Raw genomic sequence first — 144,179 nt, forward strand, 5'->3', positions numbered from 1 at the left:
TTATAGGCGGGAAAATTTTGTTTTTCCTACTGCACCCATGTGTGAAATATTGAAAGAGAGAGAGGAAATGTGAGTCACAGAAAAAAGTGGAGAGAGAAGATGAGGTGAGAGTAGAGAAAAGAGATGTGGGCGATCGAAAAGATAGATAAAGAGAGAGAAGACATGTGAGCCATAGAAAAAAGTAGAGAGAGGAGATGAGGGGAGAGTATAGAAAAGAGATGTGGGCGATGGAAAAGATAGATAAAGAGAGAGAAGAGATGTGGGCATAGAAAAAAGTGGAGAGAGGAGATGAGGGCAAAGTAGAGAATAGAGATGGGGTTCAGAGAAACATTGAAAGATAAATGACAGCAGGTGCGTTTGGCTTATTGTTTTTATCTATATTCCTAATCCTATTTTTCAAATGTTGTTTGACACGTTATTCCTAAAATATTAGTTGAGACCTTATAAGTTTATTAATTTCATTAAATACCTCCTAGAAAAAAAGTTTAAAAACTAACAAAAACACCCTCATCCACCAATACCTGCCAGGTTCCGGCTATCATCGGAATCTATCACAATAGTTACACAGCCACCGGAAATAGCTGGTAATGGCCAGATCTACAGTCAACGACGACCAAAGAAATGGCCGTCGTTGACAGACAACAACGACCATATCTTTGGCCGTCGCTGACGACCAAAACCTTTTCCGGCCGTCACAGCCACAGCAATTCGTAGATCTGGCCGGAAAAGGCCATAACGACGTGTTACGACACAGATCTGACCGGTTTGTGTCGTAAAAAAAAATTTCGGCTAGATTCCGGCGGTGGTGGCCGGAATCTGGCACTGCAAGTGGTTGGGGTGTTTTTGTCATTTTATATATTAGGGTCTTTAATTAAATTAGTAAACCTAAGGGCTTTTTCATAAATTTTTAAAGTTTATCTCGTAATACTCCCTTATCTAACAACCCAATACTATCCCCAAAATCTTATCCAAAATAATAAATCAAACGCACCCAGCATCATTTATCTTGAAAAAAGTTAATACCCTCAAAACGACATTTATAAAAAAAGAAATGAAGCATAATATTATATTAAAGATTTATAATATAATTACTCAATTTATTATAACATTACATTATAGTATTGTTACATAATTAAATAATTATTTAATTAATTATGACATTATATTATAAACATTAGTAATTTACTACATTAGCATAATACTTAATTAAATAATTAAGAATTTAATTAACTATAACATTATATTATAAATTTATAGTATGATTACTTAATTAATTATGACATTTCATTATAAACATTAGTACAATACTTAATTAAATGATTACAAATTTAATTAATTATAATATTACATTAAAGATTTATAGTATGATTACTTAATTCATTATAACATTATATTATAGTTTGATCACGTAATTAATTATAACATTACATAATTAAATGATTACTTAATTAATTATGACATTATATTATAAATATTAGTAATTTCCCACATTAGCATAATATTTAATTAAATGATTATAAATTTAATTAATTATAGTATTGCATTATAAATTTATAGTATGATTACTTAATTGATTATAACATTTTATTATAAACATTAGTACAATACTTAATTAAATGATTAGAAATTTAATTAATTAAAACATTACATTATAATTAAATAATTACTTAATTAATTATAACATTACATTATATTATAATCACTTAATTAATTATAACATTACATAGTTAAATGATTATTTGATTAATTATAATTTTATAACATTACATTATAAACATTAGTAATTTACTACATTAGTACATTACTTAATTGAATGATTAAAAATTTAATTAATTATAACATTACATTATAGATTTATAATATAATTACTTAATTAATTATAATATTCCATTATAAACATTAGAACCATACTTAATTAAATGATTAGAAATTTAATTAATTATAATATTAAATTATATATTTATAGTATGATTGTTTAATTAATTGTTTATGTCTTGGTTTTGATTGAGGAATTTTATGTGAATTGTGATGAATTGATTGGATTCAAGTGTTGCCTAGAGATTAAAGGATTTATAGGTCACATTGGACACAAATAAATGAGTAATAAAAAATTTTCAGGGGTGTATTTGTAAACTTGTAAGGTATTTTTGTAATTTGTTAAACTAATAGGGGATAATTGATTTTTATAGGATACCCAAGAAATGAGTCAGAACCTGCATTTTAGGTTCCGATTTCTTGAATTTAAGAATTTATATTATGCGGTTCTAGTTTCGATTCTTTTTTTTGGGAACCTGTACTGTATGGTTTTGATTCTGATTTCTCTGAAAAATACAGGGTACTTGACTACTCATTAAAGGTGGAACAAATGAGCCGGGTTAGGCGGGTCAACCCTAACCTGGCCTACATTAGAGAGGGTTCAACCCTGTTGAACCCAACCCGCATGCAATCCTTGGGCGGGCCGGGTTTCTATATGACAACCCGTCAACCCGGCAGGTTGCTATTTGTTTACAATAGCCAACCCGACGGGTTGGGTTGGCCCAAAAAAAATTAAAAAAAAATTTATTTTTTTCAAGTTTCCCCCATTTTTTTAATTTTTTAAATTAAATTATTATAATTGAACTCTTACAAATAATTTTACACAATAATATTAAACTATACTTCTAAATCATAAATATTAAAATGTATAAAACTTCGTAATATTTGACACATTGTTATTATTATTTTTTATGGTACGTAAAATATAAAAAAATCAAATACTGAAGCCTTATTCTTAAATTTCCTATGTCTTGTATAAAATAAAATTTATTCTTATGCTAAAGTTTCATCAATTGAATGAATAAATCTAATTTTTCTTATATTACAATTTTATTGTATTAAAATTGAATTAATATTTGAAATGTTAATAAAAAAAAATTAATTTAATTGAATTATTGATATTTGAAAAGTTAACTAAAAACAATTACATTTATTCATTTATAAATCGTTAATTATTTAAAGTTAACTAAATAAAATAAAAACAAAAACAAAAATAAAAATAAAAAATAAAAAAGGGGGTTTAACCCGGCCCGGCACATAACCTAACCCGGCGGGCCGGATTAGACCAACCATTTCCCCAAACATGGCAGGCCTAACCCGGCCTATCTCTGTTGAGGGATGGGTTAGGACCAACCCGTCAAAATAGTAACTTGTCACCGGGCGGGTCGGCCGAATATGTTACTTTTCCAACTCTACTGTCCATCCCTAAAAAAAAAAAAAATATATAAATAATAAGATAAGATATTGCACGGGTTCCAATCTTATACAGACACCAATGACAGATAAGTAGGGGCCAAACAGAGTGACGTTTGCTTCTAGCTGTCGGCTGTAAAGTGTAAACAGTAAACGTAACTGAACAACAAAAAATAAATTCTTTCTTGGTAGTTGATACGGATAGGATAGGAATAATATGTAATGGCCTTATTAAAAGGAACAAGAATAATTTGTTTTGAATTAAATAAAAACATAGGTCAAACATTTGGTGATCGTAGTACACTGAGTTTGAGAGAAAGCAATTTTAAAATATTTCAGCGACAACTGATGAGTAAGATAAATTGAACTTGGGCAGCCGACTTGGGTTGCCTAAAAAGAAAACGTGGTTAATAAAGTCAACAAATCCACGTCAGTAGAGGCTTCAGCGTCAAGTGGCCTGTATTTATTTATCGTACACGGCTCTTTCACAATTGAACCTACGGTCTGTTTCAGTTTCGACCGAGGCCCACAGGTTTTCGACCAAAATAAATGATATTTATTACTTGTAAATGACTGAAATAGCCCGTAGCATTTCCTTGCAATTTCTTTTATTATATAATTCGGATAATTATTTGATAAATTTTGTATTTATTTCTATTCAGGAACTCTACCAAACATTAGATGAATTATATAAATGATTTATTTACAATATCATATCCACTGTTTTGAGTTTTTGGAGCATTTACATAGGTTATGAATTAATTTTCAGGTTTACATTGTTGGGTCCATGCAAATAATATGATTTTTAATTAAACATTAAACTAACGTTCACCAATTTTGTGAACAAACTAAAGTTTCAACACAAAAATATGTTTAAATTACGAGTCAAATATAAAATGTTTAATAATAGAAACATAATATAAATGGTACATATTCTCGGATGTTAAACAATTATTAAAAAAAGAAAAAGGAAGAAAGTTACTTTAAAAATATATGGTAGAAATTGGTTTAGAGAGATTCTAGATTATTATAACCTGATTATAACAAATGTATATGTATAGTATAGCAATTAAAATATAAACCACACGTCTTCGAAAAACGGGGATAGCAATGTAATATCGTCCAGAAGTGAGTTTCCTAGAAATGACATAAAAAGTACAGATTCTTTTTTCTGTTGAACGCCTATTTAATCACCAACCGTCTGCTCTTTCTCTGATAATCAATTTCGATTCACCCAATTTTCTTTCTTTTTAGGGGTCTTTTGACGGCCATGTCCATTCCTTATTTTATCGCCGCACCTCATCCTCGCCGCAGAAAACAACCCAAGAAATCTTCCGGCTTTCGAAGGCGTTGTTTGCAAATGGTAAAGCAACAGAAAACCCGTTTCTACATCCTTGGACGCTGCGTTTCCATGCTTTTATGTTGGCACGAATACGATCATGATATCTCTGATTGATTTGGGTTGGTTAATTTAATCATGTTTTGTTATGATTAAATGGTTTCAAGCTCAACTGCGCGAATGAATGGGATGGGAGAGAAGAGACGTCATTGGAGGACATAATTTTTTTTTTTTTTTTTGGTAGTTTTAATTGGGGGTAGTGTATTTAAAGAAGAATGATTATCGATTTTTATTACTGTAAAATTTTGTTGGTACATAGTATAGCAGTAGGTTTCTAACGATTCGCAGGTACCAACAGAAATTATTTCTATAATTTTCTGTAATTGATATTGATACAAATCACTTCCATGAGAGATGTTAATTCACTTCAATTTTTTTAATTTTTAGTTCACAAACTTAACGATTAATATCGGTTGTTAATGTTATTACCGGTAGCCGGTACGTAAATCAATAAGGTATAACCACTGTAAATTTATTTATTAATTAAATAAATAATATGTTTTGTAAGGAAAATAATTCCCCTAATCCACACTTCTTGTTTTTCCTATAAGTTCCAAATGCCAGAATGTAAAATTTTGTCAACATTCTGAACTATATTGTATTGCTAAAAAAAACTATAATGTAAACAACCTTTAATGGGTAATGTTTGTTTGTGCTTCAGTTGTACTCTTTTTCCACGCCATTTTGTGGGCAACGTAACCTATCCTATCTATCCCCCTCGTTAGTAAATTCGTGTATTATTCGTGAATTATACGTCCAATCGAATAATTTATGTATTATTTGTGAATTGTCGTATTTTATTTATCCAATCATATTATTTGCAAATTATATATCTCAGTCGTATTATTCATGAATTATTCTCATATCCGAATTTTTGCCGAGTTTTTACAAACGTATTTTTCACCAGTGTTCTGAAAACCAGACTGGACCACCCGGTCGGACCGGTTCGACCTGCAACCGGTGGCAAATCCGGTCGGGTATATATAAAAAACCGCTATTTGAAGTTAAACCGAATTGGAACCGCGGTTGGACCGCCGGAATAGTGCCGAATCACAGTCCAATCACCGCCGGATTCTGGCATCTTTCGATGGAGAAAACACCATCATTCGATAGACGGCATCTCCACGACCAAACCCATCCATTTTCAGTCGCCGTCATCCAGCCTTCGTCAATCGCCATCCACCTAAAGTTTACGGCTTTACACGACGTCGGATTTCTTTCGTTGATTCCGGCAAGTTCCGACGTCGATGGAACTTCGTCGCACCACCATCAGAGTCGCTGGCACCTGCACATCAAAAGCCCCAAGATTCCAACTTTGATTGGCCGTCGATCGTCGCTACCGCCACACTCACTAGAATCTTTAGGTGACAGGGGTGTTTTAGATAGATTTCAAACCTTAAGGGAGTATTATAGGGGTGTTTTTGATGAATTTCAAACCTTTAGGGACCACAATATTTTTACAAATTACAGTCCAACCGGCCGATCCAACTGGTCAAATCGGTCAAACTGAAAACTGGACCCTTGAACGGGTCATTGTCCAGTTCAGTTTTTAGAACATTGTTTTTCATTGTTTGCCGTATCATACCCGTACCCATTTTTTGCCGTACTTGTATATTTGAAATGCTATATAGATTTTAACCAAATAGCTCATGAAAAGTGCTAAAATTAGGATTGATATTGATGTATTTTTAAAACGTATTATTGATAATGTGTCGTATCAAATTCGTACCGTATTTTTTTCGTATCCAAATTTTATAACTGAATTTTTATAAACGTATTTTTCACCATTTACCGTATCATATCCGTAAAATTCTTATACTTTTTTTTGCTGTACCCATATTTACTAACTAGGTCTATCCCCTTGCTAATTTCATTCTAAATAAAATTGTATTATATAAGAAAGAAGAATTATTTTTGAAAGAGAACTGAGAAAAAATAAGTACACAATACCACAGAAAAGCAAATGCATATTAAGTTGAAGAATTAGGAAAATAGTAATTTTGGAATTATAATAATTCAAAATAAATTTAATATCAAATAAATGCCATGCACTTATAAGTTATAATACTCCACATGGTTTAAGAATTAAGCATTGCATTGGGCACCTCAATGGACCGTTACGAGATTGATCCGATTGGAGCAGCTCAAATCAAACCCTACCCAACCCAAATTACCAACCCCAACACACCCAAACGATGCCGTACTAGCTAAAACCTCATAAGGCCCCTGTAATTTCTCACTGCATAAACCCTAGGAATATTTCCAGTTTCCTTAAGTTGCAGCTGCTAGTTGGTGGATGAGTGTTCGAAATCTTTTTCAAAACTGTAAGTTTCTAACTATTGTTTCTGTTGTCAGTTATCGAAAATCATTTAAACTCTTGGTCTTTCAAATTCTTTTAGTTAGCTGGTGGGATTAGCTCTTCAAACTTAGCAATGTTGGACGAAAGCAAGTTTGACGTTGACCTGAAACTATGGGCACTTAGAATACCGCGCGAGCTGTGTAAGGTTGCCTCCCGATTACTGAACGGGTACAGTCTTATTCAATAGTATTAACCCGGTTAATGGAAATTACCTGCATTTCGCCTCTTGTTTATTCGTGTAGTTTTGAACATATACTTTTTTCATAGAAAACGGTATATTTTGAATATATTTCTTTTTTGGAAACTTAATTTATATATAAACACAAGTAAGGATCATGTTTTGCTAGTATATAAACACTAAGTAAAAGATATCCTTTCGAGGATAGGTTGAACATGGCTTTTTGTTTCTGATCCCAATTGTTGTGTTGTTATGGACTTCACTGTTTTGGTATTTATGTTTCTTCCTTGTGCTTGTATAAAATGCTAAGAAGAATTGGAAATTTGCTGAATAGTGAATTTGCAGAAAGGATGTCAAGACACATTATTGTCTTTGCATTTCTGAAGTTGTGCTATGTGATATCCTGTAGGCTGGATGGATCTATTACTTGAAAAATCCAATAATCTGATGAGGCATCATCACACATGCTTGTCTACTTCTATAACTTTTCTTTTTTTAATTATTTGCAGATATATTCTTGACAAGGCCCGTGTTAAACCAATTACTGAAGACCCAACTTGTGAACAAAACCGTTACTTGATATTATCGGAAAGGGTTCAAAATTCTGGTGAGGAATGTTGAAACAGTTAGTTGGATATATACATAGTATATACAACTACCAAGAATATTTATAACTGATTATATTGATTGTGAATGAAAGAAACAAATTTGATGTTTACTTGCCATCTGAGTCACCATTTTGTTGATCTACTTGACAATTTTGTAGAAGAAAAAAAAAAAGGTTGTCATTCCTGCTAACTTTGTTTCTTATATAATATTTTCATTTGAACACCCAGGTGACTTTAGCTGAGAGCTCTGCTAATTGTCCATAATAACTCGCTGCCAGCCTCAATTTTCAGCTTGGCCCTTATTCTTAGGCCTGTAACTTTGTTGACTACATTCAGATCACATTTTATCTGGCTATGGTCATTCACAACTTATGCTTAATTCTCTTAGTGAACTTTGTTGTTCTTTTTGTGGATGAAGGGACTCAAATCAGGCATGCCAATCTTGTTGTATTATTTATTTGTCGTTAGATTTCTTTTTTGCTTACTTAGTGTCTTTAGTAGGAATAGCAGTTTTGATTCTGTCCTGATTATGATCTACCTACACTAGATTTATTGTGAAATTCCCCTCTTTTCTATGTGATCAGGAGCCAATGAACATTCACCTTGTGTTTTTCCCTCTCTTTGTCTCAAGTGCTAATGCACAGAAACACTTGTGCAAGATCATGCATGATTCTCTGTTTGGTGTAAATTGTTATAGAACCCGTCCTGTAGTTGTCACGAATAATTCCATTTATATTTTTTTCTTTAAGCATGCCTATCAAATTAATCTTACTTGCATTTGCATCCTTTTCTAAAACTATTTTTGTTGCAGTCTTTTATTTTTTTATTTTTTTATTTTTTTTGCATGATCTGAATGAGTCCAAGCTTTATGATTTGGACCTCTGGGCACCTATTTAAAAATGTTTGCTTTATTGGTAAGCATGTTTATCTTTCACTAATGGAAATTTCTTGATGTAGAAAAGATTTATCTGATATTCCTGATTCAAAGCTTGAAGAACTCAGTAAGTTATGCAAGATTGAAGTAGTACCGTATTCCATGACACTTGGATATTCCTACTGGGACGCAGGTTTGTTGCAATGCTTTTGGATGTGTATTGCAAATAGTTATCTGTTTTTATCCTTTTGTTAGAATACTATTTTTCTCTGTCTGTCCGCTCACATATCATAGTCTAAAGATGAAGTGTATTCTTGAGGACAGCTTTAGATTATGTGGCACATTTGGTAGTAATGATATTTCAATTGAATTTTGTTGTTTGTCTGAACTAATTTACACTGGTCATCTTGATTGTAGATTATGTATTGAAGCAGATTCTGCCCCGTGGTGTGGAGGTACCCACATCTTTTGAAACCATAGTTAAGTATTCAAATCATGTCATAATTCCATTTGATGTTTTTCTTATACGCACTTTCCTTTAACTTTACATGTGTTATCATATGGAAAGCATGTCAGTTTCATATAATACCCGCTACATGGTGCAGCAAATAAGTTAAAAGAAGATGCACTCCACATTTTCAGTTTTCAACATGAACATCATTACTGATTAGTCAATTAACATTTCATCTTGTTTTTGCAGGTCACATTGCCCATCTTAATATTCACGATGAATTACTTCCTTTCAAGGATGTTATTGCGAAAGTCATTTATGATGTATGTTTCATTTGCTTCTGGCTTTAATTCAAGTTCACTTTTTATATCATTTGTGCTTTCATCTCTCTCTTTTTAGTGTCATCATGAGTTAGAGGACCTCTTGAAGTTTGACCTGCTTATATCTGTTTTGGTGCTCAGTGTTTTTCATTGGTTACTAATGTTAGTGTATAATGTCCTTTCCTGGTTTTATGTTGATCATTGTTCCCAGTCAGATCAAGAAGTATTCGCACTTTTTTGTTTTAGTTTTTTTTTGGTTATGGCTGTAGTCTCTTTGGTGTCGAATTTGATCTCATGTTAATATGTTTCTGTTCTGCTGAGTTTCCACCATGGTGAGAATCTTTGAACTTTAGTTTCTTATTATGTTGCAGAAAAATTATCCAAGAATCAGAACTGTTGTTAATAAAGTTGGAACTATTACCAATGAGTTTCGAGTACCAAAATTTGAAATTTTAGCTGGAGAAAATAATATGGTTACAGAAGTGAAGCAGTATGGGGCAACGTTCAAGCTAGATTACAGTTTGGTCTATTGGAATTCAAGATTGGAACATGAACACCTTAGACTTGTGTCTCAGTTTCAGCCTGGGGAGACCATATGTGACATGTTTGCTGGTATTGGCCCTTTTGCTATTCCAGCAGCACAGAAAGGATGCATTGTGTTTGCAAATGATTTAAATCCAGTTAGCATTCACTATTTGAAGATTAATGCAACAGTCAACAAGGTTGATGATTTTGTTTGTGCATATAATATGGATGCAAGGAAATTTATATCTCAAATGATAGTAGCACCAGTGGGCAAAATTAATTTAGAATCTGATGTTTCCTTGCTCAAAGCTTCAAACAACTGTGGCATACAGGCTAATGATGAAACAAGTGCCAAAATTGCTGAGCTTGGAGGTAATCTACTTGTTTTGATATCTGCATCATCCTCCTGTAAACTTATTGCATATCATTTTACCTTAGTTTTCTGTTTCTACGCAGTTGAGGTTAAAGAAGTACCTGGTATTGTTAAAAATGATCTGGAGGGTGTAGAAAAGTATTGTAGGAAGTCAGATACACCTGGTACTGCAGCTAAGAGACCTTCTGATGGTTGCTTGGAAGGTATGACAAGCTGCAGCATCAGGCATCAATTCCTCTGGAGTGAATGTTGTGTTTACATATTTTGTTATCTTTGAAGTGCTGTAAAGTGTGTACTGGAACAAAAGTACACAAATATTTTTCATTTCGTCTTCTGGTAGAAATGTGAAAATTTTTCATTTCTTTTTCCGCGGCAGAAACTGGAAATGACAAGAGTGCTTCTGTGCCTATTGCTGGTGGGAGGAAAGGAAAGAAAAATAAGAGGATGAGAGGCTCTGAGTTGCCTAATGCTAAGACATGGGAGCATGTTGATCATGTAATAATGAACCTTCCTGCTTCTGCTCTAAACTTTCTAGGTACACTTTTTTAGCTCTCTCTCTTTCGCACATGCACACATACTCACCAAACTTTGTGTATATTTGAAAAAATGTGTTGGCATGTTTTCTTGCAGTTCTTATCATTATGTTTTCCTTTTGGCAACCATCTTTTTTGTTTTTGTTTTTTTTTGTTTTTCCTTTTGTTTTTCCTTTTTTTGGTAAGTTAGACATATTCTTGGTCATAAATTGTTGTAATTTATCTTATATATTTCATTTTTTCTTTGCAGATGCATTTAAGGGCCTCATCCAGAGGAAATATTGGAAAGGATCTCTTCCTTGGATTCATTGCTATTGTTTTATGCGGGCAAATGAAACTGAAGAATTGATAATTTCAGTAAGTTTTTGAAGATATGCTGGTGTTTTTTTTTTTCCTAATATATTTTATGCTCTTTTACTGGTCCATGGATAAGTTGAATAATTGCTTTAGCTTATTTTTTAAGGCCATCAACATTTTCATGTCATTTTGAAACCTAACGGGTAGCTTATTTTAGTAGTTATCAGGCCCCTGCTTTTGATGCCATTTGCCTTATATTGTCCTGTCCATCTCAACTGTTTTACTAATGTATCTCTAACGTGTCAGATGCTGCAGCCAATACAGAATCTATTTCTATCGATTTGATAATTCCGTGAATATTGTAATCTGAATTGCTTTATTCAATTGTTTTGCAGGAGGCAGAATCTGCCTTAAATGCCTCCATAAAAGACCATATATTTCATAAGGTTAGGAATGTTGCTCCAAACAAGGTACAACCTACCACCTAGATCAAGGTCTCTCAAGTATTTAGATAATTATTTAAAAGCTCTGTTTAATAGATTTTTGGGTTCATATTTACATAAGTCTGACAATCATGTTGTTTTCATGTTTTCTGAGCACTTCTTTACTGTCCAGGCGATGTATTGCTTGAGTTTTAGGCTGCCGGAAGCATGCTTCAATGAAGATGCCACTCGTGATCTTCATTCTTCTGGTGAAGAAATAGCCCCAGTTTGAACTCAATTTTGATTTGCCATCAATTTGGAGAGCTTGTTCTTAGTTTTGACATATTTCGTCGGTAACATGGCACTGGTGCTTCCTGCTATTTTTAACTATGCAGAATGGAAGCTTTAAAAGGAATTGATAGTACTTAAGCTGATTTGAATGTAACATGAATCTGATTTATATCTTTTTAAAAAAAGTTTTTCCTTTATTGTTTTGGATCGTCTTTTAATTGTACATATTTTTACCTTGTGAGATGCTCAGTTAGCTCAATCTGTTTTGTTAATCCCATGCATGGATTGCTCTTTGTTGAAACAAGTATTTCTAGTATTTGATAATGTGAGTGAGATCATAATTTAACCCAACTGGTTCGAACTGAATTTTAACTGTTAGAGAAAGTTCTCATTAGTTATGCCGCACATTACATAAATGGCCATCAATCTCCTTTGCACCCAAGATTTTCGCTTGTGCAGAGACTAATAAGTCCTGCAAAAAGTATAAACTTTTTCTTGCACTGTAGCAGGAGTTTTGATTTTCATTCTTATTTTTAACTAAATAATTTGTCTTGGGTGGTAGTTTTGTGATTTTGTGTCTATAGGAGGGGGTGTTGTTGAGCATGTGAAGGTAGCAGCATTTCCTTGGGGGATTTATCCAGTTTCCTTTTTCTTTGGAATGCACCATGGCTCTTCCTCGTAAAATAGCAACCACTCCTTTTAAGACGATGAAAAGTTGCAATCTTGACAAAACACAAAACAAAATAAAGAAAGCAAGACTGAATCTGAATGAGATTGAAACGCGTAGATTCTGACTGGAAAGGTTGCGTTTAGAGGATCCTCTTCAATCCTTGTCAAAAGCTAGTCAACAAAAGGTGTAAAGCCATTTTGTTATTAATTTCTTGTTTTCTCACTACTACTTGACTCTCAAGGAACAAAATATACCGTCTTTTGTTCTTCCCCTTTCCATGAAGATAGTTAATATTGAAGTTACGTGATCATCACATCTTCTCATTCACTGCAAATTTTATCACCTATTTCCCTTTTTTAATCATTTAAAAAATCAAGAGAAATTTTTCAGGAATTTTAGAAGAGATCTTAAACTTTAAAATTTTGACGGAATTTGATGAAGGCAAAAAGGCTATAAGCAAAGTGTCACATTTAGTCTTTTATACTAAAAAATGTATTTGTGCTCTTGCAGTTGCAGTAGAAGAAAAGTGATTTGTTTTTAAAAAAAAAAAAAAAAAAAAAAATATTATTCTTACGAAATTGTTGTGCATGATTACGCGTATATAAATAATAAATTAGTTTTGAGGGAGAGCCACATTTTCCTACCCAAGGTTTAGCGAAATGACACTTTCTCACCCGTCAAGTTTCAAAGTAGCACTTTCTCACCTTTCGTCAGGTTCTGACGTTCTGTTAGTGTTTTCTGTTAATATTTAATTGAAATGATAAAAATACCCTTAAACAGTTTATTATAAATTAAAATTTAGTTAAATCGAAATCTTTACTCCATTATTTATTAGTAATGTAAAGATATATTTTTTCCTTTGTTTGTTTAATTAATTAGAAATATTGATTTTATATATTAATTAGTAAAAATGAAAATCATTATATTATGAAAAACATTATAAATTTAGTAGATTATTGAATAATAGTAATGAGATATTGATAACGTTATAAATAAATAAATATTAAAGTTATTTAATTTTAAACAATTTTATAGCATTACTTCTAACTTTTTAGATGGGGTTAACTATTTTTTTTTGACTTTTTAATAGTTGACTTTTTGGTTAATTAAAAAATAATAAAATTTTTATAAAGTCAAATATTTATGGTTATTTCCTTCTTTTCAGTAAAATATTAACAAAAAATATAACAAAACTTAACGAAGTGTGAGAAAGTGTCATTTTAAAACTTGAAGGATAGGTAAGTGTAGTTTTGCCAAACCTTGGGTGGGAAAATGCTGTTCTCCCTTAGTTTTGATGCCTTGAAAAACTTAAAGCTATCTGATAAAGGCCAAATGAAATTAATTAACCTTAAAGGAAAGAACGGAACCTAGACAGATGGAGCCGCATAATATATGTACTTTCTTCTGGGAAATTGCCCTACCATGTATATATACACCATTTGTAGCATGGCTGGCATCAAAACTGAATAACAGAATTAAGAAAGGAATCTCTCACTCTTTTTTTCTTCACAATATAGAAACAACCAATGAATTTCTCACCTTACCTATGAAGTTTCTCAAAAGCCAATCATCAGAATTCTTAGTCTAGAGAATTTTCTCTACTTTTTTACTAATATATATACTCCACGAGTGAACCAAAACCTTCCCCTTCTTCCCTCTCTTCTGTTTTCCTTTCAACCGCCAATCATTTTTGCTCTTTAATCATTCTTGATTCTTTCTAAATTCGAGATAGATTCAAAGATACACCCCTTTGAAGATAAGTTTACCAAAGTTAAAAGAAAAGAAAGAAAATGGCACAAACAAGAGTGCTGGAGTGCTGTAACTGTTTCTTGGTTTTGTTTCTTGTCTTTATGCCTATGGTTTTAGGTAGCCCTAGTGTTGGAGTGAACTGGGGAACCATGTCAACGCATCATTTACCACCAGATAAGGTGGTTCAAATGCTGAGAGAAAATGGTTTTAAGAAGTTGAAACTGTTTGAGGCTGATGAGAAAATCTTAGCAGCCCTCATTGGGACAGATATTGAAGTTATGTTAGCCATACCAAATTACATGTTGCAGACGATGAGTCAGGATACTGAGGCTGCTGCTTCTTGGGTATATGCTAATGTAACTAGTTATTCTTATACCGGCGGAGTCAAGATCAAGTTCAGTAACTTAGTTTCTTCATCTTTAACTCTTTTCGTATTGGGTTTATCTTATTTCTTGTTTGTCTAATTTCTTATATGGGTTTGCATTTCTGTGGATGATTCTCTTGTTATTCTTATTTTCCTTTTAATATTTCTTTATTAGTGCAAAGATGGAAGCTATTCTTCCCAAGTTCTGTACTGATTTGCTGTCTTTTTCTATCACCTTTTCCTCTTTACTGAGTGGGATGTTGATTCAGTATTACTATTAAGGAATAATTAGCCTTTCTATTTTAGGTGCCTTTATCCTTACCCCTCCAGTAGATGATTAGATTAGTGGCCTCGTAGGGGTCCATTCTTTGAATTATTGACTGGATTATCCATATACAAAAAAGTCTAGCTGAGTTTTGTGATAGGAACACACCCCGCTTTGAATAGATAACGGAATTATTACTTGGTCTTTTGCTTTTATTTATGTATTTGCAGATTAGTTGAACAAAATTTATACCACTCAATGGAACAGCACCTAAGGGATGATTTCATGAACAAGCTGTTTTACTTTCCTGCAAGTCGTTCTAATTTTTAATATCCTTAGCGTTCGTCACCTATATGAATTGACTTCGTAATTTAGCTTGACAAAATTAATTTTGCAGGTATGTAGCTGTAGGGAACGAGCCTTTCCTTCAAACATATAATGACTCGTATATTCACTCGACACTACCAGCCTTAAAAAACATACAGGAAGCTCTCAATAACGCAGAGCTGGGGTCCAAGATCAAAGCCACTGTCCCTTTCAATGCTGATATCTATTACTCCCCTGAATCAAACCCAGTTCCATCTGCCGGTGACTTTAGGCCTGAAATCCGAGATGTTACAACAGAAATAATTCAATATCTTCATTCAAATGGTGCGCCTTTTACTGTCAATATCTATCCTTTTCTTAGTCTCTATGGCAACGATTACTTCCCTATGGATTTTGCATTCTTTGATGGAAGTAACAAGCCCCTTAGAGATGGGAATTTGGTTTACACCAATGTGTTTGATGCAAATTTTGACACTCTTGTACGATCATTAGAAAAAGCTGGATATCCTACCATGGATATTATAGTTGGAGAAGTTGGGTGGCCTACTGATGGTGATAAAAATGCAAACATAAAAAATGCAAAAAGATTCAACCAGGGATTGCTTGGACATGCTTTGAGTGGATCCGGAACCCCAGCAAGAAAAGGCACCATTGAAATCTATCTGTTCAGCTTGATTGATGAGAATGGTAAGAGTATTGCTCCTGGAAACTTTGAGAGGCATTGGGGAATTTTTGAGTTTGATGGGAAGCCAAAATATGAATTAGATTTATCAGGAATGATGGAGAACAAAGGTTTAGCTCCAGTTGAAGGTGTTGAATACATGGAGAGGAAATGGTGTGTTCTAAACCCAGATGCAGATAACTATGAGGAGTTGCCAGATAGTATAGACTATGCCTGTAGCCTTTCAGATTGTACTGCTTTGAGTTATGGATCTTCCTGCAATCACCTAAGTGCCAGAGGAAATGCTTCGTATGCTTTCAATATGTACTTTCAGATTAATGACCAACATCCTTGGAACTGTGATTTCTCTGGATTGGCCATTATTACAGACAAGGATCCATCTGAAGGTGACTGTGAGTTCCCTGTGATGATAGTTTCTCATTCTGCACTGCTTCTGCAGACAGGAGTTTTAGATACATTGGCAAGAGTAGTTGGGGGATTTATGGTTTTTGCACTTGTTCTATGTTAGATTCTATCTGCATGTAACCACTATTATAAATTACCCCAAAATTGATAGAATTTTATATTCTCCTGTAGAATTTTATCAGAAATTGCTTTGTCTTTTAGTTTTATAAATTTTGGCTTTGTGATTGTGATGGTGAATGCAACCATTTAAAGAATCTCAGTAGAATGTGACTCTGATTTGAAGCATAAAATTGGTTAAAATTCTAAAAGTACGTGGCCCAAATCAAATAGTAATAGTGTTTAATACTCCCCTTAGTCCTAACATCGATATTGGGCTGCAATCTGCAATATCAAGTAAATTGGTTAACCAAATAGTAATAGTATTTCATACTCTCTTCTATATGTGTTATTGTTCTTAAATTCAATCTCAGATGGAGGTACTGTTATTGCATAACTACTCTGATAAACCGGGGAAGACAGTAAATTGAGAAAATTTAATCAATTTAAGGTGATAAAATAAGAAAAGAAATTTGAGGTAACGGAAGTTGATTCAGGATTTTATTTTATTTACATCAGATAATCATTAAATGCATGAGTCAGAAAGGAATTAAATGAATAAATGTTACAAAAATGTATTCATATTAAATTTGAAATATTTAAATGAGTAAACGACTTTTTCCCAACCAAATAATAACTTAATGACACTTTCTCACCCATAGACTTTTAAAATACTATTTTACTATTCAAATTTATATTCCGTTTATGATTCTGACATCGTTGCGACTCTACACCACTACTATTCTCTTCTCCAATCATCACTCACCAAAACCCCTAAAACCCTACTTTCACCGACCTTGCTAATAGCTGGCAATCGAGCGATTAGAGTTTGCATAGTCGTCCCTCCAAGTTAAATTCCGATAAATCCTAACCACCAAAATCCAACATTTCATCACTAAACAACCTAGTTAGTTAATTTGAGAGAAAAATATATAGATTCAGTTTTAAAGATTAGTTCATACCTGGTATCAATTTTCTTGAATGAACCTTTTTCCTTGCTTTGTGTATGCAATTTAAAGTAAATCAAGAAATTGAGATAATGAACTTTTCACAAACTGAAAATATTATTAATTTTTTTTTGAATAAAGTGTACATAAGCTTCTCCTTATATAGAGAAGTTCGGATTTCAAAATGAATTGAATCCGTAAAAGAAAACAAAAGATAAGATAAGCGGTCTTAATCAATCACCAACTAAAGCTGAATGGTCAATTTCGTCAACTACTGATAATGACTCATAAACTAATAAGAAAATAACATCTAAACTAAGGGTCCGCTTGGGATTTTCATGGTAACGGTTATGAGGATAAACCACTGTAGTGGTTTTGAGCGTAAATTATCGTAGCGGTTTTGAAGGGTTTTTAGTAGTGGTTTTTAAAACACCCAACCTATGCTTAGGAGTTTATTTTCTAGCGATTCTAACAGTTTTTTAAAATGATAAATTTACATATATGCCTATAAAAATACCCCAACTCTAGCTAGTACTTTGAAGTTTTTTTTAATCAATTATAAGGTAAGAGTTCTTTATTTGTTTTCTACTTATTAGTATTTTATAATTTCAAATGTGATAAAGTTTTCTTATCATTCTTCGCCAATGATTGAAGAATTGTAACTCTACTTTTCCAAGAAAGTATCTAGAAATGAGATTTTAATAATTTTTTTTTTTTTATGATTGTTTAAAATTGTTTTATATTTAATACGGTTGAAGACTTGCATAATATGATAATTTTTTTTTTTTTGATGTAATTGGGATAGTTCTATAGTGGATAGGATATTTGTGGAATAAAATTTTAAAACCAACCAAAACACCCCGATTTGGAGTGTTTTATAAACCCCTCAAAAATACATTATACTGGTTCTGGGGGGTTTTTGAGCCAGTCAAAACCAGTGCATAAAAAATCTGGCAAGTAATGGTTTAAAAACACCTCAAAACCAGTCTAATTAAAAACCCCTCAAAACCAGGGGAAAAAAAACTCCCAAGCAGACCCTAAAGAAAATAACACTAGGGTCTATATGTCTCACATGTGTCTTACACATTAGGATACAATTATTACAAATGATAACGACACAACATCCAAAGCCTTCTTTTGATCCTGATTGTTGAATTCTGTCGGCAAAATCCTGGATGTCCACGTGTTATCTTCTGCTGTTTGATACACGTCAGCGTGTTATGTGTTGAACATTTTCGGTAGTCCAAATCTCTATCCTCTAGATTTTTATCAATCTTTAAAGTTATCCACTTCTACAAAATCAATAAAATCTTTCAAAGTTTTATCTTCTTGGGCTTCCTGGTCGTGAGCTAAGACCAACCTTAGAAAATCAATAGTACATTCCATTAAAGTCTGCTTTCATAGATGGGCTAAATCAAACCCTTCTAATAACGTTCCTAACTAGGCTTGGTTATGTTTGAAGAGTGTATCTTGGATTGTTGCATACCTGTTTGGTAAAACTACCACTATCCCATTATGGATATGGATAGTAGCATCTGCTTTAACAAGCTCTTCCAGTTTGGATTTAACCAGTAGCAATTTTGTAATATGCAACCTCATCCAATCTTCCGTTTCTTTTCTTTGAATTTCTTCTAGTGCATAAGATCTCATTTTTACCTCGTTATCTAACATAACTCGGTAACATGGTTCTCCTGCAAGAAATTCTCATATATGTACAAGTTGAATATTATAGTTCTCTTGTAATGAGGAAGTAATCATGCAAGTGAAAGTGTCGACCTTCCTATTCAATACACAGGGCGTCTGTTTAACCGTGTCTAGCATATTTGGGTCCACCATCGCTTTCTGTACATCAATTTCCATTGTATCGATCCATCCTTTATTCTAAAGGTTTCTGTAATAACCTTTTCTAAAGGTTTTCAATGGAACAAACAATTCCATAGTTCCATTAGGATAAATTACTAATCCTTGGACTAAATCCACCAAGTCAGTTTTTCTTAACTTCACTATTAAATCATTCAAATTTTCGAGTTTGAGATTTATGATATCAAACATATGACATTTTCTCATTACCTCAATTTTTTTGAATTACTGCATCATAAAGCAGAGCAGTTCCTCTGAACTCCTCGTCTTCATAAAACAGTTTATCAGTTTCCAGCCAAGCTAGCCTTCTCGCTAATTTCTCTAAACACCTTTGCAGCTGTACTTCACCTTGTCCTGTCACCAATGCAATCCTAATTTGAGTTTCAAGATCCTCCCAGAGTGTTTGACTAGCTGGAGTTAATCTTAAGTCTTCTGGAAAACTAAACCTCTCACAAATATCTATGTCAATTAACCACTTTTGTGGAGTGTGTGGAGTCACCATGCTTGCAGCGCCTGACAATGAAGCCTCATAATTGTTTGTCTTTGGTAGTGGACAATTAGCCCTTTCATGTCCTTCCTGTTTACAAGACCAGCAAGCCATTGCTTTCTTCTGAGTCTTTTGCTTTTCCTTCTTGGGAGTAATCTCTTTTTCAGATGTAATTTCCTTCGTAGAAGTACCTTTCAAGCATTGAAACTTTGGGTTTCTTCTTTCCAAAGTATCAGAGTCATAGTCTCGACTCTTTCCTTCTTTAATCTGCTTTATTGCAGTAACCTGCTTAGGAGTAGAAATAACCTGCTTATCTGCACTACCCTCTTTTTTCCAATTACCCTTAGAGCTAAAGTTATCTTTAAGGGACAATTCCTTCTCAAGTGTCCTCGTTGTTTACACTTGGAACATGAGAAGTGATTTCCAGTTTCCTTTTTGTCTGCCATTATCCTACAATTCCTCAGAGAAATGTCTGGATAGAAAGTCAGCAACAAAGTTAGATTTACCAGAAATATACTCAAATTTGATTCTATAATTTGCAAACCAAATTTGCCATCTGATTAGTCTAGCTTTGCCATCCTTTAAAAACAGTTTTATAAAAGTTTTTAAATATTTAGAGTCTATCTTTAAAGTAAATTCTTGACTGATTACGAACAATCAAAATTGGTCAATATATTCTTTCGCTGCTAAAACTTTCTTTTCATGAACATGATAGTTTATCTCAGCAAGAGAGAATTTTCCTGACGCATATCGAACAATCCGTTCAATATTATCAGTACCTTTAGCCTTAAGCACACCCCCCAATACAAATGAGATGCATCTCTTTCTATAATAAGCGCATCATTATCTTCCAGGAGTTTTAAAGCTTTTAATTGCTTTGTCAATGTTTTGGTCCGCTTAACACAGTTAGTATCTTCAAGTGTCCAAACCCAGGGCACTTTATCACTAACTTTAAGTGTCAAGCCATTGATTACATTAGTGAGATTAAGAACATACTCGCACATGTAATTGGCTAATCCAAGAAATTGTTGGAACGTGTGCTTATCTTCTTGCACATCTGGGAACTCCAACAACTTCTTCGAGATATGTTCTTGGAGTTGAATACCTCCTTCACCTATCTCAACGCCTAAGAACATCACCTTGTTCTTAAACCATTCTACCTTTTTTTCAGATGGAATCATCCATTATCAAGTTTCGAAAGTGAGAAACAGTTTTAGACCGGTGAAACTAAGGCAAGAAGACCTCCAAGGATAATATGGTCGTTATCTTGAGTAAATGGCCTAACTTCTGATTGCCCCCGCAGAAAGCTATTCCCAAGAATAAAATCTACTTCTAGGTAATCCACTATCAGGACTTCTCTTAAAGTAAATAGTTTCTCGTTTAATAGTACAACCCATGTTTTCAACTACATCCGTGATCATACTTTGTCCTCCATCCGCAACTGTATTTAGGATTGGTTTTTCCAACGGTTTCCAAAACTCTCATGGAAAACATTGTTTCCTTGCAATACATTTGGTTGCTCCTGTGTCTACAAAAACATCCAGAGTATATTCCTCATATTCTGGAAAACACAGTTTAGCACGAATATAAGTGTCAATAGTTCCTTGAACTATCGCATGACAATGCATTTCATGACTCATCATCGTTTTCGTGCTTGAGGTTTCATCTTCATATACTGGAATTTGAACATATTTATATTCGACTATTTTCCTACTACTACTGCTCCCAACTTCACTAGCAGTGTCATCTGTTTCAAGTATATTTTTCTTTGACATTATAGGTTGAATCTCTTTATTCCGTTTTAAAGACACCGAGTTTCTAGGCGTAGGAAGAGTAACCTCAACCTCATTATCAAGTTCTTGGATCTGAATTCCCCAATTTGGGTTTAATTCCACCACACTGGGTTGCGTTGAGTATTCCAAAACCCATCGTTTCGGCCACGTAAGAGCCTTAGCATTGACTATCGTAGGTCGAATTGGAATTATATAATCCTGTCTCGAGCCATGAACTTCAATATCTACACTGGAGTTCATTCGTATAGAATTAAGTGAATTTATCAACTGATAAATCAACCTATACTGAATTGCTGTTCCATCACTAGAAGCCATTAAGTCTTCTAGTCTTGAAATATGAATTCGAAGGACCATAATCCCTTTAAGATTTGGATCCTTAAGACCAACCATATATCTTGGTTCAACAATCCCATAGGCATCTCCCAAAGCTAAGTTAGCATGAAATCCGCCAACTAAAGCTTTTTCGAACGTAAGCCATCGTCTGTCCAATAGGGCAACCTGAATAGGTACATTCATTCATCCACGGAATAGTCCCTGTACATGTATTTGTACAACACCAGGTTGTACATAGTTGTACTTGCCATTTGCTCGTTTGGCAAGACCCTTAACCTTCTGTAGCCACTCATCGTTCGAGAGTATCAATTCACCTTCTTGAGATTGAGATAAAGCTACACGAATAGGTTTTTCATGTATATTTTCCAAGCCTTCAGCTTTAAATAACCTCTTAAAGCGTTTCTCAAAAACCTATCTAAGTGTTAACCTTGGAATTACCCAATGATCTAGGTTACCCGAGTGATCCTCGTAATTAGATGATGAACTAATTACCGAGTTAGGATTTTCATCTCCATTTCTAATTGGGATAAGATCATCCTCATCACCAATTTCGTTATTCCTAGGATATTCATTAAAACTTCCAGTTCTTTGCATGAATATACCTATGCGTTGAAGATTTGAAGATTGTTCCTCAAAAGTCATATCTTTTGAGTCATCCTTTGAAGAATCTGAATCTTCAGAGTAATCTAAAATTAATTCATAAACCTCGTCATCCGAATTAATTTCGTATCCCCAAACTGGCTCAAATTCAGAAGTTAGATTCTCAACGTTGATTTCCAAAAATCTTATTGTTGCCTTCTTTTTTCCCTCGTGAGGACATTTATCCACAAAATGATTTTTGTCACCATAAATCCAGCAACAATTACAATCTTTTGCCTTTTTTCCTAGATGGGCAAGTAGCACAATACTTGCGTGCTCCGCGTTCTTAGCATTGAGTAGACCTTTCCCTGTTCGCCTAATAAACCTTTCATAATCCAGAAGATTCCGTTTATTAGTAATAGGTTTTTTTACCATATTACAGAAACATTTTGGTTTAAAATTCCTTTTACCAAACAATCCTTTCCGTTTCATATGGTTTTTCCAACTTTGATGTTTAGTCGAATTCCTCGACTCACAACTATATTGTCCTGGCACTCCATCAAAGTTTTGACAACAAGATTCATTAAACTCAAGTCTCCTGGCCTCTTTATCCAACTTGGCGTTCAAACATCGTGTTCTCATGAGCTGTCTAACAGCTTCTATTCGTCCTCCAAAGAATCAACAACATGATTCTTTTCGACTAGAAGCTTAAACGCCTCGTTTGCTGTCTTATCCCATCCTTGGGGAAGCTTAGCAAAGAAAGTATTCTTCATGACTTCTTGTGTGCCACCAAGAAACTGATAAAAATATCGTCTATATTCACAAACGAAATTTTCAAATAAACACATGTTACAAAGCCTAAGCTTTGTCAAAGCTTCTAAGACAACTACCTCTGTAAGATTCATACTGGTTATAGTTATCCCAGTAAACTCTCGACATAGCATATCCTTAAAGAGTGCAAAAATAGCCTCTGCATTCTTCAAGTCCCTTAGAGTATCTAACAGACCCATAACAGCTTCTAAACTTCTCCAGAAGCTCCCTGCAGTGTGGATCTTAGAAATCTGTAAGTATCACTGAGTCTAAAGGCCTTATTTTGCAATGAACCTAGTTAACAGTTTCCCATGCCTCAATTGCGTCAGTAACATTTGTAACGTAATCGATATTTAGGAAACTTCCACTGGACGGTATCTCCACCATATGAGGTATACCCTTAGGTACAAATTCTGACCTTATCCTAGTGGGATAGGTTTGTTTGTATTCGGGTTTTTGAGATTTCCTTAAGGAATCCTTCGAAAGAATTCAAAGGGTTACAAATTCCTTCAAACGGATCATCCTTAAACTCAGATTCCTTGAATCTAGAGATTAGCTCATCAAGCTTCGCCTTTTTAGGTCCTGGAGTAATTTTTAGACCTCCAGTTTCTTTCCCTTTTCTTTGTCTCTTCATTTCTTCCTCATAATGCCTGCTGATTCTTTCAACATTAGAAGAAGAAATTTCTGGAATGTCAATCTTCTGTTTGCCATCTGCTTTAGAAACAAAGTCTTCTTCCTTTACTCTTTTCATAAAGAGCCTTTCTGCCTTTTCCCAATCACCTTGGGTTTCCTTGGCAACGAATTGTGCATACCTTGGAGGCAATCTAGGATATTTTTCCTGTAGACTTGCCACAAACTGATCTAGAATGTCTTGACCACCCATGGTCAATCTGAATCAATCCTTAAGCTAGCCGCAAAATCTGACTCTTTATATGGTTCAAGATCTGGATCCAGCTGAGATTCGTCGTACCAATAAGGAATTACCGCCTCAGCTTTTTCCAACCACTTATTCCGAAGTTCCGACTCGACAACTTCAATGGTTGAAATCTGGCAGATAAAGCATAAAACCTTTGAGCACCCTTGACTCAAAGCCTTTTGAATAGCATCCAAAAGTCACTTTACTCCGAGCCAACTTAGATACTCTTCTCGCATATCTGGGTTTCTGGTACAGAGATCTAACACGCATGTTTATCCTCTTGTTCCGTATATCCTTTAATAGGCCATACTTGTTCAATGTCACTTAAAACTAAGGACATCTCTTATTTTACCTGCTTAGTAAAATAGTTAAGATATGTTCTAGTGTCTTGACCTTTTGAAGTACAAAATTGACCTTTTCAATTTGTCTTCCGATCTGAGTCAATTCTTTGTTTAGAGCAAATATATGATACACCGTATAATTCACTCTCTTGTCTAAGTTATCAAGCTCTTGGGTCAAAAGCTCTGGCTTATCTATGACTACGACAGTATTTAACTGATTTTCGGTTTTCCCTTGAGTCCATGATCCAAATGAAAACAAGTCTTATTCACACAAACTTCATCATTTGAATCATTATTCATGCTATAGAGCTTTCAACAAGTTAACATGTATTTGGTCTAGTTACCCCCCATTTACCAAAGCTCTGATACCATTTACACCTAAATAATATTTGTTAGACTCCTAACAAATATTATTTGGGCGTATCTAACAAATATTATTTGGGTGTAAATGGTATCAGAGTTTTGGAAAACGGAGGGTATCTAGGCCAAATACCTATTAATTTGCTGAAAATTCTATAGCATGAATAATGGTTCGTCTCAATAGTTTAGACTGAGTTTACCCTTAATTCGTCACCAAAATATAAATTTGGATAGTAAAATGATGTTTTAAAATTTTGTAGGTAATATGCCATTATTTGGGTGAGAAAAAAATCTTTAACTCCGTTTCAATACGCAGACATATTAAACTTAAAATTTTATTTTTGAAAAGTTAAACTTAAAACACTGGGATATTAATTAAAATATCATTATGTAAAGCACAGCAGCAAACGTCTCCATCACCAATTCACCATCAGTTGTGACAGCGTGTTGAAGTTAGGAGGCCATAAGCCCTCAACGGTGCCGTATAGCGGATACATTGACAAATTATTCCCCGTCGATTGAAAAAAAAGTAGATCGGCTCACCGAGCAATAATAAAAATGCAAATATTGAAACGAAACGCCGACGTTTCATTACTCTAACACTGGGTTAGGGTTTCAGATCTCCCAATTTTGCTAGATCGATCACTAATTTCAGCACTTTGCTCAGACGCAGCCACCCATAGATAGCGAAATTGTGTATATACCAGTTGTGATTTATAATTGTTTCATTTCTTTTCAATTTTACTTGGACGAAGTTATTAACAATTGATTGAGAGATGCTGCCGAAACCGGGACAATCATCTTACCGAGATAGAACGCAAGAGTTTTAACGCAAGAGTTTTTAAGTGTAGCAGAGAGGCCGAGGAAGTCATCTAATGCGTCTCCATCAAATAAGAGTAGCGCCATCACGAAGGCCGATGATTGAAAATTTGCGGTGGCGATTCAGTCAAAATTCAACAAAAGGGCTTCAAAGATCGGGTATGGGATCCACCAGACATCACAGAAGTTGGCTAAGCTCGCCAAATGTAAGAACATATATGTTTAATTATTGTCTTCGAATTTGTTGTAAACGTTGGTGAATATCGTAAATTATTTGTGCTATTCGTGTATGTTGTGATTATTATGGATGAGTTTCAATGTTTTACATTGTGTAGTCCTTGGAAATAAGGTAGAAAATTCGGTTTATTAACAGTGCAATTTGGTGGAATCATAGATATTTTGCGAGTAATACGATTTTGTGATACGATTTTATGAATTAAGTTGAGCAATGTGTGGCGAGTTGATGGCGATGTCATGGGTGTTGTTGCAATTGAAATATGTAGCTAATCTAGAACTAGTCAGATTTGATATGGATGTGGAATGTGGTTGCTATTTTGATTGTAGTCTATAAGTTGCTGGTGCAGTGATATATGGTTGTGGCTGCATCTCGGCAAGAGGAGGTGGTACTAGTTTATTATAATGGCAATTTGGTGCTGTTAATTAGTTTTAGTGAAACTTGGTGAAGGTGGAAGTTGTGATGTCTGTCAATGATTTACCAGCAATAATCATTAGGTGAGTAAATCAAAGTTTGAAGGTACAGCTAGTTACTTCATGTGATAATTTTCCTGGCTAGTTTATTAGTGAACTTATTAGGAATATTGATCATACTTACGTATATAATTTTCACATTGTCATATTTCTAATTTATATATGATTTGTGTATGTAAAACAGTATAAAAGTTGGTATTAGATTATATTTCTATTTCAATTTATTGCTGAAAATGCTTCAATTTGAGAGTTTTTTTCGTTTGATAAACATTAAAGTTTTTTTGTTTTTTTTTTGTTTTTTGTGCTTGGATGTGTGGTGTGAATATGATTCCTCTGTTGTATTTTGGCCGGACATAAAGTCGAATTAGAGTACCAGATACATGCATCAGGAGCTTAACGTTGACATTGCTGAAAATCTCAATCAGCTGCAATTTGGCTCTAATTTGTCATCAAAATAATAATAATAATAATAATAATAATAATAATAATAACTGTACTTGTTATTGAGGGGCAACATGTATTAACGTGTTTGCCTTGCTTTCTCACCAGTGGCAAAGAGAACATCAGTGTTTGATGATCCAACTCTGGAGATCCAAGAACTGACAGCTCTGGTAAAACAAGATATCAGTGCACTCAATTCAGCTTCAGTAGACCTCCAATTTCTTTGCAACTCCCAAAATGAAAGTGGGAATATCTCAAGTGACACAACAACCCATTCAACCACAGTTGTGGATAACCTAAAGAACCGCTTGATGGGTACAATGAAGGAGTTTAAAGAAGTCCCCACCATGCGGATTAGATGTACAATTAGGTCACTTGAAAGGGTTCGTAAGCTTTTATTATTTGTCAGTTTCATGCGTCTAAGCATTGTCTTTTTTATGTACATAACATGCAGAACCTGAAGGTCCATGAGAACAGAAGGCAATTGTTTTCTTCTACTGCTTCAAAAGAGTCTACAAATCCTTTTATTCGCCAGCGTCCTCTGGCTTCTAGTTCTGCTGCTGAGGCATCAACAACACCTCCTCCTCCTCCGTGGGCTAATGGTTCTGTATCGTCATCCCAATTATTTCCCAGGTGAAAATCACAACTCCTTCGAACTGTTTTAAATTAGGCATTTAGTTAAATGATGTGATCTTTTGGGCAGATGTGTGGTCCATCTGTTGTCTTTGTGAAAGAAAAGCCTCTGGAACTCTGAATTTAGGATTGGAATCTTTTGTCTCCAATAATTTTTTAAGCTTTATTTTTTTAATTAATTTTTTTTTTCTTTCTTTTTATAAAATTTTTGAAGTTCATAACAAGTCCATAAACTCTATAAAGTGAAAGGTTGTACTTGGAGGGTTGAAATTACCTTTATCCAGGATTTTCTTTATCTCTGGGGATGAGAACTCTATTTTAGTGTTTTGAGTGTTGCCCATTTCTATCCACATTTTAAGGAATAAGAAAATACATATGCATTTTGGTTCTTGGCTTTCATTTCTTGGGTGGGGATTGAAATGGAACATGATCCCTGCATTCCCTTTCCCACTAATAATTTCTTGTTTCTAATTTGCAGCAAACCAGCAGATGGGGAATCTTAGCCATTATTGCAGCATCATCATCATCAATAATAGCAGTAGTTGGCGGCTCCACTACAAGACAGCTACATGCAGAGTAGAGCTGAAGCCCTTCATAATGTGGAATCAACTATCCATGAACTGTGTAACATTTTTACACAACTGGCAAGCATTGTATCACGGCAAGGAGAGATTGCAATCAGGTTTGTTCATTATTATGGATTTAATGATCATAAGAAACTTGTGTATGTGGCTGGATACATATTATCTATTACCAGTACAAGGACACATATGAGCAGCTCTCCTGCTTCTACAGTGTGTTTCTATCGAAGAGAATAACGTGAAACTATAAGTTTGCAGATTTGGATCCTTGCTAGATGGAAACAGTTTCCAAATCATTAAGCTGTGGTTACTGTTTTGCTGAAAGAAAGGCACCTCAGCAATTCACATGTACTGAAATTTTGGCTGATTAAATAATGTCATTTTATGATGAATTATGTAATTGCTGACATCTGCATGCCAAAGGAAGTGGACGCACTGGATAGGAGTTAATTCAACTTCATACTGAGAAACAAGTCAATAGAATGGCGTAACCTTTGACTGTTTTTTTGTTTTTGTTTTTCCTTTTTTCGTACCCAGAAATCCAGTGACCTGCCCTATATGTTCTTGGACTTCTAAAACGAATCACTTAATCAAGAGCTTTTATCGATGACCTCAACTCTTAGGGTTACATTTACTGAACTTTAAAGGGATAAAGATGACTATTACCATTTATCATATTTATAGTCATTACTTGAATCATCTGTTTCTGGCAGCATTGATGAGAACATGGACGATACACTATCAAATGTGGAAGGAGCGCAGAACCAACTGGCCAGGTACCTTAACGGTATATCATCCAACCGTTGGCTCATGATCAAGATATTTTTGTACTTGTTGTGTTCCTCATGATTTTCTTATTTTTTGTGGTGTAAATGTATATGAGAAAATAGAAAATAAAGAAAATAACAAAGCTTTAACTTTCCTCCCCCGTGTTCTCCATGTTCACTTATGATGAAAAATTGATCAAATGTCTGAATTTTTTACACCACGGTAGCCATACATTTCCTTTCTATGAATTACTCAAGCATTTTAAAATTTAAATTGGAGGATTCTCATAGTCTCTTAGTACGCCAAAAGGGTGTTCTGTCCATGACAATAGGTTAATTTTCATACTTTCTGAGAGTTTGTATTTGTTTTTAGTTTCTATGACCAGACATAATGCTTTTTGTCAATTTTTACCGATGGTGAAATGGATTATAATCTCACAACTGAGTTTGATGATGGGGAAGAGAATCATCTGGTTGGTTTGATTATGGATGCAAAAGTAGCTCTTTCTTTCACGGCACAGCAATAAGAACACAAAACTAAGGTGCGATTCCTGGCGGCAAATCAGCCTACACTTGAACAAATTCACCTCCCTCGGCTGCTTGTTTTGGATATGTTAGCCCAACAGTGCGTACAGTCTTACACCAAAATCGGGATGCAAATGATTTACTTTCAACAATGAATTTGATTGCTCAAGTGAAACATTTTAATAGTGAAGTTCGATTTCTACCCTTGATTTCATAAATTCCAAATTTCTACCCTTAAATTAACAAAAAATTGTTTAATGTAACAGTTAAAGGGTTAAGTGGTCATTTGTACTGTATTAAATCTAAAATGAAAATAAAATTTCAAAATAACCCTCCACATCTAAAATTTCTCTCACAACCACTCTCTCTAAAATCTCTCTCACGACGGTTAGATTTGGCCTTTGTGTGGGCCAAAAGCAGCAACCAAATGGTTGCTTCTTGGCCCTCGCGGTGGTCAGATTTGGCTTTCGCACGAGCTTGTGTGTGCAATGTTGTGCACAGTCACTGGAGATGTGCACGAGAGTAGCGCACAGGGGGAGATGTGCTTGGGTGTTGGTTGGGGCAAAGGATTGAGTAGGTGGTGGGTGTAGTCCAAAGGCAAGTGGTTTTAGTGGCCGACGATAGGGAAAGCGGCTAGAAAAAATTACAATCAATGAATAATAAGAAACCATTTCAATAAAAAATCAATTTCCCTTCAACCAAGCTTCAAATCAAACTCCAATTTAAAACCCATTTTCAATTGTCGTGCACGTCGTTGGGGGAGTGGTGACGGCTACCAACGGGCAATCACAACTTGGGGTGATGGGGCTTTTAGAGAGGGGATGTCGGTGGATCAAAAGTTGGTGTGAGGGTAGGTTTTTGTTGTCGGAATCAGCCAGAAATTAAAAAGAACCATGTGATTCCACAGTGAGCGACGCCAACAATTTGGTGGTGTAAAGGGGTGGAGATGATAGGGACAAAGGGTCGAGTAAGTGGTGTGTGTAGTCCAAAGGCAGGTGGTTTTGGTGGTTGGCGATAGGGAAAACGGCTAGAAAAAAATACAATCAATCAATCACAAGAAAACACTTCCATAAACAATCAATTTCCCTTCAACCAAGCTTCAAAGCAAACTCCAATTTAAAACCCATTTTCAATTGTCATGCAAGTCGTTGGGTGAGTGGTGGCAGCTACCAACAGGCAATCGCAGCTTGGGGTGGTGGGGGTTTTAGAGAGGGGACACCGGTGGATCAAAAGGTGGTGTTAGGGTAGGTTTTTGTTGTCAGAATCAACTAGAAATTGACAAAACCATGCGATTCCATAATGAGTGGCGCCAACAATTTGGTGGTGGAAAGAGGTGGAGATGATAGGGGTTTTGATGAGGGATGTAAGGGGATGTGTTTGGTGGTGTCAGGATGTTCCAATGACGGCAATCGTGCAGCAGAGGAGGTCACGGGTGGCCACGAAGAAGCGGAGGTTGAAGAAGATGGTGTTATTGAAATAAATTTGAAAGTAAGATAGTTATTTAATTATATTAATCTGGGGGTTAAAAAGTAATTTATTATTTTATTTGTCAAGGATAATTTGACAGTACCATTCTCTATGTGTCGGAACCCCAAAATTTAAGGAAAAAAATAAGCCAAAAAGAAAATTCAAAAAAAAAAAAAAAAAAGCTACGAGGACTACAATTTCAAAGTCTTTCTACCCAATCTCCAAATACGTAACGGTAGTTACGCCGTTACGGTACTACTCTAGCGTATCACCTGGTTTTGATTAATCCGTTACACCCAGTTTGGCCCCACATGAATTTGAAAGAAGGAAAATTAGCGGGCATTTGAATTTGAAATCTCATAACGGCCAAATCAGCCATAGATGCTCCCCGTCTTTACTTCCCCACCCTGCAACACTCATCGGTCTCATCTTCAGAGTTTGTCTCGCACTCACACTCACACTCACACTCACGCTCACAAACACAACCCCAATGGCCTCTCTCACTCCAGGAATCCTTCTAAAACTCCTCCAATCCATGAACTCAACGACCCGTGTCACCGGGGACCACCGCTCCGCTCTCCTCCAAATCATCGGCATTGTACCTGGTCTCGCCGGCTCCGACCTCTGGCCCAACCACGGCTTCTACGTGCAGCTCTCCGACTCCCTCAACTCGACCTATGTCTCCCTCTCGGACCACGACACCGAACTCATCCTCACCAACCGCCTCCAGCTTGGCCAGTTCGTTCACGTTGACCGCTTTGAGTTCGACTCTCCCGTCCCTCGTGTCAACGGAATTCGTCCAATCGCAGGCCGCCACACATTCTTAGGCACTCCTGAACCTCTTATTGCGCGCATTTCTTCTTCAAAAAGAGAGTTTGTTATTCAACCAGTGTCTGATTCGGAGTACTCCGTAGATCCAATTGCGGTTTACTTGTCCAACAAGAAGTCCGATCGAAAAGAAAACAATGAATCCAAAGTAGATACTAAAATTGAAAAAATTAAAACGAGGCAAGCTCTTGCACCCAGAGACAACGTCACAATTCCGAAATCAGATGAAAGCAAGCCAGTTTTAGATAAGCCACCACAGAGGTTTTCATCTCCGGCCACAGCAAAGCGATCAGGATCGGTTGGAAAGAAGAATGTGGCAGTGGTTGAGAGAGATCCATCTCCGGCTGGCAAAGTGAAGAGATCTGCATCTCCGGTGCCATCAAAATGTGTTGTGCCTAGCCTAGTTGCTGCTAAAGAGGATAATCGGAAGACGGCGAGGGAGCCAGCTATAATAGTTCCGTCAAGGTACCGGCAGCCTTCGCCAAATGCAAGAAAGCAGGCTTCACCAAATCCTCGGAGAGCTTCGCTCTCTCCTGGGAGAAGGTTGTCAGGAGTGAAGTTTTCACCTGTTGTTGCGGATTCTGGTGGGAAGAAGAAGATGGCAACGATTGTTGCCGGGATTTCCAAACTTTCAGAGGTCAAGAATGGTAGAAAGAGTTGGGATGAGTCACCTCTTGTGCCGGGTTCCGGAGAGCAGAAAGAAAAGGCCGCTGTAAAGAATAATAAGCCAGATCTGCAATCCATTTTGCGAACTCAGGTAATGCTCTACTAATTAGTTGCTAAGAAGATATTTGTTTTTGATATAGATTTTTAATATTCTCTGCTGGTTATCAGGCTGCTATTTCTAGACGTCTAAGTGATGTTAGTCGAAAGTCGGTCAGTGATGATTCTTCAACCAAGAAGGACACTAAACCAAGTTCGCCAGAAACCAGTTTGAGTTATGGAGCTCTAGGAATTACAGTTCATGAAAAAAAATGGACTGATGGTAGTGTTCCACTGGATTCAGTCTCCTCTGATCTCGCACGACTGGGAAAGGTATGGAATTAAGTTCACTTGGCAGAAATTAGAATTTGCAGTCTAAGGACTAAAATGAGGCTTGGCTATTGACGAATTATAGGCATCCTCTCCCCGTTTAATCACTTTATTTTGAAGACTAAATTTGATCTTTTTACTTGTTGATTGACTGTAGGAGGCTATGCAAAGGAAAGTTCTTGCTGCTAAAGCAGCGGCTGAAGCTTTAGAGGAGGCCATTGCTACCGAGTCTCTTGTAAGGTGTTTAAGGTAATCATAATCCCTGCCTCCCGTTTTGATGCAATGAGTAATCTAAATGATATATAGATATCATTTTTATAATTTGTTTTAAGTATTCTGTGTTCCTGAGTCCTTTTGCTGAGTAAATTTTTATAATAAACATGTGTAATTGGTTTGGTGTAAATTTACTGCTTTTATCTATTTCAGCATGTTCTCCCAACTCTCTTCTACATCAAAGTCTGGAAATCCTTTGCTCACAATCGATAGATTCTTTTCAATCTACAATGACGTCGTAAAATATAGTGGAATTGCTGAATCTGTTGGGGCTAATCATATTTCTTTCACGAATCGTGATAATATCTCGACTGAGCAGTCAAAATCCACTTCTCTTTGGGTTGAAGCTGCATTGGCCACTGATCTTGAGATTGTCTCTCTTCTAACCACCCAAAACAACGAAGCTCCTTCAACTCTGCAGAAAAGTTTGTCGAAACGAAAATCTCTGAATGCACAACACCAACTAAAGGGTAGTTGTACAACAACAGCCACCCATTCTAGCGTTGAGACATGGACAAGAGGTCATGGAATGAAAGAAACTGTGCAGCTTGCAAGGAATTTGCAGTCTGAGATGCAAGTGTGGTTTGTACGGTTTATTGAGGAGTTGCTCGATGCTGGTTTCCGGGTATTTGGAGAGTGTGCAATTAATGGAAGTGTAACTCTTCCTATGGATTGTGGTTCTATTGCAACAGTTCTGTCGCAGTTGAAGCGTGTGAATGAATGGTTGGACCATAAGGTTTCAAGCAAGGATGATATACTCATTGCAAAGATTGAGCAGTTAAAGAGAAAGATCTATGGGTTCGTAATTCAGCATGTGGGAACTACTTTCGATAATGCTTCCCCTGTTTCTTCATCTTGATCTATTTATTTTTGAGTTCATAGTTTGGTTTTCTGCAATGATTTCCTTCTCTATTTAAAGATATGGCTTCTAACAGGTTTATTGTCTGTTTGAATTGGAAAAAGATCCTCACCATACTCATATTTACCTCAAGTGCTCAACCATATATGTCTCTCATGGTTTATTGTCTGTACCTTCAATACTGAATTCTTTTTTCATTCTTAAATGGTGAATTCTTTTTCATTAGGTTGACCCAATAATGGCTAGGCCTCTCATGGCTTTGGGACAGAAATCCTGGGGCCGTTACTTCGCATATTCCAGTCCACTGGGCCGGCTTATTATGTGAGGGGTTAAAAATAGAACCACTGAGTTATAATGTAATAACACATATCTTTTTATCAGTAATGAATCCTTAAAATTTACACCATTATGAGTTAATAAATACTATCAAATTTCCTTCCTACCTTTTAGTTTAATATTATTTGAAGAATTAAAAGCCTCCATTAGATGGATAGTGAAAATTGTGGTGATAACTGACATATGGACGGATCCTAATGCAACCGCGTTGGAATTATTAGTTGATGGCTACCCCACGCCACGCTTGTCTGTTACTGTTACAACACGTGTGTGGCGACAAATTATAGCTGTTTATCGTGCTTGTCTTGACCATTTTTAGTTCAATCTATATTTCGATTCTCCATGCTTTCCAATCAACAAGCCATTATGGAAATGTACTAAACATTCATTATTTTACACATAAAAAACAAATTTCTTAATATCTCAACTCAATGTTTACAAATTTTAATCATTTCTTTGGTTGGATCTTCTTAACTTTTCCACCTTCCTATTTTTTAATTAACATAATGGCATCACTTTTTCCATTTATTTAATAAAAGAACCCTCCTTTCCTTTTTACTCTTAAGCCAGACATAAGGATTAGTAATTAGTAAGCAATTAATTTATTTGTTATTTTACTGTTTAAGAATATACAAAAATAATCGATTTATTAAATAAACATAATTTATTTATTGATCAAGATTTATTTTAAATACCTTTAAAAGTGCACTACAAGAGTAATAAACTTTGTACATAAATTATAAGAATATTTAAAGTGAAGGATGGATTGAGGAGTTAAAAAGACTAAGTGGTCTTGACTCTTTGAGTTCAAGTTGTAGCAATGGCAAGAGGTGGGCACCAATTACCGTACCCAAAAAAAAAAAAATTATAAGAATACTTCTAAGAATTGGCTAATGCTTTTTATTTTGTTCACATATTATGGTTGTTCGCAGTGGCGGATCCAGCCACTTTTGGCTCACCCTCAAATTTTTTTTTTTTAATATTAATATGTAAATTTATATATTTTGGCACACCCTAAAAAAAATATTAATGGACAAAAATAGTAATGTATAATAAATTTTTATTTTGGCCTACCCTAAAAAAAATTCCTGGATCCACTACTGGTTGTTCGACTATTCTTCCACGCATTGTGTTAGATATCAAGGAAAGATTATGGTTTTAAAAGACACATTTTTTTTTTTTTTTTTTTTTATGGATAAACAAAAAGTATTATTTTGTCGATTAATTACGATTGCAATTTCAAATGGAATCTCAAATCTCAACAGGAATCTTAATAGGCATTTGGTGAATCAATAATTAATTAAAAATATCATGAAAATAATCTCTCTATATAGTAATTCATATCTCATGAAATTTATAGTATAAACATATTAATTTTGTATTTAATATATCGGATTTATCTTTAAAATTATGATGATGAATTGATTAAATCTATATTTAAAATAACAACAACAATAATAATAAAAGAGTACTTAATTCAACGTTAAGATAATCATTGATATAAAAGGCAAGGCAATCTTCAATTTTAACCAAATCTCAAATTTATTGAATGCCCTTGATATTTAGTGAAAGAATCAAAGAGGTCCATAAGTTTTTACTAAGTGTCTGTCAACTATAAAGATATTAGCGTTCCATTCTGTTATGCCTCAAAAATCAAGGCTAACGTAAGCTTACATTAGCAAGAACTAATTAGAGTTCAAGCAAGCTTTGAGTCGTCCAAGTGCTACCACGTTGACCCAAGACAAAAAGAATTGGCTAAGAATAAGAGAAAGCAGGTGGTTGACAATAGGCCAAAGGGCTCAAAGGGGCCAGTGTATACCGATCGTGAAACATGCAGAATACCTATAGCTTTGCGACTTGGCGGTATGCCACAACATGAGTCATCTCATACCATATCGCATGGGCACCCCCATAAGAGTGCACGGCATAGAGATTCCCATCATCTTTGGAATGATGGTTTCAACAATTATCGCGAGGGAAAGACCCATCATACGCAGGTCGCGATAACTCCCCAAGCCATTCAGTGCCTTCACATGGCTCCAGCCAACATGTGCCAAGGTATGCCAAAGGCTCCAGTCGAGGAGTGGAAGAGTGCGATCTGCGGTCTTTCCTTAATCGCACTCGTGGGGAGCGAACCCACATTATAGAAAGTGATCCCCATGTGGCTCCGCTTCCTCAAATTGAGGAGTTACAGCAAGCTCTAAATCAACTTAGAGCTCAACAGAATGAGCGAGGGCAGGTCACTGAGGCCTTTCCCTTTTCTCTAGCAGTTTTTACTGCTCTTCTCCTGTCAAGATTTAGAATGCCCAATATACGAGCATTTGATGGGAATTCTGATCCGCATGATCATCTCTATGAGTTTAACGACCTCATGGAGCTTGACCAAGTTTCCAACTTGATGAAATGTCATTGCTTAGAAGTGACTTCGACTGCCTATGCTAAGTGCTGGTTTAGATAGTTTCTGCCAAGATCTATCAACTCATGGCAGCAGATGAGTTTATTATTTTTTAGACACTTCCAGGCTAATAGGAAGTTCTCAATGTCGTTGAGTTATCTCAACAACATACAATAGGAGAGGAATGAATCCCTTCAGCCCTACATTGATAGGTTCCATAAGGAGCTAAATAAAGTGGCTAATACACCCGAAGATTAAGTTCAAACTCTTATGATTGCAGGAGTTTGCCTGCAAATCGACCAGTGGAAGAAACTGCAATCTGAGGACAATACTTCCCTTACTTGCTTCTCCAACCTCACTGAGAAATATCTCAGAATTGAAAATTTCGTAGCTGCTTTGAATCACCACGACCCCAGTCCTTTAACCAGCGCTCCCATCGGAGGGAGGAAAACCGGGGATAGAGTAGTATAAGGCCTAATCGCAAGTGGGCTAATGACTATTAGAGAAAGGGAAAGAAACAACGGTTTAAGCCTAAGAAATCTTATGCCCAAGTCCCTCATCGTGATCATGACAAGAATCAATATACTCCATTGAATGCATCGGTATCAGCTATTCTAGATAAATAAGAAGAAGCTAATATGCTCGAAGAGCCAGAGCCCATGAAAAATCCATCTTCTATAAGAAACAATAAGAAGTATTGTCGTTATCATTAGGATTATGAGCATCATAACGATGAATGCCGAGCTTTTAAGCATGCTATTGAAGACCTCATTAAAAATGGGCACTTTAAGAAGTATGTTAATGGTCTAACTTTCATTCGGGAGAAGGATCAGGAGGATGATAGGAAGAAGCGTCGTGGTCGCAAGGGTCTCTATTTCATGGGGATTACATTTGGAGGACCACACATTGCGGGGAATTCTCGAGGTGCTCAGGAGAAGTACGCTCAAGAAGCTCATCATGATCTCGTGAGTGTATTAAACACGACGTCATGACCTGCTAAAGTGTGCAGAGAGGAGGAGATTACCTTCTCAGAGAAAGATGTAATGCGATTGCATCACCCTCCTGAGGATGCACTAGTCATCGCAGTTGAAATAGGTCGGTGCGAGGTCCACAAAATGTTTATGGATAATGGGAGCGTCGTGAACATCCTATTTCAGCGAGCATTCGAGGAAATGTAGTTAAAAGAGGCAGATCTGAAGCCCGCCTCTATCCCACTCTATGGCTTTACTAGGGATCATTTGATTCCCAAGAGAATGATTACAATTCCCGTCACTTTGGGTGAGACCCACGAATTGACCAAGATGATAGAATTTCTTATAATAGATTGTTCATCCACTTTCAATGGCATATTGGGACGATCTCTACTCTTGAACTTTAAAGCTGTCACCTCCATCTATCATCTGAAGATGAAATTTCTCACTCCGACAGGATGTAGGAAAGTCAAGGGGTCTCAATGTGAATCTCACGACTACTATGTAAGAGCAATGTAGATGGCATGCAAAGGGAAAGGGAAGTCAGTGGGCATTCCCGAGCAAGCTATAATGATTAGTAGGATCGAACCACAGTCAGATCCAGTGGAAAGACAACATATATCCTCGTGTTCAAAAAGAGTATTCCCATAACGGGCCGGTTGCTACTCTATCTAATGTATCAGTCAACCAGAATAAGTCGACTCATGTGTTGAGAATCGGAAGCACTCTCAGCCCTTAGCTCACTACTGATTTAAAGAGTTTCCTTAGGCAAAATATAGATGTTTTTGCATGAACTCATGCTGATATGGTCGAGATCAGCCCGAATGTAATATGTCATGCCCGGATGTAATATGTCATGCCCTCAATATCGATAGTAAGGTCAGGCTAGTTCGCTAGAAAAGAAGAGCCATAGACCCAAAGCATTATGTTGCTCTAAAGGTTGAGGTGGATAAGCTCCTCTCAATTGGGTTCATTCGAGTGTCTCATTACTCAAGTTGGGTCACCAATCTGTTTTGGTGAAGAAACCCAATGGCAAGTGGTGAACATGTGTTGATTTCACGGATCTCAACAAAGCTTGTGAAGGAGAGTTTCCCTTTACCTAGAATTGATCAGCTCGTTGATGCCATTTCCAGGCACAAGCTGTTAGGCTTCATGGATGCCTACTCGAGGTATAATCAGATCCCGATGTACATGCCCGATGAGAAGCATACCTTATTTATTACAAATCAAGGATTGTACTGTTACAAAGTCATGCCTTTTGGTCTGAAGAACGTTGGGGCAACCTACCAGCGTTTGGTTAACCGTATATTTTTAGAGTAGATCGGGAAATCAATGGAGGTCTATGTCGATGACATGTTGGTCAAATCGCATGTCACTTCAGATCACATAGCTAACCTCATAGAAATGTTTGATATACTTTGGAGATATTGAATGAAACTTAATCCTCTTAAGTGTCCAAGTCTTTTCCCAATGGAATCTTATTTCTCTATCTGTTTGTCTCTCAGTATGCGGTCAGCGTATCTCTCATTTAGGAAGAGGGCAGAATCCAGTGGCCAGTGTATTGCATGAGCAAACATCTACTGGATGCTGAATCATAGTATCTAGAGATGGAACGATTAGCTTATGCCTTGCTGATCGTTTCCAGGAAGCTGCGACCTTACTTTCATGCCCACACCATTCATGTATTAACCAACTAACCACTCATGCAAGTCCTTCAGAAGCCAGAGGCTTCGAGTAAATTGCTCAAGTGGGCTATGGAACTAAGCTGGTTCGATTTGCATCGTAGACCGAAAGTAGCAATCAAAACGCAGGTTGTTGTTGATTTTATTTTGGAGTTCTCTTATCAGCTTGATCGAGAATCCAAATAGCTAGCTAGTGAAGTTGTCTAGGAAACTGTTCGGAACTTGTCAACTTGGAATCTCTACATTGATGGGTCTTCGAACTAGAGAAGAGCCAGAGCTGGTCTTCTGCTCATTAGCCCTAAGGGGACTCACATTTATAGAGTCCTTAGGTTTGAATCGAATAATGAGGCAGAATATGAAGTGCTATTTTCTAGTCTGCGACTAGCAAGAAAAATGGGGTCAGATATGATCGACATCAATAGCGACTCCCAGCTGGTTGTCAACCAGATTCTTGGAGAGCATCAAGCCAAAAAAGAGAATATGATCAATTATTTGAAGAAAGCCAATGCCGCACTCGAGCCCTTCAAGCATTATACGATCAGGCAAATTTCAAGAGATAGCAATTCTATCGCGGATGCTTTGGCAAAGATTGTCTCATTGTTGGACTCCGATGCTTTGGATAGTATTCCAATCAAGTACATCAAAGTTCCCAGCATCAGCTCACCTGATCAGGTCGTAGCCATAACTGAATCCATTTCCTAGATGACTTCGATTATTCAGTATCTCAAAGATGAGGTTCTTCCTAACAACAAGACTGAGGCAAGACTCTTGCAAACTAGAGTTGTTCGTTACACTCTCATAGAAGATTAGTTGTATAAAGGTTTAGCACTCCCTTCCTCCGATGTGTAACAAATGATGAAACAGATTATATTATGAGAGAGATACATAAAGGGATTTATGGTAATTAATAATGCTACAGACACTGGTGTTTTTACACCAAAATTTTGTACCGGCTTACGTGTCTACTGACTCAAACCATTCAATGCATTTTACGTTAATAATTTTTTTCTAATGAACGGCTGTCCATAACATATGGACGGCCGTTCATCAACATGAACTCCCATCCATATTATATGGACGGGAGTCCATTTGCCACGGACGGGCGTCCTCATTTAAAGGACGCCAGTCCATTGGTAAATAAAATAAAAAATATTTAAAAAATTAGGGACGGCCGTCCCTTAAGTATGGACGGCCGTCCATGAGGAATGGACGCCCATCCATTAAGTATGGACGGCCGTCCATACTATTATTTTCTTTTTTTTCTAAAAACTAGTAAGGAAGTATGAAGATCACGTGGAAAATTTTCCAACCAAGGATCCTGCTATAGCATTCTCCAGTCAGGTCTTGAACATGAGAAGATTCAAAGACTTCAATGGAGAAAACAGCTCCAGAAATGGCTCCAACTACAGCCCCTCGAACAAATCCACTCTCTGTTTCTTGCCCTATTAACTCCAGTCATGGCTCCCAACAAAGTGCCCACTATATAACATAAAATGTCAAATTCAAATCAAACAAATAAGATCACAATTCTGGAGACAGAACGTTCCAAAGAAAACTTCCTTTATATGCAAAAATCGTTAGCATAATTAGAAAAATGACATGCTAGTACATCATTGTCTCCATATAAATTTACAATAACCTTTTTCGGCTTCGGGAAGAGCTCGAGCATAGTTTATGAAGCGAAAGGGAATGAGGGAATGAAGGCCGAAGGGAAGAGGTCTGTAAGTCGACACTGAGGTAGAGACATACGCAGGTGCAGGTAGATGTTTCCATACCTTTTTCAACAATCCAAGGAAAGTGATGCTGATGTATCTGTAGCTGCTGAGGTAGTGGAATTTTTCCATCCATCCTTAACCCCCCTGTAATAGAAGGAATTCTTAGCCTTCTTGTCGGTGCGGCATCTTCAATGAGGTTTTTGTAGGTTGAGTAGAAGCTATTCGATCATGAAAGAGGGAGGGGCTTGCTAAGTGAAGTCAACAAAAAAAAAAAGAAAATAAGAACCTTTCCTTTGAAAGATCCAAACGAGCTATTGATTACTCTACTATGTCCTTGGTTACAAAAGTGCAGAAATCTTTTGACTCTTTCAAAGAAATTCCCAAACAAAGACAAAGATGACATAGAGAAACGTGATGGGTATGCAGAAATCTTTTGGACGGGCGTCCATTGTATTTTTTTTTAAATAACACAACTTTGGACGGTCATCCATAATACTATGAACGACCGTCCAGGATATATGGACGGCCGTCCAAAAACGTTGGACGACAGTCCATTTATGTCAGTGTTCAATCATCCAATGTGGATGTCTCCACCTGTTTCGGTGCAACTTTTTGGTGGATATAGCATTTTTGTTATGGTAATATAATGACTCACTTACTAGCTAGTATACTCGTAAAATAACAGTAAAACTAACTAAATATATATAAGAAAATATATGCATATAAACGAGTATAAAATTATGAGCCCATATTTAATTTTCTTTATACACAAAACTTTACATAATATAATAAAGTCTCAAAATAGTAGCTCGACAGTTTTGCCCAACCCTTCCGTTGCGTGATGTTCCAAGTGACCGCATCTCACCTGTTACCAGCAAAAACATTAAAAATAATGGGGTGAGCACTAATTGTTGAGTAAGTAAACCCACTATGCTACTCTTCTCTCTCCGTTGCTTAAATTCTGAATTTTTTTCCTTACTTCACACTTCCCCATTCTTCTTTATTCTTTCTCTACTCTTACTCTGTTTTTCTCTCTGTTCTTTCTTTGTTCTTTCTCTATTCTAATTTCCCATTACTTAGATAATGGGCATGGTATTATGCATATATATAATGCAAATGCACAAATGTATTAAATATGCATTTTCTTTTCTATTTTTCTTATTCTGTTTTCTGTTTCTTTTCTCTGTATTTCTTTCTTTGCTTCCTTTTCTAGTCTTTCTTTCTCTCTATTCTTTATTTTCTTTTCTAATCTTTCTTTTCTTTCTTTCTATTCTTTCCTTTCTTATTCTTTTCTTTTCTTTCTCATTCTTTTCTTTTCTTTCTTATTATTTTCTTTTCTTTTCTTTTCTTTCTTATTCTTTTGCCGATCGGACTTGGTTGAGGCATGGATTTGGAACCTTGGCCGTGTGAGTGTATTCTTCTTTCTTGGGTACAACCTTCATCCACATGCACTCTTACGGACTGTTCCAATTATTCTTTCTTATTCTTAGACCGCTCACTAAAAGCGGCGTGTATGTGGGGAAAATTCTTCTTGTCACTCACGGGTTCCCCATCGCAACAACATTTTCTTCTTTTTATCTTTTTACACTTCTTTAAATAAAATTCAGATTTGAACTTCCTTAATATTCTCATTTCTTTCTATTTATTCTTTAACATTCTTTAGTGCTTTTTCATGCTTTTATGAATATGTATGCATGTAGATGGTTTCATGCTTATATTTCTTCCTAAATTCACATGCTTAGATGCAATAATGCAATATGGAATGCAAACATGTTATTCTCTACCATCTACAAACTCATCTCAATATACCACATAATCATACTCATACAAACACTTCTCTTTGACATTTTATCAAACAACTTATGTGCACAAAGTAAGTCTAATTTGACTACACTTCTATCTCTTTTCTAGGCCACCAAAAATTGGGAATAAAACCCTCCATATTTAACGCCAAACCTGTCCAAAATATACACTCCAAAATTTCCACTCCAATTCTTCCAAACTTCATCCAAACATTCATCAAACGTCAAATACGCCAACACAACTTCTCATGGATAAGTTATAATCATCATTCAACACCAAATCCATTAACAATTCTTCATATAAAACATATATATGCATAAAAGAAATTTTCTACACAATATTACTTAAATCATACTTAGGGTAGGATTTACTTACCTTATATGTGAGCAATCCAAAACTTTAAAAATCTTCTTTAAACCAACTCCCTTTCTCTTAAATCCTATGAACACAAATTATCAAAATTCAACACTTTAAAAATTAAAACTCACTTCTTGGTGCAACGATCTTACCTAAGGATGCTTGGGATTGAAAATCCACTCAAAAGTACCCAAGATCTATGAATTTCCCTTAAATAAGAATTGATGAAATTAAGAGAATATGACGGTGAAGGTGGCGTGAAAATGGATGAAGAGTGGCTAGGGTTTCACTCTTTAATACTTGATATAACATAATATTCTATATTAGTTTCCCATTTTGCCCTTTCACTTTCTTTAAAATTCCATCTATGTCCCTTAGTCAATTACCATAATGCCCTCATTTTATTGCATTCTCTATGAAATTCTATCGCTTTTCACTCCCCACAATTTCAAGTAATTTTGAGTGGAGAGACCATTTTACCTCTAATGAAATTTTAAGGCATTTTCTTGACATTTTCTCAAAATAACTTTAACAAAAATCAACTAAGGGTATAAGGGCATAAGTTAAGTTACGTACCTCAATGTGGGCGTTACAGGTAATCACACTGTCGTACAGCCTCTCGCCAATAAAATTATTCACCAAGGATATTATTGGCCCCTACTTCATGAAAATGCCTTCAACTTTGTGAAGAAACGTGATAAGTGCCAAAGATTCGCGAACATCCAGCGAGCTCCTTCCCACCAGTTAATAACGATGATCAATCCTTGGCCATTTTCTATGTGGGGAATTGATCTCATCAGACCTATGCCAACCAGTGAAAGTGGCATCAAATATGCAGTGGTCTCAGTGGATTATTTCACTAAGTGGGTCGAAGCAGAACCATTGGCCGCAATTACTACAAAGAAGCTCAAAGACTTCGTCTTCAAGAATATAGTGTGCCGCTATGAGATTCCTCATACACTCATTTTTTATAATGAGAAATAGTTGATAATGAGGAATTCAAGCAGTTTTGCAAAGAGCTGAGGATTCATAAGAAATTCACCTCAATAGCAAGACCGCAAGTTGATGGTCAAGTTGAAGCTATCAATAAGACCATCAAGCACACATTGAAGGCCATACTTGGCACAACCAAAGGCAGTTGGGCCGATGATCTCCCAGAAGTTCTATAGGCATATAGAACAATTCTGAAAACCTCTACTTCGGAAACACACTTCTCGCTGACATATGGCTGTGAGACAACGGTTCCAGTAGATAGGGGTAAGCACAGGTAGCGGGTAGAACCGGAACTGGAACCAGCAGCGGGTACTCGGCTTGGAACCTGCTTGGAACCTACTTGGAACCTACAGCAAGTACCCTGTTTTGGAACTTGAGCTGAATTGAAATATCTATGAAGAATTGGGGGTTTATTGTAATTTTACATATATAAAAAATTAAAATGGAAAAAGTTAAATTTTTATAATAACCTAATTAAATAAATATACAATTATACTTATTACATATAAACTACACCATATAAAAAATTTTAATATATTATATTAAGCGTATAATTGAATTAGGACCAATTAAAAGAATTTTCTTTGAATAAAATAGTATATTTGATTGAATAATAATATAATATTTTGTTATTTACTTTAATTATCAAGTTCTAAGTATATCTATTGTAAATTAGTAATTAATTAATTATATAAAATAAATTGATAAACATTAATACATTACTAGTTAAATGATTACTTAATCAATTATAACATTACATTATAGTCAAATGATTACTTAATTAATTATAAGTTTATAACATTACATTAGTAATTTAGTATATTACTTAATATGATAATTAGAAATTTAATTAATTATAACATTACATTATAGATTTATAGTATAATTACTTAATTAATTATAATATTACATTATAAACAAATTATTATTTAATTAATTATAACATTCCATTATAAACATTAGTACAATATTTAACTAAATTATTAAAAATTTAATTAATTATAATATTACATTAAATATTTATAGTATGATTACTTAATTAATTATAACATCATATTATAAATTTATAGTATGATTACTTAATTAATTATAACATTCAATTATAAACATTAGTATAATACTTAATTAAACGATTAGAAATTTAATTAATTATAATATTATAATAAAGATTTATACTATGATTACTTAATTAATCATAACATTATATTATAGTATGATCACATAATTTATTATAATATTACATAATGAAATGATTACTTGATTAATTATGACATTATATTATAAACATTAGTAAGCACAATATGATTACTTAATTAATTATAGCGTTACATTATAAATTTATAGTATGATTACTTAATTAAATAATTACTTAATTAATTATAACATTCTATTATAAACATTAGTTCAATACTTAATTAAATAATTAGAAATTTAATTAATTAAAACATTACATTATAATTAAATAATTACTTAATTAATAATAATATTACATTATATTATATTACAATAAGTTAATTAATTCTAACATTACATAGTTAAATGATTACTTAATTAATTATAAATTTATAACATTACATTATAAACATTAATAATTTACTACATTAGTACATTACTTAATTAAATGATTAAAAATTTAATTAATTATAACATTATATTATAGATTTATAGTATGATTACTTAATTAATTATAATACTCCATTATAAACATTAATACAAGATTTAATTAAATGATTAGAAATTTAATTAATTATAATATTAAATTATAGATTTCTAGTATGACTGTTTAATTAATTTAATGAATTGTTTGTGTTTTGGTTTTGATTGAGGAATTTTATGTGAATTGTGATGAATTGATTGAATTCAAGTATTGCTTAGAGATTAGAGAATTTATGAGTCACATTGGACACAAATGAATGAGTAATCAAAATTTGCTAACTTTCAAGGTATTTTTGTCATTTTTAAACTAATGGGGGGTAATTGATTTTTTATAGGGTACCTGGGAAAGGAACCGGAACTTACATTTTAAATTCCGGTTCTGGTTCCTTGAATTTAAGAACCTGCACTGTGTGGTTTCGATTTTGATTCCTTTTTTTGGGAATCTGCACTTTGCGGTTTCGATTCTGATTTCCCCGAAAAATGCAAGGTACCTGGAATCGCTCACCCCTACCAGTGGAAGTAGGAGCTGGTTCACTTCGGAAAGAATTTTACAATGGAACAGACAATGAAGCACTCTTACGTGCAAGTTTGGACTTAGTTGAAAAATGCCATGATAAGGCTCGGTTAAGGATAGCTTCCTACCAGCAACAAACTAAAAGATTCTTCGACTCTAAAGTCAGGGAAAAAGACTTCCAAGTTGGCTTCCTAGTGTTAAAAGAAGTAATTCTCAGTACAAAAAAAACCAAGTGCGGGGATATTGGGACCTAACTGAGAAGCCACATATCGCGTTGCAAAAGTGGTACGACCTAGAACGTATCACCTCAAAAGGCTTAACGGTTCTGAAGTATTGCGAGGTTCAAATGCTGAACATCTTCACCCCTATTATCAATAATTTCGAACTCGTTTATAGCTTGATTAGTTTTTTACTTGTAAATTTTCATTGTTGTAGATCTTATGAATAAGATTATCTCAATTCTTCTCAAAGAATCACTTGTATCGTAATCTCAAGTTTTGCATAATCTTGTTGTTTATAATGTTTTACAAGTTTTATGATCAGATATGCTATATTTGTTTTGTGAAGTACTTAAGTTATAAGAGTGCTATCACAAGTGGTCAAAAGTTCTTTTGTATATTTCAAAATATTTACAAAGGATAACCTGGAGCTACATGAAAAAAATAGTACAAAAGACACTATTCAAGCAGAGGAAAAAACGATCATTGGTCTTGATTACCAGGATTCCCAACTTTAGTCACCACGACCTCTGGGTCGTTTGGCTGATCACCGACCTCTGGGTCGTTTGCTTGGTCTTCGGGGACCTCTGTTTCTTGCTGATCGTTCTCTAAGGCAGGCTCTTGTTCTTCTTACTCTTCGACCACATCCATAGAAGCAAGATCAACTTGGTATTCCTCGGGGAGGTCAGAGATATACATGTTAGGATTGTTCAGCCGCAAGCTATAAATAGCTTGCAACACCCAGTGAGCAGCCTTCCTCTCCATTTCGAGGTTCTGTTGCTTTGTCTACTTGGTCAGCAAAGTGATTCACCCCTGAGCAAGTTTGAGATCTGTCTGTAGCACCCTCTTCTCTTTCTCTAAGTTTTCCCATAACTCAGCTCGAGTCTTTTCTGCTGTTTTTTCAAGCTCTGAGCTCAATTGAAACTCCTTTTCTCTTTAGCCCAACTCCTTAGTGAGTCTCGCTACTATTCGTTAGAGCTCCTTATTGTCATTATCTTTCTTTTCAAGCTCGGTCTTCTAGAAGTCTGCTACTCACAGAGCAAAATTCCTTTCAATCAGATACACATTCGCCTGAATATGAGCAACCTTTGCCTCTTCGTGTGAAGCCGCAAGATCTTGCTTCAGCTTAGCAATCTCCTCCTTCACCTCGCGGAGCTCTTTGGAAGAGCCGATTTTCATCTTGTTGTGGGCCACATTCAGGGCAAGCAAAGACTGCACGGAAAGGAATAAAGAGTTAGTTTTTTTTTTTAAAAAAGCTAAAGGATCAAGTTATATGAAAGAGTTCTTGAAGAGAACAAGTCATTTTACCTGACTTTGCATTTGAAATGTCGTGGCCACCAGGTCGAGAGGCCACGTACTTGTCAAAGGTTGTGGCAAGTTGGCATTTGAAAAAGGTGTAAACCACCAACCGTAAATGGTTTGGTAGTTGCCCTAAAAGATCCAACACGAATGGGTCAAGCCTCGTTGCGGTAAAAACCCCTTCGACGTGTTCCTCTCTTGCTTCCTACTAAGCAATCGTAGTAGCTCCCTCTTTCTCTTACAAGCTCCCAGGGGTTGTTGAGGTCCCATAAGCATCCCTCGAGGTTGTCCTCGCAGAGAAGAGTTGATAGGTTTGTAGCCTATCTAATAATATCTCGAAGCCTTCTGATTCAGATTCAGTTTCCTCTTCAATGGGTGTTGTTTTTCTCTTCTTTGTCTTCATAGCCGTGGTCTTCTTTCTCAGCCAACGAGCAGTGGTAGGTAGGGGAGCTTCTCCATGTCGCTTAGTAGGTGCTTGCCTTTCGGAACCAATTTGTATCCCCACTGCAGGGATATTACTGGAGGTAACTCTAGCTAGTTCAGTCGGATTAATTTTGGGGAACGTGAACCCCCAAGACTTTTTCGTCGTCTTTGCAACCTTTGGTGGCATAGTTGCTGCATGGCATGCAGACACGCCAGCAAAAAGAGTTTTCTTTTGCTAAAAAAGACTTAGAGTTTTTCTGTGTAGGAAATACTTATGAGCTGAATCGTCCAAATATGCGTCGGGACTGAAAAACCCGTATTTCCAAAGGTTGGTAGTAGTCACGAGCCTAGTTAGTAAATACGAGTATGGCAAAAAAACGGTACGAGAATTTTACGAGCATAATATGGCAAACGGTGAAAAATACGTTTATAAAAATTTGGCCATAAAATTCGAATACGCGAAAAATACGGTACGGGTACATACGGGTTTAATAAGGTGCATTGTCAATAATATATTTTGAAAAATACGGCAATATCAATATTAGTTTTAACACTTTTATGGACTACCTGGTTAAAATCAATATAGCATTTCAAATGCAAAGTATTCAATAAACCAATAACACAAATACACAATATATAACTGATATTCAAATTGTAGTCTCCAGACTCAAACACAATATTTAGCCAACATTCAACTATAGTGTCAAACCAAACACATAAGTCATAACAAAACCAAAGTTCAAAGTCGAATTAGAGCTCCAAACAAATAAAATACACAAATAATACAACCAAGATTCAAATTATAGTTTATAACAAAAACTCACAAAGTACATAAACAGCAATAACTCAATAACAACTCAAAAAAGAGCATCATCCAACCAAGCAATGTCATCATTATCCATTAAGTCATCAATGTAACCCTCAACTGTCGGTGTAGAATTAGCATCTTTGTCCATATGAATTTCTTCATATTCATAGTCTGGAAGCTCCCTTAATTTCTCAAGATCTATAGGTTCCAAGTCACGACTCATCGTGGAAGTGAACTTATCCATCATCATCGTGTTCATCCTCACATACACAAGTGTATCTAGCATTTCATGTGACAACCTATTCCTTTTTTTTTTTTGTTTGAGCAGCTTCAAAGGCACTCCAATGTCTCTCACATGATGAAGCGCTACAAGGTTGACTCAGAATTCGAATGGCATACTTTTTTAGCATAGGAAGATCACCCCATTATAATCCTACCATGTTCCTGCAAATGACATAAAAAGCTTTCTTAAATACGAAGAGAGAAGCACTGTACAAAAAAGATATTGAAATTTTTTAAAACACTTACGAGGATAACTTGTTTGTAACATCATTTTTGCCGTTGCAGTAAATAAGGTAGCTGGCCTACTACGATACAACTGAACCTCTCTCATAAATGGATGATTTTCTTCTATTAGAAGCAGGTTTTCATGATTGAAATTGATGTCATCTTTCATCTCCCGATCCTCTCTAAAATTTTGTGAGAAAAAATAAGATGGATTGAGAAAGGCAGTTGCAGCATGTATATGATGAATGATGTTGTTGACCCGGCGATTCTCAAACAATTCCTAAATTCTCCCATACTTGCTTGCCTCACTATTACATCTTTCTTTGATTGTAACTTTTGCCCTCATCATTGCTTCATATAAGTAACCAACAGTAGATCCACCACCATTAACCAAACGAAGAACTCGAACCAATGGCTTAATAGTTTTTATAACCTCCTTCTTCTAGCCCAAAAATCACTCTAAACAATTTTAGTGACCCTTTTACCTGATTCAGTTTTACAATAATCAAAACCCCTCCATTCAGATGAAGCAACAAAGAGTCGAAGTTCATTCTCCAAATCCAACATAGATTGAAGCATTAAAAAATTTGAAGCAAATCTTGTGGCACAAGGTTGTAATGCTCCACTTGAGGTATGTAGCTTATTTGCCTTGCATTGCTTGAATCTTTATTGTTTTGCTCTTAATTGAATTGGTAGATTGTTCATATTGTTTGGTTGGTCCTTGGTTGAATGGATATTGTGAGTTGGTTGAGTAGTTGCCCTGAAATTTATAGAGACTTAGCGAATTCCTGTTTTTTAGACTTCGCCGAGGCAAAGAAGAAGCTACGCCACGGCGATGAAGTCCTGCAACCTATGGTGTAGGTTCTGGAGGTTTTCGCCGGGGTGAAAAAAGATTCTTCGCCGCGGCAAAGGGCGTAACAAAATGTTTATTTAGTTTCTAGAGAATTCTTCTTTTAATTGGCAGGAAAAGTGGGGAGTAAAATGCAAGGAAATTTCATGGAGAATAGGTGAGTGTGGGGGTGTGAGTGAAATGATTTAAAGGATAAGGATGGAATTCCCAAGGAAGAGCAAGGGTAAAATGGGAATGAATGAAGATAATTTGAGTTAAAAGAGGGGTTAAGTGTAGTAATCCCTTCATTCATCCTTCTTCCACCGCCTCTTCCATTCTCCATTCCCTTTCAATTCTTCCTTCCCTCTCAATTCTTCCTTCAAGCTTTCAAGGATTTTTGAGCGGTTTTTAGTTGGATCTTGGTAGAGAATTGATCTAAGGCATCCTAAGGTAAAGATTTTTGCTTAGATGTGAAGTTTTACATTTATATGTACATTGAAGGCTTATGATTTGATTGTGTAAAGGTGTAGAGAATGGACAAGCATTTAAAGGAAAGTGCAAGTGTGATCTCTCCATCACAAGGTGAGTAAATCCCAATCCAAGTTGAGACTTATGAACTTTCTCTCTTGAGTAGAGATTGAATAGAAATTATGTATGCATAATATATGTTATGGTATTGAGAACATGGATTGAGATGAGTAGTTATTACACTTCAATTGAGAAGTGTGATGTGTGATAAGAATGTAGTTTGTGATGAAATTGGAGGAGATTGAGAAATCTCTTTGGAAGTGTATGTTATGGCAAGAATTATAGCTTGGTGAGGGAGTTTTCTCCCATTTTGGATTGTTCAAGAGAGGGATAGAAATATAGATAAAGTAGAGTGTATGTATGCACATTAGTTGTTTGATGAAATGCCTAAGAGAAGTAGGAGCATGAGTTGTGAACCTTAATTCTTACAACATTGCATATTGGCATTTTCTAAGTGCATTATTGAGCATGAATCATCCATAGTCATTAATTGTGTTTTTGAAAGGTAGCGTAAGAAAGAGTAGAGAACTTTGTGAATAAACTACTATAAGCCTTAAGTTACACTAGAGTAGAAAGTTGTGTGAATGAGCTACTCTAATAGTAGAAGAATGAGAAGAGTATGAAAAGCGGGATGGTACTTTGTGATCTCCACCCGATAGTTGTGAAAAGCGGGATGGTGCTTTGTGATCTCCACCCGATAGTTATGAAAAGCGAGATGGTGCTTTGTGATCTCCACCCGATAATTGTGAAAAAATGGGTTGGTGCTTTATGATCTCCACCCGAAAGTCACGAACAGTGGGATGGTGCTGTGTGAACTCCACCCGGCCATGCCTCCGGTGAGATGAGGCCGTGACATATAACAGAAGCTAAGAAAAAGCGTTGGGTGAAAGAAGAAATAACAAGATGAGTGTAAGGAAAGAATTAGAGTGAGTTACGGGGACAGTCGAGTAGAGGATTTACTTACTGAGCATTATTTCGTGCTCACCCCGTTGTTTTTCTTTGTGATTGCAGGATCTAGGTGAGAACGCGGTTGGATGGGCATCAGCAAGTGAAGAGCAATAGCTACACTGTCCACTGTTTTAATATCATTTTGTAAAAGATATTTTGTTTTGTATAAATAATGTTTATATGTAATAAAAGAAAATTTTGGGCTCACTTATTTTTGCTACTATACATATATTCTACTTTATATATCTGTGCAAATACCCTAGTATAAAGCAGTCACTACAAAGATTGTCTCAATTGTCTATCTTTGGTGTACTCTTTCATTGCTGCATAAAGAACTCTATACTGTATCATGAACATAACTATTATTCTTGCTTCATATGTGGCAACTTTTACCCAATTAACTTCTTCATATATGTCTTTCAAAAGAAGCTGAATTACATAAGTAGCACACCGCGTCTTATACATTCGAGGATACAATCCAATGAGCATGTCACTAGCAGATGTGAAATTGCTACCATTATCAGTTATGAATTGTACAACATGTTCTTGTCCAATTGATTCAATCACATAAACAACAATTTCTTTCAGATAAATCCCAGTTTTTTTTTCTCGAGAAACATCCAATGATTTTATAAACACTGCACCGCCAGGTGAATATGCCACAAGATTAATGAAAGATTGGTGCCTTATATCAGTCCATATATCAGACATTATAGTGCAACCAGATCCAAATGTATCTCAAGAACGCTTCACCATAGTAACATACTCATCAACACCTTTTCTAGATTCTGGAATTAACTTAGTTCGAAGAGTTGAATAAGATGGAAGCTTGTATGCTGCACCATATTCAGCCACTGCCTTAACAAATTCTCCAAAAGCACCAGTTTGAACAACATTAAAAGCGATATTGTTCACCACAAAACACTTAGCAAGTATTTTATCAACAAACTCCTTGTCTTTTTTCTTATTCATTTCTAGTAAAGATGCTAGACTTTGACGTCTTTGGCTACCCTTAGAAAGTGGTGAAAATGGTGAATATGTTTCTTCCTCATGATCATTAGAGTTTAAAGCAGTAGAAGAATCGGCTGAATTTTTTAATTTTTTGTTACTTCCACTTCTAGACATAGCTAAGAATGCACATGCTTGTGTCTCATGATTGACTTTACTATAAATCTCAACATTATGGCCAGTAATTCCCGACAAGTGTGTTTTAATTCTGTAAGCCTCACCACTAAATACTTTTTGACAAAATTTACATTTCCATTTATTCCCTTGGAGCTCCTCAACATGCTCCCAAATTTTATCTTTTTTTCGTACTATATTGGTTTGAGTCTGTATTTACAAGAACATAAAAGAGAACATCATCAAATACAAAAGGAAAAAAGATTGATAAAAAAAAAAAAAAAAAATTTAATACTATTATTTTTCCGATTTGCTTATTATCAATCTCTATATCTTACTTAGTGTCATAACGATAAAATATGATTTTGTAAATTATTTTCATGAAAACACTGAATTTATATAAATTGTGTGTAATCAAAATGTCTTTGAAAACACTTTCAGTGTTCGAATTTATAAGTTAACTAAAGAACAAATCATCCCAATTAATACACCCCATCTCAACTCCTAATTAAATAGCCAAATAAGGGCATTAAACCAATGAATTACGGTACCTACTCTTTAATTTCTTCTTTTTAATCATCCCTTGAATTCATTTAAAAGCAAAACTAGGAAACTAGCTAAGTAGTAGCTTCTTTTCACATCTAATTTCTTCTTTTTAATCATCACTTTTTCTTACATTCATTTAAAAGCAAAACTAGGCAACTAGCTATTTAGTAGCTTCTGATTCACGTTTAATTTCTTCTTTTTAATCATCACTTTTCCTTAAATTCATTTAAAAGCAAAATCAACTAAGTAGTCTAGCTTCTGGCACCTTTACAACACAAACAAAAGTCTAAGTGTCTAACAAGAACTAAAGCAAAGTACAAGAAGCCTTACTCGCAGGAAGCACGACAATGGTGTGCTCAAGGGAGGAGCTATGACAGGACCGCAGGAGTGGATTGGATCTCAGTCTGAGAGACGACAGGAGGAACTTTGTCTATCTGCTCAGTCTAATTTGGCTCACTGGCAAGGACAACACCCTCTTTGAGGGATTGCAAAGCAACATATTGATTTGCCTTTTTCAGTTTGCTTGATCCGTTTTACTTATTAGCCTTGTCTGCGCATGTAAAATCACAATCAAATACAAATATAACTGTCACAAGCATTTCATCAAACATGTTTCAAACAAATCCACCAATCCACCAACATAACAAATTCATCAATCCACCAGCCCCTCCTACTACTATTACTCACACACTAACACAAACACAAGCAATCAACCAACGAGATTCAAAGAGAAGAGAAGAAGTGTGTACCTTGAAGTCCCGAACTTGAAGCCCGGAAAAGGGAGTTAAAAAGAGAAGAGAAGAAGAGATCAAGACCCAAGAGATGAAGAAAACTAGAAAACAACTTTAAACTTTAAAGAGAGTAATCCATTAAACTGTTAAAGATTTGATTCTGATTATTTGAAGAAAAGCTGAAAACTTTGGAGAGAGTAAAGAGTTACAGAACTGACATTTTAATTTGATTTTGAGTCAAACCCAACTACAACGACATCATTTTGGGGTGACCAATATTTTTTTTTTTTTTGCAATAATTCGCAAATTATATGGATATTCATATTATACGCGTATAATTCGGCAACCCTTATAAAATACGTAAATATACGTATTTACTAACTAGGGTCACGAGCAGCCTTACGTCGTGACTCTAGTCTGGCAATCGACCACATGCTTTGATGTAGCTTCAATCAACTAGCCCCGACAATCTGGTTGTTTTGTTTCTTGCAAGAAAGCAAACGGATTGTTAGCCTAATTTGCTTAGGAAGAGTTAAAGTTAACAAATGAGCGATCTAGAAATTAAAAGGAAAACCTACTTGGTTCGTTAATTTACAGACTCCATTGTACTCGAAGAAAAATATTTGGTTTCATAAGCCCCAACATTGCTGGGATAACCGAATATCCCCCATCGATCGTTGATCGCTTGGAGAGGCAGTATGAATCCTTGTCTTTACTCTTCTTTAAGTAATAGGCACAACCAAGTTCATCTGATGTTGGCTTGTCGAGGTTGTGTTTGCCAAATGCAATATACATAGTGACCGCTATGATATATGCATTTGGCATCAACTGAAATGGCGTGACCTGGAAATGGTCGAGAATCAATCTGATGTAGGGGTGAAGGGGTATCCTCACTTCACATTTGAAGATCGCTTCTGAGATTGTGGCCATTCTTGGGGAGGATCCCGAGCAGTGTGCGACTTATGTTGGAACATGTTTACGTTGATCGCATATTGGCCTATTACTTTCTGAATTTCATCCCTCGTAACTATTGATCATATCACCTTTCTGTGACCTATCGAGGTGCCCGGTTGTTGCGAGCTTCCCTCTCCAACTATTCTTGCCTCAGGGGTGTCCATTGCCTTTAGAGTCTATAAAGGTGCGACATGTAGGGGTGACTCAAACTCTGTATAAGTAACCTCGTACGACGACTCAGAAGAGTAAAAGAACCCTGGTTTCTCTTCCATAGCTGCCAAAAATCCTAAAAATTCTTAAGAATGATTTTCTAAAAATCTATGCCCTAGGTTTCAACTCTTAAAAGTGTTTCTTTTCAAATGCTACCTAAGAACGTTCATCATCTAAGCCTATTAGACGTCGATACCCGTCATTACTGTAAAAACTAAGTTTTTGATAGAAAGGAAAAAGAGAAAAAGGGAAGAAATTTCTTTACCTCCTGATTGCTGGGAACAGATGCTCTGTCGTAGTGTTGAGTGCGCATTAAGCGGGAAGAGGATAAATTGATTTTTTGAATGCAAAAACACTGTTTTTCTCTCAGAAAACTTGAGTTCTATAAAAAACTTAGAATGGGCTTTGAGATTTATAAGGTGGAAGATGACGCTTGGCTTCTTTTATAAGCGTTGTTTGGGCTGGAACGCATTTTCGGCCATTGATTGTGACCACGTGTCACCAATCTGCACGAAGAGTGACCATCACACTTCATGAATATCAATCGACGTTTCTCTTTATTGAAATTGCCAAGCGCTAGTGTGATTATCTCCTCCACATTAAATGTGCCTTCATCCACATTTAATGCTTCAAAAGATAATGTCGTTTCAGCATGGCTTACATTTAATGCTCATGGCTGACACTTATTGCGTAGAGACACGTCTGTCAGATAAAGCTTATTTTATTGACCAAAATAGCTATCAAACGCAACGGATAACATCTGAGGAGATCGTTAGAATAAGGCACTTTTTCTATATGTCAAGCTCGAACACCGAACAAGATGATTCTCGGTTTTCGACAGCAAAGTGTTTTAAGTGTTTTCAGATCGTGAATGACAAGTAGAATTCAAAACACATTTTCATAGCACTGATTAAATCTGGATCAAGTCGTTAGACCTTTGAGAACGATCACGTTGGGTCGCTTGTGTAATTCTTGAGACCCATGTCATGATCTACACTCAGTTTGCTGGTCAGATCAAACCATCAGCCTCATGTTGTTTATAGCAATGTGGTTGTTCTCAGCTGTTAATTCAGGTAGACATTCCTCAAGACAAATCAAATCACAGTATAATCATGAAGTTCTCAAGATTCAATCTTTGAACCTTAAGAATTGGGGAGCTTTTGTTATGCCTAAAAAATCAGGGCTGACGTAAGCTTACATCAGCAAGCACCAATCAGAGTTCAAGTAGACTTTGCGTCGATCCAAGACAAAAAGAATATTGTTGTCATCAACTTATCAGATTCAGGTTTTGTCTATGAGTGACTAAGGATTGCACACTTGTCCAAGCCCCATATAATTTGAGGATATGTCCTAAGTTATTAGCCAACAGGAGGCAAGGAAAGACTTGCACGACACCTACCTACTTGCAGATTTGTAATCACTACCTTGAATTCCTCTACTATAAATAGAGGACTCCCTCTCTTATTTTCGGGATTATGCTATTGAACCCTCATTCTGATTGTAATCTTTATTTTCAGAGCAAATTCAACCTACAAGAAAGAGACTGACTTGATATTCTCTCTAAATACTTAGTTATTGTATTTATGTTCGCTATACGCGACCTCTTATAATCTCTCATATATAAAAGAAACAATGGATGTATGATTCACTTTAAGCATTCGAACCACTTTAAAAAGCATCTCTCTCATTTATTATTCAATCTTTGTATTTGATTATATTGATTGACTCTCTCATAATCGTTTATGTATAATTTCTAAGAACAGTTTAACACTTTACACGTGCAAGTCGTTAGTATTAAAATCACGTATCAACACATTTTGAAATTATAAGGGTGTAAATGTTAAATTCTGAAACTTATGGGTCACTCTTATTTTACTAAATCTCTGGGGTATCCAAAATAAGCATAACAGTAACGAAATCGAACCGTGATGTGCAGGATGAAGGGCACATAATAATACAATAATAATAAGAAAAGACAGAGATGGGCTTAGTGTAAAGAGGCCCATATTTGGCCAATAAATGCCAATTACACAATAAAGTGGACCCAGAATGACTGCATGCCAGCCTAGTGTGTTCTCACCCTTCCTCTTATCCACCTGTTCATTAATCCATCCACACACATTATATTACCTCACCAATATACCGTATAGACCACACAACACAAACACCACTCCACTTGACCACTTCGTAATCAGACGGCTCACCTTCACTCACTCAACACATCATCAATACTCCTCTCTCTTCTTATATCTAAAACTAAATATCCACCTTCATCATCTGGAACTTACCCAGTCACCCTCGCAATCCCAAAACAAAAAACACAAAAAACAAAAAAACATTACGCCCTTGCCTTTGCGCGTAACCCCAGCCAGCCCCAAAGCCCATCAAGGCCATGTTGTAACCCTGATAAAAACTCATACAATTTTACAACTCTTCCATTTCATCCGTTACATTACACATACACAACACACATTGAGGACAGTGCTCTTCTTTCTCTCTGCCTCCAACCAACCCATCCCAAACCCTAACTCTTATTATCAGATCGTCTTTTAACTTTACAATTTATTTCATCTCAACCCTTGATTGATCAAATCTAATCTCATCGACATCTGATTTCCTATTTTGTCCCTTTGCTGAAGAGGTTTACAGTCACAGGTGTGTGTAGGGTGTTCGACAATGGTGGGAGGCGGTAGCAGAAAAGACGAATCGTTGGTTTTAAACAGCAATAATGTGTTCGCGGCGCTAGGAAACTTGAAGAAGAAGAAGAAGTCTTCCAGTAAAGAGCAAGGTTCATCGAAGAGCAAAACCAAACCCGCCGAGAAGGAGAAAGAGAAGGAGGTTTTCTGGGCCCCAACGCCGCTTACTGTTAAGTCATGGGCTGATGTCGATGATGAGGATGACGACGATTACTATGCAACAACCGCGCCGCCTCAATCGGTTTGGGGTACTGTGGACCCCAGCCCCCAGAAAGAGTCCCAGGAGCCTCCTGTTGAGGTTTCGTTTTTGCTATTTTATTTTATTTTCTTTCATATTTATTGTAATTATGCTTCCTTTCATTGTTTGATGCTGAATTTGGATTATATCATTTTATGCTAATGTAGTGTACAGCAATGCCTATTTAATGACTATAGTGAATTTTCAAATGAAGAAAAGGATCTTACCTGAATGCGTTTAGCTCTTTCTTTTCGCAGCTATTTTAGGATTTAATTGGCATTACATTATTGCATTTTTTAAAGTGGGTTTGAGATTCTTTTCCTTAAATGTTGTGTCAGCAAATTTTTTTGTTCTTGTGAATATGATGACTATACGTGCTGTTGACAAATAACTCTATATTTTGTAACTGGAATTCTTTTTAACTAGTTTCTCATCCATTTGCCTATGAATGTTGGGATATCATGTAGAGTCTGCTGTGCATAGCTTTATGAATGCCACAATAAGAAACTAATTTCTGAGCGACTTAGATTTTCCTGTGGTGTTGACTGTTATTTTTGGATAACAAAGTTCTTTTAATGGTTTATGTTTTCTGTGGAATGATATGTATCTGTTGACAGTTGTGGAAATTGAAGTGTTGTTTTTTGTCGGTTGTTCGTAATCAATTTTGCATTATTTTCTGCTTCGATCATCATTGTGATTTCTTACTTTTATTGAAATCTACTTGATCCGTTGAAGTTTGCACGTGTAGAAAGGTCCTGTGTTAAGGTTACTTCTATTCAATCTGGTTTACACACGTATTAAAATCACACGTATGTTGTTTTGACTGTCTTATGCTTATTATCAACATATGTCTTGTTATGTATTTGTCGTGGCTTGAACTATTTTACACTTAATTTTAATTATGATAACACAATCAATAAAGGCATTTCTTGTCGTTTAGATTGTCGGATTCAACAGATCATCCATAATATGTGTCATTGCAACAATTATTGATGGAGATGGTAATAAGAAGTCAGTGCTGGTTAATGTGGAGTTTGCGTTACTCTGGTGGACGTGTCAATTGTTTTACTGCTTCATGATAAATGATTGTGGCTGCATTGATTTAACTATTGGTTGTCTTTTCTTGATCTCCTGAGCTTATAATGTTGTTCTGTTGCAGAAAGATAATTTAATGTTGTTTAGATGGAGATATAAGTTAACGCTCTTTATAGAGGCATTTCATTAATCTAGGGGGTAACGCCAAGTAACTCGGACAACAACTTTGCACTATGTTGCAGCTGCACTCTGACATGCCACGGACCATTGGAGATGGGTGCATGCTGGGTCATTCCATTTATTTACCATGGTTTACAGCTACCTGATTGCTTAGGTCCACCCCTTTGTGAACCTGGGACAGCCAAAGTATCAGACTTTGGTTAGGATTATGTGTCAGTCATGGTTATGCTAAAAAATGGTCAAATAATAAAGTGTATCAGCATGTAGTTTGATACAAAAATATAATTGCACTGGGGAAAAGGCAGTAATTATTATTTAATTATTAGTGGGGAAAAAAGTTATTTCTCATGCTGTATTTCCCATTTGAGGATAAAATGCTCTATGAACCTTGGATGATTAAATGTACTGAGTCATTTTGCTATCAAAGATTCTTAGATTTATTCCATATTTTATTTCAGGAAAGTGAAAGTGAGGAAGAAGGTCTTGATGAGGTTGATGAGGATGTTGAAGAAGAACATGAAAATGAAACTGAGACAGCAGTAGAAGTGGAGCCACTAGTTGCGAAGCCTCCAGAAACTCCTTTGGCTCCTAAAGATACAGAAAGGCAACTTTCAAAGAAGGAATTGAAGAAAAAGGGTCTCGAAGAACTTGATGCTCTTCTTGCTGAGATGGGATTGAAAAATGAAGCCAGTGGCCAAGATGGATCTCATGGTACTTTGGCATCATTTATATGTTTATACATCTCAATAGATCCCTTCTCATGTTAGCATTGAATTGGGTCTGATATCTTTGTGACATATGCGCCATCACTAAAACAACATACGCAAGCACATGCTCACACACACACACACACACACACAGTCGTACACACATGTTTGTATGTATGTATGCATATTGTAGATTTGAAACTACTTTTAATTCCTGAAATTTAAATGCTTTCACTTTTAATACTGGAGAAGTCAGGAGTTTCCTCAACAGCTTTGTCCTTCGATGTTGTTAAATTCTGCAAGTTCATTTATTATTCATATTTGTGCAAGTTTCTTGTGGTTAATGGGAATTCTGTTCAATCTTAACCTCTCTTTATGCTGCTTTCCTACATCAAGTTCATTGTTTCTACATTTTGTAGTATATAGACTATAACTGCCAGTGCATTATGCCCTAATTTTTTTTTTTTTTTCTTTTTGCTCTGAGCATTGGTTTTCAAAAAGACTTGGTAGCTTTTACTAGTATTTCAAACATTTAAGAATTTTAATGGGAAATTATAACAAGTTAGCTTTTACCCACATTTATTTAATATGTGTTGACCATGTCAGTTCTTGACACTCATTTCTTGAAGTTTATGACTTGGGGTTAAACAGAAACTTTGGTCCATTGCTTGTTGCTGTATTTCATTTTACTTAGGAAGCCTCTGTTACATGGAATACATATTTTTCCTTATTTTCAGGTGTGGCACAAGAGAAGAAAGGAGAAGATAATGGATATGTTGAAAAGAAGGATGATGGCCCTGCAGAGAGCAAAAGTGCCAAAAAGAAGAAGAAGAAGGATAAATCCGTGAAGGAAACAAAAGATTTGTCTCAGGACCAGCCTGATGGTGCTAACATTGGTGGTGGGACAGATGAAACTGCAGGGACAGAGAAGGCCGAGGATACATCTGTTGATGTGAAGGAGCGGCTGAAGAAAGTAGCTTCTATGAAAAAGAAAAAGTCTAGTAAAGAGATGGATGCTGCTGCCCGAGCTGCTGCTAGTGAGGCTGCTGCAAGGAGTGCAAGGCTTGCTGCTGCAAAAAAGAAAGAGAAGAATCACTACAATCAGCAGCCGGTGCGGTAAACTGGCAGGACACTTAATTGTAGTTTTCTTTTTTACTTCTCACATATGAACATGTACTTTCTTTTGTTCATTTTATCAAATGCAAAATAAACAACAGAGTCTGGTTTTCTGAAGGTAACTTTCAACAGAATTTTGGAGAAAGAAATTGTTTCTTTTGATCTGATTGTTTGTCCGCTTTCTGTTGGATGACATTGCGTGTTTGCACAGTTTTGAATTTTATGAATGTTAATAACTAAAATGTTTATGTTCGTTGAGTATGCATTGTGCCACTGGGTAGACCCTGCTTTGTATTAAATGGGAAGGTGAGTAGGGCTGGTGATGGGCAATGGATCCATGCTTGCATGAAAGGGGAAGAGGGGGTATCCGTTAATGCCTGGGAGAGAATTAGAAGAGTAAACTTGAGGATTAAGGCGTTTATTTATTTTCTATTCTTGAGTATGGTAGTTAGTTATAGGTGCTTGAGGATTTGTAATTTGCTTTTAAGCAGTGGAATCAGTTTCTTGGGCAATTGATTATTTATGTTTTGACCCCCGGGTTTGTTATTTAAAGATAATTATGGCACTGCTTTAGNTATTATATATATAAGAAAAACAAAAGCATCATAATATTTTATTATTGATTACCATTAAAAAAAAATTCATCCAAACTAAACCAAACATAATATTAAAAAGAAAAAAAATGAAAAAAAAAATATATATATAAATTATAATAATGCATACCATGTTTTTTGAACATAAACGAACGAACAATCGAACAGATTGTTCGCGAACGGATGGATCAGTCGAATGTATAATGTTCGTGAACATAATCGAACGAACAACCCATGTTCGAACTCGATTGAACATATTATCGAACGAACATCGAACTGTTCGCGAACAGTTTGTTCACAAACAATGTCGAACAGTTATCGAACGAACATCGAGTTGTTCACGAACTGTTCGGTTTGTTTGCAGGCCTAGTTTATACTGTTATTATTAAGTAATCTATGTCGGTGTAAGCTTAAGGGCATTTGTGTATTTTGGCTTAAGGGCATTTGTCTTTATCTACATATATAGTTGTATCTTTGATTGAGAAAAATACAGAACAACAAAAATCAATTTCGTCTTCTCTCCAAACATGTTTCTAATATGGTATCAGAGTGGTTATGCGATTCTTCAATAATCGCAATTAATCGATCCTAATCTCCCTTCTATTTCATAGTCGTAAATCACATCTTAGCCCTAATTCTTCCAATTCATCTTATTTGCATAAATGGAGCAACAAGGGCAAACTATGATGTCACTAAGTCAAATTGATTTTCATAATCCACTCTATCTTCATCCAAGTGATACTCCTGGTGCAATGATTGTTTCTCAACAATTAACAGGATTTGAGAATTATTCACATTGGAGCAGAGCAATGATTATTGCGCTCACAACCAAGAACAAGATTGGCTTCATCAATGGATCTTGTGCCAAATCCAATCTTGATTCGTCTTTACACAGTCTTTGGGAGAGAGTAAATGTCATCATATTATCATGGATCTTTAATTCAGTATCCAAAGAAATTTTTGGTGGGGTTGTCTATGAGACAAACGCAAGCATTGTATGGGCAGATCTCAAAGAACGATTCAATAAGGTCAATGGAACGAGGATATATGCTATACACAAGGAAATAGCCTTTGTTAATCAAGGTACTCAAAGTGTTTATCCCTATTATTCGCATCTAAAGGACTTTTGGGACGAATATTGGTCCATAGTCAATTTGGCTAATTGTGCTTGTGAGGGATCAAAGACTTATCAAGGTCCTCAAGAACAACAGAAGCTTCTTCAGTTCTTGATGGGTCTCAATGAGAACTTCGATGTATGTAGGAGTACAATATTGATGATGAATCCATTGCCCACAGTAAATCAAGCTTATTCAATAGTCACTCAAGATGAATCACAAGGACAAATTGTCTCTAGACAATCCAACAATGAGGTTAATACTGCATTAATTTCCACAAATAATGCAAACAAAGGGGGAAATTACAAGGGCAAGAAGCCACTGATAATCTGTGAGCATTGCAATAATCCAATTCACAAGAAAGACAATTGTTGGAACCTTCATGGATATCCAGAAGGACATAAATTCTACAAACCCAAAGGACAGTTTGGCACCAAAAGGAACAAGACAACAAATCTAGCTTCTGCAAACATTTCAACATCCAACAACTCTCAAGAGCAAATGCAGATACAAGCTCCTGTTTTAACTAAAGAGCAATACAATAATCTTCTCAAGTTACTTAGCAAAGAAAACACACAACCTTCTGCAAATCTAGCAGGTATTTATACTAGTCTTTTGAGCTCATTTAATAATAATAATAATTGGATTATTGATTCTAGGGCAAGTCTTCATATGACATCAAACAAAAATCTTCTTGAATCATGTGTATCTTTTCCTTCTAATTATGACTCCTTAGTATCTCTACCAAATGGCAAACAGACTCGTATTACTCACATAGGTTCAATTCCGTTAAATTCCCAGTCACGTTTAGATAAAGTATTTTATCTCCTAGATTTCAAGTATAATCTTTTGTCAATGTCAAAATTCACAAATGAAAACCATAGTAGTATCACTTTTTATCCTCAATTGTGCACTTTTCAGGACCTCTCGAGTGGAGTGTTTGAAGGGGATTGGTAAGGTCAAACATGGTCTTTATCAACTTGCAGCTTTTCCTAATGAAGTTTGTAATCTTGCACAAATAAGTGATTTGTCCACTACTTCAAATGGTTCTGTTTTTTATTCTGATTGTAACGATGCAGATTCATGTAAAGCGATTTCTTTTCACATGAATAAAATGTTGACTTTTTCTTCATCATATACTGAGTCCAATCTTTGGCACAAAAGACTTGGTCATATTTCAAATTCAAGAATGAAACTCATTCCACATTTGTCTGATTGTAATATAACTGAATGCATGATTGTCCTTTAGCAAAACAAAAAAGATTGCCTTTTGCACATAGTCACTCAATTACAAAGGGTGTTTTTGAACTCATTCATATAGATTCATGGGGTCTATATAAACAACCAACTCATAATGGTGCTAGATATTTTTTAACCATTGTCGATGATTTTTCTCGTGCCACTTGGACTTTTTTGATGTCTTACAAATCTAAAGCAACCAATTTGTTACATAAATTTATTAAAATGGTTGAAAACCAATTTAAAACTCGTGTAACAAGAGTCAGATCTGATAATGGTTTGGAATTTCTTAATAGTGACACAAAAAATTTCTTTGAATCTCTAGGAATAATTCATGAAACATCTTGTGTGTACACACCACAACAAAATGGTTTGGTGGAAAGAAAACATATACGCTTATTGAATATTGCTAGAGCACTTATGCATCAAGCTTCCATTCCTTCTAGGTTTTGGGGAGAATGTATTAAAACTGCCTCATATCTTATTAATAGAATTCCAACTCCTATTCTCAAAAACAAAACACCATACGAAATTTTATTTGGCACATCTCCTTCATTAGATCATCTTAAGGTTTTTGGATGTCTTGCTTATGCCACAAAGCTTAATAATCATGATAAATTTTCATCTCAATCAATTGCTTGTGTATTTTTTTGTTATTGTGTTACTTAAAAGGCATATATTTTATATGATCTTGATTCACAAAAAAATTTTGTTCACAGGATGTCATTTTTTATGAGTCTACATTCCCGTTTGCATTAACTACATCTAATAATCAGTGCACAATTACAGAATCAGTTGTTGTGGATTTTGATAATCCGATTTATCCTTTACCTAATGCAAATGACCAAATCCTCATTGATACACCAATGGACAATAATGCTTCCCCACGTACCACACAACCAGTATCCCAAAATATTGCCCAAATAGATTCTGCTACATTGGACACTATATCTGATCATACTGAGCATGTTCTAACATTGACCCAAGCAGCCCCATCAATCTCCTCTAGACGTTGTACTCGAGTGTCCAAACCTTCCATTTGGTCCAAGGACTACATATGTCCTACTATCAAGTCAAACAAATCTTCTTGCTCCATCAAATATCCTATCTCTGATCATGTCTCTTATGATAATATTTCTCCCAATTATTTGGCTCTAATTTCTTCTTTTTCTTCCTTGGTTGAACCTACTTCATTTTCTGAAGCTTCTAAAGATCCATTATGGATAGAAGCTATGAAAAATGAGATTCTAGCTTTAGAAAAAAAATCATACATGGTCAGTGGTAGATTTGTCTAAGAATCAGAAGCCAATTAGTTGTAAATGGGTTTACAAGATAAAATATAAGTCTAATGGAACTGTAGAAAGGTATAAGGCTAGATTAGTAGCCAAGGGATTCAATCGAAAGGAGAGGATTGATTTTAAGGAGACTTTTCTCCCGTTGCAAAAATGTGACAGTAAGATTTGTTTTGGCTTTAGCTTCTATTAAGGGTTGGCCTTTAAATCAGCTGGATGTATATAATGCATTTTTGCAAGGTGACCTTTATGAGGATGTTTACATGAAAATGCCTCCTGGTTTTCCATCTAAAGATAAGGAACATAAAGTTTGCAAGTTACAAAAGTCAGTATATGGCTTGAAACAAGCCTCTCGGCAATGGAACTTGAAATTTAGTGCAGCACTGATTGAAAGGGGTTTTCAACAATCCAAATATGATTACTCTCTTTTTATCAAAAAGAACAATGGTCTACTAACAGTTTTACTTCTGTATGTAGATGATATATTGTTGACAAGAGATGACTTGGCAAGCATTGAACATAAAAAGGCTTATCTTGCTTCAAAATTCCATCTTAAAGACCTTGGCACACTAAAGTTTTTCCTTGGACTTGAGATAGCTCGATCTGATCAAGGAATTTGCATTAATTAGTGCAAATATGCATTGGAATTGATATCTGAAGCTGGCCTAAGCTTTGTAAAACCATCTAGCATACCCATGGAGCAAAACACAAAGCTAACTAGTTTTGAATATGACAACAATGATGAGCTGAAAGTTGATCCTCTCCTTGAAGATCCTGGTGTGTATCAAAGGTTAATAGGTCGTTTGATCTATTTAACTATGACAAGGCATGATATTAGCTATGTGGTACAACTCCTTAGTCAGCACATGCACAAACCCAGAAGGTCACATCTTGATGCTACCATGAAGGTAATCAGATACATAAAGTTGAATCTTGGCTCTAGTTTATTGTTTTCCTCTTCCAGTAAATCGGAGTTACAAGCTTTTTGTGATAGTGATTGTGCTTCATGCTTAATGAGTAGATGATCTACGATAGGATTTTGTGTTTTTTTGGGCAACTCATTGGTATCTTGGTTGATTCATTGACCCCAACTAGTATGTATTGTAATAATACTGTCGCCATTCATATCTCAGCCAATCCCGTGTTTCATGAGCGCACGAAACACATTGAGATCGATTGCCACATTACAAGAGAAAGGATTTTAGAAAGTATCATTAAGATTCATCATATCTCCATGATTGAGCAGGTTGCTGACTTGATGACAAAACCGCTAAGTCGGAAACAACATGACTACTTAATTGGCAAGTTGAGAATGATTAATTTGTATCATGTACCAACTTGAGGGGAGATATTAAGTAATGTATGTCGGTGTAAGCTTAAGGGCATTTGTGTATTTTGGCTTAAGGGCATTTGTCTTTATCTACATATATATATAGTTGTATCTTTGATTAAGAAATATACAGAACAGCAAAAATCAATTTAGTCTTCTCTCCAAACACGTTTCTAATAGTTATATTATAACTTTTGTAAATATGATTCTTGAGAATTACATCAGCAAAAGCATGTCCCGTTTCGCTTTTGAAAATTGATGTTTGAAAGAGGTTATGTCTCTCAGAGATTTGGTCTATTCAATACCAGAAAACGAACCAATACTTAATTGGCGGCTTGAGGAATAGTTGAAGCCATAAAACATTTTGTTTAAAGTCCCACTTCCAGTTACCGCTAAAATGGAATAAAAAAATTACTACAGTCCAAAGCACTTAAGAGATATTTTACAGAGAGCACTCTAACATTAAGGTAAAATAAACACATAATATTTGCCCCCATATTGGTGGTGGGTAGTACAGCTAAGGTGGGTTGGAGCATTGGTCCAGAACGAGTTCCATGTATAGACATATTGGACTTTCATGTTACACTCTTAACACTAGAATGAGAAGTGGTAGTCTATAAAGCTGCTTTAGGAAATTTGTATGTAAAATCGAAATCGACAAAACAAGGGGTGGATTTTAGCTGCTGCCCACAAGTTTAATATTTTATAGAAAGTGGATTAGCAACAAATTTACTGACTTTGGTCCAGAGCGAGGTCCAGGTATAGACATTGTCACATTGGACTAGATGTCACACGCTAACACTGGAATGAAGAGCGGTCGTCCATAAAACCGCCTTCGGAAATTCGTCTGTAAAATCGCCAAGCAGCCCACAAGTTTAATATTATTTTAATTGGTCATTGATTGTCTTCAAGGCAATTGAAATCATTTGACAATTAAACTTGAGTATAAAAAAGACTGCGGTAAGCTGTTTGCTATGACAATCGTGCTGGAAATGATGGTGTCTATCCGCACAAATTATAATATCACTTGCAGATGCGACAAGAACAAAAGACAACAAAATCTGAGCTTCAACCATGACGAGTAACAGACAAAAATTTCAGATCACAAACCTCCCACGAATCGTCATCGCAAACGTCAGTGTTCAAACTCAATCTCTTAAATAAAAAATTTCCACATAATTTCTGTGCCAAACGCATTTCTTGATTTTTCAATACAAGCAGAAAACCAAACTCTTCTGCAAGCATGGCGCAAAAGCAGCCCCACTTTCTCCTCGTAACCTACCCTGCTCAAGGTCACATAAACCCTACCCTCCAGTTTGCCAAGCGTCTTATGCGAATTGGCGCTCGTGTCACCTTTGCCACCAGTGTCTCTGCCCACCGCCATGACCAAATGCTCTACATCCGATGACTTGTCATTGGCTGCTTTTTCTGATGGTTACGATGATGGGTTCAATCCCCAACATCATGATGTCTCACACTATATGTCAGAGATCAAGCGTCGTGGCTCCCATATCGTAACGGATCTCATCCTCGCCAGCGAAAAGGAGGGTCACCCTTTTACTTGCTTGGTTTACACTCTACTTCTGCGTTGGGCCGCCGTGGTGGCTCATCGACTTAACCTTCCTCTGGCGCTGCTTTGGATTCAACCTGCCATGGTTTTCGATGTCTATTACTATTACTTTTACGGTTATGGTAATATGATTAAACAGAACGCAAAAAAAGGCTCATGTTTAATAGAGTTACCAGAGCTACCATCACTCAGTAGCTGTGATCTTCCTTCTTTTTTACTCCCTTCATATAAGTACCCTCATGCATTAGAGTCATTTCAAGAGCAAATGGAGGCTCTTCATGAAGAAAGCAACCCGAAAATACTCGTTAACACATTCGATGCATTAGAATCTGAAGCGTTAATAGCTATTGATAAATTCAACATTATAGCGGTCGGACCTTTGATTCCATCTGCATTTTTGGATGGAAAAGACCCATCCGATACTTCATTTGGAGCGGATCTATTCCGTGGTTCATTATATTGAATGGCTAAACTCAAAGCCCAAGTCATCAGTAGTTTATGTGTCGTTTGGAAGTCTGATCGTGTTGGAAAAGCAACAGATGGAGGAGATTGCACGTGGGTTGCTCGGTAGTGCCCACCCATTCTTGTGGGTCATAAGAGAAAATCAAAATGAAGAGGAAGACATGGAAGAAGATAAATTGATGAGTTGCAGATCTAGAGAAGAACTAGAGCAACAAGGGATGATAGTGCCGTGGTGTTCACAAGTAGAGGTATTGTCAAACCCAACGATAAGATGTTTTGTAACGCATTGTGGATGGAACTCAACGCTGGAGAGCTTGGCGTGCGGTGTGCCCCTGGTGGCGTTTCCTCAATGGATGGATCAAGCGACAAACGCTAAACTGATTGAAGATATTTGGAAGACGGGAGTGAGAGTAAGAACGAAGAAGGGATAGCTAAAAATGATGAGATTAAGAGGTGCTTGGAGTTGGTGATGGGAGAAGGAGCGAAAAGAGAAGAATTGAGAGAAAATGCCAAGAAATTGAGGGATTTGGCAAGAGAAGCTGCCAATGAAGGTGGGTCTTCGGATACGAATCTCAAGGCTTTTGTGGTGATGTGGCTCCTTATTTGTCACGGTGGAAGTCAGCTTAAGTGTTAAAGTCAAACTCTCTTATGAGACGTCGTTTTTGGCTAAACCTAATATACTTTCTATTTGGGTTATCTCATTTTGTATGAAAACTTCATTTCTCTCTCTCAATTTTGTTTTGCTTCGACACTTCACAACCCTACCGAATGTTCCAGAATTGATCTTGTGATCTTGCGGTTATGGAGAATCAAAGATAGTTGGATGATGATTCAGGCTTCAAGCATGTGTATTTAACACCTGCTGATGCAAGAGGAAAAGGCAGATTCTGGGTTGAGAGAGTTAGGGTTTTACGAATTGGTGTGTTCCGTCCTTGTTTGTTTTTCCCTTATGTTCTGATGAAATCATTCTCACTGTACATTATTGATTGATAATGAAATCCCTATTGTGAGTCTTGGAGAGTGGATGTAGGCTGTAAAGTCGAACCACTATAAACTGTTGTGTCCTGTTTTATGTTTGTTCTTCTTATTTTCCATTTGTCTTGTGTTTAATCGTTGATTGATGACCTATGTGAGACTGTTTTAGGTTTAATCATAAACCCTAGAATCTAACAAATTGGTATCAGAGCTCGATTGAAGGTCCAGTTAGGGTTTTTCTGTTTAATACATTTCTCTGAGTTTCCTTAAACTGATTCCTTCTCTGTTGCTGAATGTTTCTTTTATCTGTGAGAAAACATGTCAACTAAATATGAGCTTGAGAAGTTTACAGGTGAGAACGACTTTGGACTATGGAAAATAAAGATGGAAGTAGTACTGGTTAAAGAGGGCTTGGCGTTAGCTTTGAAAGGAGAAGATGAGTTACCTGCAACATTAACCACTATTGAAAAACAAGACATGCTGAACAAGGCCAAGAGCTCTTTGGTCCTCGGCTTGGGTGACCAAGTGCTTCGAGAAGTCAAAAAGGAGAAGACTGCTGCAGAGATATGGAGCAGGTTAGACTCACTTTATTAGTCTAAGACTGTACCTAATCGGTTATTTCTAAAACAAAGTTTGTTTGGGTTTAAGATGGATGAACAAAAGTCATTAAAAGATAATAAGAATTATTTTCTTAAGATAATACAAGATTTAGAGAGTATATCTATTGAAATAGGTGATGAGGATCAAGCTGTAATCTTGTTAAACTCTTTACCCAAAACTTATTCGAATTTTGTAGAGACTTTGAAATATGGTAGGTAGACTCTGAAATTAGAAGAAGTAGTAGAAGCTATCTCAGCTAAGGATATTGAAAATAAGATTAGGGATAAAAATGTAAGTGATGGTGAGGGTCTTGTAGTAAGAGGAAGATCTGAAAAGAAGAACTGGAAAAGGGGAGGGCAGAATAGACATAGGTCTAAGTCCAAACCTGGGAAATGGAAGTGTTTCTTCTGTCATAAGGAGGGTCACCTTAGGAGAGATTGTCCTGAGAAAAAGAAGAAGAAATATGAGAAAGAGGATGATGGAGGTAGTGCAGGGGTAGTATCAGAAGGTTATGAGAGTTCAGAGGTCCTAGATATTTTAGAGGGCAATACTAGGGAAGAGTGGATTTTAGACACTAGTTGTACCTATCATATGACACCTAATAGGGAGTGGTTTAGCTCATTTCAACCTTTAGATGGTGGGAAAGTAATGACGGGAAACAATGATGTCTGTCATATTAAGGGAATAGGATCTGTTAAACTGAATCTCCATAGTGGATTAACTAAGACACTTACTGATGTTAGGTATATCCTTGACCTAAAACGAAATCTTATCTTTCTTGGAACTTTAGACTCTATAGCTCTGAATTATAAGGCTGCTAATGGAAGTCTTAGTGTCTTAAAGGGTTCTCTGGTTGTCATGAAGGCTGAGAAAAGAAATGGACTGTATGTGTTGAAAGGTAGGACTTATAGTGAAGTGGCTAATTTTAGGTCAACTGAGAAACTAGATAGGACTACCTTGTGGCATAGAAGGCTTGCCCATGTTAGTGAAAAGGGCTTAGGTGAACTCAGTAAACAAAACCTACTAGGTGGGGATAAAACAGGGAATCTGAACTTTTGTGAACACTGTGTCTTTGGGAAAATGTGTAGGGTAAAGTTTGGGACTGGACAGCACTACTCAAGCTCACCACTTGAGTATGTGCATTCTGATTTATGGGGACCATCTAGGCATTATTCACTTGGAGGTTGTAGGTATTTTTTGAGTCTTGTAGATGACTACTCTAGGCATGTTTGGATTTATTTTCTTAAAACCAAGGATGAATCCTTTTCTAGATTTAAGGAATGGAAAACCATGGTTGAAAAGCAAAGTGGAAAGAAACTGAAAGAGTTAAGAACTGATAATGGTTTGGAATTCATTAATGAGGAGTTCAATAACTACTGTAGAATTAGTAGGGTAGTTAGACATAGGACAATGAGACACACTCCACAACAAAATGGACTCTGTGAAAGGATGAATAGGACTATTCTAGACAAGGTAAGAAGCATCCTATCATGTTCCAAACTTCCAGTCAAGTTCTAGGCTGAAGCGGCCTATACTGTAGTCTACTTGATAAACAAAACACCCTCATCAGTTATAGGTTTTAGAGTTCCACTTGAAAGGTGGACTGGTCATCCTGTTAACCTTGAAAACCTTAGAGTTTTTTGGATGTCTAGCCTATGTTCATTCTAAGGATGAAAAGTTAAAACCTAGAGCCATCAAATGTATTTTCTTAGGATATCCAGATGGGGTTAAAGGCTACAAGTTCTGGAATTTAGAAAATAAGAAATGTGTTGTGAGTAGGGATGTCATATTCAGAGAAACTACCCTACCTGGTTTAGGAAACAAACCTGATGAATCTGAGAACTCTTATTCAGAAGCTGGACACCTAGAACTAGAAGTGACAAACTCCAGTTTTAGCCTAAGTTTGAATCAAGGTGGAGTTGAGGAGTTAGATACTCATGAGGAAGAACCAAGTAGTGATCATGAAGTAGGGCAGAATACTCCAGGTGTAGATACTTCAAACTTGAATGATTATCAATTATCAAGAGATAGAATTAGGAGAACAATCAGACCTCCAAGTAGACTAGGATATGCAGACCTGGTTGCTTATGCTCTACAGGTGGAGGAAGAGATGAATGATGAACCTAAGACATTCCAAGAGGCAGTTTCTGGATCTAAAAAATTGGAATGGAAGAAAGCCATTGAGGAAGAATTTGATTCTCTTATGAAGAATAATACTTGGGTTTTGGTTGATAAACCAGAAAACTATAGGGTGGTAAAATGTAAATGGATTTTCAAAAGAAAACCAGGTTTAAAAACTGAGGATGCACCTAGGTACAAGACTAGGTTAGTCGCAAAAGGGTTCACACAAGTAGAGGGGGTTGACTATAATGAAATATTTTCTCCCGTGGTCAAACATACATTCATTAGGGTCCTGATTTCTCTAGTAGTTCAATTCAATCTAGAATTAGAACAACTTGATGTGAAAACAGCTTTCTTGCATGGGGATTTGGAAGAAAGTATTCTAATGGAGCAGCCTGAAGGCTATAGCAGTGCTACAGCTAAAGTTTGTCTATTAAAAAAATCATTGTATGGTTTGAAACAGTCACCACGACAGTGGTATAAGAAATTTGATTCTTTTATGCTAGAAACAGGGTTTAATAGATGTAATTTTGACAGCTGTTTTTACTATAAAAGAATCTCAGAACTAACACATATTTTTTTACTGTTATATGTGGATGATATGCTTGTGGCATGCCATGATAAATCTGAGCTGTGTCGACTAAAGAAATTACTGAACACCAAGTTTGAAATGAAAGAGTTGGGTCAGGCTTAGAAAATTCTTGGTGTTTCCATTGTCAGAAACAGAGCTTCTGAAAGTCTAAAGTTAGTCCAGAAGGACTACACTGAGAAAATTCTGAAGAAATTCAACATGCTGGATGCTAAATCTGTTCAGACTCCTCTCGGTGCTCACCTGAAACTTTCACATGAGTAGAGTCCCCATACTGAAACTGAGAAGCTTGATATGGCAGGGATACCTTATGCTAGTGCATTGGGAAGCCTAATGTACTTGATGGTATGTTCCAGGCCAGATTTAGGGTTTGCTGTAAGTTTGGTTAGCAGATTTATAAGCAATCCAGGAAAGACTCACTAGATGGCTCTTAAATGGATTATGAGATACTTACAAGGAACCAAATCAGCAGGAATTGTTTTTAAGAAAAATCATAGTTGTGATGATTGTGTTGAGGGGTTTTGTGATGCAGATTATGCAGGAGATTTAGACAAAAGGAAATCTACATCTGGGTTTGTTTTTACTTTGTGGGGAAACACTGTCAGGTGGAAATCAAAATTGCAGCATATGGTTACACTGGCTTCAACTGAATCAGAATATGTTGCATTGACTAAAGCAGCAAAGGAGGCCACCTGGTTGAAAGGTCTGATTAATGAGCTAGGTATTGAGCAACAGACAGTGAAGATTAACAGTGACAGTCAGAGTGCGATTCACCTTTGTAAAAACCAAGTTTACCATGAAAGGACGAAACACATTGATTTCCTTCTTCATTTCATTACGGAAATGATTGAAAAAGGAGAAATTGAGATTGAGAAAATTGATGGATCTCATAATCCTGCCAACATGTTCACAAAATCTGTTCCATTTGAAAAACATAGGCTCTGTATGAGCCTGCTTCAAGTTCAAGAGTGAACTGGAAAATTTCCAAGACCACATGGGGGGTGACAAATCAAGAAGCCAAGGTGGAGAATTGTGGTGATGTGGCTCCTTATTTGCCACGGTGGAAGTCAGCTTAAGTGTTAAAGTCAAACTCTCTTATGCGACATCGTTTTTGGCTAAACCTAATATACTATCTGTTTGGGTTATCTCATTTTGTGCGCAGACTTCATTTCTCTCTCTCATTTTTGTTTTGCTTCAACACCTCACAACCCTACCGAATGTTCCAGAATTGATCTTGTGATCTTGCGGTTATGGAGAATCAAAGACAGCTGGATGATGATTCAAGCTTCAAGCATGTGTATTTAACACCTGCTGATGCAAGAAGAAAAGGCAGATTCTGGGTTGAGAGAGTTAGGGCTTTACGAATTGGTGTGTTCCCTCCTTGTTTGTTTTTCCCTTATGTTCTGATGAAATCATTCTCACTGTACATTATTGATTAATAATGAAATCCCCTATTGTGAGTCTTGGAGAGTGGATGTAAGCTGTAAAGCCAAACCACTATAAACTGATGTGTCCTGTTTTATGTTTGTTCTTCTTATTTTCCATTTGTCTTGTGTTTAATCGTTGATTGATGACCTGTTTGAGACTGTTTTAGGTTTAATCATAAACCCTAGAATCTAACAGCTTTTGTAAATCTTAAGGCTTGAGGATGGTGGAAGTAGAATTTTTATTTTTATTTAGTTTTTGGTTGTGTTGAATCTTTGATGACCAGAGTGCTATATTGGTTTTACCGAGGAATATGATGGCTTTCTTCATGCATGATTATGTATGAGTTCAAGTTAATCATACTTGCACTAATATATCAAATTCGAGAATTTTTGTTTTGGAGAGGGATTTTAGGATTTATTTGGAAAAGAGCAGGGAGAGTTGTATGAATAAAATCATAGAGAAATAAAATGCATCCCAATTGAAACAGTGTTCATAGATCTATCCAAATAATAGTACTGTATAATGACATTTTGCACCCAAAACGTTTTAAACTACAATATCATTTCATTACCCAAACGTTATACTCTGATAACTGCAGTGATATTTATTGTGAAGACAAAAATATTCATTACCATTTAACTGAAATTATTTTTATTATTTTTATGTCTTGTCAATTACTAATATACCCACTCTTTAAATATGAAATTACTAATACTCCCTCATATAATATAAATTAAGAAAAAAAATTATTCTTCCCATCTTTTATTAAAAAAAAAAAAAAAAAAAAAGACCCTTCTTTTCTTTTCCTTTATTTCTTTTTCGTTTTCTTCTATCTCTTCTCCTCTTCTCCTTCTTCTCCCTTTCATTTACATTTTCTTCTCTTTTTCTTATATTAGTTCTTCTCATTTTTTTTTTATTAATCAATTTCTTCTCAGTGTACACTGTACTTATTGAAGAATAACATTTCTAGTAACATTTTTTTTGTCACGAAAGAAAGCCTCCCCAAAAACAATTCTTATCAAAATTCCCTTCTAAAACAAAAGTCTTCAATTTTCTCACCAGCCAACCAAAGTAAGAGGGGAAAGTTAGCTAGGTGGGGATTTTTAACGAATAGGTGGTGTGCAGGCTGGGTTGAGGAGTGAACGACGGTGACTAGTAGGGTTAATCCGGCCAAAACAAACACAAGAACACTCCAAATAAACAATCAAGTAACACCCAAACTTCAATACAAACTCCAGACTACTCCATCAACATCAAAAAACAAGTCATAGCAAGAATATCCGAAAATACAGAACAAAAATCACCCGAAAATACAGAATAGCAATCATAGTGCTACAGGTGGTAATTGACGAGCAGGGGTGGACGGTGTGTGGATGGGTTTTGAAGAGCAAGTGAAGGGTGTGGTGTGCGGTGAGAAGTGAAGTGGGTGGGTTGGTGCTAGGGATGGGCACAAAGCCCAGCTTCGCGAGGACCCGACTCGACCCGGCCCAAATGGGGCGGATTTTCCCTGAATCGTTCGGGCTTTGGGTCGGGATCAGGCTTGAGATTAGCCCCAAAGTTCAGGGACGAGCCGGGGCTGGGATAAGTTTTGCCTCGGCCTGCCCCAGCCCCGAAATCCTTGGCCCGGCCCGTATATATATATATATGTGTGTGTGTGTGTGTGTTAATGCCATGAAACAAAAGTTATACATTCGACATTATATATGGTATACATTTGACATTATACATTATACATTATACATTTTATATTATATATGGCATATACTATATAAGTATAATGTATATAACATATGTATGTTGTACATTATAATTTATACATAATATGCTATTATCTATAATCTTACGTTAATACATAATATATATGTAATATATTATTTATTGTTTTGATTGATTATAATGAATCAATAAATCATTATAATTTTTTTTTGTCCCTCATTGAATCATTATTTCAATTCTATTACCTAATTGCCTTTGTTATATAATTTCTGGAATTTGGCCTACCCTAACAGAATTGTTAATTGAAAAAAAAAATTATGTGTAATTAGTTTTTATTTTGGTCCACCCTAACATAAATTTTTGGATTCGCTATTGATTATAATAAATGTATAAATCATTATAATTCTTTTTAATCATTATAATTTATAAATAAAGTCCTTGACACCTTGTGGAGTAATGGAGTATGGACTAGGACCTTGTCCTTCGTTTTCAATGAATTTCAAATTTTCAATTCCATCTTTCCATTACATAATTACCACTTTCCCTTGTTATGTTTTCATAATAACAATTTTGCCCTTCCTTTATAAACACAACTTATGCCCAAATCCATTCAACTAACGAGGGACTCAAGTAATCAAAGTTTGAAAGTGAAACCCTAAATACCCAATCTTGAAAAACGTTGCTGCGCGGTGTGCCTCTTCTCTTCATCGTCAAACCTTCATCGGAAATCCTGAATATCAGAATATCACCTCCTCTTTGCCGATTCTGGCCTCCACATTTCATCGGTGGCTTTTCACCTCTTCACCTCTTCTTTCTCCATGCCTTTTGCGTTAAGAACTCAAGATTCAAGAAAAATAGGTTTGTTTTCCTTTAAAATTTCTGGCTTTAATCAATTTTGGTTCGTATGATTGAAGATTTTATGTGCCATTTAGATTGTTTGATTGAGTTATGCTCTGTAGTTATATTGGAAGATTTTGTGTAGGGTTTAAGGGTTTGGTTTAATTGAGTTATGATTAAAGATTTTATGTGGGGTTTAAGGGTTTAGATTGGTTCATGTGATATGATTGAAGATTTTATGTGCTTGAAAATTTAGTAATTGTAGTTTATGTTTGCACTTGCTGTGCAGTGTGTAAAGTGCAAACTATAGTGGAGTTCGCACAAGCAAACTGCATTGCAGTTTATGTTTGCACCTGCACTGCAGTTTGCTTTTTCATCTGGCAAAGTGCAAACTGCAATGCACATTGCCAAGCAAACCGCACTGCAGTTTGCTATACATGCAAAGTGCAAACTGCACTGCAGTTTTGCTTGTGTAAACTGTAGTGCAATTTGCTCTTGCATCTGTTATGCAGTTTGCACGTGCAAAGTGCAAAGTGCACTGCAGTTTTGCTTGTGCAAAGTGCACTACAGTTCAAACTTGTTTTAACATGTTTATTTATTATTTTTTTTTTTTTTTTTTTTGCAATTGCAATTTTTTTTTAACAAATGTGTAAACTGCTGTAGGGGTTTTTTTGTAGTTATTTTTTAATATGTTTATTCTTTTGTGAGTGTTATTTGCAAGTTATTAATAGGTTACATTACATAATGTCAACATCAACCAAAAGTGGGGGTTTAGAAGAGGATGTGAACCGATCTTCTGAAGCATCCAAAAAAAGTATCTATTGCGAGTTCCCACATGAATATTCCACCCGATGGGAATGACGAAGAACAATCTCCAGCTCAAAGAACTAGCATACCAATCATGACCGATACCCTTGGTTCAACCCTTCCCCCGCTTCCCCAAGAGGAAACTTATGTCATTGGAACTGGAAGGTCTAGGTTAGTTGTATGGCAACATTTAAAAAAGTCTTAGTTAATGGGAAGGAAAAGGCGGAGTGTAATTACTGTCATCGGCAGCTCGTCGGTGGTTCTAAAAATGGAACAAAGTATTTGCATGATCATTATAAAATTTGTGCAAGGCGAAAGAATCAAGATGTATCACTGATGCTTGTGGGGATGCAAAAACAAGATTCCATATAGACATTAAGCAAATGATCTTGCTAATATGATTATTCTTTATGAGTATCCGTTGAGCATGGTTGACGATTTGGGGTTTAGAAAATTCTGCAACACTATTTCACCCTCCTTCAATATTGTCTCTAGGAAAACTATTAAGAGGGACATTATGAAGATGTATGAAGTTGAGAAGGAGAAGTCCATGAAAATGTTAAGCAAGAACCGAAGTAGAGTTGCCATCACTCCTGATTTGTGGACTGCCAGCAACCAGAACAAAGGATATATGACCATCGCAGCGTACTTTATCGATGATAATTGGGTATTGCATAATCAACTTTTAAGGTATTATGTTTTTTAATTTTTATGTTTCATTATTTTTATTTATTTTTAAATTTTTAAGATAAATTAAAATATTAATTATCTACAATTTATATTGTAGGTTTGTACATGTGCGTTGCTCGCATACTAGAGATGTGCTTTCTACGACGTTGATGGACTGCTTTTATGAGTGGAACATTGATTCGAAGCTGTCCGCATTGACGGTTAACAATTGCTCCACCAATAATGCGATTCTCCAAGATATTTTAGGGGAGCTTCAACGTTCCACCCTTATGTTACATGTCGAATTTTTTCATATGCGTTGTTGTGCGCATATTCTCAATTTAGCTGTTCAGGATGGATTATCGATTATTGGAGTAGCAATATCCAAAATTCGTGAAACTGTTTCCTATTGGACGACATCGCCTAAAAGGGAGCAAAAATTTGTGGAAATGGCACGTCATGCAGGCATTCGAAGCACAAAGAAGCTAGGTCTTGATTGTAAGACACGTTGGAATTTAACGTATTTGATGCTTCAAACAACTTTCATTTATGAAGGGGTATTTAGGCGTTTAAAGTTTCAAGATCCAAATTATAGATGTTTACCAAGTGATGAAGAATGGGAGTTTGCAGAAAATATCAGTAAAAAGCTAGAAATATTTTATGATATCACACTTGTATTCTCTGCAACGGAAAAACCCACTGCCAATTCTTATTTTCCAAAGATTTGTGAAATTAGACTTTATGTGACTAAAATGCCAACAGATGAGGATGATTTGGTGAGGAAGATGGCAACTCTGGTGGATGAAAAGTTAAAAAAGTATTGAAGTGTGATTCATGGTGTCATGGGGATTGCAATGGTTTTAGACCCTAGGTTTAAAACGAAGTTGTTAGATTTTTTTTTTCGTTTGCTCTATGGAGAGGATGGTGTAGATGAGATTATGAGGATCCAGAGATTATGTAATGATTTGTTTGTTCAGTATCAGAGTAACCACCGAGGTTGCAAAACACATCAATCTTATAGTTTCATTGTATCCTTTAGTAGCTCTTCTCAGGCTGATTTTGAAAAGATGGGGGTAATGGCTAGTTTAGATAAATTTTTGCGGGAAGAATCTAGTATTGGCCAAGAAAAGTCTGAGTTGGATTCTTACTTAGAGGAGAAAATTATTCCTAGAACTCCAGGCTTTGATTTATTAACTTGGTGGATGACATTTGGGTCCAAATATCCTATCCTACAAAGGATTGCTCAAGATATCCTAGCTGTTCCGGTGTCCACCGTTGCTTCTGAGTCTGCATTTAGCATTGCTGACAACATGGTGAGTCTACATCGTAATAGGCTTCATTCTGATACAATAGAGGCATTGATGTGTCTAAGGAATTGGAAATGGGCTGACATCAAAGGTAAATAAAAAGAAATTTTTGTTTCTTCTACATTAAAAATTAAAAAAAAACCTATTAACATATGCTAGTTGTTAATGTTTATTTTTATTGTTATGTTAGGCCCAGGGCTAGGATATGCTTCATCAATTTATGATGACAATGATGCAGACGATCATGTATTATAGATTCGTATTTTGTAATATATTCTTTTTCTTTCCTTTTCTTTAATCATTTGTATGATAGTTAAAATTTGTGTACATGTTACTTAAATATCATCTAATTTATATTTTTCACTTGTTTAGAAGGAAATTGAAGTGGAATAATTTTGATGATATGGATACTTTTGGTGAAAAGTTTTGGATTTCATATGTGACAGGCTTATTTCTCCATATTTTAATTGTATGCCATTTAATATGGTTTAGATTTTTTTTTAGGTTTGTAATTATCTAAAATTTGTCTACAGGTTGTTTGTGGGTTGCACATGGAAATGGAATGTTAAGTGTTGTCTGTTGGTGTTGTTGAATCTTGATAGTTGATATTGTAATGTATTGAATCTACTGAAGTACTGATGTGGATTGTGGGGTGGGTCTTTTTGGCAGCTCATGTTTTGAACCTTGATACTGTTATGTTTTGAATCTTTTGATTATAGATCTGTCACATATTATAATATATTATCAATTTAGTATGATGGTTTTTATATTTAATATGTACATTATAGATTTAATTTCTTTTTTGATGATATGGTCTTTATGTTTAATATGTATATTATATATTTAATTTTTTTTGGTTGGTATATATAATTTGGAGAAAAGAATAATAAAACTAATAAGGATACAAAAAAACAGAAAACCCCTAAGCGGGGAATTTGGGGAATCCCTGAATTCCCTGTTTGGGGAACAGGTTTTTTTCGGGGATTCCCCGAATCCTCCGAATGGGCTTCGGGCTGGGGCTGGAGATAGGGGTCCTTGGCCCCGCCCCGACCCGTGCCCATCTCTAGTTGGTGCTGCTATGCGGGAGATGCTAGGAGGGAAGGTGGTGGGGAAGTGGACCACTAAAATTGGAGGTGGGTGGAGTAGGGAAGGGGAGGTAGTGGGACGCGTAGTAAAAGAGAGGAGAAGTGAGGGAGGATTGGCTGTTTTGGCTTTGGTTCGGATCTGAGAAAGAAAACATTAAGGGAAGAAAAAAAAAGGATGAAATGCCAAAAGGGAAAACAAAAGATTAAGAAAGAAGGAGAAGAGAATGGGAGAGGAAGGATGAGAAAAAAACACGTGGTAATCATTCAGCCCTACAATTACCTACACTTTGAATTTAAAAATTTTGATTTTTTTATACAAAATATTAATGGACTATTATGCCCTTTTTTTTAACGAATTTTTGATCATTCTATTCCTCTTCACAACAAACTTTACAATGAAATTTACTAACATGCAAATTTTTTTTTCATTCAACTCATTTTCACAACGAAATTTACTAAAATAAATTTGTTATGTGTAATAAAATTATATTTTGAAACGTTGTGAGAGAGAAAGTGTCATTACGCCATTATTTAGGTGAAAAAAAGCCGTTTACTTATTTATATATATTGTAGCAACTAGCATCCCATTGACACAACGTTGATCGATCAATCAATGTTGTAGCGTGGTCAATGACGATAGTTGAAAATGCATAGGCATTGAACATTGCATTTGAACAACAATAAGTGAAAAATAACCACCAAACTTTCTTGGTAAAGACAAACCATGTTTTATTATATATTATTGATGTCCATTGAAGGGTGATTTTGTAATTTTAATTTCTCAGCTTATCATAAGCCATAATGCTTATTCTATTAATTATTTTAATGGTTCTGTTATGCCTCAAAAGTCAAGCCTATGTCAGCACAATTAATGTCTCTTTGTACTAGCTGCCAAGCCCATATCTCCAAAGATATTCTCACCAACTTTATCTCATTTCAAAGAGATGAATGGACGAGAGCCTTCCATGTGTCAAGGCAGTTTGCAAAAGCTCTCATTGCATTGAGTGCAAATGTGAATAAATGGATTTTTCTCTTCCCGAAGAAGGGAGGCTGGTGGCTGGGCTGAGATTTAGCTTCAATTCTTTCTCTCTGTAAAAACACTGTATTTCTTCATCTTTGTATGCCTTACGGGCAAATTCATAGAAATCTGAGGATCAATAAAATAACAGTGGTTGTAGGAGTCGCTTGTTGCATCAGAACCCACTATAAAAACCCCTCTTGCCATCTTTTACTTAATAATCTGCAAATATATAATCTCAGCTCCATATTCAAATCTCATGGATCCATCACGTTGATTCCTAAGTCCGCTTAGCGCTTCTCACGTGCGAGTCGTTGGCGTCCAAAATCAAGCATCAACAGGTTCAAATTAGGATTTGACAGAGCTTTTTATTGGATCAGAAAGACCAGTAGTTACAACTTACACATCAGTCTAGTAAACACACTTTATGATTAACTAGGAAACTATCAGCGAAAAGGAGAAGAAAAAACATTAATCTGAAGGCTGAAGCGAGCAAATCCTTAATCTCTAGCAACCTTTTGCAATTTGATCCACAAAATCCTTAAGATTCTTGTTTTGAAGACCCACCTCCTTGGCAGCTTCTCTTGCCAACTCCTTCCATTTCCTCGCATTCCTTCTCATTTCTTCACCTCCCATACTATTTCCAAGCACCTCTTATCTCAGACCCTTCAACTATTCCTTCTTCATTATGATTCACTCTCACTCCTGTCTTCCACACGTCTTCAATCAGCTTTGCATTGTAGTTTGATCTGTCCATTTGGAAAAGCCCCGTTGGTACCCCAGAACAAAGCTTTCAAAGGTTGAATTCCACCCCAATGTGTCACAAACATCCCACTGAAGCTGAGACAAACCTCTACTTGTGAACACCTGGCACTATCTTCCCTTGCTTTTCCAACTCTTCTCTACAACTCAACTTATCTTCTTCTTTCTTCCTCTCCACCTTCTTTTGCTCTTATAACCCAAAGAAGGGACGACCCGTGTCCAGCAAACCCCTTGCAAGCTCTTCCATTTGTGGCTTTGACAACACAGAAATACTTCCAAAAGAAACGTAGATAACTGATGATTAGGCTTTGCGTTGAGCCATTCCATGTATTCCTTTATAACCACCCTTAACAGATCGCCTCCGAAAAAAGTATCGGATGGATCTTCCCATCTAAAAAAGCAGATGGAATCACGGTCCAATTCCAACCATATTATACTCATCGATTGCTTTGAAGACCTCGGACTCTAACGCATCGTACGTGTTAACGTAGTGTTGGGTTGGTTTCTTCATCAAGGATATCGAACTGTTCTTTAAATGATGGGAGCGCAAAAGCATATTGATTTGAAGGGATAAAAATGAGGAGGTCTCGTGTAGTAGGTCTGGCAATCCCGCAGAGATACGGAAAATGTTGGTCTTCAATGTTATTCCTTATAATATCACCATAACCCTTGAAGTAAAAATAAAATAGCGAACATGGTGGCTGTTTGGTTCCAAAAAGGTAGTTGGGATGTCATGACTCTACCCACATTTGCTACCCAGGGATGAGTATAGAATAAACTATGCATGTAAAACCATTACCTTGTTTGGTGTTGGAGCAATGAATCACTTAGACTGAGGGAGCCGACACGCTTAAGCTCATCCATGTAGTGATGGACGTCATCTCTTGATTTATATCCATCCTCATACCCATCAGAAAAGGCAGCAAATGACAACCCTGGAGCATGAGTTGTGGAATTGTTTTTCATGCGGCGGATGCAAGTGGCTGGTGGCAACGGTCACACGCACACCAGTGCTTAGAAGTCGCTTGGCTAATTGAAGACAGGGTTATGTGGCCTTGTGCGGGAAATGTTACTAGGAGGATGTGTGGTTGCACCATGTTGGTATTTTGAGTATAATGCAAAGATGAGGATGGCATGGCTTTATATAATAAAGGTAGCCTCAAGCTTCAGAATTGTTACGTTTGTGGTGACGATAAAAGGAAGGGATTCTGATTTATGTGATGACGTTATTTCTTCAGAGGTTTGATTGCCCAGTACGTACCAAATTGAATTTTGTAACATCAGCATGCCATATTATATGGATCGGAATAGTATTCTTCTTACCATTTGACTGGTTGGTTGGTGATGTTCATACTCCTAAACAGTTACTATTAATTAGAGCCAAAAAGCAAGCCAAAATCTGGATTTGCATGGTTTTACTTTAGACATATCAACACAACACGGTACTCTTAGTTGACTTGACTTGGCCTTGTTAAAGATCACTTTCTGGATTTTTCCTCTCTCGAGAAATATTTTCTTTGACATGGAAAATCACAACACTCATCTCTATGGATCTTACAAGGAATATATCAATTATTCAAAAAACATTTATCACTCACTGTGTATAGCTATGAATCTTGTATATATACATATCTTGGGTGACGCCTTTGGCAATTTGGATTCATCATAAGATGAATGGCTTTTGTGACGCCCTGCACCCTCTTAGCTTGTCTCCCAATGTTTAATTATTTTGAAGCAATAAATACTATCAATACAAGTATCTTTTTGTAACTTCCTAATTAACCAGTGTAAAGGCCAACCCCAAAGACCACCAACCAATTCTCATGAACAGCACAAAAACAGAGCAGAGGCATCACAACATAGTCAGGGAGGGTAGCATCAGTAACCAATCCCTTTGAGGCAGACAAAATGATCCAACCATGTACAAGAGGGCTGACAAACATAGTGAAGCACACAACCACCACTTCCCCTCCCCCCAATCCAAAACCAAAGCCAAACCCATAACATAGAGAAAACAAATAAAACCATTTCATCACCGAGGTTACCAAAAAAAAAAAAAAAAAAAAAAAAAAAAAAAAATTAATAATATAATATAATAATTATATTATTATTAATATAGTAATATTAAAAAAAATTCAGTAAAAAGCTTTTCTTAGAATTCTTTTATTCCTTTCAAGCAAATATATTAATTATTTATTGTTGTGTGTGATTTTTTCATCAAGCTCAGAGAATTGCGAGGTTATAGTTCGATCCAGAATCAGTTTGACTCAATCGATTGTCTGACCCAACATAAGCTCGTCAAATTGTAGATTGACTTAACACAAGCTAGTTGCGACCAATCCTTAGAGTTGTTCAACTAACTCATTGATAATTTCAGATCCCGAATGTCTCAGAAGGGATCAGATTGACAACAATCTTAGCGCTCAATCGCGAGAACATCGGAGTTGCATTTCAATCTTAATTGTAATCCCTTTATTTTCACTCTTTCTTTTGTACAAAATCTGTATATAAACCCCCTTCCAACGAGGAGAAAGGGTTTAGCAAATTGTTTTAAGATTATTATTGTAAGCTCTCACAGCAAATACAAAAACAGTGGACACAGGCTCAAGAGTTTAACTCGCCGAACTACTTTAAAAATTCTTTGTGTCATTTACTTAATTGTTCTTGATTCATTACATTGTTGGTTACCCGTAATCATGCACACATCCGTTCTGATTCTGTCAAGGTCAATCGGATTGTTCTCGTTGATGCAAAATCTTGTATCAAAATTTTGGCGCTAGAAGGAGGGCCTTTGCCAAAATCTCATAATTTTCGGCAAACAATCCCAGTGACCTGATCACTCAATGCCCACAATGGTTCGTACAAAATAAAAAACCACCAACAGAAACCACGACAAACCGGAAACCACTCGCTAGGAGGCGCATCAAGATGTCGTCGGGCAACAACCACCAGTGCCGCCAAGGCAGTAGGCCATGAACCAGTAGGGAGTAAGGATGTCGAATCTCAAAAATGGTCAACTTGTGGAGTTGATCAGAACAATGGTTGCATAGGCGGTGCAACAAAACGTGGCTGAATTGAGAAACCATCAACTAGCTCTCCAAGACCTGGACCGGCCACGCTTCACCGATGTTACCCCAACAGGTGGGAATTCAATCGGCGACTAATTTGGGTCATTGGCACCAAGGAATGGTTGACGATCTTGGCATCACCAGGCACATTCTGCTCATGAACGAGAATCCTGCGGGCAAACTAACATTGGAAGGCGACCAGGCAAAGAGCCCATGAGGGAAGATGAAGGCAATGGTCGCCAAAGGGATACTCGACCTATTCCACGATATCCCCAACATCAGCATGCCAGTTTTAACCCATGCCAAAGGCATGCTCAAACCTCGCAAGTTCGTGAGATGAGTAATGCACGCCGATCTAGCAATGGCCGACGTTCCAATTATAACCAACGTTGCGAGCAACGCATTGATGAGTATGATAGCACCTACCAGCCAAGCCATTATGATTCGACTTCGCGCGTCAATGCGCATAATGGAGAGGGCTCACAAGCGACAGACTTGCAAACTCATCTGCTCGAGGTGAGGCTAAATAGAGTTAGCCAGGGCAATCCCCATAACGAAGACTTAGATCAGGTGCAGAGAATGCTCAACGATCTAAGAGCCCGCCAGAACAATGCAACAAAAGAGATAGTGAGCTCTCCATTCACAGAGGAAGTTTGCCAAGCTCCGCTTCCCCAAAGATTCAGGGCGCTAGAAAGTAAGTTTGATGGGAAAGGAGATCCCAGAGACCACTTTGACACTTTCCACGACCTAATGGAGCCACACCAGGTTTGTGACTTGGCAAAATACTACTGCTTTGCGGTCACATTAGCAGGGGATGCCAAAAGGTGGTACAAGAGGCTCAAGGCAAACTCGATTAGTTCTTGGCAACAGTTCTCCTAGCTGTACCTATAGCAATTCCAAGCGAAGAGACAGTTTGCAATACCTCTCAACTACCTGAGCAATATTCATAAGGAGAGAGACGAAACACTGATCTCGTATCTAACGAGGTTCCAGAACGAGTAGGCAAAGGTCGCGGATACACTTCAAGAGTCAATCCGGACTTTGCTCATTGCGGGTATCAGGCTGTAAACGGAGCTATAGAAAGAGCTCCAAAGTGAAGACCATGTAAGCCTAGCAAAGTTCTACCGAATGGCTGCTAAACATCAGCTAGTGAAAAGCTCGCTAGTGGCCCTCTCTAGAAACTCGCCATGAAAAACCCCCAATAGGTGACAAGATCACCCAACAAATAAACGAAGGGGCCAAGACAGCTATCAAACCGCAATGATAAGGACCAGAATAGGTTCCAAAATGGGCAGAAAATAGAAAATCGTAGGGAAAGGCAACCTTTCCCGCGATATGCAGAATATACCCTCCTTACTCAAGACATAGCTCATATATATGAAGTCTCTCATGAGGCTAAAAGATTGTCTGCTCCAGAAAGGATAAGGGGGGCTTCGAGCAGAAGAGATCGACATAAATATTGCTGATATCACTGGGACATCGAGCACAATACCAATGAGTGCCAGACTTTAAAGGACGCCATCAAAGATTTGATCCAAAAGATCCACCTAAAAGAATTTGTTACGGAGGCACCAGCTCACGAAAATACAAAAGAGTAGAATAATCAAGTCCAACAAGCCTCGGCCAACAATGAGGTTCTGGTATGCATGATCTATGGGGGTCTTGACATTGCAAGGAGCTCAAGGCGCTCTCGCGAACAATATGTGTGAGAGGCCAGGACAAACTCGGACCTCTAAGTAATGAGCTATGAATAGAAGCCACTAAAGTGGCCTAGGAAAGAAAGCGAGGTGATAGGATTCACCGTGGATGAGTGTGAAGAATCTCCTCACCACAACCATGATGTGATCGTGATCGCAGCAAAAATTGGCAGCGCCCGAGTACTTAGGGTGATGGTCGATAATGGCAGTGTAGCGAACTTCATTTTCTTGGGAGCTTTCCAATAAATGAGGTTCACAAAACGAGACTTAAAGGCGTGTCCATTGCCACTTTATGGATTCACCATGGACAGCCTAATCCCTACGGGAACAATTGACCTACCCATGACCCTAGGGGTAGAACCCAAGATCAGGACGGTGATGGCAAAAGTCTTAGTGGTAGACTGCCCGACCACTTACAATGTCATCCTTGGAAGACTGATCCTAAATGATCTGAGTTCAGTCACCTTGGTACGTTGCCAAGCAATGAGGTTCCCAACTCCAGGTGGGTTGCAACAATCAAGAGCTATAGGAAAGGATCTCGTGAATGTTACAACTAGGCTATTCATACTGCACTAAAATGGCCGCTCCCGAGAACCATGGTCATCATAGAGTCCGAATCAACCCCCAGACCTCTGGAGGACACCATAGATCCTCGTATCCATAAAGAAGAGCCTGTAGTAGGGCCAACAAAAGAGTACGAGAAGTATCTGATGGGAATGCAAAATGTCATATTTAACCCCCTTAATGTTTAGTGTTTTATATGTATTTGTTTCCTAATTGTACTCATTATTACTTTATTTTGGTTTAGGAAGCAAATGGAGGTGTTAATTGAAAAACGGAATTAATTAGGGGAATTCGGACAGTTTCGCCACTACTTCGTATTCTGGGAATAATTCTCTCATCTGAGCTCCGATTGAGATGATTCGAAATGCTGTGGAACGCTAAGAAAGAGATCTACAACTTTCATGTTTTGAGTTTTTAGAGATACTGGCTCAATAAAGGTTGAAATCGAGTTTGAAGTTGACGCACCTGCATTGCTGACGTCCTGGAGCGTTCTGACTTGTTATGCAAGTCAGTCTATTATTGCACATTTTGAAGACATACATGCTGCACGAAAATTACAGCTGGAAACACCACTTTCCTATTTTATTAGGACTCTATTTTATTTTATTTCCAATTAGAATTAAATTAGGATTAATGTTATTTTAGGATAGGAGAATATTTCTTTTAGGAGATTGAGTGGGATTCAAATTCTAAAAATGGATTTTAAAAGGGAGATCAGATTAGGTTTTAAGGGACCACGCCTCTCTCTCTTTTCCTCTCTGGAATTTTCTTTCTCTTGAGTTTTTGTGATGGCCATGAGCGGCTAGAACTTTTGTAACTTGGTCGAAGGAAACGGAAACCTCGGAATCAAATAAACTGTGAGATCTTTCTGTTTTTAGTGTTAAATTCATGTTTGAGTATTGAATGTTATTCTGTGCATATTTTCATGATTGATGCATTTAATTACTAGGAGGCCTACTAGTGTATTATTTGTTGAAATCTACTGCTAAGTTTGATATCAAATCCGTAATTGTTTGATCCCTCCAACTTGTGAAGCAATTAGGGTTAGTAATTTGCTGCGTCAGGAATTAGTAACCTTACGAAGAACATTCAACTAAATTAAATACAACCGCTTGTGTTTGTGTTGTTTAGCTTCATCGATCTCTCTAATTCTTAAGGCTGCCACTAGATTAAATCTTGAGCGCTTGTCTAGGGTTGTTTAGGGGTAAGATTAATTAGGATCGCTTGTTTCCTGATTAATTACAATTAAGGAGAGATAGGAAATTAGTTCCAACGGTGAATATTCAATGTGTGAATTGATTATCTTTGCATCAATGATCAGTAGTAAGATTCTGATGGTGGATGTTGACAGAGACCAAGTTCGTCATTTTGATTGAATTCGAATTAAATTGTTTTTGTTTTTGCTGAGATTCTTTTCTGTTTTTACACAAACCCCCCAGCCTTTTTCACATCAAAGAAAATTTGGCTAGACACTCTTCGTGGGATCGACCCTTGCTTACCCTACTTACAGTTCAGTAGTTAGGTTCGGAAGGTTTTAATTCTGGGTGCCTACGATAGCACGCCAGTATCTGTCAGCGAGGAACACCCAACTTGCATGATAAAAATTAGTAACAGTCTGAGCAACAAACTGGTCGACAATCTGGTGGGGTTCCTAAAGAAAAACCTCAACATGTTCGCATGGGTACATGCGGATATGGTAGGGATCAAACCCAAGTTAATGTGCCATAGATTAAATGTTGACCCAACAACTCGACCAATCAGATAGAAAAGAAGATCTATGGATGCATAGCGGTCCAAAGTGCTCAAAGATGAAGTTGACAAGCTCCTGAACATTAACTTCATCAAAGAAGTGAAATACTTGGACTGGCTCGTCAACCCAGTCTTGGTGAAAAGGTCGAATGGCAAGTGGCAGACTTGTGTCGACTTCATAGATTTGAACAAATCATGTCCCAAAGACAGTTTTTCGTTGCCTCGGATTGACCAATTAGTAGATGCAACAGTCAGGAATGCACTACTCAGCTTCATGGATGCATACTCGGGATATAACCAAATGTATTAGCCCGATGAAGAACACACCTCATTTATTACTGGCTGAGGTATTTATTGTTACAGGGTAATGCCATTTGGCTTGAAGAACACTGGAGCTAGAGGTGGGCATTTGGGACTGGGCCCAAAAGCCCAGCCCCAAAACCTGGTCCTACTAGGCCCAAGGAGGAGGGCTCGAGCCCTCCACTAGGCCCTCCTCCAAGGCCCAAGCCTAGACCCATTTTTTTTTATTTTTTCAATATAGTCCCTGTCAAATTACATAAAACCCTTTATCAATTTTAAAATAAACATAAAATATGAGGGCTAAAATGAAATTTTACAAAATTTCTTTAAAAAAAAAAAAAAGTTTTAAAATAATCGTTGGCTACTGCAGTAGCCAACAGTTATGTTTTTATTTTTAACCGTTGGCTGGCAACGGTCACAGCCAACGGTTATAAGTTATAATATAAATTATAACTTTTTCTTTTCATTCCTCCCTCACCCCCCCCCCCCCCCCACCACAACTACAGTGTAAATAACCCTAAATCTTTCATTTTTTTCACACCAATCCTCTCCATTCTCTCATCTCTCTACTCCAAATCTCCAATCATTTCTCATTCAATTTATATTTATATTAATTTTATTTTATTTATTCATATATTTATTTATATTATTCAATTTTTTTCTATTTTTCAATATCATCATAATTTCTTATTATTTAATTTCTTTTCATTTTAATTATTTATTATTTTATCATAAATTTATAATGGCTTCCCCAAATCATTTTACGTTCCATCCCTGAAGAAATGGAAGGCTTCATCCATTTTCACCATTCCTCCAGAGGAAGCAACTGCAATTCCACAACCACATTCGGTCGGACGAGGTGTAGCCAAACACATGCGAGCGTGCAAGTCAATGGGCATGGCATAGCCCAATCCCCCGACCAAAAAGGGTCGTGTCCGATGTATGGCGATACTTCACCAATCAAAACGGCCAAAGACAAATGGGGAGGGGAAGAATCGGTGGGATATGTATTTTTTGTGGAACCATTATTGGCACTGAGAAGGGGACTTCGATGATGCGACGACACGTGAAGAAGAAGCACCCCCAAATATGTAGTTGCCCGATGCATCTTCAAGCGGATCATAGACAAATTCAAACTCAACTCAATTTTAATCCACAATCCTCAACTCTCTCAACATGACAATACAATGCACATGTTGCATGAGGAATAGCAAGATATATAGTTGCTACACTCTCCCATTTGTTTATCTGAAAATCCTTTTTTTATTCATAAGTTAAACTGCATTTTGTCCAACTATACCGCTGTGAGTAGAAGTACAAGTGAAGAGATATACTAAACTTTATACAAAATAATAATAAACTTAAAACGATTTCAAAATTTTAGGAATTATCTATTGCACTTACATCAAACATATGGCTTGTAGATCAAAAACCGATTTTTTAACTGTCACGTACATTTCTTAAATCATAATTGGGTTTACAACAAAAATTAATAGGTTTTAAATCATTATATGAAAACATAGTGTGAAACTATTTATTTTACAATTCTTGAAGTTTTGCAGAATATTTATTAACTGACAAAGTTGTAGCGCTAACGCTTGATAATGCAGCTACTAACATCGTGACAATTTCTTTATTTGAAAAGAAATTGGATCCGCGTGGTGAAGGCAATTTTTTTCACCAGAGATGTGCTTGCCACATCCAATTTGTATTTAAAGCAGGTTTAGATGCTATACATTCAAAGATGAGAGGTGCGTAGAGCTATCAGATTCATCATCAACGTATCAATAAAAGATGGCAGGAGTACGTCAATATTGTAAGCAAGAGGACCCACCGTTTCGACCTTTGAGTTATGTACAGACATGCCTATCAGTTGGAACTCCACCTACCTGATGTTGGAAAAGGCTTTGCCAACCACGAAACCAATTACAGATTTCGTCAACTGGAAGAACCGTCTAGAGGAAGTTGTCAGCTATGATGATTGGCGGTTTTGTGAACTTTTTTATTCATTTCTTCAAATTTTTTATGATGCTACTAATACATTAAGTGGTATTTATTATCCAATTACTAATTTAGTGTTAGATATTTTACTTCAAATTTCTAAAACTTTTGCTCAATATAGATATAATAACATTTTAAGTGAAATTGTTTCAAAGATGGAAGAAAAATATGAGAGATATTGGTTAGATATTCCATTCTTATATGGATTAGGCCTTGTTCTATATCCTAGGTTTAAATTACACGTAGTTAACTGTATAATTACTGAGATAGGCCATCATTTAGGACATGATTATACATCTTATTTGACTAACCTTAAACAAAAATTGGATAGCATTTTTTCTTTATATGAGAACAGGTACAGTGGAAGTGGAACGTTCAGGAGAGAGGATCCGGACCTTAATGTAGCCCTCCGTCAAGGATCGAGCAAGTGGACGTATGTGGAACGTGGCGGAAGTAGCAGCTCCAGCTCATACATACATGGACCAAATGAGCTGAATCGTTACCTACAAGTAGACCTGTCTTATATGATGATGAAGGAGCAACATGAGATGGATATTCTTCAGTGGTGGAACGAACATGAAAGTCGATTTCCCATTGTAGCCCAAATGGCACGTGACATTTTATATGTGCTGGTTTCTACAATTGCATCCGAGTCAACATTTTCAACGAGTGGTCGGATTGTTGAAGACAGAAGATGTTCTTTAACCGATGAGATGATTGAAGTGATAACGTGTTTACGGGATTGGACTCATGTAGAAAGAAGACTACAATAGCACCCTGAAGATCCCGAACTACTCGAACTCTTTAGGAATACTGATTTGAATGATGTAAATATTATTGAGTATGAAAATGAATAATTTAATTAAAAAAAATGATTTAATTGTTTATTTGTGAAGCGTGAATGTGTGAAACGTGAATTTATGTTAAAAATTAAAATTAACTATTAATTAATTTATTATTTTTTAAAATTAATTAAATTTTTAAAAACTTTCTAATCTACCCTTAAAAAATACTAAAAACCCCATATAAAATTTCGTTTCACCCCCAAAATATAAAAAAAAAGATCAAGGGGGAAAAGAAATTGTCCAGGCCCATAGGACCGGTCCTAAGGACTGGTCCAGGTCCTTATTTTGCTCATGGGCCTGGGCCCGGTCCCAAGCCCAAGCCCATGAGCTACTGGTCCCATTTGGGACCAGTCCCAAACGGGCCCGGGCCCAGGCCTGCTTGGGACTGGTCCCTGCCCACCTCTAACTGGAGCGACCTACCCGCGTTTGGTGAACAAGATATTCGCCAAGCAAATTGGCAAAACAATAGATGTGTACATCGACAACATGTCGTCAAATCAAAGGTCGCCGAAAGCCATATTGAGCCCTTGGGAGAAATGTTCGACATCCTCAAAAGATGCAGAATGAGACTCAACCCTCTGAAGTGTGCTTTCAGAGTAAGCTCGGGAAAGTTTCTAGGTTTCCTTGTTAATCAGCGAGATGTCAAAGCCAACCCAGACAAAATTCAAGTTCTCTGAACATGAAAAGCCGGACCAACATAAAGTAGGTACAAAGCTTGACAGGGCATGTGGCAGCACTTAGCAGGTTTGTCTCCCGAGCCACAACAGGTGCCTAACTTTCTTCAAAATCCTGAAGGGAAACAAAGGTTTCAAACGGACAAAGGAGTGCGAGAAAGCATTCTAGGAATTGAAGAAGCATTTGGAGCAGCCTCCTTTGCCATCAAAGCCCATCTAGGGCGAGCCTTTGCTTCTGTATTTATCAGTATCTAAGTCTACGATTAGCGCGGCTTTGGTACGCAAAGAAGGAGTGCAATAGCCGATGTACTATGTGAGCAAGAGGTTGCTCGATGTTGAGACGAGATACCCTGAGATGGAGAAGCTCGCCTATGCACTTGTCATCGCCGCTCGGAAGCTGCGACACTATTTCCAGGCACACTCAATCCATGTGCTAACGAACTTTCCACTGAGAAAAATAATGCAGAAGCCTAAGGCATCAAGTAGATTGATTTAGTGGATGATGGAGATGAGTCGGCATGATATCAAGTACATCCCAAGAACAACAATAAAGGGTCAAGCTTTGGTAGACTTTATCTCAGAATTTTCCTATCAGCCCGAGAGAAAAGTAAGCCCGCTAGGGGCGAGCACCTCCGAAGCAACCAAACCAGAGAAACCAAGGCTTGACAGTCTTGGGCAATGGACCCTGTATGTAGACGAGTCTTCAAATGAGAAGGGGGTAAGAGTTAGGCTCTTGCTCAAAAGTCTTGAAAGGAACCTGATCTGAGCTATAGTCAAATTCGGCTTCGCTGCCTTGAACAACGAGGTAGAATATGAAGCAATGCTCGTGGGGATCTGCCTCGCCAAAGAAATGGGGGCAGAGTTCATAAAGATTTACAGTGACTCTTAACTCGTGGTTCACCAGATTTCCGAGGAACACCAGGCAAAAGAGGACAAAATGGCATTCTATCTCTGGCAGGTACAATTTGAGCTCGTGCAATTCAAGACTTTCACTATTCTACAGAACCTTTGAGAAAAGAACTCAGTGGCTGATGCTCTGGCTTACCTTGCTTCAACGATGAGCAAAGAAGCGACTGATTCCATTTTTGTTAAATTCCTCCCAAGTCCCAACATCCTTGCTTCACAGGAATTAGTCTTAGTAACAGGGTAAAGATACAACTGGATGGATGCAATAATTGCTTATCTAAGAGATGGAACAATACCTAAAGGAAGAAGTGAAGCTAAGACACTCCGAGCAAAGTCAGCTTGATACACGCTCATCAATGACAAACTATATAAGCGTGGATACAATTCGTCGCTCTTGCGGTGTGTTGATCATGAGAACGCAGACTATGTCTTGAAAGAGATACACGAAGGCATTTGTGGGAACCATGCAGGGGGTAGATCTCTAGCATACAAAGTGTTTCACCAGGGTTATTAATGGCCAACAGTCTTTGACAACGCTGCAAACTATGTGCGAAGGTACGACAAATGCTAGAGATTTACAGATGTTCGCTAGCTTCACCCCAAGAGTTAACCACTCTGACAAGCCCTGACCATTTGCAATTTGGGGAATCAATTTGATAGACCCTTTGCCTCAAGGAAAAGGGGGTGTTAAGTTCGCAGTGGTCGTAGTTGTTAGTGAACGACCCAGTTACGCAGCGGAAAACAAAAACATAAACTCTATGGATCGTTCCTTAGAACCAAGATCCGGGTACAAAAATCACAGTTTACATTAAAATAATCAAATATGCAAAAATCAGTTCAAGGTTTAAGAAACCATACCCACGTTTGGAGGCTCCACCAATATTGTCTCTGAATGTGTTTGCTACCGATCCAAGTGTATGATCGAACCGTAAAGGTCCACACGAAAATAATCAACAAGAACTAAGGAGGGATTTGCTAGATCCTCCTTGGCCTTAAGAAATCAAGAAGAAAACAAAAAGTGTTTGTTTTTCAATGGAACAGTAAAAGTGGCGTGGGAGAGTTTTGAGGCTAGAGGTTTCTCTCTTTTCAAATGAAGAATGAAAACAATAAAATAACACACACCTTTTTCCAACTAAAACCTTTTCTTTTATAGTCTTATTTTAGTTGCCCTATTCCCATGTGGAATGGGCTTGGGCTCCAACCCAAACACCCCCAAATTTTCCAAACACTCCCAATTAGATATTTTAATTTAATTCATCATTATCTCAATTAAAATCAATTAATATTTAATTAACATTTAACAATAATGATGATTTAATTAAATATGTGCGAACACACATTTAACCGTAATTTCACTTATTTAATTTTTCTAACAAATTAAATAAAATGCTACGACCTTAGCAAATTTAATTGCACTATGAAATTACCAAAATACCCTTTCGCCCAAAAAGATGAAAACGCCCTTCTTTCTTCTTGGCTCTTAAATTATCTTCTATGTGTGTGACCCATAGGCTCCTCATCATACCGGTAGTGTATAGTATCGCGATTAACACCAATTAATCGTCTCACTAATACACAGACCAAGATTGGCCCCTAGCAAGGCATCATGGCCACCCGATAGATTCGGATTCAGCAAAGTAGCTACCTGTCAACGATATGGTTACCGTACAATACGATCCTTTCATCATACGTTATCTCGACGAGACGAAGGCATAGAAATAGTGTCAACCTTCGGTTACTCTCGATATTATATATTCAGTTTCTGGACCAATGACCCGTATTATAATCTGGATAGAGCAACAACTCAATCCCACTGTGGCCACAGTTTTAGTGTCATTGCCATATACTGAATTGCGCCGTGAGATAACTTCTCCCGTACCCGGGAGTGATGAATCCTTTGTCAATCCACCATAGTCTTGATACACTCCTTGATATAGCCAATCACCACCGTACTGACAGCTCTGAATAGAACTGCGTTAGGCTAGTGTCAAACTGTACCAATCGGTGCACAAGGCGCTCCGGTGATCTCAAGTCTAAGGATCACATGCACCACCATTCGTTAGAGGATTTGTTCCATAGACACTGGGGTTACCATCCATATGGAATCCTCTGGTGGGTCAGTCCAGTGAACTTGCTGCGGTATATCCGCCTACAACAAGCACCCATGTGTTGCACCAGGTTGTCACCAAACAACCTTGACAAGTGAGATCAGTCACTGCCTTTCGACAGGGTCGTTCAACACTATGATAGCCTTACCGTATTATCTGTGCCCTTACTTCAGAATAATACTGGGGCTACGGACGTTTCTAGAATGGCCACCATATGTGCTCATAGGGTTCTCACTATCACGATTTGAAACACTTGATACCCTCGTCACGGTTCTACCATTCTAAGGACATATATCAATACATATTGCAATAATAATGATTTACGCGATATAGAATAAAATGCCTTTTATTATTGATTAATGAACATTATTACAAAGAGTCAATTCTACAATAATTGATTGGCTCTAGGGCATCTACTCTAATAGTAGTGGACTACTTCACCAAGTAGGCAGAAGTCGAGCCTTTAGCTACCATCACATCGAATAAGTTGAAAGATTTCGTCTACAAAAATATCATTTGTAGATTTGGAATTCCCCATACCATAATAACCAATAATGAAAAACAATTTGGTTGTAAGGACTTCGAATCCTTCTGCGAAAGACTCGGAATCAAGAAATGCTTTGTCGTTGTTTATCGGCCTCAAGCCAACGGCCAAGTGGAGGTTGTGAACAAAGTGATCAAGCACACCATCAAAAAGAAGCTTGATGCCCTTAAGGGAAAATAGGCTGAGGAATTACCCAAGGCCTTATGGTCTTATAGGACGACAACCAGAAGCTTGATAGGAAAAATCCCACTCTCACTTTCATATGGGTGTGAAGCAATGACCCCAGTTGAAGTTGGGATTAGCTCGTTCCGAATGGAGGTCTTTAATGAAAAAACAAACGAAGATGTTCTCCATCTGAGGCCAGATCTAATCGAAGAACATTGAGGCAAGTCTCAGCTACGGCTCGCCGCCTCCTACCAACAGCGAGCCAGACGATACTTCAACTCCAATGTCAAGAACAAGGACTTCGGAGTAGGCGACCTAGTCCTCAAAAAGGTTGTCGCCCAAATGGGAAGGTCAGGATTTATGAAAAGCTTGCATCAGGAACTTTTCACCTGGAACACCTTAACGATAAAGCTATATTACGAGCATAAAACACCAAGTATTTGCGAAGGTATTACCAATAAGCAGCTTGATAGGAGTGTGAAGCAATGACCCTAGTTGAAGTTGGGATTAGCTCGTTCCAACCATATTTTGTCTCTTCTTTCATATTCAATGTAAGGTTGTTTATGACCAAATTTTTTCAATGAAAAAGAGGTATTATTCATGAACTCTATTTTGCTCTTCACTTTTTATTTATTGTTATTTTATTTGTCATTTATTATCTATTGATTCAAAATCGCAACCTACGCAATCACATCCAAAACTCAGAGTCAAGAGTTCGAAAAAATGCAGCTTAGCTCTTTAAGTCACACCAAAATTCAGCTCATGAAGGGAGACATTCCCTGAATTGACGAAGTTAAACTTGGAAAAACTCGAGTAAAACATGTCAAAGGAAAATCGATCATAAACTGGCGACCAAAACTCGAGACGGATAACTAGTCTAAACTCGGAGTTGTCGCACATAAGATTTCCTTATATGTTTGAAAAGTTCGTCAAGAAGCGAGCTACACATAACTTGGAGCAAATTCAAATTTTTTATGTTAAGTCCGATCAAAACGACTCTGTAGAAAAAAAAAATTGCTTGATAGAAATAGGCAAAATAAATTTTTCATTAATTGTGTTAGTTCAGTTACAAACTTAAAAAAAAAAAAAAAAAAAAAAAAAAAAAGATAAAAAAAAAATCTGTAAGTAGTAGGAGCAAGGGCATCATCGCCAGTAGGAGCAAAAAGATCATTGCCAACGGGTGTAGGAGTATCATTGGCCACAAGAGTCTTGGCAGCTTCTTTGGAGGTAAGATCTAGGACATCCACCGGAGGCTCGACCGAGGGAAGGTCAACAGCAATAAGTGGGAGAGTAGCTAGAGGAGACGGATCTTCAACCTCTTGCTTAACTCCAACACCCTCCCCTCCCTCCTCAACCTCTTCTTCACCCTAGTTGTCGAGCTCAGAGTCATCCGAATAGACATACTCCATGCCCTAGGCCTCAGTTTTCATCTTGTCGACCTCCTTTTGATAAGCCCTTGGAAGGAAGGAAAAGTCGAGCGAAGGGTGAACTTCCCACAGCTTCTACATGAGAAAGACCAATGTTTCCCAAGCACAGCTTGTGATGGTCGAGTTCAGCTCCTCAACATCTAGCCTAAGTTGTTCAACCTCGGTCCCTTGGCAACCTTCCACCTCCTTTGTGAGCTCGAGCAAGGCCTTCTTATACTTAGCCTCCTAGTCCAAGGCAACCTTTTGAGCCAAGGTAAGCTCGGAATTTAGTTTGTTGTTGGAACCTTATTATTGTTCCAAACTCTTCTCAGCCTCGACCGTTTTCACTTCAGCCTTTGCTTCAGTAGTCTTGCTCGCCTTGATTTTGTCAAGGAACTCCCTTTCCTTGACCTTAAAGGCTCCAACCTCTTCTTTAAGCCGATCAAGCTTAGACTGCTTTAGGTCATTCTCCTTCTCTGCCAAGTCAGCCCTAGCCAAAACATCATTCTTTAGCTTCTCCGCTTCCTGCCACCCTAGATAAGTACCCTCCAATGTGGGGTAACTCTCATCGAAGATAAGTTTGGTTGCCACACAAGCCTGAAAAGAAAAGAGAGCCAGTGGAGAAGAAGGAGAAGCATGCAAAAAAGTAAAGAGGGCGAATTATTAATACCTTGGTCATATAGCTGCATGCCCAAGCCAGTAGCTGGGAAGGAGGCGTAATGCTCATAAAAGTCCGTAGAGTTATGGCGTCCTAGTCGCTGAGGCCCCAACACTGATGTGCTCATTGATCAATATGTCGAGCGTGGCTTAAGTTGCCTCATCCATCTTTTTGCCTCCCTACTGAGGCGAGCTTGATTTACTTCCCATGGGAATGGCAGCTCACCCATGAGAGCATACTTTTTCTTGGCCAAGTCCTTGGCTGCAGATTTCTTAGGGCCACTAGCTTGCCCTACAACCTCCTTGCCTGAGCCACCTTGTTGCTCAGCAACTTTCTGCTTCCTTGAGCCCCCTCACAACTCAATCAATTTCTTCTTGCCAGAGCCTTCCTGTTTCTCCAAAACCTTCTTCTTGCTCGAGCCATCATGCTGCTCGGACGCTTTCTATTTCCTTAAGCCTCTAGTTGGATAGAGGGTTTTCTTCGCCGAGCCCTTTTGGAGCTCAGGGGCACTCTTCTCCCTGAGGTAGTCGAGGGCTTCTTGGCACTTGGGCCTTCCCTAAGCTCACCACCGTTGTACTTAAGGACCGAGCGTGAGGTACCATGCCCGGACACCCTAACAGTATTAGCAGGCTGCTTCTTCGTCGGAACGACTAGCGATTTTTTAGTAGCCCAAGGTGCTGTTGTATTCTTGTTTAGGCCTTTAGGTTTTTTGGCCCACATATCTATGAAGGGAGAATCAAACAATCAACGATCTAATGAAGTGGGAAAAAAAAAAATCCAGCAAGTAAGCATTTACCTTTCTGAATAATGATATTGAATTTGGCTTCGCTAGCACAAAAGTCATACTCTCTCAATCGAGGAAGCGTGATAAGCTTAGTAACTTTGCGCTCACCCTCAGAAAGATTGTTTAAATGCTGAACCATGCTAAGCTCACTCCAGGAAGAAAGTTTTGCTCAACTTTTATTGCAGAGCAAAAGAATTTGGTTAGTTCGACGGTGAGTTTTGAAACATTCTTTGCACGCACAAGGGTCAGAATCTTACTAACTTTTGGAGCAAAAATGCTAGTCTCCTCGGCCTCGTAGAAAAAATATTAGGTGTCCTAGTGTGAAACGTTTTTTGGGATGTCAACCAAACCGTTAAGATGCATTTTTCTCACCTTGGAGAGATAGTACATTTGGTCCTGACTCTTTTTTAATCTATACGAATGGACGAGCTCCTCTACAGATAGCTCGCCCAAATTGGCTACTTGGTATGCCATATACATGCTTACTATTATTATGTATAAGTTCACCGGCAACTGAAGATGTGTAATATCCCACTTGAGGTACGTACTTAAGATTTTCTATATTACTTAAAGGATTCACTGTTTCAGCTTCAATTGAGTTTGTTTGTTGTCATGGTTGGTTGGTGAGTCTTTAATTTAAAATGGTATGTTGTATTGGTCAAGTGTTTGCCTTGGTTTGGTTGAAATTTGGTGAAGTTTGGAAATTCAAGCTTCGCCGGGGCGAAGAAGAAGCTTCGCCGCGGTGATGAGAAGCTGCACCCACGGGTAGGCTCTGCCGTGTTTCGCCAGGGCGATGGATTGTTCTTCGCCGCGGCGAAGAGCCTAACAAAAAGTTTCTTGAGTTTTCTAGAGAATTCTTCTTTTGGGCACAATAACCTTTTTACCCCTAATTAGTAGGAAAAGTAGGGAGTAAAATGTAAGGATATTTAGTAGAGATTGTGGTTGGATGGGGGTGTATTTGTAAAGAATCAAAGGATATAGATGGAATTTCTAAAGAAGGGCAAGGGCAAAATGGGAAAGGATGATTATAATATGAGCTAAAAAGGGTTAAGTGTAGAGAAACCCTTTAGTCCATCCATTTCCACCGCCTCTTCCATTGCCTACTTTCTCTCAATTTCTCCATCCAATCATCCAAGATTTCTAAAGGGTTTAAGAGAGCCTTTGAATAATTTTGAGTAGAGATTTCATCTAAAGCATCCTAAGGTAAGGATTCTTGCTTTAGATGTAAGTTTGCTTATAGTTATATTGAAGTCTTATTTGGTTGTTATTGCTCTTGTTGTTGTTTTGAGTTGTAGAGAGAAGACAAGACAACAAAGGAAAGGAAAAGTGCTAAAGAAGTCACTTTTTCACAGGGTAAGTAAATCCAACCAACTTGAGTTTTGAATAAGCTTTTGAGTAGAGATTTAGAGATTGAGTAGAGATGTATGCTTGTACAAGTATGTTATGTTATTGAGAATTGAGTTGAGATGAATATGTGTTTTGTGGTTGTTGAATACACTTATTATGAGAAGTGATTTTGATGTGTGATGAGAGATGGAAATTGAGTTGAAGTTGGAGGAGTTTGTATGAATATTTTTGGGAGTGTTTTCCTTAGCAGGAATTATGACTATATGAGGGAGTTTTTCTCCCATTTTAGATGATTAAAGAGAAGAGTAGAGTTATTGATAATTAGAGTTTTTGGTATGCACAAAAGTTGTTTGATGAAATGCCTAAGTGGAATCTGCCCTATCACAGCCGTGACTTTCTGAGTAATTTTTGGGCATGTTACGGATTGAACTGGGTTTAGACCAAAACATCAAAGTTGTAGCCCTGTCTCTAACCGTTAAAACAAGAATAAAATCGTAGCAATCTGAGGTTTATAACGCAGTTATGCCCTTTTTGGTGTGACCTGTGCAGAATAACTGTTTTGATGCAATCTTGTATTTGGCATTTCATTAGTGCATTAGTGAGCATGAGCTATCTATACACATTTGTTTGTACACTTAAGAAGTAGCTTGAGACATAGTAGAGAATTTGAGTATAAACTACTTTAAGAGCTAAGAGAAAGAGAATAGAGTAGGTTGTGCAATGGGGAACCCGTGAGTAATGGGTAGAGTATTCCCGCATGTACGCCGTATTGAGAGAGCGGCATGAGTATGAGATACAGAAGTGGTGTAGCCCGTGAGAGTGCATGCGGATGAGGGCTATACCCGAGTACCTGGGAGAGAGATTATACACTCATATAGCCAAGGGTTCCGAATCCATGCATAACCGAGTCCGATCGGCTAGAACGAGTAGAGGTCATGTAGAGCGGGAGCGAGTCCCGGCCATGCCCCCGGTAAGATGGGGTCGTGACTTACTAAAGAGAGTTAATAGAAAGGAGTTCTAAGAAAGAGAAAGAGAGAGAGAAGTACCAAAGAGAAATTGAATGAGAAGTTGTAAGGAAAGAATTAGAGAGAGAGAGTTACGGGGATAGATGAGTAGAGGATTTACTTACTGAGCATTATTTTAGTGCTCACCCAAAGAGAAATTGAATGAGAAGTTGTAAGGAAAGAATTAGAGAGAGAGAGTTACGGGGATAGATGAGTAGAGGATTTACTTTCTAGGCATTGTTTTAGTGCTCACCCCGTTATTTCCTATGTTTGTAGGATCCAGGTGAGGACGCGGTCGGATGGACGTCGACTCGGGAGGGGAAGCGGTTACACTGTCCACCATGTTTTTGATATCTTTTGTACATATTATAATTTTGTTTAAAAATATATATGGTTGTAATGAACATATACATATGTTTAATTAAAAGAAACATTTGGGCCCAATTCTTTACACTGTTTTATATGTATTTTATTATGTATATTATATGAGTAGTTGAGTAGAAAGTGGCTGTCACAAGATGAGCGATATCGAACCATTCCAAAACACTGGCGACGAAGTAATGAGGGGGAATGGACATCCCACACCTTAAAAGTGTATCAAGAACCGCCACACAACCAACAGGGGGATTTTTATAGGAGATGTAATAGCCACTACTACTCAAAAGATTATAATGAAATACATATAAAATAACATAAAGAAATTGGGCCCAAGTTTTTTGTAATTAGCAGGAATGCTCTGGGCCCACAGAGACCACACTCCAGCCAATAACTGTACGTTTAATCAAGTAAAATAATTAGTTAATTAATATTAATGGAAATTAAGTCTGTATAAAGAGACGAAGACACGAGTATAGGTAGACGGTGGGTTCGCTTTCGGCAGCAGCCGGTGGAACCAAAGTAGAAGATTCTTGACAATAAAAAATAAATAAATAAATAAAGGGAATACGAAGAAGCTCGATTCCCGAAATTACCCTCTGAAAATTCCCTTAATTTCCTACAAACAACTCATTCACTGTCACTCAAATCTTCTCTTTTTCTCTTTTCTTCCACCCAACCAAAGCAAAACAAGATTCCCACCTCAAAAATGCTGTGCAAAATGGTGATGGCGCCCCGAAAAAAGAAGAGCGGGTCGGTTCCGGTTTATTTGAACGTTTACGACTTGACTCCGATTAACGGCTACGCTTACTGGCTCGGACTCGGGATCTACCATTCTGGAGTTCAAGGTACATAAGTTTATAGCTTTTTTGTTTTTTTGAAATTTTAATTATTATTATTATTATTTTTTTTTTTTTTTGAATGAATGATGAATTTTGGTTTAGTTCATGGAGTTGAGTACGGGTTTGGAGCTCATGACCATTCAACGACGGGGATTTTTGAGGTGGAGCCAAAGCAGTGTCCTGGTTTCACGTTTAGGAAGTCAATTTTGATTGGTAGAACAGATCTTGGGCCTAAAGACGTCCGTTCGTTTATGGAGAAACTAGCAGAAGATTACTCTGGTAACACCTATCATCTCATCACTAAGAACTGCAATCACTTTTGCAACGATGTTTGTCTCCAGTTAACCGGGAAACCAATCCCTCGCTGGGTCAATCGTCTTGCTCGTTTGGGTAAGAAAACTTTCATAGAAAGCCTTCATTTTTTGTAAATTGAAATTGCTTAGTTTTGGAAAAAAACTTAATGCTTTTAACATCAGATATATATAGTTTCCCCGGTGTTAAGATTCAGTATAGTTTTTTATAACGTTTCTCTCAAACTAAAAGATTCAATGCATTGTTATGTTGATACAATAGGGATGAATGAGTAGGGAAATTGATCTATGTTGCTGGATATGGCTGCATAATTTTGTGACCAAGTTATAATTATTATGCTCTTTGTACCTTTTGAAGTTTGCTAATCAAATTTAGCGGTCATTTTCTGCTGTATTGAATCTAGTATAGATGGTAATCCACTAACTGTCTCGGATTTTACCAGATGAATTGCTTAGATATTGCTTCAAATTCATGGAATAATGTTTTTGGATTTGAGTTACTTTAATTGGTTAATTTGTGCCCTTACTTTCTTTAGCAAGAAAATGTGTCTGGAATAAATTTATGCTAATTTGTTATTGTTTCAAAACTCGACAGGTTTCTTCTGCAACTGCGTTCTTCCAGCAGGGTTGAATGAAACAAAGGTCCGGCAAGTTAGATCAGACGTTCGGGTTATAGAGGGAGAAAAGAAGAAATTGAGAAGCCATTCGAGTAGATACATAGCTTCTTCTGATCCTCTTTCTGGTCAACAATTGTCATCTTGTCCTTCGGGTTCTGGGATCAGAAGTAATAGTAGACAAAGACGTTGTATTCCTTCATCTTCGACTTTGGTTCATAGTTCCTCAACGTCTACATTGAGCTTGAAGCTTTAATTTTTGTTGTGGTTTTACACTCTTTGGGGTTTTACAGTTTTACAAATCAATGACAGATGGGGAAGAATTGCGAATGTTAATTTTGCCCCATTGTGTTATCCAATCATGCCAATCTTCCTTTATGGATGTGGAAACAGCTGCCGGAAAACTTGAGCAGTGTTTCGGTTTTCTGTAAGAAAAAAAAAATGCCTCTTATTGAATAGCATATTTATGTTTTTGAAGTTTCTGGTTTCTGAATTAAGCTGCAAAATTAGAAAAAAAAATCAGTTGGATGGTCATGGATTGAATGTCACTATGAAGGGACCCCGGAGAAGAAGAATACTCAAGTTCAAATGAGGATGATTAGTTGCGGTTGCGGACATGCCTTGTGGTAGTAGGCCTGGCTGGACAGGCTGGGGACCCGGTTTACTTTATAATTATGAATTGGACCCTGTTAACTTTGATTGTACTTAATATAAGATACATATTTATCTTATTAAGGGCCCCATTTTGTTGCCTAAAAATGCTCCATTGTCGGTATTGCATAGAGTGGATCCAGTTGTGCATGAGAACACAGAAGATGGGTGGTTAGAGTTTCAGAAATTGAGAGCTCAATCAATGGTTCTGGGTTTAGTTTTTCTTCCTCCTCTGTTATTTTAGTGTTTGCTCAGAGGTGGAAAAGCAGAGTCGAAGACTATCAATATACGGGTTCGATTAAATTTAAGCAGGCCTCAGGCCTGGACGGTTTAGGGACTATTTTTTATCTGGCCCGTTTGAGTTCACTAGCCCCTTATCGATTTCTTGGTCCAATATCACCTTTTGGGGTTTTATCATAGAAAACGATAGCGTACTGTGTTTTTTTTTTTTCAAATCTCTCATTTTCACCCTGTTTTTAGTTTAAAGATTATATATTTAAGTTGATGTTGGGGGGTTTGAAACTTTGAATATGACTAATATAACATTGTTAATTACAAGAATAAAATAATAACCACCCCCCCACCCCCCTTCTTAAACTTTGTAAACAAACAAAAATATAAAATAAAATAGAAGTATACTTTATATAGTACATGCATGGTACTTTCTGAGAAGCCAACTTAAAGTAGAAGATTCCTTCGAAGAATATTAATATAAATTCTATTCCATTTGAATCCTTCAACTTTATATTGTTACCAGTTGGTTCTGTTTTGCTGTCCAACTAATTTGACCTGTCAAGCAACCTTTTACTTTACCACCCACAAAGAGACTATTCAACCCCACCCAAAAAATTTTAATACTGGGCTTATTTCTCATTGGGCCACGTATATATTTTTATAACCCTTATAGTCATAGTTGGTTGTTCTTGAAAACTAACCCTGCATATTTTATTAACTTTTGCAATTGATATTTTTGGACTGACCCTCGGTTTTAATTTTAACCCGAGGGGCAAAATGTGACACAACTTGGCTTGTTTCGATTTGCCCTTGTGATACTTTTATGCAGAACTTTTCCCCCTATTATACGGAGTTTAAAGTCACAGATGTCGGCTGTAATTAAGCCATGATAGATCACTAATGAAATCTGCCCCATTAAAGGTTTAAAACTCAATTCTAAGAAGCTTACGTTAAATTATAACCACACGAAAGTTTTTACTCGTTCTTTATTTAAAAGTCGTAATTAATTGCAGCATTATGATCAGAGAAGAACCTAAAGCACTAGAGACACATAATGAACACTGCATAAATTTGAGCAGTTCGTTGTCTTTACTCTTTAGACATCATTATTGTTGCTTCAGCCTTAATACAAAACTTGATTATGGTTAATTTCAAAATTTTAGGTCTCGTTTGGATGGAGGTATATTTTATAAATTCTATTGTTTGGTTTAAATATAAAATCTATGGATTATTGATTTAAATTTTCATATGTACTCGTGTTTGATTAGATGAATACAATTTATGGATTTGATAAATAATTTTCAGCTTTACCCTTGATATCCAAAGCCAACAAAAATTTAACTTTTATCTAATTAAATGCAAGTTAAAATATATTTGATAGAAAAATTCAATTATGATAAATGATTTTTGTGATCTGGTAAAAAAATAAACAAAAAGAATTCCAAGTTAACGTAATATATTATCAATTATCTTTATTCATGATAATTTCATATTAAAACATATAACATAATCATATCTATATAGAAAATTGGTGTCAGTATAGTGCACCAACATTATGTCCAAAACACTTACGAAATTTGCTAGAACATTAGCATGTTTTATCATAGCATATTAGTGCCACAAAGCTCTAAGCATTACAAAATAAGCTTTTTGCAAATAAGAAATTAAAAATAATTAATTAAAGGAATGAACACTCATAGTCAAAGGTAGATTATTTTTTTAGTATGCTAAAAAGATGTTGATGATGTAAAGGTGAAAAGCTTAAAAAGAGAAAACGACAAATATATTTCTTTTAATTAAGGTAAAAGATAATTATTGGTATATTAAATTATTAACAATAATAGTATTAAAAATTAAAATATTAACAATATCTCACCTACTATGTTAGATTTTAAACCCTAAAAAATTGAAGGACCGTGAAAGGTAGTGGATTTTTCAAAATTAATGTATTTTAACCTTTTTTTTATTTTTAAACCAAACGAAGAATTTTACCGAAATTATTTATTTAGAATCCATCAACGTTAATGTAAACGAAGCCTTGGATACATTTTGAATAAAGTAATTCTCTTTAATTAATACATTTGCGTGTGTGACTGGCAATCAAGCAGAATTTCTTCTTCTGGTTGTACTAATCTCTTTGTCTAACCAAACCCTGCATTAAAATTATTGCTTAGAGACACGCTCACATAATTAGGAGACATTAATTATGAAGTGGGAACATAACTAAACAAAGTAGAATCAGAAAAGTCGTGTGGATGCTGGTTAACACCAGCTACCATACACAATCTTGTCCATAAAACAAAGCTACGTGTGAAAATGAAACGAAAAATCAACCGTCGATTTTTTTTTAATCATTTCTTTGGATTCACGAGACAAGACTGACTGTCCTCCACCCCCACAAACAAAAACAAAACAGAAGCATCTGGTCAAAACTAATCTGAACCAATTTCTAACCAGCTCATCTGAACTAACCTTCCAATGAGATTACTTTTTCAGAGATCGAAAGACATTGGTCAATTACATTTTAACGGTTTAGATTGGTTAAAAAGTAAAATTTGAATTGGAAAGTGTACAACAGCAGCAACAAAGCATAAGCCATGAGCTAATCACATTACCCAATAAAACACAAAAAAGAAAGAGCCCCACTTCACATGCATCTTGTCCTATTCTTTGGGTTGGGAATTTCCTACAACAATTACTGTTTCAATCATAATCATACAGCTCATACTAGACCCAGATCGGAATTTAAACTAAACATTATAAACAGAGACGACCAAAATAATAACAATAATGGCTTCCATTTTTATTTATAAATTGAAAAGAAATTTTATTAAATTCGAACTAATGTTAGATCTAATCAAATAATGTATACATCCATCTCTCTCTGTATTTTAATTCAACTTTTTTATTCTATTTAATTATATGTTCAACAACAAATGGGGTTAGTTAGTAATTAGTGAGACAATTGAAGATTACCGAGAACACGAAGCTTCATAAATTCATTTTTTCCAAACGTAAATCAGCAGTGAGAAGCCATTAGGTCCAGGGCGGTTCAATTCACTTTCTTCTGTACTAGCCCATTCCATTATGGAAGAACTGCACCCAGAAGAAGAAGCTGATGACATTGAAATGGACGATGAAGATGAACTCCTTGCTGTTCTCATCAAACTTTTCCTCATTTTTCTCCATTCAATTCCACTCATACCGAAGCTGCAAGAACCTTGTTGCAAATAATGACCACCGTTTACTTCTTCGTTATGTTGATGATGTGTTTCTTGTTCTTGATTGTCAAGATTTTCGAACCTGAACATAAACACTGCATGCCCGTTGTTCATGTCTTCAAAAAGCCAATTATAAATGTCCCAAGAGACTTGTATTGGAACTCCATCAACTTCAATCCTCTCATTTCCTCTAAATTTCCACTTTAATCTCTTTATCTGCAACACCCTTTTGTTATCAACACTAAAACTCAGCTTCGCGTCGCTGTTGACACTACAATCTATCGAAATCTCTCTCGTTTTGCCTCCAAATTTGACTTTTGTGGTGTACGCTTTGTTGCCAAGAACATGCTCTCTTCTCAAAAGAAGAACTTGAGATGCTCGCTCTGGCTTTTGAGCTTTGGTTTTGGCATAAGCTTCCTTTGTAGAATCACCAACAAGAAGGGCAATTTCTCCATCGACGACAACTGCGATGTAGAACCCGGATTCCGGTTCGGGTCCGGATCCGAATTTAGCTCGAGAGAGGTCCCAAAAGACTTGGATTACAGATGTTGATGAAGTGTTATTGACGAGCTTTTTTGATCCATGTTTTTTCCAAAAAATAAAGGGCTTAATATGGAGGTGAAAAGATAGAGTTGAGGGATCAGAGAGAGAGTTATTAGAGAAAGAAAGAGGAGAGTTCGTGAAGTCAAAAGGATGAAGGTTGAGATTAAGAGAGTGACCAAAGAATGTTTTTGACCACGTGAAGGAGAAAAGCCCGAGGTTTGTATTATAAAGGCAAGTCGTGAGGTTTAACTTACCGGAGATTGGTGGTGGTGGTGGCGGCGGCGGAGGAGGAGGAGGCGGTAAAGCAAGCGGGTGGTCGGAGGCGGTGGTGGTTGGGAAGAAGCAAGCTGTGAAGGAAGAATTTTTGCGGTGTCGGGACATCTCTTTGTTTTCTTTTCGTGTGTTGGGTTTGAGATTTGTTTTGTGTATGAAAGAAGGGGTTTTTGAGTTGAAGCTTTATATTATGAGCCAAAGGTTGGGAGGTTTTATTTTTAAGAGCAAAAAATGAAGGACAGAAAGACTCAAATCAGGAGGGCACGACTTTCTCAACAAAGAAAAGAGTCAAATCAATAGACCAATGCGTTCAAAGTATGAGAAAATTAAAAAATAAAATTAATCAAGACTATCTCAAATTAATTTGGGATTAAATTAAACCCTAAATCAGTAATTCCCAAATTAAATACTCATCAGATTACATGGTAACATCTGGTAAGTAGCTGAGCAATTTGGGCATGCGGTCAAAGTTTTTAAATTAGATTGCTTCTCACATAGTTGACTTCAATAAATTTTGCTTAACAAAATTAGCATAAAGTTTGACCATGCCCTTTGAGTAAGATATAAATTAACCTAATAGGATTGACTTTAATCTATGTGAAATTGTGCATGCATCAATTAACTTATCAAAATTAACATCACGTAATTAAGGAAATTAATTACCATTCATGCACCTTAACGTTACACAGAAAAGGATTTTAAGCTTTGTCTATGTGACAATTATGCTTTGCTTACTACTTTCAATACGGGTGTCTACGCGTCTTTATTAGATAGACATTGAATATGGCAACAAAGTAACCGTCAAAGTAACTTTATATTAGACACTAAAATTAAGAATATTTGAATAATTTCATGAGATGCTTCGTTTTGGAACCTAATTAACTAGTCTAATTGTTGATGCTAAGATTTGCACCAATGGAATGTGCTTAGATCCCTTGGTGAAATCTATGCAAGGGATTGTTTGGAATCCGTGATAAGATGCGGGATAAATAAATAAATTAAAAACACAAATAACAAGAGATTTTTAAAGTGATTCGGTTATTTTTTTTAATGACTGGAGTGTCTAGATCAGTTTACGCGCATCTCAATTAACCATCAGGACCCATTGAACACCTTATAAGTCCAATGTTCTAGATAAGTTACAAATAATGTGGTAAGTAACCCCAAGGTGGTTTGAAATCAGAAAGTCAATGAAGGGAGCGAAGTTTTTTACCATTAGACCAACCCTTTGAGATTTAGGATTATTATTTTTGTATTGTTTCCTGTGTTTGTTTTTCCCTTTCACGTACAAGTGTGGCTCATTGTTTTAAAACCCGGACCGGAGGGCAAACCGTTTTGCTGTCCGGGTCACGGTTCAATCGGTCCAACCGGTTGGACCGTTCGATTGGACCGGTGACGTCAGCAATATTTTATTTTTAAAAAATTACATATTAACCCCTTAAATCTTAATATATTACAAAAATTCTCCTAAAAAAGTTTAAATTGGTCCCTAAAATTTTTATTTATTCCAAAAATACCCCAATAAAATTACCAATTAATCCCTAAACTTTTGATATATCTTCAAAATACCCCTATAAGATTACAAAGTAACCCTCATAATTTTAAAATATTTCAAAAACCCTCCTGAGACCTAAACCGGACCGGAGAAGCTACCGGTTCACGGTCCAACCGGTCCGGTCTGGTTTTTAAAACAGAGGTGTGGCTTACAATAGTAGGAATGAAAAATATCCATAATTTGAATAAAAAGTAAGCTTATATATTGTTTTAATGGAAAACAAAAGATGTGAATATGTGTTCCGGAGATTTACGCATAACAATAGTCAACTTATTAATTTATGTTTATTAATCGCATATTAAATTTGTTAAGGATCCAACATACATGAATGCTGGTACTACGACCAAACTGCACCAACTTTACCAGAATTCACATCTTAATAGTAGAGTACCAACTCAATTATAATTTTTTTTTTTTTTTTTTTTGGGTATCTAACAAATTTATGAACCAACTTTTTAATTTATACTCTATATTATTATATAGCAATTATAGCGTACTTAGAAGTATTCCGGGGACCCTTCAAATTAGTACTTTATATTCTATTTTATTTATGTAACACAAAACGAGACCAGCTAAACTAGTCTTGGTCTTCCCAGTTCAGTTGAAACATAACATGTGAGATTAATGAACTTGTATTACAAGTTGGAAAAATAAATTTCTGTTATCAGAAAATCCCAACAACTGGATTTGCATACTCTGTACTTTGACCCCATTATCATCATCATTCTGGTGAAAGAGAATGACAGGCAACCGTCCGATCGGTACCAGGGGCTTCTTCTTGGTTCACAAACTATACCAACCAGCACCCGTCCCCAGTTGCTTGATTTGTAGTTATCAAAGTGTAATTTTTTGTCTGCTCAACAAATGGACTGCATTAAATTTGACAGGTGGTAGTACGTATGGACATTTGAAATAGTACCTCTTGTGTACCCATTCCTGGTTCTGGATTTTAATTAAATGGAAGACCGAATTTTCGGCGCTGATTGTTACTAGATTTATGAAACTTCCAGGAAAGGTGAAGCAATTATAAAAGCACGGAATTTGTCTTTACAATTTTAAAGTCTAGATAAATATTATGACTTGGAAATTGGACCCAGTCGTAATATAGAGAGTACGGCCACTTGATTTAAGAGCCTTCAAAGTCGGATAATTGGATCTGGATCTTCAATTTAAACGCTTTTGTGAGTCTTGGAGCATTTGAAAACACGACTGGTCCAAGTAAATTCCTGTGAAAAATATTTGTTAAATATAAAAATAAAATTTTACTTGACTTGTTTCTTTGATTTAAAGACTTTGACTTTTGGACCGAGGGAACTATTACTGCTGCTACAAAGTTCAGCCACTATTAAACATTATTAGTCGGCAATTATAAAATTATAGTTTTAATCTGTTAGCGTTGATACAAAAATTTACACCAATCAATGAGATTTGATTGATCTTATCGGGATCAAAATTGATGTGAGTGTCATTACGAGTAATCAGCAATGAGTGAATGATAATGCCAGAAAGTAAATGATAAAGAGAACTTTTAAAGTGGTTTGGCGAAGTTAACTGCCTACGTCTACTGTGTTTTGTGTATATACTGTGAGAGCTTATAATATAGTTATAATCCAGAATTCGTATCCGCTTCCTCATCGTTTTAGGGGGTTTATATGCAAGATTTACATAAACGAAATAGTGAAATTAAGGAGATCACAAATTATTTGAATCACAATTCTGATATCCTTGCGATTGAGCGCTATGATCGCGTAATGATAACTGTTGATCCAATCATTCCCGCGATATCCGAGATCTGATGTAATCTAGGGATTAATTAATTAATTCCTGAGATTGTTCACAACTAGCTTGTGGTGGGTTGAGCTACAGCTCGATGAACTTATGCGGGGTCGATCAATCATAGTCGCCAATGTTATTCTGGGCTGAGCTACATCCTTGTGTTGGCCCAAGCTTGGCGAAAAAACCACACACAACATCTACTCCCTAGTGTTCGATGCTCGTTTCGGGCTTCAAAGGCTATCGCTCGATCTGACGCCAAGCTTGGCTTCAATAGTGAGTCTCTGAATGCGTGTTCGATCCGGCTTCCATGACCGACCTTACGTCTGGTCAACGTTCCTAATGCTTGGACATTATTACCTATGCCACCTGTCAAAACTCAGGATACAAAAAGTTAGGGTATAAATGTAATTTTTGCATGGTCGTGTCGCATTAAATGCGATAGCCTTTGTTAGTTATGTTTCATCGCGCGTGGGTGACAATAGTTGTTCACGCGCAAAGTTTAGGAATCGTGCGACGACGGTTATCATTTTTTATGGTTCGTCGCACCTTGTGGATGGTCGACATGTGACCACATCAAAGGGTTGAGATCGCTCAACGAATGAAGCGCTAGGATCAGTTGTGAGTTGATGGTCGAGATTGAACTTCGCCCTTTCGTCTTCCATGCAAAAATCACTATAAAAGGTGGCGAATACTTAGAACAGCCATTCTGAAATTTCTTCCACCCTTTTGCTTTTCTTTGCCATTGCTCTTACATCGTCGCGGTGGTCTTTCTTGTGAGTTCTTAGCGCTCTTCTTTATTCTGGTAAGACTTTTTTCTCTTCCTTGCTTATTTTTCTAACTTTTGTGCTAAAGGGTGGCTGATGTAGTGGCCACATTGGATGTTTTAAGATTTTAGTAGTGTTTTTGGAGTGCGTTTCCAACTGTCTCGGGTTTCAAAGGGGTTTAATCGCAGTGGCCACCGGTTTCTTGGGTAGGTCGCGTGACTTTGTTGTGTTATGCGAGCTATTTTGGGTGCTTGAGATGGAAGCGAATATGGAATGGTCGTCGAGTTGTTCAAGCTCTAACACATGTTTGTTTTTTTTTTTTTTCAGGTACCCAGAGTTGAGTTACAACCATGTTCTCGTCTAGCAGTCGCACAATAGATCGAATGTTCGATTCACCGGTTGGCTTGACAGTACTAGGGGATGTGTCCCCCGAGATATCCAAAGAGTTTGTGGCCAGAAGCTCAAACCCCGACGCTACGGGCTTGTCCGACCGTGCTTCGATCCAACTGGCTCATTCCCTACCATCTCCAGCTCACAGGCTCTGAAAAAAACCATAATCCTCGATCCTCCTCAAGGATCCTAAATGCATCAGAGTGAGCTATGTGGCACAGTTCAACTTGATGGCCCTAGGAGAACACTCTCGGAAGAACCCTCCAGTCGGATGGATGGCAATTTCCAAGACTCTCCTTAGGTGCGAGGTATCCATTCCCTTGTACCCTTTCATTGATAAAGTGTTGAGGTGGTTCGACATCACTTCTCTCCAACTGACAGCCAATTCTTACTTGATCATTACCAGGGTATACATCGCGTACATGATCGTTGGGCTAGGTGAGTCATTCGTCAAAGAGCTTGTCCACTTGTACAGGCTCAAAAAGGGACAAGGCCAGACGTACTACCTTTCGAAGGCGAGGAAAGTATGTTTCAACGGGCTAACCGATGTCCCAAAAAAGGTCCCACACTGGGATTCCCAATTCTTCTTCTACGAAGCCAGGATGGGCAATGTCTTCGCTCTGGAAGCGAGTAAGGCTTTGTTCGCTTGCGTATGCGAGGACAAATTTTGAGCTTTCTTTCATTATCTAACCGAATTACTTTCTATTGCAATTAACGTCGACCAGAACTATCTCCCTACGGCGAGCTTGCTAAGGTTGCAATGTTTTAGCGATCTTCCTAACAGTTCACACAACATCCACGAGCTTCTTACGCTTCCTCACCTAAAGGCATACAACTTTTGTAGGGACGAGGCCAGATTTTTAGCGCTTTTGGAAAAAGGTAAGTTGTTGCTTACTCGTGTTTGATTTCCCGTGCAAATTGATCGCTAACTCGTTTCCCTTTTTTTGTGCAGAAATGTGGGTTGAAAAACCCAAGAGCCTTAAAAAGAAAACGGTGGCGTCAGCGGCTCGACGGACGGTTCGACATTGCTCATCTCCAACTGACATCATTACCTGGGTATAAATCGTGTATATGATCATTGAGCTAGGCGAGCTGTCCGTCAAAGAGGTTGTCCACTTGTACAGGCTCAAAAAGGGGCAAGGCTAGACGTACTACCTTTCCAAGGTGAGAAAAGTACGTTTCAATGGGTTGATCGATATCTCGAAGAAAGTCTCACACTGGGATTCCCAGTTCTTCTTCTACGAAGCCAGAACGAGCGATGTCTTCGCTCCGGAAGCGAGTAAGGCTTTAGTCGCTCGCGTACATAAGGACAAATTTTGAGCTTTGTTTCATTATCTAACCGAATTACTTTCTATTGCAGTTAATGTCGAGCAGAACTATCTCCTTGCGGTGAGCTTGTAAAGGCTGTAGCTTTTCAGCGATCTTCTTGACAGTTCACGCAACGTCCACGAGCTTCTTACTTTTCCTCACCTAAAGGCGTACAACTTTTGTAGGGACGAGGCCAAATTTTTAGTGCTTTTGGAAATAGGTAAGTTGTTGCTTGCTCGCGTTTGATTTCCCACGCAAATTGATCGCTAACTCGTTTCCCTTTTTCCTTGCAGAAATGTGGGTTGAAAAACCGAGAGCCTTAAGAAGCAAACAACGGCGTTGGCAGCTGCCTAGAAGGCGCCAACTGCTTTGGTGACAAAGCAGCCCGCGGATGCTACCGGCACGAAACGTGCTGGAGGTGAGCTTGTGGAAGGCCTAAGTGCGAAGAAATCTGCGACCGCCTCTAAGGCATGGTGAGAAGAGCGTCACTGGGCCAGCGAAGAAGATGTCCGAGCCAACTGTAGGCTTAAGAAAAGGTAAAGCACCCCAACAACACAATGACTCGGGGAAGAAGAAGGTAATTGTGCCCCATGGGGGCTCGGGCAAAGAGGTTGCCACGCAGAAAAGCGCAACCAAGTAGAAGCCTGCCCTTGCAGGTGCGGCAACTCCTCCAGAGGGTAGTAAACCTGGCTCGTCCAAGCCAAAGAATGGGGAGACAAGCGAAGCGATCAATGCTGAAGTGGATGCTTTGATCGACCAACTCCCCAACCATATCGGTGTTGGGGCAGCAGTGGCCAGGAATTGTGTCACCTTGTGAACATTCGCGGCCGTCAAGGACTCAGGTCCCTCCTAGATATTAGCTTTAACCTGCAGCTACGCGGCTAAGGTACTGTTAGCTTGCTTTCTTTTTTTGAATGCTATTTTTGTTTCTTGCTCGCTTCTCACCTTTTCGTATCCAAGTTACCATAGCAAGCCGACTCGTGTACGAAGAATGCGGCCAAACCTTGGAGGGAACTCACAAGGGATGGATGCTGGCAGAGACAGTACAAAAGGATGCCTTGGCCAGGGCCGAGGTTGCGGAGAAGGAGGCTAAGCAAACTGAGCTTGAGTGCCTTAAGTAGGAAGTTGCGACCTTTGGGGTGAAGGAAAGGAAGTTCCTTGACAAACTCAAGACGAGCGAGGCTGCTCAAAGTAATGCTGAAGCTAAGGCAACAGAGGTCGACCAGAGTTTGGCTCAGCAGCGAGGAGCCAACAACAAGCTAAACTCTAAGCTTTCCTCGACCCAAAAAGCAGCAGCGAGCTTAGAGGTCAAATTCAAACAGGCTTCGCTCGACCTTACCTAGGAAACGGGTGGTCGGCAAAATGCCAAAGTTGAGGCCGAGCAACTCAGGCTTAGGATTAAGGAGTTGAATGAAGTCGTCACTGCCCGATCTTGGGAGACATCGGTCTTCCTTGTGCAGAAATTATGGAAGGCTCATCCGTCGATCGAATTTTTTTTCCTTCTGCGAGCTTATCAGAAAGAGGTCGACAGGATGAAGGTCAAGGCTCAGGGGATGACCTATATGTACTCGGATGACTCCGAAAATGTCGGCAAGGGCCAGGAAGAGGTCGAGAAAGGTGGCGAAGAGGCTAGGCCAAAGCTGGAGGTCGAAGTCCCTATTCCTTTGACCACAGTCCTCCCAAGCAAGGTTCCCAGACATGAGGTTGAAGACGAACGCCCTGCTCCCTTATCAGCCTGAAGAATCTTATATTGCCCGAATGTAACTAAACTTCTAATTAATAAAAGAACATTTTTTAATGTTTCTCTTTTGAGCAATGATTGTTTCATTTCTGCGGAGTCATTTAATTCGTCCTAATCAGATTTTGGGACCCGAATTTTACTCCAAGTTATGCATAGTTCGCTTCTTTAGGAGCTTTTCAGATTTTTTGCGAAAAAATCTTTAGGCGACGTCTAGCATTGATTTTGGACTCGTTGTTCTTTTTGGGCTTTCATCGTCGGCTTAAGGTCGAGTTTTTCCAACGTTCTTTTTCTTGGATTTTTTCAAGTTTAACTTCGTCGACCTGAGATTTTCAATCTCAATCTGTGAGGAAATCTGATGTGACGATAAACCTTGATTTTAGACTTTACTGTCCCTTTCGAGTTCTTTGGTCGCCGGCTTAGAGCCGATTTCCTTCGACGTGTTTTTTCCTTGATTTTAAAACTCAAGTTTAACTTCGTCGATTTATGATGTTTTATCCTCAAAGAGTTAGATTTTGGCGTGACTTTTTCGAGGTAAGATGCCTTTCCAGGACTTTTGACTCCGAGTTTTCTTTTGGAATTTCATCGCTTAGGTCACAATTTATTGATCGGTAGTTAATTATCGACGAACTAAAAGATGTAAATTATGAACAAAGCAAATACTGAATAATACCTCTCTTATTGAGCAAGTGTTTCGGTTGTAAATAACCTTATAACAAATGTAGTTCATAGAAATAAATAGAACCTGAGCTGCTTATTAGGAATACTTTCGCAAGTGCTCGGCGTTTCAAGCTCGCATTGTTGCTTCGCCATTGAGGCGTTCCAGGTGGGAAGATCCTGGTGCAAGCTTTTCAGAGGTCCTAAAAGGACTTTCCTATCTGGGTCGAAGAGCCCTCAAGTTCGGGTTTTAGGTACCTTGAACGACCTTCATGAGAACCAGATCACCCACTTCAAAGTCCCTGTTTCTGACTTTGGTATTGAAATACCGCTTAGCCCGCTGTTGATAAGAGACGAGCTTTAACTAAGATTTGGCCCGATGTTCTTCGATCAGGTCTAACCTCAGGCAGAGTAGGTATTCGTTGGCTTCTTCTTCCAAGATTTCTCTTCGGAACAAACTGATTCCTACTTTGAGCGAGACCATTACTTCACATCCATAAGACAAAGAAAATGGGGTCTCGCCCGTCGAGCTCTTGATAGTCGTTCTGTAAGACCATAGAGCTTTCGGTAGCTTATCGGCCAACCTCCCTTTAAGGTTGTCGAGCTTTTTCTTTATGGTGTGCTTGATTACTTTGTTCACAGCTTCTACTTGTCTGTTGGCCTGAGGTCGGTAGACGGCTGTGAAACTCTTTTTGATTTCGAACCGCTCGTAGAAGGTCTTGAAATCTTCGGTGTCGAACTATTTCCCATTATCAGTTATTATTGTGTGGGAAATTCCAAACCGACAAATGATGCTCTTATAGACAAAATCTTTCAGCCTATTCGATGTTATCGTCGCTAATGGCTTGGCTTCTACCCACTTGGTAAAGTAATCTATGACAACAACCGCGAACTTAACGCCCCATTTTCCCTAAGGCAAGGGTCCAATAAGGTCGATGTCTCAGATCGCGAATGGCCAAGGGTTTGTCAGAGTGGTCAATTCTTGTAGGGGAGATCATGTAATGTCTACAAATCTTTGGCATCTGTCACATCTATGAACGTAGTTTGCTGCATCATCATAAACTGTTGGCCAATAGTATCTTTAGCGCAACACCTTGTAATCTAAAGATCTGCCCCTTGCGTGGTTTCCGCAAATGCCCTCATGTATCTCTCTTAGAACATAATTTGCATCTTCGTGGTCAATACATCGCAGCAATGGTACATTGAAGTCTCGCTTGTACAGTCTAGCTTCGGTTCTGTCTTCTGGTAGTGTGTCGTCCTTCAAGTGGGCCATGATTGCATCTATCCAGCTATATCTTTGACTTGTGGCTAGCACCGAATCTTGTGAAGTGGAAATACTTAATTTCGGGAGGAATTTAACCAAGATTGAATCGGCCTTCTCATTGTTCATTGCAGAGGCCAGACGAGCTAGTGCATATGCCTATGAGTTTCTCTTTCTTAGAATCTGGTGAATGGTAAAGGATTTAAACTGTCTGAGCTCGGTCTCCACTTGTTGGAGGTAAGATGTCATCCTGTCTTCCTTTGCCTGGTACTCCTCGGTAACTTGATGGACCATGAGCTGTGAGTCACTATAGATCTTGATAGACTCTGCCACCATTTCTTTGGCGAGATGAAGACCTGTTAGCAATGCCTCATATTCAGCTTCGTTATTGGAGGCATTGAACCCGAACTTTACTGCAACTTTGATTAGGTCTCCCTCCGGACTTTAGAGCAAGAGGTCCGCTTCTACTCCCTTCTCATTTGAGGAGCCATCTATATACAAAGTCCATAGCCAAAAGTCGTCACTCTTTGGTTTCTGTTGTTCGATCTCTTCTGAGGTATCTATCTCTGGCGGGCTTGGCTCGGCGTCAAGCTGATAAGAGAACCCAGATATAAAATCTGTCATGGCTTGGCCATTGATCGACGTCCTCGGGATATACTTAATGTCGTGCTAGCTCATCTCCATTGTCCACTGGATCAGTCTACCCGATGCCTCGGGTTTCTGCATTATTTTCTTCAAAGGGAAGTTCGTCAGCACATGGATAGAGTATACTTGGAAATAGGGTCTCAGCTTCCTGGCGGCAACAACAAGGGCATAGGTGAGCTTTTCCATCTTTGGGTATCTTGTCTCCGCGTCGAGCAGTCTCTTGCTCACATAGTACATAGGCAATTGTATTCCTCCCTCTTCACGTACCAATATCGTGCTGACAGCGAATTTGGATACCGATAGATACAGTTGTAGCGGCTTACCCTGGATGGGCTTTGACAACTAGAGGGCTGCCCGAGGTGTTTTTTCAGCTTCTGGAAGGCTCTCTCACACTCTTCTGTCAACTTGAAACCTTTCTTCCCTTTTAAGGTTCAAAAAATGGTAAACACCTGTCTGTGGCTTGGGAAACGAATATATTGAGGGCGGCCACACGTCCAGTCAGACTATGTACCTGTTTAATGCCAGTTGGGCTTTTTATGTCGAGCAAAGCCTGAATCTTCTTCTGGTTAGCTTCTATACCCCGTTGGTTTACGAAGAAGCCTAGGAATTTTTCGGAGCTCACTCCGAAAGCACATTTAAATGGATTGAGCTTCATTTGATACTTTTTGAGGATGTCAAACATTTCCTTTAGGTGCTCAATATGACTTTCAGCAACTTTTGATTTGATGAGCATATCGTTGATGTATACTTCCATGGAATGATCGATTTGATTAGCGAACATCTTGTTTACCAAATGCTGGCAGGTCACGCCAGCTTTCTTGAGGTCAAATGGCATAACCCTGTAACAATAAATTCTATGGTCAGTAATAAAATAAATATGCTCTTCATCGGGCTGGTGCATTGAGATCTAGTTATATCCCGAGTATACATCCATAAAGCTAAGTAGTGCGTTTTCTACCGTCGCATCTATAAGTTGGTCGATCTGTGGTAGCGAAAAGCTGTCTTTCGGACAAGATTTATTTAGATTCATGAAATCGATGCAAGTCCGCCTCTTGCCATTCGGCTTCTTGACTATGACTGGGTTGACAAGCCAGTTTGGGTACCTGACCTCCTTGATGAAGTTGATTTTTAGGAGCTTGTCGACTTCATCTATGAGCGCTTGAGAACGCTCTGCATCCATGGCCCTTCTTTTCTGTCTTATGAGTCAAGCCTCTAGGTCGAGGTTTAACCTGTGGCATATCACCTTAGGGTTGATCTCAACCATATCAGCATGCACCCACACGAATATATCAAGATTCTGTTAGTAAACGGTCCCGTATACGCAGCGGAAACAAAAATTAATATAACAGGATCGTTTACATGAGCCAAGATCAAGGGTATAATTTTACAATTCATATTAAAGCAAGAATCTGCAGAAATTAATAATCTTTGTTTAGAAATCATACTCATGTTTGGAGGCTCCACCACGATTGTCTTTGAACGTTTTGCTACCGATCCAAGTGTAGGATTGAACCCACGTAGTCCACACGAAGACAATCTCAAAAGAACCAAAGAGGTATTTGTTAGATCCTCTTTGGCTTTAAGATTAAGAAGAACAGAAATCAAATTGAAATAATTTAGGCCAAAGAAAGGTTTCTGGCGTGGGAGTGTCAAATGGGGGCTGTGTGTTTTTGTTTTTCAAAGAAAAAAACTCTCCATAATTTAATTAACACACTTTTCTTTTTATAGTAAAAACAATTTGCCCTAATTCCATACGGAATAGGCTTATATTTAAATATATGCGAACACACATTTAAACGTAATTTCACTTATTTAATTTTTCTAACAAATTAAATAAAGGCTACGACCTCAGCAAATTTAATTGTACTGTAAAATTACCAAAATACCCTTTCACCTTAAAAGACGAAAATGCCCTTCTTTCTTCTTGGATCTTAAATTGTCTTCTATGTATGTGACCCATAAGCTCCTCATCATATCGGCAGTGTATAGTATCGCGATTAACACCAATTAATCGTCTCACTAATATACAGACCAAGATTGGCCCCTAGTAAGGCATCATGGCCACCCGATAGATTCAGATTCAGCAAAGTAGCTACCTGTCAACGATATGGTTACCGTGCAATTCGATCCTTTCATCATACGTTATCTCCGACGAGATGAAGGCATAGAAATAGTGTCAACTTTCGGTTACTCTCGATATTATTTATTCAGTTTCTAGACCAATGACCCGTATTATAAACTGGATAGAGCAACAACTCAATCCCACTGTGGCCACAATTTTAGTGTCATTGCCATATACTGAATTGCGCTATGAGATAACTTTCTCCCATACCTGGGAGTGATGAATCCTCTGTCAATCCACCATAGTCTTGATACACTCCTTGATGCAGCCAATCACCACCGTATTGACAGCTCTCAAAAGAACTGCGTTAGACTAGTGTCAAACTACACCAATCGATGCACAAGGCGCTCCGGTGATCTCAAGTTTAAGGATCACATGCACCACCATTCGTTAGAGGATTTGTTCCATAGACACTGGGGTTACCATCCATATGGAATCCTCTGGTGGGTCAGTCCAGTGAACTTGCTGTGGTGTAATCGCCTACAACAAACACCCATGTGTTGCACCAGGTTGTCACCAAACAACCTTGACAAGTGAGATCAGTCACTGCCTTTCGACAGGGTCGTTCAACACTATGATAGCCTTACCGTATTATCTGTGCCCTTACTTCAGAATAATACTGGGGCTACAGACGTTTCTAGAATGGCCACCATATGTACTCATAGGGTTCTCACTATCAAGATTTGAAACACTTAATACCCTCGTCACGGTTCTACCATTCTAAGGACATATATCAATACATATTGTAATAATAATGATTTACGCGATATAGAATAAGATGCCTTTTATTATTGATTAATGAACATTATTACAAAGAGTCAATTCTACAATAATTGATTGGCTCTAGGGCACCTACTCCAACAGATTCTTCTTTAGGAACTCGACCAGATTATTGGCCATCACTCTGCTCAAGCTACTGCCAATCTTCAGCGTGTGAGATGGATCCTCCTCGCTAACACTTACTCCTATCAGCTCCTCAATTGGTCTCGTAGTGGACTCCACTTTGTAGTTACGAGGACCTATGGAGTCTCTAGCGGTCCGGGGTTTGGCTTGGAATTTGCGATGATCATGGTCTTAGGGTGCAACCATTTCTATGCGGCGTTTATGACCCGATTAGAACATTCTCGTGATTTTTTGGTGCAGCTCCTGATTATCGCAACTCCTCCGAGAGTCAGAAATCTCATTGCTTGGCAGCGTACCAACATGACCACGCTTAAATCATCTAGGATTGGCCTTCCAATGATGATGTTATACGTAGTTAGGCATTCTACCACCAGGAATTTGGCCATCATAGTTCTGACCTTTGGTTCGGCCCCCAAAGTTACGGGGAGATCGATAGTACTTTTGGGAACCAGGCTATCCCCAGTGAACCCACAGAGTGACAAAGGGCATGCTCGCAGATTCCTTTATTTGAATCCCATTCCTCGAACGGCTCCCAAGAAAATAATGTTTGTCACGCTCCCGTTTTCGACCATAACCCTTAATACTCTTGAGTTGCCAATCCTGGCTGTTATTACAATCGTGTCATGATTGTGATGAGGGCATGTTTCGCACTCGTCAACTGTGAATCCCACTACCTCGCTTTCCTGTTTGGGCAGCTTCTATTCGGAACTCATTATTTGAGGGACCAAGTTCGTTCTGGCCTCCTAAGCATATTGCTCGCGAGCTCACCTCGAGCTTCCTGCTATATCCGGTCCTCCATAGATTATATTCACAAAGACCTTGTTGGGGTTTGGCAGAACCTGTTGGTAGTGATGGCAATGGGCTGGGCCGGGCCGGGCCGGGACCGGGTACCCTTTGGCTCAGGCCCAAGTCCGACCTCATAACACAGGCCCAAGCCCGCCACGAGTATGATAAGCAAAGCCCAAGTCTGGCCCGACGGGCTTTTTATAACCTCAGGCCTGGCCCAAGCCCGTCTATTTTTATAATGTCATTTTTTAAATATTAATAAATTTCAAATTTTTTTTTATATTTTTTATTTTAGAAACAGTTTTTAAATATTAATTTATTTTTGAATACTTACCAAATATATAAATAACATTCGACAAAGTACATTCATCCATTTTTAGAGTATAACGTAACCAGAAGAGCAATAATCAAATTGAGACAGCAAAATCTGAACAAATACAAAACAATAAACTCTATCACAAATTTCTAAGTTGTTGTCTCCTTAAATTTTGCAAGCTCCAGTCGGGTAAGTCCACATCTCTGCAATTATAAAATACATAAGAAGCATGCAACACATAAAAGACTAAATATCTAACCAATTGCATACCTATTCTTCGTCATCATAATTCCTCTTCTTCCTCATTAGAGTCATCAAAAAATGTTGAGCATGATTGTTGACATAATAAGAATGCAAAATATACATTAAAGACAATAAGACAAATACGTTAAAGAAATAAAAAAATATACATTAAAGACAATAAGACAAATATGTTAAAGAAATAAAATTTTGATATAATCACCTTTTATATCCGCCCATAACCAATTTTGAGCACACATCAATGCTTCTAATGTATCTGAATGAAGTTTGTTGCGATGTGGGCTTACTATCTTCCCACCCGTGCTAAATATAGACTTAGAAGCGACTGTGGAGATAGGAATAGCAAGGATGTCTCAAGCAATAGAAGAGAGGATTGGATATTTAGGCTCATTTGCCTTCCACCAAACAAATATGTCAAAGTTAGGAGTCCCAGGCAAAAGTTTCTCCTCTAAATAAAAATCCAGTTTTGACTTTCCTTCGATAACATTTGATTCTTGTGCAATATACATCTCAAATTCACTAATGGACCCGTCCTCCTCACTACAAGGAATATTAGTCTGAACAGAAGGTGCTGCATTGGGAAGAGGTTGACTACTTCCTTGCCTAGATTGGTACTGATCAAATAAATCTGACAAGAATCCTTGAATTCTCATAATATGATATTTACTATCAACTCCATAGATCCAAGGAAAAAAATAGTCTAACGATTTCATTTTGTATCTAGGATCTAAAAGACTCGCTACCCCCAAGACACCATGAATCACATCCCAATACTTGTTAAATTTTTCAAGCATTTTTGCTGCCATATTCCTTATCAAATCATTCCCACATCTAAGTCAGCTAGACAATGCAATTCTAATTTCACAAAATTTTTGGGAAATAAATATTAGACGTCGGATATTTTGTTCCAGAGAACAAGTTTGTGGCAACATAAAATATTTTCAACTTTGAACAAACTTGTTCTGCCAACTCCCATTCCTCCTCAGTTGTCAAAAATCTATATTGTGGCTCACAAAGCTTTAAATGAAAAAACACATATTTGTAAATGAAAGCAATTTCAAGCATTAAATAAGTTAAGTTCCAACGAGTCTTACAGTCAAGAGCCAACTTCTTTGTACTTTCAATGCCTTCTTGACGTGATGCTTCAACAAATTTTGCTCTCTTTTAGGAGATGCTGACCAATAAGCAACACTCTCACGGATTCTTGCATTTTCTTGTCCAATCACCGATAATTCATCTTGAAAAATTAGATTCAAAACATGCGCACAACAACACATATGAAACAATGAACCATGTAGCATAAGTGAGGCACTTAGAAGTTCGTTCAAGATATCTTCAACAGCTGCATAATTGGTGGAGTAGTTATCAAGCGTCAATGTCAACAACTTTCTATCAATATTCCACTCATAAAAGCAGTCCATCAATGCCATAGCAAGCACATCTCTAGTATGTGGGCAAGGCACATATACAAATTTGCAACATTTATTATACATAAAAAATAATATTAATATAGCTACAAAAATTGTATTAAAAAATAAGAATGATAAAACCTTAAAAGATAATACCCTATGAGTCGACTTTGTAAGACCCAGTTGTTGTCGATAAAGTGTGATGTGATCATCATATATCCTTTGTTTTGATTGTTGGCAGTCCACAAATCCAAAATGATAGCAATCCTACTCCAGTTTTTGTTTAACAAATTCATTGCCTTCTCTTTTTCTACATCATAAATCTTGAATATGTATTTCTTAATATTGTTTCTACTCACAACCTTAAACAACGGTTGCATGTTGTTACAAAATCTTCTAAACCCGTAATGATCAACCATGCTCAAAGGATATTCATGTAGAACAATCATCATTGCAAGGTCCTTCCTCACCGACTTTTGATCAAGCTGATGCGAAGTTAAGGTCATTTGTGAGTTTGAACTTGAATCCTCTCCCTAGGTCATCGACAAAATCTTCTGTGATACATCAACATACTTTCGCCTTGGACAGACTTTATAATGTGAATGCAAGTGCCTTGTCCCTTTTTTGGAACCAGCAGCAAGTTGTTTACGACAACAGTTAAACTCTACTTTATCCTTGCCATCAACTTTAACTTTCTTGAAATGTTGGAATACAACTGATTTTGTCCTTACAGTATTGCTGCAACTGTCAACATCATTAAGGGGGCCATCTTCTTCATGTGTTTCTTCCTCAGTATTAGCAATTGGAGATTGAATTTGATTACTTCCAATCAAATCTGAAATCGAATTTTTTTTCGATGAGTCAGAAGGTAGATTCATCTCCTCCTCTAAGCTTTTTTGTTTACCAAGTAAAGAAGTTTGAATTGACATGTTGAAACCTAAAAGAATGAACAAAAAGTATGAATATCAATAAACAATTCATACTAATCATCAAAAATCAAACATACCGATCAATAGTATTATATCCACCAAACACACACAGGCACATAGATGTATATTACTAATTCTAAGGATTAACTGTAACTGTAACTTGCAAGGAACAAGGAACAAGGAAAAATGAAGCTTTAGTCAATTCAGGCCTCAGGGTCCAGGCAAATGAACATTTTGATACTCCAGGGCGTAAATTAAGATCTTTGTCGGGGTGATTTTTTGTTTGAAATACCTGCTGATTACATTTGCCTAAAACTCAAGCAAGTTGTGAATGAAAAGATTCCAATTATATAAGTGCATCATGCAAATTGATAATTTTTTCAAATGAGTAGCGGGAGTAGATAAGCAACTAACCAAAGAATTAAAAAAAAAGAAGACACAAATCTTGATTAAGTCCATTTAATGCATTATCAACAAGTGGTGGGACAGAGATGTGTTGGCAAACACTATAAGACAAATAACCCTTTTTTTTTTTTTCTAATTTGATTCTAATGCAATTCACTTGAATGAGAATTTGGTCCAGAATATAGTTGTACTGTGTGTGCCCAATCACACCAACATTTGTCTATTCAACATATCTTACTTCTTAAGCCAACCTCACTTGAATGAGAATTTGGTCCATAATACGACTCTTTACTGAAATCATCATCACGGCAAAACTGAAAAAATATACAAAACTGACGTCACAACACAAGCAACAAATCAATTCAAATTAAAATAAATACAGATTGACAAAATCAATTGTACAAAGCTGAACACCAAAAAAAAAACTCTCCAACTAGTTAATTCCCAAACACAATCTCAAATATTAAAACAATTCCCAAGTACAATCTTCAGACATGAAAACAATCCGAATTAACACAAATCCCTTATTGATATAATCAACATGGTACAAGCATAAAATCAATAACTTCATACACAAATTCAATACAGTATAAAAAAATCAATTTCTTCATTACACAAATTCAACACGGTAAAACATAAAATCAAATTCTTCAACACACAACTTCCACCATAAAATTAATATCTATAGCACATTGTATTGAAGAAAGTTGATGATTTGAACTTGAATTTGTGTATGTTGAAGCCACCACTCACAATACCACTACTAATTCAATTGGTATCGAAGCTACCCACCCACAAAGCCATGTGTATAACTCTTCTATAGCCTTTAACATTTTCTTCAAATCTAACCTCTCTCCATCACCACCACTGTCTTGCTCAACGCCACATATTTAAGAATATTGAAGAACCCGACAACGTGAAAATATGGCATAAAATTATATTGCTTCTCTTTAATGCCCAACAATCGACATCACAACACAAAACAACACATCAAGGAAAAATCTAAGACAAAGGAGAAAAATGGGAGGAAAAAAAGAGAGCACAAACCAAAGATGGAGATGGAAGAGTGACAACGAGATACTCTGGTGACGATGAGATCGGCAACGGCGAGATACTTCGGTGACGGCGAGATCGATGACGGTAAGACAGTCTAGAGATCAAGATTGGAGATGTAACGGTGGGAGAAATATTGGAATGGGTATGGGTGTGTAGTTTAGTTTAGGGAATGGGATGAGAATTGAGGTTAGGGTTTGGGAAAAATGGATATAGATCTAATATATATATTATATAGATATTATATATATATATATTATATATATAATATATATATATATATAATATATACTATAGGGTATTTTAGTAAATCTATACTAAAATTTTCGGGACGGGCCTGAAGAGATATCCATGCCCGACCGCACCGAGGGCGGGCCTTAAAATCAGGCTTAGGCCCAGGCCAAGCCAAGCCTAACCCGCCAACCCCGAGTAAAGCCCAGCCTTTGGGTCGGGTACCCGAAAATGTCGGGCCCATTGCCATCTTTAGCTGTTGAGCTGGGGTGTGTTTGGCCTAGGACCTAGTTACTTTGATCGCCGTTCTCTCGAGTTGATTCTTCCTGGACATTCTTTCAAATGACCATTCTTATAAAGCTCAATGGCGTCTTCAAAGCCCGACAGTCACTCTATTGTGTCCAACATCCCTGTGATACCAAAATTTTTGTCAATCTCTTTCTTGGAGCCTCCCTCATTCTTTCCGGAGTGAGCAGCCTCTTCACTCTGGATACCTCAAAGATGTGGGCGAGTCTTGAGTAAGGGGGGTACTCTGCATACAGTAGGAAAGGCTACTTGTCTCTATGGTTATTACTCTCTGTTTCTTTGGGAATCTGTTGCGATCCTGTCGCTGCGGTCTTGGCCCCTATGCTTATCCGAGGGGCGATCTTGTCTCTTGTCCAAGGCCCCCTGTGTCGAGCTCCTAGCTAGTGCCGCTAAACGAACTTTCTACTCTAAAATTTTGGGGCCATCTAGTAGAATTTGGCCTGGCTCACGATCTTCGTTGGAGCTCTTTTCACAGCTCTATGTTAGGTCTGATCCCTACGATCAAGAGAGTGAATGGATTATTTGAGGGCATCAGCGACCTTTGCTTACTTGTTCTAGAACCTATTAAATACGAGGTAGATTGTCTCGCTCTTGGCGAATGTTGCTCAAGTAGTGGCGGCATCACGAACTGTCTCCTCACTGAAACTGTTGTAGATTTACCACAGAGAATTGTTGCCAGGAATTAGGAGTTCGCCTTGAGCGTTTGTACCACCTCTTGGCATTTTTAATAAGTGACTGTAAAACATGGATATTTCGCTAAGTCACTGACCGGTGGAGCTCCATCAGGTCATTAAGTTGTCGAGGAGATCTCTAAGGTCCTCCTCCCGTAGAACTTGCTTTCTAGTGCCATGAATACTTGTGGGAGCGAGGCTTGTGAACTTCCTCCGTAAAAGGGGAACTTACTATTTCATTCGCTAGGTTATTCTGGCGAGCTTTTAGATCGTTGAGCATCCCTTGCATGTGATCTAGGTCTTCATTTGGTTCCCCTAGTTGGCTCTATTAAGCTGTACCTCGAGCAAGGGTTCGCAAGTCTGTTGCTGCGAAGTCCTCGACATGCGCATTGATACACGTAGTCGAGTCATGATGGCTAGGTTGGTAGGTCCTATCATGCTATGGTGCATTGCTCGTGACGTCGGTCATTGGAGATTGACGCACATGGCTCGCTTCGCGAGCCTGCGAGACTGATTTGTTTTGGGCGAGGGTTAAAACCAGCACGCTGACGGTGGGGATACCGCCAAGCTATTATCTGTACATCACTTTCCCTCAACGGCTGTTCCTAGTCGCTCCGGGGTTTGCTGCCAGTAGGATCTCGCTCGTGCATGAGGAGCTACCTACGAGGTTGGCGGTGTTGATCGCCCTAGCAGTGATGAAATGGACTGTCGACCTACAGAATTCATACCTGTTGGGGTAAAATTGGTGAAGCACAGTTGGTCGGGGTTCTGGGCGATTAGTTGTTGGTTCCTCAGCTCAACTAGGTTCTGTTGCACCGCATGTGCAACCATGTTCTGATCATCTCCATTAGTGGCCGTTCTTGAGATTTTATGTCCTTGCCCTTTGATTGTTTGCGGCATGCTAAGCCAACGGCACCGATGGTCGACGTCTAGCGTTCTCTTGTTGCATCCTGGTGGGCGGTTTCATGTTCTCGTGGTTTAAGTGGTAGTTGATCTGGTGAACACTATTTACGTCCTGGGAGAGGTAAATCGTGGTGAACGCTTGCTGGGATCTTTAAAATAGTGGCGGAGACCCTCTTTCTAGCGCCAAAATGTTGATACAGAAATTTGCACCAACCGGCGAGATCTAATCGACCTGTCAGGATCAAACTGATGTGGGCGTCGTTTGGATACAGAGATGAGTGAATGATGATGCCAGAAAGTAAATGACAAAGAAAACTTAAAGTGGTTCGGTGAAGGTAACTAATGACGTCCACTATGGTTTGTGTAATGTTGTGAGAACTTACAATATGTTGTAATCCAGAAATGTATCCCCCTCTCATCGTTTGAGGGGGTTTATATGCAAGATTTACATAAAGAAAGAGCGAAATTTAGGGGATTACAAATGATTTAAATCACAGTTCCGATATCCTTGCAATAAGCGCTATGATCGGCACGATAATTGTTGATCCAGTCATTCCGCAATATCGGGATCTGATTTAATTTGGGATTGATGATTAATTCTTGAGATTGTTCGCGACAGCTTGTGCGGGTCAAGCTACGGCTCGACGAGCTTATGCGGGATCAATCAATCATATTCGCCGAGGTCATTTTAGGCGAGCTATATCCTCACGTTGGCCGAGCTTGGTGGAAAAACCGCACACAACAGTTAGATTTTGTTAAAATTAGATCAGAATTTATATTCATAAAACAGTATTTATTTAGATAATTACTATTAAAAACGAATAAATATAATTAAAAATAAAATATTTGAAGTTGTATTTGCTCTACATCGTTAATTTGGTAGATTGTTATGGTATATACATGGGATTGCGCTCATTCCCCCCTTAAACTAGTTTTGGGGCAGTTCACACACTAAGATGTTAAGTTTTTGTTGAGCATGAGTTATCATATATTAAAAGGTTGAACTCCTTTTTTTTTTTTTTTTTTTTATGACCTTTGTGTCTGGATTAGCTTGCTCGTACTTAACTCAACTAAGCTTATGTTGAGTATGGCTATTATTGGGGGGGGGGGGGGGGGGGGGGGGGGGGGGGGGGGGGTCTATATATATATATATATATAATATAACACGGGGTTGAAATCTTTTTTTTTTTTTTTTTTAATAAACGAGGGCGTCCAGTTACTTGCGGCACCTCAATTATGTATGTTGATCATGGGGATTATGATGTATATATATGAGGTTGGACTATTTTTTTTTTAATGACCGGGGGTGTCTCGGTCAACTTGCATGCATCCAATAATCCTAGGACGTTGAAAATACAAACGGATAAAAGCTTTAATGGCCACCCCATTAGGAGTAGTGGGGACTCGAACTTAGCAGATCATGTTAAACTCTCTTGCTCTACCTCAAGAGGATTGAACTTGGGAGACCATATTAGATCTTTCTTTATCCTTTTATAATCAGACCACTCAATGGTGATTAATGAACCCTTTCCTAAAAGCAGCTTTTGAACTTGATTCAACAAACGTATTAGCAAATAAAACAACTAAACAAAACAAAACCCCACCATGTGCAAAATATGCCCCAAGACGAAACATATATTACCACATGTTACTCTATGGTCATGTCTACCTATCAAAAGCATGTACTATTGCCACTTGCAGCCAGTTTGCCAAACACAACCCAATAAATTATAAATATAATCAAATATTTAACTTCACGCAGCCACCAGCAATTTAAGGTGTATTCCATCACCCGCATGTCATGCATGACAAATCATTCTATTAAAGGGATGAGAATCATGACATGTCTTATGGTTTTTTAAAAAAAAAATAAGGCGATGCCGCGTTACAGTTTTACCAATTGAGTCTAGCCCGTCGTTTCACAGCGAATCAGCAGCTGCCAATCCACTTGTCAATCTGCTTTCTAGATTTTCTAATTGAAAGCGACTAGTCGTACATGGGTTCCGACAATTGAACGACTTGCAGTTGGTCAAAAGTAATTAGCACTTGCAAAGGCAATGGAAATTCCTTTATAAAGTACGAATTGTCAACTTTAAGGAAGCCCACTAGGAGGCTTCTATATCGTCTTTCAAAATTTGGGCAGGCCATTAACTGGTACGATTTATCCAGTAAATAATTGTAAAGTAATGTTATAGTTACCAAAAAAGGTATACCGAATTTGTACACTAAATAATGTGACAAAATTTGATCGTTAATTTATTATAAATTAATATTAATCAACGGTCAGAATTTTACCACATTATTCGGTATATAAATTCGATATATAATTTTCAATAACTCTATCATTTTCCTATAATTGTAACAGAGTAATTTTTAGCCCATCTATGATTAATATTTTCCCATTGTTAAATACACATATACTGGAGATAACCTTAAGCATTAATTAAGGTTTATTTTTCTCGATTTCAAACGTAGTTTGGTTTTTTGTTTATATATTTTCCCTAATTTCGTAATTTCAAATTTGAAACTTTTTTCTTCTTTATATTCAAATTTATCACGTTGTGAGATTACTTTTTCCATGGGTTTAATATTATACTTTTATTAAACAAACAAATATTTGAAATAAAACAAAGGATTTCAATGATTATGAAAACTAGGGGTGTTTGGTTTCGAGTAACCTGCATTTTTTGAAGAAAACGGAACCTGTAACAATAGTTTTGTTTTGATCTGAGTACCCTATAAAATTACAATGACCCCTAAAAGCTTTTAAAATAGCAAAAAAAACCCTTAAAACTGACAAATACCCCCCTGGCACTATTAACAAAAGTAAAATTACAAATTATAAATTCAAAATTACACTCCATTACTTTGTAAAGATAGATTCTCAAAAGTCAAACAACTTATTTAAATGTTATGAAATATAAAATAAATGTATTCACAGTTACTTTTTCTACAAAAGTTTTTATTAACTCCTACTCTTTAATTTTATTTATATTAGTTTCGGTTTTCGGTTCCAGTTTCAGTTCCTATAGTTAGGAACTAGAACTGTACAGTGACGGCTGGTTCTGGGTAAGAACCGGAACTAAACCCCGAGGACTCATCGATTCTGATTCAAACGATTCTTTTGAACACCCCTAATGAAAACTTAGGGTCAAAGATAAATATATAAAAAAAAATAAATAATTAAAAAGAACGATACTGTACTAACAAATATTATATATAAAGTTTCATTACAAAATGACGTGTCAAAATTGGTTAGATAAATTAATATAAAAATTATTCAACATCATTTAATATGTATTTATAAATTAATAATTTATACTAATTTATCAATCATATTTTGACGGTCACTTTTTATATTTGAAGTGTGATGTTCCCACGTGCCTTGGTTAGAATTTTAATGCTTCGAGAAATGTAGTTGCTTCATGGCCAGAAAGACATGCACAAGCCCAGTATCACTTTATTTTACTTTTAGGTGGACACGGAGAATTTCTTCTACCCGCCTCCGTCCTTGCCCCGGACATTTTCAAGGAATCCCCGCCTCCGTTCGGGCCAGACAAATGCCCATCCGTGTAATTACCTTTTAAATATGGGCGTTCACGCATTTTCACCTTTATGTTCAGCCAGTTATTTGATAATTCCGATCCAGGGAGATGAGAGGCGCCTTTCAAAACTCTATTCAGTCCTTCTCACTGTAGCAACATCGTGGAATGTGAGATGGATCAGAACGAAAACGTCTTGTCCAATGCCCGTTTCTGTACTAACTACTAAACATAAAATAATACCCTCATTGTTACCTAATTTCTGTGCGACTCAATTTACTTTTATGGTAATTTGAGGAGAAAAGTAAATGGGGGCGAAACTTGCCTATAACTTTTTTTTGGAACGGCTACTTCTTCGTCTTCATTCACTGTATTTTTTTTTGGGGAGGCAAGAGTTTAAGATTTTCGGAGAAGTCAATAGCGATGAAGAGAATAAGGATAAGCTACAAAACTTTAATCAGAATGCAAACGTACTATACTGGCTGGAGGACATCAAAAAGTTGGCTGATGATGTGCAGGAGATACTGCATGAGATTGCTATCACCAGAAAGAGTTCACAAAAACGTAAGTAAAAAGTTTTTCTTTAATTTATAGAAACTAAAATAATGGACGCCCGTCCAAACATTTTTTTTTTTTTAAGTATGGACGCCCGTCCAAACGTAAGGGACGGCCGTTCATAATTTATGAACGGCCGTCCCCAAAGTTTTTTTTTTTATTTTCATAATTTATTTATGGACGGACGTCCTTTAAATAGGGACATCCGTCCCTTGTATATGGACGTCCGTCCATATAACATGGACAGGGGTCCATGTGAGTGAACGGTCGTCCATATAAACTGCACTAAAATCGTGTACCGGCCTACGTGTAACATGCTTCTCATTTTTTTTACAATTTTTTTCTAGTGAACGGTCGTCCATATTTGATGGACGACCGTTCACTAGAAAAAAATTGTAAAAAAAATAAGAAGCATGTTACACGTAGGCCGGTATACGATTTTGGTGCAGTTTTTTCGGTGTCCGTAGTATTATTGTTTGAGAAATGTAGTTGCTTCATGGGCCGAAAAAACATGCACAAGCCCAATATCACTTATATTTTTTACTTTTATGGTGGGCATGGAGAATTTTCTTCTACCCGTCTCCGCCCTTGACCCGGACATTTTCAAGGAATCCCCGCCCCCGTTCGGGCCAGACAAATACCCATCCGTGTAATTACCTTTTAATATATGGGCGTTCACGCATTTCCACCTTTTTTGTTCAGCCCAGTTATTTGATAATTCCGATCCAGGGAGATGAGAGGCCGCCTTTCCAAAATTCTCCTTAAGTCCTTCTCACTGTAGCAACATCGTGGAATGCGAGATGGATCAGAACGAAAACGTCTTGTCCAATGCCCGCTTCTGTACTAAACATAAAATAATATCCTCATTGTTACCTAATTTCTGTGCAGTTATTTCAACCAAACGTATTTTATCAAATAAAACAACTAAACAAAACAAAACCCCACCATGTGCAAAATATGCCCCCAAGACGAAACATATATTACCACATGTTACTCTCTATGGTCATGTCTACCTATCAAAAGCATGTACATATTGCCACTTGCCAGCCAGTTTGCCAAACACAACCCAAATTAAATTATAAATATAATTCAAATATTTAACTTCACGCAGCCACCAGCAATTTTAAGGTGTATTCCATCACCCGCATGTCATGCATGACAAATTCATTCTATTAAAGGGATGAGAATCATGACATGTCTTATGGTTTTTTAAAAAAAAAATAAGGCGATGCCGCGTTACAGTTTTTACCAATTGAGTCTAGCCCGTCGTTTCCACGCGAATCAGCAGCTCGCCAATCCACTTGTCAATCTGCTTTCTAGATTTTCTAATTGAAAGCGACTAGTCGTACATGGGTTCCGACAATTGAACGACTTGCAGTTGGTCAAAAGTATATTAGCACTTGCAAAGGCAATGGAAATTCCTTCTATATAAAGTACGAATTGTCAACTTTAAGGAAGCCCACTAGGAGGCTTCTATATCGCTCTTTCAAAATTTGGGCCAGGCCCATTAATCTGGTACGATTTTATCCAGTAATATAATTGTAAAGTAATGTTATAGTTACCAAAAAAGGTATACCGAATTTGTACACTAAATAATGTGACAAAATTTTGATCGTTAATTTATTATAAATTAATATTAATCAACGGTCAGAATTTTACCACATTATTCGGTATATAAATTCGATATATAATTTTCAATAACTCTATCATTTTCCTATAATTGTAACAGAAGTAATTTTTAGCCCATTCTATTGATTAATATTTTCCCATTGTTAAATACACATTATACTGGAGATAACCTTCTAAGCATTAATTATAGGTTTATTTTTCTCGATTTCAAACGTAGTTTGGTTTTTTGTTTATATATTTTCCCTAATTTCGTAATTTCAAATTTGAAACTTTTTTTTCTTCTTTATATTCAAATTTATCACGTTGTGAGATTACTTTTTCCATGGGTTTAATATTATACTTTTATTAAACAAACAAATATTTGAAATAAAACAAAGGATTTCAATGATTATGAAAACTAGGGGTGTTTGGTTTCGAGTAACCTGCATTTTTTGAAGAAACCGGAACCTGTAACAATAGTTTTGGTTTTGATTCTGAGTACCCTATAAAATTACAATGACCCCCTAAAAGCTTTTAAAATAGCAAAAAAACCCTTAAAACTGACAAATACCCCCCTGGCACTTATTAACAAAAGTAAAATTACAAATTATAAATTCAAAATTACAAACTCCATTACTTTGTAAAGATAGATTCTCAAAAGTCAAACCAACTTATTTTAAATGTTATGAAATATAAATATAAATGTATTCACGTTACTTTTTCTACAAAAGTTTTTATTAACCTCCTACTCTTTAATTTTATTTTATATTAGTTTCGGTTTTCGGTTCCAGTTTCAGTTCCTATAGTTAGGAACTAGAACTGTACAGTGACGGCTGGTTCTGGGTAAGAACCGGAACTAAACCCCGAGTACTCATCGATTCTGATTTCAATCGATTCTTTTGAACACCCCTAATGAAAACTTAGGGTCAAAGATAAATATATAAAAAAATAATAAATATATTTAAAAAGAACGATACTGTACTAACAAATATTATATATAAAGTCTTTCATTACAAAATGACGTGTCAAAATATGGTTAGATAAATTAATATAAAAATTATTCAACATCATTTAATATGTATTTATTAAATTAATAATTTATACTAATTTATTCAATCATATTTTGACGGTCACTTTTTATATTTGTAAGTGTGATTTTCCCACGTGCCTTTGTTATGAATTTTAATGCTTCGAGAAATGTAGTTGCTTCATGGGCCAGAAAGACATGCACAAGCCCAGTATCACTTATATTTTTACTTTTATGGTGGACACGGAGAATTTTCTTCTACCCGCCTCCGTCCTTGCCCCGGACATTTTCAAGGAATCCCCGCTCCGTTCGGGCCAGACAAATGCCCATCCGTGTAATTACCTTTTAATATATGGGCGTTCACGCATTTTCACCTTTTATGTTCAGCCCAGTTATTTGATAATTCCGATCCAGGGAGATGAGAGGCCGCCTTTCCAAAANCTCAATGGGCGGCCCATACAGGGCTAATCTATGGGCTGAGTGTGTACAGGTATTGGACTCCTTCGCCTGCAGAGGATTGCAGATTTAAAGCCCATAAACATTATACATATTTTAGTTACACCTATTTATTAATAAACATATATTATTATAGTTAATGCTACACTAACAAACCATTCTTCATAACTTTCTCTCACCAACGTGAAGTTTTAGTTTGTGATTGATTAGTTCATAATAGATCTTATCTGACCAAATACAATCTGATTAATTGCGAGTTGTTACTTCAAGTTTGTGAGAGAAAGTTAATGAGAAATGTTTGTCAGTTTATCTTTATTCATTATCATATCCTTCCAATAAAACTGTTGTTTCATTGCAACGGTGTGGATCCTTCAAATTAGAAAACTTTTCGAAATTTTGCAATTATTTTCATTAGTCAGTTTTTAGATATTTTTATAAGGTCGTGTGTGTGGGGTAAGAGGAAAGCCTTAGAGCATTAAAAGCTAGGAGATGGGCGTCTGTGGGTCGGCTATCATAGTTTCCCACAAGCTTAACATTCTGATTGCATCTATGTGGGGCCTAGCACCCCTTTTGGCTAATTAGAGTTAGATAGCGCATTGAAGAGGTTGAATTTCACAATTATGAAATCCTCTACTTCTGTCCGTTGGTAATGCTGATTGGGGATGTAAAAGACTGCATTGTCTTTGTCATCAGTATGAATACAAAGTTGCAAAAATCCAGCTTTCATATTAAATTTGGATGACTTTTTTTATTTCTGTCATTGACTCACTGTTAAATTATAATTTTAGATAATCGGTTTATGAATTTTTTCCATTTTTTTTAATTTATTGATGATTTAAAACATTTTTATAGATTAGAGCATGGTTTAAGTGATTGCAGGTATTCATGATTTCATGCTTTTAATTATGCTTCATAAGTTTGAAAAATCCAGTAAAAGAAGTGAGAATGTGATTAGGTTTATATTTATTTTGTCTTGTTCGCGGTACCTCTAGCTCTAGGTGTGAATGTGAGAAAGTCAGCCAAATAGGTTAATTATATATAGCAAAGAACATAAATAATAAATAAATTTATAAGTGATTCATAAACATTGGTACAAACAAATTAGTACATTGAATATATATTTACTAGTACATAATATCATACAAAATTCTGTGCGCAAATCGATGGCTTTAGTTTTGAATTTCAAAAAGTTGGAAAATTTGTTGAGTTGTTAAACTAGTAATTTACAGATATCGACTATGATATTAAACAGCGATAAAAAATAAGCAAAGGAATNTGCGAGATGGATCAGAACGAAAACGTCTTGTCCAATGCCCGCTTCTGTACTAAACATAAAATAATATCCTCATTGTTACCTAATTTCTGTGCTACTCAATTTACTTTTATGGTAATTTGAGGAGAAAAGTAAATGGGGGCCGAAACTTGCCTATTACTTTTTTTTGGAACTGCTTTGTGCTTAGTGCTTACTACTATGAGCCACAGTGATTGCCACAACTTTTACATTAGGACGACTTTCTTTTTTCGGTGCTTCTTGCTTTTTCATGGACTCTCCCCTTTTAGTACTGATTTTCATTTTCTATATACAGTAGAATGTAGCAATGCTCTCATTAAAAATCAAAAGGCAAATGCTATTTGTAAATTCATGGACAACGATTTGTGAAACTCATGTTCTAATTCAAGAAACTTATAGGTTTCATGACAGAAAAATGATAGTGTTAACATGAGTCTTGAAGATACTCATCGTTGTGCCAAAATCAGTCACCAATAATAACAAAGCATTAGTCGTCAATTAAAATCAAACAACAGTTAAAGCCTGTGAGCTGTCATCAACTTAATCCAATTATCCACACTTGTCCTAACTCTATTAAATTATTGGATCATAATTAAGGAGAATTCTCCACGTAAGTAGACAGTTTGCTAAATAATAATTACACTGGACTCAACTATATAAATAAGCAACGTTCTTCTTCAAAAATAGGCTAGGCATACATTCGAGCTTAAACCATTATTTATTTTTGTAAACAAAGTATTACTTTATCTTTATACACCTCTCAAACGATATCAGAAAAACAGTAAGAGAATAATAAAATAACAGTGAACGTATGACTTACTTACAACATCCAAACCACTTTAAAAACCTCTTTTATCAATCTTTTATTTACGTTTTTTCATGCATGTATCATCACTATACTATAAACACTTTCATAATCATCTCACATGTAAATTCATAGTAGTTTGCATTGTGCTTATTTCATTGGAGTCGAAATCACGCATCAACACTTGTTAAAACCATTCAATATATAAAAGTGTGTGGTTCGCTAGTGTCATCCATCCTGATCTATAGTGGTCTCTGTTAGGTATAGATAGTTAATTGTGGTGGAGTTGCTAGGGAGATGGGGAAGAAGATAGAAATTTAAGTGATGCAGGAATCTTGAACCTAATAATAAAGGGCAATTGTGGTTCAGGTCTTTGACTAAAGAAGCCACAGACTGATGCACAAAAAAAAAAAAAATATATCAGTTCCAATGAACTAATTAAATGAAGTTTTTGGTGCTCTAAACAGTAAAAAGGATATAAGCTTTTCAGAATGTAGGCCACCAACCCTTTTCTTTCACTCCTAAAAGAGCCATTTGCCTTTTGGATTTTTGCAGAGTCATTTGATAAATAAAGCATCTTAAACAAATGATAAAACCCCATTACAAAGACAATCCAATCCCAATACACCTAATTTTTGGGTTGATGAAAAGATTTGAAGGTCCAAATCCTTGTCTCTCACCCAACATTTCCACATGAGATTCTATATACTATATGCATGATTAGATACAGAATGATTGGTTTTGACCACTTTTGTTCTTGAGAAGATCTTTTACCTTTGACTCTTCAGTATTCATTCTCTTTTTCACCCAATGTGCAATTCAAGGGAGGCCTTTTACAATGAAAGTTTGTACAAAACAAATTTTTAAAGAATTGTACAAAACTGTTATACTAGGTTGTTTAATACTCTGATTCAACACGTAAAGCTGCCAAATCAAGACAAAAAGATAAAAGATTTACAATCAAAGCTTTACATAAAATTGAAGGTAATGGAGAGCCAAAATATGTCCAATTGGGTTATGTTTTATCAGTTGATTAGTTTGATTCACTAGTAAAAGTAAAATCCCATAATAGAAATTTTACTTGTATGTTTCTTGAGATAAGGAAAGTGGTTGTTGGTCAGCTGAAATTTCTCAGGGTTTCCCCACAAATTTGGTTAAGTTCAAACTATTAATGATGATAAACTCACTAACATGACATGATTTAATCACCTTTGCTGAATCAAAAGTGAGACAAAATAATGAGACTAAACAACTTTAGTTTTTGATGGTTGTGGGGAACAAAATCAATTTCCAAACAGGTGAACCATCATGAAGTTTCATTGACAAAGACTGGTCACCAAAATCCCAAAAGGAGAACTTGAATTTTAAATTCCTTGGGTTGTAATTTTTATAAATATACTCTAGTATGATCTCACATGATGAGCAGTTCAAGCACTAGCAGAAGAAAAGTTAATGGAACTGTTTTGTTTACGCAGCAATTTTGGTAATTGGCTTTATAGACATTGGAACACCTTTTCTTAAAAACCAGTTTTTAAGGGTGAGTTCTACTCTGCAATACAATATGTAATTGAAGATGTCGAAAAATGTTTCGTGACCAGTCAATTTTAGGCCGGCGAAAAGGTTGAAGATTTTGGTAATCCAGTGATTATATTACTTATGTATGCAGAAAAGGCTACAAAAAGCTATAAGAATAAGGCACAAAATGTAATGAACTGAGCTGTCTGTTTATGAAAAATCGTTGTCCATGTTAACAAGGTCCCTGCAAAACTCATAAAACATTTTGTTTCAACAGTCGACCACGTTTAAAATCTTTTGGTGGTTCAACTCTTCAGCAGCGGATTACGTAGGCTACAGTGTTTAGAGTTTTAAGGAATATAAACTAAATGAGTAAATGTTAAACTCGATCGCCACTGTTGAGGTAAAAGCATTCCATTTGAGGAAAACGGACCGGCAAAAGTTACAAGAAAATCTAATATTAATCATCACTTAATGGGCTAATCAAGGGAAGGAAACAGGCAGTCTGCTGTTAAAAGTGACTAATCAAGTGGTTTTCTGATCACCAAGACGTTCAAAAGATATGTTACTTTTCCCATTAGTTCATAATTAACTCACTCTTTCGTGTTTAAGTAATTTGAAAGCTTTTAGCGTTGATTGAATTTATTCCCTGTGATGATGACTAGAGTGAGGTTATCCTGGCAAAAGTAGAATGCCCAACTGAGAAGAGTTGGCTTCAGATTCTTGCAATTTTGTGGTTTAACTTGACTTCATATGATTGTTAATTTGTGGGAGAACATTGTGAGGTCAAATAATGCATAAATGAGGCCAAGCATGCATCCTATGACTGGAAATTATCAGAAATCCGGAGATAAAAAGAAAAGATATGGGCCATTTAAAATCATTAGAACACCCACCCAATTGCATTCAGTGTTTTTTTTTTTTTTTTTAATCTTTAGCTGTAGTTGTAGCACTTCCTATTTCCTAACCAAAAGTCTACCCCAGCTGCAGTAAACCAGGAGCTCTTTTAAACCAAACAGTTGTAAAAAGATGTTTATGTTTCACACCATCCAACCCAATTTATACAATTTGATCATCACATCGCTTTTTTTGCTCGATAAAATATTAGTTTAAGGTCATCATGCTTTACAATAAAGCTCATTGACTGTGCTTATTGTATTCTATAATCAAGCACTTGGACTGTGGCACTGTATCCATTTGATTTCTGAATTGAAAATTTTAGATTCCAGAATGTTATGAAGTGACCCGATATAGTGCCAGTTTCTCTGTATTTTGTATGCCACCAAAACAAAACAAGAGAGACTGAAAACAGGTTTCTGGTGAATTTCCCATTTCAATTTTTTAGTGAATTTTTTCTTTGAAGGAGGTAAAGTTATAAACTTATAATATTTTGAAGTTGAAAGGTACGTGTACGACAATCCCAAATTCTAAAGGGTTCTTCTTTTTGAGTTGAAAAATTTGTTGTTTAGACGTTTGTACTATTGTATGACAGTAAGGCACTGCATTTTCAACGGAATTGACGTTTCAAGAAGAAGACACAAAAGGCCAAAGCAGATAATTAATAATAATGATAATAATAATAGCATATATTATAACATAAATGTACTGTACATAAGCATCTTCAAGAGGTCACTTAGGAGACAATTCTAGCAACCGGAGATGGTCTAACTGGTAGCAGCCCATTACGACTCTAAAAAGGCTAAGAAAAAAAGGGTCAAATTAGCAAATGAGTTGACATTAATTAGCAGAAATGGAACCATAAGTGGGTAACTGAGCTTTTAATGGTCTACATTAGAGAGACTGAGGTGGCACAACAGAACATAACTCTACAGATCCATAGTCAAGAAGTTCCTGAATCATTTGCTCAATGTGATCATCTTCGAGAGGCTTGAACTGCTGGCTACTTTCAACTTGAACTTTCTTCACAAACCAGTTTGGCTCACTTGACTCACTACTCTCTTGCACTGATAATGGGCTCTTCTCTAGCAACCGTGACCCCACTTCACTGCCTCTCCCAGCAATGTCATTAGTTTTGATAACGTGTGAAACTGGTGCTTTTTGAGGCTCATTTGGTGATGATTTGGTCATTTGAAGAGAGGCCATGTAGCACCTATGAAGTTTAGCAGTCAAAGTTGCTGAGAGAAGTTTAGATGATGAAGATTGAGGCGCATTTGGGTTGTATTGGAAGTTGGTTCTAGCCCTTGGTCCACACATCAGCCTTGCTGCTTCATCATACGCTCTTGCAGCGTCTTCAGCCGTTTCGAAAGTGCCTAGCCAAATTCTAGTCTTCCTGTAGAGACGAAACGTTTCTATTAGTACAGAGAACTAAATCAAAACGTGGGGTAGTGTAAAACCATTTTACGGAATTTTTAAGTGAAACTTACAACAGTGGGTGACGAATTTCAGATACCCAAGAGCCCCAATGCCTTTGTCTAACACCTCTGTAACGCTGTTGAGGTCTGGCCATGTTAGTGAAAGCGAAACGTTTCTTGAGAAAAGTGTTTGCGAGAATGCCTGAGTGAGAAGAAATTATGCTAGAGAATGGAGAGCAGAGGTGGGTTTTTGTAGTTGTGTTTCTTGAAAGGGATTGAAGATTTCTTTTCCTGTCCTTCTGGCACCCAATTTGAGGGGTCCCACTTAATTTTTTAGGTCATTTTTTTTTTTCCCAAATTTTTTTAAAATCAGTTTCCAGTTGGCTTATTTGGAAGTGATGATTGTTGAATAAATTGGTCTTAAGTGAAATTTCAAACTGACCAAGTTCAATTCACATGCCAACAATTATAACTTCTGTTTCCAAAAAAAAAAAAAAACAGATTTCACAACTGTTCCTTTTATCACCCTCTTCTTTCTTCAATAAAATCTAAGAATGTCATATTCCATTGATTCTTCATGTGAGCCCAATTTAAGTTGGGATAATGACACCATCCATCAAACCTCTTTCTGGTTAATTTCTACATAAACTATGAGACCCAAATCCTTTGAAACAGTATCTTAAGGTTCTGAATATATATTTAGTATTAGGGTCCTCAATTGGATCAGCTAATATGATTTAGTCAATCCTTTCTTGGACACATCGATTAAAGAATCTTAGACCATAATAATTACCTAACAATTTGTATCATTTGATCAACTTTCAATTACTGTTTTCAAACCAATTTGCTTCTTATACAATTCAGAATTGCTTTCAAGATGACCAACTACTATTTAATAGATCAAGATCAAAAGTATTTGACGGCAGCACAACATAGTTTATTTATATAAAATCAGGTGGTGGGCACTATTTCTTATAATAGTTTATCA

The 144,179-nt window shown here is 37.0% G+C and overlaps 8 protein-coding genes and 2 pseudogenes across 10 annotated transcripts; 7 read left to right on the forward strand and 3 right to left on the reverse strand.

Moving 5' to 3' along the window:
* The first annotated feature begins 6,841 nt into the window (after positions 1–6,841).
* On the forward strand, positions 6,842–12,061 carry LOC116114846 (tRNA (guanine(37)-N1)-methyltransferase 2). Of its 3 annotated transcripts, XM_031400987.1 has the most exons (12): positions 6,842–6,951; positions 7,027–7,154; positions 7,674–7,771; positions 8,735–8,839; positions 9,064–9,126; positions 9,347–9,420; positions 9,789–10,314; positions 10,399–10,518; positions 10,692–10,850; positions 11,099–11,205; positions 11,541–11,615; positions 11,761–12,061. In XM_031400987.1, exons 2-12 carry the CDS (start codon positions 7,060–7,062, stop codon positions 11,857–11,859), a joined length of 1,521 nt encoding a protein of 506 aa, XP_031256847.1. In that variant the 5' UTR covers positions 6,842–6,951; positions 7,027–7,059; the 3' UTR covers positions 11,860–12,061. The 3 variants fall into 3 exon arrangements, with proteins under 3 accessions (XP_031256847.1, XP_031256848.1, XP_031256849.1); XM_031400988.1 differs by lacking the exon at positions 10,399–10,518; XM_031400989.1 differs by lacking the exons at positions 6,842–6,951; positions 7,027–7,154 and having other exon boundaries at positions 8,730–8,839.
* A 1,943-nt stretch (positions 12,062–14,004) lies between these two features.
* LOC116114798 (glucan endo-1,3-beta-glucosidase 8-like) lies at positions 14,005–16,506 on the forward strand. Its single transcript, XM_031400944.1, has 2 exons — positions 14,005–14,671; positions 15,304–16,506. The coding sequence occupies exons 1-2, from the start codon at positions 14,319–14,321 to the stop codon at positions 16,421–16,423; spliced, it is 1,473 nt and encodes a 490-aa protein (XP_031256804.1). The 5' UTR covers positions 14,005–14,318; the 3' UTR covers positions 16,424–16,506.
* An 8,753-nt stretch (positions 16,507–25,259) lies between these two features.
* On the forward strand, positions 25,260–29,057 carry LOC116114845 (annotated as a pseudogene).
* A 2,129-nt stretch (positions 29,058–31,186) lies between these two features.
* LOC116114807 lies at positions 31,187–34,035 on the forward strand. Its single transcript, XM_031400956.1, has 4 exons — positions 31,187–32,368; positions 32,446–32,646; positions 32,801–32,892; positions 33,070–34,035. The coding sequence occupies exons 1-4, from the start codon at positions 31,274–31,276 to the stop codon at positions 33,773–33,775; spliced, it is 2,094 nt and encodes a 697-aa protein (XP_031256816.1). The 5' UTR covers positions 31,187–31,273; the 3' UTR covers positions 33,776–34,035.
* Positions 34,036–57,589: 23,554 nt separating this feature from the next.
* On the forward strand, positions 57,590–61,311 carry LOC116114808 (putative histone deacetylase complex subunit cti6). The gene is made up of 3 exons (XM_031400957.1): positions 57,590–58,314; positions 59,928–60,180; positions 60,914–61,311. The coding sequence occupies exons 1-3, from the start codon at positions 57,997–57,999 to the stop codon at positions 61,294–61,296; spliced, it is 954 nt and encodes a 317-aa protein (XP_031256817.1). The 5' UTR covers positions 57,590–57,996; the 3' UTR covers positions 61,297–61,311.
* A 6,793-nt stretch (positions 61,312–68,104) lies between these two features.
* LOC116114829 (crocetin glucosyltransferase, chloroplastic-like) lies at positions 68,105–69,527 on the forward strand. The gene is given in 4 exon segments (XM_031400972.1): positions 68,105–68,235; positions 68,237–68,884; positions 68,886–69,304; positions 69,307–69,527. Coding segments are annotated over 4 exon segments (1,419 nt in total).
* A 12,969-nt stretch (positions 69,528–82,496) lies between these two features.
* Positions 82,497–83,773, reverse strand: LOC116114830 (annotated as a pseudogene).
* Positions 83,774–103,547: 19,774 nt separating this feature from the next.
* LOC116114787 (deSI-like protein At4g17486) lies at positions 103,548–105,246 on the forward strand. The gene is made up of 3 exons (XM_031400928.1): positions 103,548–103,850; positions 103,947–104,234; positions 104,751–105,246. The coding sequence occupies exons 1-3, from the start codon at positions 103,712–103,714 to the stop codon at positions 105,023–105,025; spliced, it is 702 nt and encodes a 233-aa protein (XP_031256788.1). The 5' UTR covers positions 103,548–103,711; the 3' UTR covers positions 105,026–105,246.
* A 3,279-nt stretch (positions 105,247–108,525) lies between these two features.
* Positions 108,526–109,866, reverse strand: LOC116114809. Its single transcript, XM_031400958.1, has one exon. It carries the CDS (start codon positions 109,797–109,799, stop codon positions 108,654–108,656), a length of 1,146 nt encoding a protein of 381 aa, XP_031256818.1. The 5' UTR covers positions 109,800–109,866; the 3' UTR covers positions 108,526–108,653.
* A 32,599-nt stretch (positions 109,867–142,465) lies between these two features.
* Positions 142,466–143,403, reverse strand: LOC116114836 (ethylene-responsive transcription factor ERF003-like). Its single transcript, XM_031400979.1, has 2 exons — positions 143,264–143,403; positions 142,466–143,169 (listed from the first exon to the last, which is right to left on the reverse strand). Exons 1-2 carry the CDS (start codon positions 143,344–143,346, stop codon positions 142,671–142,673), a joined length of 582 nt encoding a protein of 193 aa, XP_031256839.1. The 5' UTR covers positions 143,347–143,403; the 3' UTR covers positions 142,466–142,670.
* Between the last annotated feature and the right edge of the window lie 776 nt (positions 143,404–144,179).

This window comes from Pistacia vera, unplaced genomic scaffold (assembly GCF_008641045.1).
Source record: "Pistacia vera cultivar Batoury unplaced genomic scaffold, PisVer_v2 Contig723, whole genome shotgun sequence".
Lineage (NCBI taxonomy): Eukaryota > Viridiplantae > Streptophyta > Magnoliopsida > Sapindales > Anacardiaceae > Pistacia > Pistacia vera.

Bases quoted from the DNA above. Each gene is read 5' to 3' on its own strand.
- LOC116114836 (XM_031400979.1), bottom strand. From the start codon at position 143,346: ATGGCCAGACCTCAACAGCGTTACAGAGGTGTTAGACAAAGGCATTGG. The intron at 143,170-143,263 runs GTAAGTTTCACT...TCGTCTCTACAG, and splicing joins GAAATTCGTCACCCACTGTT to GAAGACTAGAATTTGGCTAG.
- LOC116114807 (XM_031400956.1), top strand. From the start codon at position 31,274: ATGGCCTCTCTCACTCCAGGAATCCTTCTAAAACTCCTCCAATCCATG. The intron at 32,369-32,445 runs GTAATGCTCTAC...GCTGGTTATCAG, and splicing joins AATCCATTTTGCGAACTCAG to GCTGCTATTTCTAGACGTCT. The intron at 32,893-33,069 runs GTAATCATAATC...TATCTATTTCAG, and splicing joins TCTCTTGTAAGGTGTTTAAG to CATGTTCTCCCAACTCTCTT.
- LOC116114798 (XM_031400944.1), top strand. From the start codon at position 14,319: ATGGCACAAACAAGAGTGCTGGAGTGCTGTAACTGTTTCTTGGTTTTG. The intron at 14,672-15,303 runs GTTCAGTAACTT...TTAATTTTGCAG, and splicing joins ACCGGCGGAGTCAAGATCAA to GTATGTAGCTGTAGGGAACG.
- LOC116114808 (XM_031400957.1), top strand. From the start codon at position 57,997: ATGGTGGGAGGCGGTAGCAGAAAAGACGAATCGTTGGTTTTAAACAGC. The intron at 58,315-59,927 runs GTTTCGTTTTTG...ATTTTATTTCAG, and splicing joins CCCAGGAGCCTCCTGTTGAG to GAAAGTGAAAGTGAGGAAGA. The intron at 60,181-60,913 runs GTACTTTGGCAT...CCTTATTTTCAG, and splicing joins TGGCCAAGATGGATCTCATG to GTGTGGCACAAGAGAAGAAA.
- LOC116114787 (XM_031400928.1), top strand. From the start codon at position 103,712: ATGCTGTGCAAAATGGTGATGGCGCCCCGAAAAAAGAAGAGCGGGTCG. The intron at 103,851-103,946 runs GTACATAAGTTT...ATTTTGGTTTAG, and splicing joins CTACCATTCTGGAGTTCAAG to TTCATGGAGTTGAGTACGGG. The intron at 104,235-104,750 runs GTAAGAAAACTT...AAAACTCGACAG, and splicing joins CAATCGTCTTGCTCGTTTGG to GTTTCTTCTGCAACTGCGTT.
- LOC116114809 (XM_031400958.1), bottom strand. From the start codon at position 109,799: ATGTCCCGACACCGCAAAAATTCTTCCTTCACAGCTTGCTTCTTCCCA.
- LOC116114846 (XM_031400987.1), top strand. From the start codon at position 7,060: ATGTTGGACGAAAGCAAGTTTGACGTTGACCTGAAACTATGGGCACTT. The intron at 7,772-8,734 runs GTGAGGAATGTT...GATGTAGAAAAG, and splicing joins GGAAAGGGTTCAAAATTCTG to ATTTATCTGATATTCCTGAT. The intron at 9,421-9,788 runs GTATGTTTCATT...ATTATGTTGCAG, and splicing joins TTGCGAAAGTCATTTATGAT to AAAAATTATCCAAGAATCAG.